The 144,179-nt window shown below is 44.7% G+C and overlaps 2 protein-coding genes across 2 annotated transcripts in view; one reads left to right on the forward strand and one right to left on the reverse strand.

Annotated features, from left to right (window-relative positions):
- Positions 1-4,457: 4,457 nt before the first annotated feature.
- Positions 4,458-67,745, reverse strand: VWA8 (von Willebrand factor A domain containing 8). Its single transcript, XM_083362299.1, has 26 exons — positions 67,517-67,745; positions 60,741-60,818; positions 52,718-52,848; positions 51,133-51,243; positions 49,570-49,737; positions 47,986-48,150; positions 46,663-46,712; positions 45,457-45,565; positions 43,567-43,671; positions 41,484-41,615; positions 40,699-40,833; positions 40,503-40,580; positions 39,219-39,379; positions 38,195-38,308; positions 34,221-34,389; positions 32,623-32,700; positions 24,844-24,959; positions 23,464-23,570; positions 19,559-19,665; positions 18,311-18,382; positions 17,427-17,503; positions 15,008-15,083; positions 13,838-13,973; positions 12,100-12,213; positions 10,749-10,954; positions 4,458-5,045 (listed from the first exon to the last, which is right to left on the reverse strand). Exons 1-26 carry the CDS (start codon positions 67,671-67,673, stop codon positions 4,890-4,892), a joined length of 3,108 nt encoding a protein of 1,035 aa, XP_083218425.1. The 5' UTR covers positions 67,674-67,745; the 3' UTR covers positions 4,458-4,889.
- Positions 67,746-87,123: 19,378 nt separating this feature from the next.
- Positions 87,124-144,179, forward strand: part of DGKH (diacylglycerol kinase eta) — a 114,503-nt gene continuing 57,447 nt past the window's right edge. Inside the window, exons 1-5 of the mRNA XM_083362295.1 lie at positions 87,124-87,439; positions 130,552-130,662; positions 134,056-134,136; positions 141,546-141,650; positions 142,884-143,016. Of these exons, the coding sequence (XP_083218421.1) occupies positions 87,254-87,439; positions 130,552-130,662; positions 134,056-134,136; positions 141,546-141,650; positions 142,884-143,016 (616 nt within the window). The 5' untranslated portion in view covers positions 87,124-87,253. The remainder of the gene's footprint in view (positions 87,440-130,551; positions 130,663-134,055; positions 134,137-141,545; positions 141,651-142,883; positions 143,017-144,179) is intronic.

Raw genomic sequence — 144,179 nt, forward strand, 5'->3', positions numbered from 1 at the left:
CTCGTGCGAAAGGGTTGAAGTGATAGGGCGGGATCTTTGTTTTGGAGTTTAGGGTGGATTAAAACTCAAAAATGGCAATGTTTTTGCCTCCCGGAAGACATCTGCTCCTCGCCCTTAAGGTGTAAATGAAACAAACCACAATGGAATGGTCAAAACGTAGGTATTCTGCCGGCAAATTAAGTAACCATCATTGTAGGGTTTTAGAATCATCCATTCTGGCCTGTTGACCTTAGACCACTGCATATTTCTTTACTATAATAAACCACTTGTGGTCCAGCAATCCACATCTTCTTTCTTTAATTTGAAAATCAGCAAATCGTTCCATGATTTTTGTGTGTGTGTATGCGTGTGTGTGTTTTGTTTTGCAGACATTTCATTACCTAAACATCATCAACACTGATGATGTTCCCTAGTTGGGTCATGTTGGGGGCAATTAAGCTGACTTTGTAATAATGCCGCTTGGGGGGGGTGTGAAAGCCCTAATAAGCAGGCATATACATAGAATGAAGGCTACTGCTAAGCTTGTAAGCCGCCCTGAGTCTTCGGAGAAGGGCGGGATATAAATGGAATTAAAATAAAATAAATAAATAAATGAAACGTCTGCAAGAAAACCACCGGGCTTAGAGAGCACCAAGGACCCCTCATTTCAACCCAGGGATACAAATATTCTCCCCTATCAATCTTAAGCTTCTACCCAATCTCACACACCTTCACGTCTACGCGATGAGTTTCAGTCGGACACAACAGCTTTCGTCGTGATTTTCCCAAATGGTTGATTTTCCAATAGCCCATAAATTTTGTATCCGGCAATGGCAATCTGACCGGAAAAACATCACTATTGTTAATTTGGCAGACATTTCTCTTGAGTCGACAATACTTTTTTTTTTTCCCCCTTCTCGTTCACAGAATTTTTAACCAGGCGCAACAGAATCTTGAGATTACAACGCTACTTTGCAAGACGGAATTCCGCTTGGGGATTTTTCTGAATAGGAACAACAACAAAAAAAGGCTTAACGGTTCAGACGGTCCGTGAAATATAAACGTAAACTGACATGCAAAATAAGTCCTTAATGGAGAAACCGCACCAGCTCTATTCTTAGAAAATACCAGCAGCGTTTTTGTGAAACAGCATTTGAAGATCTGGAATTGAGGATTTGGGGAATGATGACATATTTGAATTTTTAAACAGATTATACACAGATACCAGATTAAAAATAGTGGGGGTGACTCCATCAAGCTGGAATTCTTAATATTAGCACTTATGCATTAATCATTTCTACTTAATGACTGAGTCTATAGAAATAAACCTGTTCAAGTTAGTTTTCTGTCTTCAGTATACAGAACAAATACAGATCCGAATATAACATTAGAGTTGGCTATAAATGAGTCACGCTTTTTGCCTAGAGACTGTGACATAATCTGCACTGATCAATAAAATGTGAGAAGGTCTGGAAAAAAACCCTGGAAAAAAAATTCCCCCAATTTTTCTGCTTTTTTCCCAGGCGTTCCCATTTCTAATCCGAACAGACGTCTACTGGTAAGCTGCTGCTTCCTATCATATTATATTACAATAAGAGCTCACGAGCGACCGAACGAAGTCTCTTTTGAAGGATTTTAAACTTTAGAGAGCAAGGGAGGGTTGCAAATATTGTCCTTGTAATTCAGCAACTGAGTAAATGTCAAACAACAGAAGTCTAAGACTTGTAGCAAAAGTTCTCTCAACTTGAGTGCCTTCAATGGCAACAGATGAAAAACAGGCTTGCGTTGAACTAAATATGGAAACTGGGCAATATGTAGACAATTCCAGGTGAGTCATTCTTGTGCTGGACCACATTATGGCTAGTTTAGGAATTAAGAACTGTGTTAGTGTAAAGGTAAAGGTAAAGGTTCCCCCGCACATGCGTGCTAGTCGTTTCCGACTCTAGGGGCCGGTGCTCATCTCCGTTTCAAAGCCGAAGAGCCAGCGCTTGTCCGAGGACGTCTCCGTGGTCATGTGGCCGGCATGACTAGACGCCAAAGGCGCACGGAACGCTGTTACCTTTCCACCGTAGTGGTCCCTATTTTTCTACTTGCATTTTGATGTGCTTTCGAACTGCTAGGTTGGCAGAAGCTGGGGCGAGTAACAGGCGCTCACTCTGTTACGCGGCACTCGGGATTCGACCCGCCAAACTGCCGACCTTCCGATTGACAAGCTCAGTGTCCTAACCCACTGAGCCACCGTGTCCCCATGAGCCACCGCGTCCCCTGTGTTAGTGTACTTAGCATTTAAACGGTTAATGCTGTATTCTTAGCTCAATTGTATGTAAGAACATTTAGCATTTACAGGGTTAATGCTGTTTCCTTAAGAGATGGCTTCTGGGAAATGTAGTCTAGTTGTTAGTTAGTCCTATAGCTTATCTAGACAGTGGGAGGAGTTAAAAACTTTATTGCAGGACATCCTGGCTACGCGCCAGGGTTGTAAAGCCTTTGTCTAATCAACCATGCTTCACGCATTGATCAGCATCTGTAACCACACATAGCTGAGATGGGGAATTATCCCTTTTTACCTACAAAAATGGACAGATATGATTATGACCGGATGAATCTACTGCACAGTAAGTCTCTGCTTAGAGTTTCTGGACAATAAATATTTGTTCAAAACCACTTCAATGAGTTATACTTTCTGGAATCTGGAATTACAAAGCATTTTAATTCTGGGAGCCAGAACAATTCTGTTGTTTGAATTTCCCTGAGTCCTTTACACAACAGCACAAAAAGATCCTTTCATACACGGAGAAACTGTGAGAGCATCTTTAGCCATAACTAACCGTGTTTGCCCGCAATAGGGTTCACGAAAGACCTGCTTGCTGCATTGTCCACTCAGTATAGGTTGTCCTCCACTTATGACCCACAATTCAGCCACAAATTTCTGCTGCTAAGCAAGACATTTGTTAAGTGATTTTTGCCGCATTTTACGACCTTTCTTGCCACAGTTGTTAAGTGAATCCTGTCAGAAGGGGATCACGTGACTCTGGGACACAGCAACCGTCATAAATATGAGTCAGTTGCCAAGCACCCGAATTCTGATTGCGCAACCACGGGGAGTGTGAGAAACGGTCATAAGTCGTTACGTCATTTTTCCCAGTGCTGTTGTAACTTTGAATGGCCACTAAACAAACTCTGGCAACTCGAGAACAACTATATATGGGCCTTCTTTATCCTATTACAGTAGGCAGAGGTATGAGTAGTGAGCATCTGTAAGTATTGGTGTAAAAGCATTGTAGAGATATGGTGATGGCCCCGAGTTTGGAACACTTGGGGAGGGGTACATAAAGCCTAAAATGGCTTCATATAAGCATGAGAAAAGGACAATTTTGCGTCAAACTGTAGAAGCACAAACTTTTTTTTATATGCAGAAACATAGTTAATGGTTTCCATCTTAAATCACCCTCTACTGAGTCTCAAACGTTACAGTCAGGAATGTGAGAATCCACAAAGAGGTTTGACACGGCTTCCCTTTAGCAACTACTGGAAATTCAGGGGAAATTGTGAGCAATGATTACTCCACGTATCACTCGTACATTACTCACTCAATCTAGTTGCTTTTTCATAAGCGGGACAAAAAGGATAAGATCCATTCTAACTTAAACCAGGAAACTTTAAGGGGGAAAAAAAAGATAATTAAGGCTACTAAAGTATGAAGGCAAAATGGATGGAAGTTTAAACACCTGGTATATTACCTAAGAAATGTTTATATACCACAGTGAAATGGTGTACAGAGTAATATTACAACTATTAAGTAAGCTATACTTCCATGGTTTCTTTGATGCACCTTTTCAAACTAGCACTTTTAAGAGGAGTGCGAGTTAGACCTTGGGAAGTAATTGAATAAATATCTGTAATTCTGACTGCGAGATTTTACATATCTCAAGATAAGGATGATTCTAGAGGTGGTTTATTCACTAACCACTGAATGAGATCTATAGCTAAAAAAAAAGTGGACTTTGTTTTCCTCCTTATCTCAGAAAACAGACAAACAACAGAACCAACTTTTTACAAGTCTGTTTGGCACAACCTTTTCAAGCATAAAGGGAAATACTTGTTTTAATTTAAGATGGTTTCTGAACGTTGCTATGGTTTGAGCGTAAACATGGGATCCTGTAAAATACTACTACAGTGCTGCTACTACTACTACTATTATTGTTATTTATAGACATCAAGGTATCTGTCTGATGTTCAGTAAGTAAGTACTCCAGAAAAGGAAGGTGTCCATAAATACCATTAAGCAGACTGGATACCCTGAAAACACTCTGGAATTAAAGCAAGGTAGTAGAAACGCAAGAAAATTTTGTTTTGGCCGTCTAATTGGGGGAAACGATGTCTGCTATTCACAAAATTCTGTTAAAATACGAAAATATGTCAGCGTGGCGATTTGCGTGATTGCTGTAAGGACATCATTACAAAACGACGTTAAATCACCAGAGAAATTTGACTGGTGCCAGGCAAGACCTATTGAATCGAGATCTTTTAATCTGAAGTTTCACAGTACTTCAGTCAATTCACTCATTTCCATTTAAAAAAAAAAAGTTACAAACCAAGCTTTGCACATGTGACAGCGATAAATTAGCCCAAGACCAATCAATGAATAGAAACCAAAAGGAATCAAAACAAATATTTCCCTTTATTTTATTTCCATTGCACAAATCACCAAGGATAATTAGATTTTTTTTAAAAAAAAACAACTCCTCCATTCGAACATATTGATGTATCCCGTAAATATACACCGATAGTGTTGTATAAATAAATAATTATGCAAGCGAATGACCTTTTCGGAGGAAACTACACATAGAATTTTGCTTCCAAGCGTTCCGGGTTTTTATAACTAGCAGCAATACAGCAGGCAATGAACCTTACTCCTTAGCCATCTGTATGTTGTCGGGCTTGGCACCGATAGGTATTCCGTGTTTATGCAACGTGCTAATTAATATCTCACGCATTTCTTTGTTGTAGGAGTCAAAATCAAAGACGTTCCGAACCACGTTTGCAAGTCCTTCTGTTGGAAACTTCTGTGGAGATTAAGAAAGAGACAGAAAAACAAAAACCAAAGCGTGAGTTTGTTGTGGCTGATGGAAAGTGTGACTTGAAAGTTCACAGAGGTTCCGTTACACAACACACACAGAAATCTAGGTGTTCACCACCCTCTTCTCCGTGGATTGCAATACCTAGAAACATGTTTTTCAAGCCTTTATATATTTTAAGGGGAAATTATGAATAGCTATTTAATTAGGAATGGTGGGACAAAAACTTCAAATTTGTGTGGTCTTTTAAACCAGCACACTCTTGCATTGGGAGGGCTACATCCAATGTTCTGCTCACACAATGAAAACTTTTCTTCTCTCTTTCCCTTCAAACTTTTCTTCAGGAACCTGAGGGAATGTCGGGTGCGAAGGATCAGGACAATACATTGAGTTGCGGTTAGAAGGTTTATTGCTCAAGACTATATCCCGGATCATGGCATCCGGCCCTCTCAATTCCTGGCAAATAGATGGGGAAGAAATGGAGGTAGTGACAGAATTTATTTTCCTGGGTTCTAAGATCACTGCAGATGGGGACTGCAGCCAAGAAATTAAAAGACACATGCTCCTGGGGAGGAAAGCCATGGCAAATCTAGACAGCACACTAAAAAGCAGAGACATCACCCTGTCAATAAAAGTGCGTATAGTCAAGGCTATGGTCTTCCCAGTTGCAATGTATGGCAGTGAAAGTTGGACCATAAAAAAGGCTGAGCACCAAAGAATGGAGGTCTTTGAACTATGGTGCTGGAGAAGACTCCTGCGAGTCCCTTGGGCTGCAAGGCGATCAAACCAGTCGGTCCTAGAGGAGGTCAACCCTGACTGCTCTTTAGAAGGCCAGATCCTGACATTGAAACTCAAATCCTTTGGCCACCTAATGAGAAGGAAGGACTCACTGGAGAAGAGCCTAATGCTGGGAAAGGTTGAGGGCAATAGAAGAAGGGGACGACAGAGAAGGAGGTGGCTGGATGGAGTCCCTGAAGCAGTAGGCGTGAGCCTAAATGGACTCCAGAAGATGGTAGGAAGGCCTGGAGGAACGTTGTCCGTGGGGTTGCAATGGGTCGGACACGACTTCGCAACAACAACATATCCCAGAATCTGGTCAATTAAAATTCAGATCAAATTGGCGCCAGATAAGGGTGAATGGAGTTGAAGAGGGATTGGATTTGAAGCATTTGTGACAATGTAAAGGATTCTAAGCTGATGCTGCATTTAACTCCAGCCCCAGCTCTTCTTGGCCTGCTCTTCTCCTACAGGAAGAAAGATAGGAAGAAGAAGCCTCTTTTAGGAGAAAGACATTATAGGATACTATTTCTGAGATTAAGCTTTCTGAGCATTATTTATTTTTGGAGTTTTGATACAGCATTGCGATTCTTTCACTGCCACTGCTACCGGTAAGGAAATCTGATTGCATTACTAACGGACTGTGTTAATTGTGGTGTTGGAACTGGGAAAGGTTGAGGGCAAGAGAAGAAGGGGACGACAGAGAAGGAGGTGGCTGGATGGAGTCATTGAAGCCGTAGGCGTGGGCATAAATGGACTCCAGAAGATGGTAGAGGACAGGAAGGCCTGGAGGAATGTTGTCCATAGGGTCGCGATGGGTCAGACACGACTTCGCAGCTAACAACAACTGGACCCTAGGCTACTTCCATCCTAAGAGTTTCCAGATCAAAAGGCACTCTGTACTGCAGTGGTCTACCTGCCTCCTTAACGATCATTTTGTAGGGGTGGGGGGAAAATGAATATCCAAAATTTTGAAGAGAAGGGGTTAGCCCATGCTCCAAAGCACCTTAGGACAAGGCACAAAGGAACGGATGGAAGCTTATCAAGGAGAAAACCAAGCTAGAACTAAGGAGAAATTTCCTAACAGCGTGAACAATTAATCGACGGAACTCCTTGCCTCCAGAAGTTGTGGGTGCTCCACCACTGGAGGTTTTTAAGAAGAGACTGGAGAATTTGTCAGAAATGGTACAGGGTTTCCTGCCTGAGCAGGGGGTTGGATTAGAAGACCTCCAAGGTCCCTTCCAACTCTTGTTATTCTATTCTGTTCTGTCCTGTCCTGTCCTGCTCTGCTCTATTCTATTCTACTGCGACTGTCATAAATATGAGTAACCTGGTTGTGAAGTGAACCTCCAAGCTCCCTTCCAACTCTGTTATTCTGGATTCTGACACCCACACACCCATTCACATGATGTGAAGGAAAACAGCTACTACAGGAGAATAGGTGAGCTTGAGGTCATACAGAGCTCCTTGTATGGAGGGATGTCCATTTTTTTCCAAGTCACATTTTCTCCTCTACTTTTCAGACGTACAAATGAAGCAAAAAAAACTTTATTCGGTTGCGAACCAGAGAGGAAACCGGGGCAGTTGGCGATCAGCTGGATTTGATAACTAAATAAATCAGGCTGGGAACAGGCACATCCTGAAGCTGACTTTGCTTGCCAGCGGTATAAACACCTTTCAGCTAAGACTACGTTTGTATTAAAACACACACACACACACACACAGAACAACAACCCTGGTTTTGCAGTGGAACGCCTAGCAGAGCGCCCTACAACTCTAGAAACAGATATTGTGTATGACTTAACTTCCTTCCTCTGTTCCCAAGCTAGGAGATTGTATCGCTTCCCTCCATCCTTTCATCCTAACTGGTTCCCATTAATTGCTAGGCACTGGGGGCCGCCTCTGTGTCCTAAACAATTACGCTTGTTCCTCCGTGCTACTGGTTGAAGAAAATCTAAATAAATTCCAGTGAATCCAGGTCTCTGGGAAGCCCTTGAGGCCAAGCAAAGCGGAAAGCTGAATTCGAACCAGAAACTCCAGTGTGTGTGAATTAAGAGCCGTCCCTTGCTTTATGTCATAATTAGGTCCATTCCTTAAGTTATTTTTAGATTCATTTATGGAACAGTTCAGCGTCCAGCTTGTTGAATCATGAGGGATCTTTGGCACAAACAAGCGTTCCAGGATCTCTCCTTCTTTTTTTAACCATTTCAGATACTGGGAGATCCTCGAAACAAAAAGATAGACTCTTCTGAAAATACAGCGTAGGGCTTTTCAAGCTTTTTCACCCCTTGTACCACTTTTAGGATACGGTAACATCCGAGTACCACCAGTCGCCTAGCAAGGGGTCAAAAACTTGATGACCAAAAGAAAAAAAGAAAAGAAAAAAGTGATGAAGTACAGGTAGTCCTCGACTTACAACAGTTCGCTTAGTGACTGTTCGAAGTTACAATGGCCCTGAAAAAAGTGCCCCCCAAGCCACAGCCAGGCAAGACACCTACCTGCCTGCCCGGCCGTACTCTTCCTCCTCTCCGAGGTTTTCATTGTTGTGAGCATTTCTGTTGAGGATTGGCAGCGGGGGTGGGGTGGGGGGTGCTTGGTTTTTATTCCCCTCCCCTGCTGGGTGGTTGCAGCCGGTTTGGGTCACTTCACATGACCCTGGGACACTGTGACCGTCATAAATATGAATGAGTTGCCAAGCATCTAAATGTAAATCACAAGACCCTGGAGATGCTGCAACATTCCAGCTGGTCGGCGCTTCTTCCGGGCTTAGAAGTGCCAGGATCAGTGCCGAGCTCCAGCTGGATCCTGGCGCTGATCCCGGCGCTTCCGCTGAGCCCCGACAGCCCTGCAGCTCCAGCCGTCTCTCGTTCAGGCTTGTGCGGTGCTGCCACCGGTTCTGCTCATTCCCTTCCCCCGCTACCACTTTTCTAGGATGGCTGCGTACCACCTGCCAGGTGCCCATGTACCACAGGTGGTACCCGTACCACTGGTTGAAAAGCCCTGGCGTATGCCATGCAATGAACTATTCGGTAGACATGTTCTTGCACAGCCAGCTCTGACGCCAGATATTCAAGACGTTGGGTCTGGTTTCCCGGTCTGGTTATGTCAGGTGTGAAAGACTTAAGTCCACCTGTGAAAGTTCAATCAAGTCAATTTACTGCTAAAAGCCTTTGCACCAGAATCGTCTCAACTAACGACCAGTGCCTGGTTAAAGCTAGGTTGGTCCCTCTTTTAACTCCACCCCCAGGTTCTGCCACTCCTTCTCCTACAGGTTAAGACACCTGGCAGACGGCTTCTAATTCAGCATTTCTTAAAGTTGGCAATATAAAGTTGCCTGGAGTTCAACTTTCCGATTTCTCCAGCAAGACAATGCTGGCTTGGGACGTTGAGGAGTTGAACTCTACACATCTTCAAATTGCCAGGGTTGAGAAATGCTGGTCTAATTGATCCATTGGTCAGGAGCAGGAAAGACGCTGAGGATCTCATGCGCCACTGTACTCCCACAACATTTGCTCTAGATTCTACTGGCCCAACTGGCCAACTACGCCACTGTGGTCACGCCTCCGCGAAATAAAGATACCGAGGAACTAGAAAGAGAGCAGGGAAGAGGGATAAAGTCAGACGAGGCGTGTAGAAGGTGAAATCCTTTCCTTTTTAACAACACAGAAAAACCAAACAGGGTGAAGAGAAGAGCCTCTTTAAATTGCATGGGATTTTTTCAGGGCACTAAACAATGCAACCGTATCAGGAAGAATTCTATTCTTTTCACTTGCAGGAAGGGAATAAGAGAATAAGAGAGCTGGAAGGGACCTTGGAGGTCTTCTAGTCCCACCCCCCCGATCAAGCAGGAAACACTAGACCAGCGATGGCAAAGCTTTTAGAGACCGAGGGCCCAAACTGCAACCCAAAACCCACTTATGTATCATTGGGTGCCGGGTGGGCGTGGCCCATTGGGTGGGCGTGGTTCATTGGGTGGGCGTGGCTGCAGTGGTAATGGCAGACTGGGTGGGACTAAAAAGTTCAATCAATCAAGTCCAACTTTGCGAGAACTTTTTTTTCCCTGCGAGAAGTTGCAAGAGCCTTGGTGGAGCGGTGGGCTAATGCCTCCTTAAGTAACACCAGCTGCCTGCAATTAGTGCAGGTTCGCATCCCACCAGGCTCAAGGTTGACTCAGCCTTCCATCCTTCCAAGGTAGGTAAAATGAGGACCCAGATTGTTGGGGGCAATTAAGCTGACTTTGTAATAATGCCGCTTGGGGTGTGTGTGAAAGCCCTAATAAGCAGGCATATACAGAGAATGAAGGCTACTGCTAAGCTTGTAAGCCGCCCTGATTCTTCGGAGAAGGGCGGGATATAAATGGAATTAAAATAAATAAAAATAAATAAAAAAAATTGATTGATTGAGACTTTTTTTTTGCACACGGCCACAGAGGCCTAAAGCAAAAAGGTTTTATAAAACCCAGCTGAAGGCCTAGGACTGGGGGTATGGCGCGCGTGCCCACAGAGAGGGCTGTGCGTGCCACCTGCGGCACGCGTGCCATAGGTTCGCCACCACGGCCCTATACTGTTTCGGACAGATGGTTGTCCAAACGCTTCTTAAAAAACCCCAGTGTTGGAGCAACCCAACAAAAGGAACATGACACAGCTTGGACCCACCCTGATCCAAAAATCAGAAATTGAGCCCTTTGTAATTAATTGAACGAGAAAGGACACAAAAAGGTTCCCTGCGTCTGCCTCAATGAGGACAAGTTTCTTGGAGATTTGGTGACACCAAAGGCAAAAGCATCCTCAGAAACATCTTCTGGAACACGTCAGGCTTTCCAAAGGTTAAAGGTGGCCTTTAAGGATGTCAGAGGTCAAACAATGTCTTCAATCGTTAGTGAACAGTCCAGTCTGAAGAACAGTCATACACTACCTGTAAATGCTTGACAATGTTCACGACTTCTCGAGTCGAGTAAGGATAATTGATAATTCCTTGGTCGGCCAAACTTCGCAGCTCTCCAAAAGCTGCGACCAATTTCTGGAGAACTGAGTCAGGGACATCGGGCCCGTACTGTCGAAGCATGGCTAGTTCTGAGTTTGGTTTTGGGTTATCAACTGCATGACAGCTAAATATGTCTCCTGGAAGAGGCAAGAACAAGAAAGGAGAAAATGGCATCCAACAGGATAATTCATTTGTACTATTTAATAAAAGAAGAAGGCTTGTGACTCCTAAACTTTGCATGTGGGGTGCTAGAGTGAACTCATGGGGATGCTGCGAAATATTTTAAATTTTTGAAGAAAACACAAGAGGTTTAAGCTTAGCTTGCTTGCTACGCCACTACTAGCCCTTTCAGAATGGAGCTTATTTTTTTGCTCACATTCATTCCATTCCTTTTGGAAAAAACATTTTTAGATTAGATAACCTTTAGTGTCTGTGGGCACAACGGCACACATTAAAAATGAAATGTAGTTGCTTGGTCTCTAAGTGTACACACGCACAACCCACATTTAAAACTCACTATGTGCAACATATGTATAGACCTACACCCTTATGTACATCAATTTTCTAGGGAAAATTATGCATGGACTAAAATACATATTTTAAATTTTGGAAGAAAACAACAGGTGTAAGCTTAGCTTGCTTACTACGCCACTACTAGCCCTTTCAGAATGGAGCTTATATTTTTACTCACATTCATTCTTTTGGAAAAAACATTTTTAGATTAGATAACCTTTATTGTCATTTATTCCTGTGGGCCCAACGGCACACATTAAAAATGAAATTTAGTTGTTTGGTCTCTTAAGTGTACACACGCACAACCCACATTTAAAACTCACTATATGCAACATATATATAGACCTACACTCTTACGTACATAATTTTCTAGGGAAAATTATGCATGGATTAAAATACATATTTTAAATTTTGGAAGAAAACAACAGGTGTAAGCTTAGCTTGCTTACTACGCCACTACTAGCCCTTTCAGAATGGAGCTTATTTTTTTTTAACTCACATTATTTTTTTTTTGAAAAACAAAACAAAACATTTTTCTAGGGAAAATTATGCACGGCCCAAAATACATATTTCTTTTCCCAAACAGCAAAGGAGTAAGATAATCTAAAATAAAAAAATGGTTTTAATACACCTAAACTGGTAGCTTCTTTGGTCTGCCCCCCCTTCCCCACCCCCCCCCCCGCTTGCAACCAGACTAGTGAAACAAAAATAGCATCTTTTCATAGACAGGATCATAAAATAGAAGCTTTTAATCAAGCGTGTGGCTTACCAAGCGTTCCAAAAAAGTCATTTCCTAAGAAAGGGAATCCCGGTCTGTTTGCTAAAACAATCATCCTAAAATCCGGATGCATTACTATGACATTTTTTCTCCCATCTGCGGCAGCTGGAAGGTAAACAAACAAAATTAGCTTTTTCGATCTGATAAGACTTTATTACAGAAAGAAATGACTTGCTTATCAAAGAATAGCAAACAGCTAACAGGAACGGGATCCGTACAACAACACGGCGACCAGTCTCCATAAACTATAATTCTATTAAACCACAGGGAGTCCTCGACTTACTTAGTGACCGGCTCAAAGTTACAACATCACTGAAAAAGCGAATTATGACCATTTTTCACACTGATGACCCTTGCAGCCTCCCCAGGGTCACGTGATTTACATTCGGAAGCTTGACAACAGACTCACGTTTATGATGGTCGCAGTGTCTCCCGGGATCACGTGATCCCCTTTTGCGACCTTCTGGGAAGCCAGATTCATTTAACAACCGTGTTGCTAACTTAACAAATGCAGTGATCCACTTAAGAAATGTGGCATGGAAAATCGTAGAACAGGGCAAAACTCGCTTAACCAATTTTTCACTTAGCAACAGAAATTTTGGGTTTAATTGAGTTCGTAAGTCGGGGACTGCCTGTACTGTAAATTCACCTCGAATTCTTAGACATACTTTAACAGTGACGGTTAAAGAGAATATAACAGGCTATGTGTTAAGGCTATGGTCTTCCCAGTTGCAATGTATGGCTGTGAAAGTTGAACCATAAGAAAGGCTGAGCGCCAAAGAATTGAGGCCTTTGAACTATGGTGCTGGAGAAGACTCCTGCGAGTCCCTTGGACTGCAAGGCGATCAAACCGGTCAGTCCTAGAGGAGATCAACCCTGACTGCTCTTTAGAAGGCCAGATCCTGAAGCTAAAACTCAAATACTTTGGCCACCTAATGAGAAGGAAGGACTCACTGGAGAAGAGCCTCATGCTGGGAAAGGTGGAGGGCAAGAGAAGAAGGGGACGACAGAGAAGGAGGTGGCTGGATGGAGTCACTGAAGCAGTAGGCGTGAGCTTAAATGGACTCCAGAGGATGGTAGAGGACAGGAAGGCCTGGAGGAACGTTGTCCGTGGGGTTGCAATGGGTCGGACACGACTTCGCAACTAACAACGTGTTAAGATGCAATTCAGGTCAAACAGCAAACTAACAGGCCAAACTACATATTACTTTAGGAACTTGGGGCCACACTGTATATTATTTTAAATATACAGCTGGCAGCTATTTGTAACTTTTACTTTTTAGCCCAGAATAGACAAGGAATCAGATTGAGATTGGAAGTAAGGGGAGGCCAGAGTATTTGAGATTTTTTTGTTCTGCATCCTCCTCCTCCTCCTCATCACGGTGTTTTTCCCGCAGGTACTGGGTCCGCTTAGATTTTTTTGCATGATTTATGCAAAAGATTATGTGAATGACAGGTGTGAGATTCCATTCCTGATTATAATAGCGAGAAATAGCAAGAAAGCTGCTCATTTGCCTGCTGGATTCCTACTTGTACTCGTTACCAAACGGTTGCATTTTCCTTGCTGAACTGGTGCAGAATATTATAAATTAATATTAATTAATAACAGAGCCCCTCCGTTTCTCTGAAGAAAATTAGGTCTCCAGTTATGTTATTAACAGCTCTTAATTTATTAATTACTCCATAAGAAAGTCAGCTACTGGAACACTTCCTCTCTGGGACTGCTTACTAGAAACAATGCGTCTCCCGTCGGACAGAATCATCTCTCCGCTCTCCACTAGAGTTTTCAAAATGCAGGTAACGTTGGTGGGTGCCTTGTCTGCCTCATCAATCATGAGGATGTGCCCCTTTTTGACAGCTTTCACCTAGAAAGAGATGATCGGGAGGAGACAAAACGTTGGCAGAAAAAAATATATATTACTAACATTAGAAATCTAGTGTTTCCAGCCTACATGCAACACAGGGGGTTCCCATTCAGATATGAAGCCTTCTTTTATTATTATGGACAAGGCAAGCAAAGCAAAGAATATTCCCAGGTCATCTCCCCCAAAAAGAAAGAAAAATCCAATATCTATTTCACAAATTTGATGAATGTGGATCAAAAGAAAACTCTCTGTCTGTCTGTCTGTCTGTCTATCTATCTATCTATCTATCTATCTATCTATCTATCTATCTATCTATCTATCTATCTATCTATCCTCTCTCTCTCTCTCTCTTGATGGATGATAGAGGGAGAGATAGAGATCTATCTATGTATCTATGTATCTATGTATCTATGTATCCGTGTATCTATGTATCTTTCTTTCTTTCTTTCTTTCTTTCTTTCTTTCTTTCTTTCTTTCTTTCTTTCTTTCTTTCTTTCTTTCTTTCTTTCTTTTCTGCCGTGTGGTGCAGTGGTTAGAATGCAGCACTACAGGCAAACTATGCTCACTGTCAGGAGTTCGATCCTGACCAGCTCAAGGTTGACTCAGCCTTCTGAGAGACCTATAATCTCTCTCTCTCTCTTCATCTCCATCTCTCTCTCTCTGCCTTCCTATCTATCTATCTATCTATCTATCTATCTATCTATCTATCTATCTATCTATCTATCTTTCTATCTATCTACCTATCTATCATTTCTCTATCCATCCGCACCCATCCACCTATCCACATCCATCCATCCATCCATCCATCCATCCATCCAAACATCCATCTTCTTTCTCATCTCTCTCTCTCTGCCTATCTACCTACTTACCTACCTACCTAATAAATTATAATAATAACCTAATTTATTTAGCAGACAGTCTTCTTGCAACGCGAACACTAGATTTATCAGGGGCTGCACGCAGAGAGGCCTGCCCCACGGGTTCTCTCAGATTTCAGCAGCGGCAAGCGGCAAGGCCCCTTGCAAGAGACTTACGAGCGGGGAGTCCTCGTACACAATCCGTCCCTCTTTCACGGATGGCTGAAGCGTCAGGCTCTGCACGGTGGTGTCTCTAGGGCGGCAAATCAGGGGCGGGTTTCGACTCAAGGATCCCAGCTGACCGCGTCAGAGCATTGGGGGAAAGGGGGGGGGGAGGGAGGGACAGAGGGGAGCTGCATTTGCAAACCTGCTGTGCTATTTTCTACTCCCTAATTCACAGCGGGAGGCAACGTATATTTTTCTTCTCTTTTCATCCATTTTTGCAGGTCCCTGAGCATTCCCTTCTCCAAAGGCCGCTTAGAGCCCTAATGTTCAAGCCGTTGTTTCGATTCCAGTTGGAGAAACCCAAGTGCATGAGTGGATCTGTAGTACACGTAGCCCTTCCTTGCCTTGCGACAATAGGGGCCAGAGTCTCCCTCGCTAAGCAAGGCGGTTGTTAAATGACTCTTGCAGCATCGCAGGCTGACTCTGCCCACTGCCGGGAAGTTCGATCCTGACCGGCTCAAGATGGACTCAGCCTTCTGCCCTTCCAAGGTCGGTAAAATGAGGACCCGGATCGTTGGGGGCTCATATGCTGACTCTGTAAACCGCTTAGAGAGGGATGCAAAGCACTGCGAAGCGGTACGTAAGTGCTGTTGCTAGCGCTATTTCCCCCCCCACAGTTGTTAAGCAACTCGCTGCGGTTGCTAAGTGAATCGCGCAGCCGTTAAAACTGTCGTAAGTACATGCCAGTTGCCAATGGCCTGAATTTTGATCACGTGACCGTAGGGATATTGCAACAGTCATGAGCGTGAAATGTGGTCGTTAAGTCCCATTTTTTTCAGTGCCGTTGTAACTCTGAATGGTCACTAAACGAATGCTTGTAAGTCAAGGACTAGTTGTATATATAACTCCCCACTTCCTCGGGGGGGGGGGCTCTGGTTTCTTTTCAGATTTTGGTGTGTGTGTGTGTCTATTTGTGTGTATGTATCTGTATGTATATAAAAACAGTTTTTTAAAATATTTTTAATGTTTATTTATATTTCATATCTGTCTACTCCCCCAGAGAGACATTCTGGTTTCTCTTCACATTATATATGTAATAGTTTTCTAAAATATTTTTAACCTTTATTTATCTTTCATATTTCATATCTGTCTACTCCCCCAGAGAGACATTCTGGTTTCTCTTCACATTATATATGTAATAGTTTTCTAAAATATTTTTAACCTTTATTTATCTTTCATATTTCTTAACTGCTCACTCCCTCAGAGACAGCTCCAATTTCTCTTCACATTATATATGTAATAGTTTTCTAAAATATTTTTAACCTTTATTTATCTTTCATATTTCTTAACTGCTCACTCCCTCAGAGACAGCTCCAATTTCTCTTCACATTATATATGTAATAGTTTTCTAAAATATTTTTAACCTTTATTTATCATTCATATTTCTTAACTGCCCACTCCCTCAGAGACAGCTCCAATTTCTCTTCACATTATATATGTAATAGTTTTTAAAAATATTTTTAACCTTTATTTATCATTCATATTTCTTAACTGCCCACTCCCCTCAGAGAGGAGCTCCGATTAATGTCAGGGTTCATGTGTTTAACAAAAAAATAATAGACAATAGTTAATTATCATAAACAATATGTTAGTTAATCGCTCGATCGTCTTCTTTTTGCTAATATGTATTCAAAGTTACATTCCTTTCTAACTCGTTTTTCTAGCCATTGATCGAAATTATCTTCTTTCTCTTTTCTCTTTAAAGTCAATCTATCCATTTCTGCACACTCTAAAATCTTCTTAATTAATTCTTCTTCAGTTGGTGAATTTTCATTTTTCCAGTGTTGGGCAAATACAATTCTTGCTGCAGTTAGTACGTGTAAAATTAAATATCTACAGCCTTTCTCATAATTTGCTCCTATTATTCCTAACAAAAACAATTCTGGCTTCATGTCTATTGGTTTTTTTAGTCATTTTCTCCGACCATCAATGCATTTTTAACCAAAATCTTTTTGCTTTAGGGCATGCCCACCAGATATGGGAATAAGTACTTTACCTGGCCTTTGTTTGCATTTCCAACACTTATTTGAAGTATTTTTAAACATTTTTGCTAATCTCACTGGTGTCATATGCCATCTGTAAAACCTTTTACATAAGTTTTCTTTATATGCCACTGCTTTAGTTAATTTAACATTTCTGGTTTCTCTTCGGATTATATATATAATACTTTTCTAAAATATTTTTAACCTTTATTTATGCTTCGTATTTCTTAACTGCCCACTCCCTCAGAGAGACATTCTGGTTTATTCTTCAAACTGTGTATGTATATGCACAATCTGAAGAGAAAACAGGAGTGGGCAGTTAAGAAATATGAAAGATAAAATAAATATTTTTTTAAAAGCCTTTTGCCTAACTCCAAAGCTCGGCTCACCTGTGCAGCTGCAAATATTCTCTGGGTCGATTTAACAGCTGAAGGAATCTGTCGACCACTTTATTTTTCCCCACACCCTGCAACAACAACAACAAGGCAAACACAATGAGGGATTATTTTAGAGGGGAAGATAGAGTGAAACAGTCTACAAAGGAGCTCAATTTGCCAGCTAAAATGAGAATTGCCCTCAGTTTCTGGCACTAAAACTCCAGGTAAATACAAAATGATTATGATGAGGCTACATCCCACTTAAAACCAGTATTAACTCACGGAACTCCTTGCAAACCAAACACAGCTTTAATTGCCTTTTTTAAATCAAAAGGGAAGGTTGATTTGCTGTAGAGTTTGCGGCTGTAATGCCTCGCGGCTATATGCAGATAGTCCTTGGCTTACTTGATCCCCAAATTCCTGTCGCTAAACGAAAAAGTGACTTTTGCCCATTTTACGACCTTCCTTGCTACAGTTATTAAATGAATCACTGCAGTTGTTAAGTTAGTAACCTCGTTGTTAAGTGAGTCTGGCTTCCCCATTGACTTTGCTTGTCAGAAGGTCGCAAAAGGGGTTCACGTGACCCCCAGGACGCTGCAACCGTCATAAGTACAAGTCAGTGGCCAAGCATCTGAATTTTGATCAGGTGACCATGGGGGATGCCGCAACGGTCGTTAAGTGTGAAAACGGTCGTTAAGTCACTTTTTTTCCCCCAATGCCATTGTAACTTTGAACGGTCGCTACATAAACGGTTGTTAAAATTGAGGGCTGCCTGTATTCGGAAATCACACTTACAATTTCAGGGAAATTGACTTGCTAGCTCAGTAGATAAAGAGCTTTGAACATTTAAATGTGCAAAATGGATTTCATAGGGGGAAAAATGTGATTTCTCTTACCTGGTTGCCCACTAAAAGAAGGTGCTCTCCGAGCAAAAAGTCTTTTAACATGTCTTCCATCACCATCATATGCTAACGCAGAAAAGAAATCCATGTTTTAAAATTGGAAAGAAAATAAGTGAGTGAAAACACAGAAGTATTAATGCTGTCATAATTCTTCTGAGTCAGCCACATAGAATTATACTCATCGGAGAATCATTACTATGAGGAGGTCCCTGGTGCTCCCTCAGCTTGGTGGGTTTCTTGCAGACATTTCATGACCCAACTGGGTAAGCTCATTTCCCTATCTGTTTCTTGGTAAAATCCATGGGAAAATCCCATTGGAGGAAAATTCCACTTAGGGTTAGGGTTAGGTCACCATGAACTCATAGAGCAAAATGAACATTGCCAACATATTCGGAGTGCTTGGGTATGGTTAGGAGGACACTGACTTTTGTAGGCTGCCCTATCTATGTTTCCTGGTAAAATACATGGGAAAATCCCATTGGAGGAAAATTCCACTTAGGGTTAGGGCTAGGTCGCCATGAACTCATACAGCAAAATGGACATCGCCAACAAATTCAGAGTACTTGGGTATGGTTAGGAGGGCACTTACTTTTCTAGGCTGCCCTATCTATCTTTCCTGGTAAAATACATGGGAAAATCCCATTGGAGGAAAATTCTATTCTATTCTATTCTATTCTATTCTATTCTATTCTATTCTATTCTATTCTATTCTATTCTATTCTATTCTATTCTATTCTATTCTAATTCTATTCTATTCTATTCTATTCTAATTCTATTCTAATTCTATTCTAATTCATATTCTATTCTCTATTCTATTTTAATTCTAATTCTATTCTCTATTCTATTCTATTTATTCTAATCCTATTCTATTCTAATTCTATTCTATTGTATTCTAATTCTCTATTCTCTATTCTAATTCAAATTCTATTCTCTATTCTATTCTAATGCTGTTTAATTCTAATTCTAATTCTAACTTTACTCTACTCTACTCTACTCTACTCTACTCTACTCTACTCTACTCTACTCTACTCTACTCTATATCCTAATGTGGCACACTCACCCCTTCTCATCAGGCAAACTTCTAACCCAATAGCCATTTTGCAGATGCCCACAACATGAGCTCAAAAGGCCAAATATGCCCATTTTGGGGAGAGACGTTGGATGAGAGCCCATCTTGAAAAGACAGCCAAGAGGCTTGGTCCGCACCCATCTGAAAGGACAGGAGATCAAAGGGATACTTACTTGAGTATTTTCGTAGAAAAGAACGTCAGGCACTTTCATGCTCTCGTAGGGGTTGTAAACCGGAATTTGGACACTTCCAATCCTGAGGACTCCTGACTTGATTTCACCTGGATGTGCACACAAGTCAAGGATCATCACTTTATGCCCAGATGCGCACAGCTCTTTACGTCTGAAGTGCCGCTGAAATATTTCATTTTGGAAAGTCCTCTGAGAAAATCTTTCAAAGTGGCTTTCGAAATGGGACTTGGCTATACCGTGTTTCCCCAAAAATAAGACCCCACCCCAAAAGAAGCCGTAGCATGATTCTTCAGGATGCTCGTAATATGAGCCCCACCCACCAAAAAAAAGGCCCAGTTAAGATGTCAGCCAGACTGAAGCATTTAGTACCGTATTTCCCCCAATATAAGCCCTAACCGGAAAATAAGCCCTAAGGCGTCTTTTGGAGCAAAAATTAAACATAAGACCAGGTCTTATTTGGGGGGAAATGCGGTAGATGCATTTTGATGTCCACTTTCTTTGCTTTGAGACATTAGCTTGATGTTTGTCTATCTAACTCTGGTTCTTTTAGAAAACAAAGATGTAACCACGGTTTGTTCTGCAAGAAAGTTTCCTTTCCTTGCAAATCCCAGTTGTGGAATTTCCTGGCATAGAAATCTGCAAAAATTGCAGCTGGTAGGACACTAAACTGAGCTACAGTACTCTAAAAAAAATGAAGCTAACAAATGTGCTTTTAATACTGTCTGTGTGTGTGTGTGTTTGTGTGTGTGTGTGTGTGTGTGTGTGTTTTCTGAGGTTTTCGCGGGTGTTTGTATGTGGATCTTTGGTCATTCGGGTTTTTCCCCGCGTAGAATTGAAGGTGTAGGCGCAACGTTTCGACGGAATCCCATCCGTCATCCTCAGGCTGGTGGCTTCAGCTTCCTTCTTCTGGGAGAAGCCCAGCTTCCTTCTTCTCCCAGAAGAAGGAAGCTGAAGCCACCAGCCTGAGGATGACGGATGGGATTCCGTCGAAACGTTGCGCCTACACCTTCAATTCTACGCGGGGAAAAACCCGAATGACCAAAGATCCATATGTATGTATGTATGTATGTATGTATGTATGTATGTATGTTTTGTGCACGATGAGCCCTGAAAATACCATTTCAACTGGTTCTCTTTGGCCTCTGAAAAGACACGGGGCAAATGAGATAAAAGGAGTGATTCATTTGGTGCAGTGTAAACGCGCACAAAGCAAATGATCTAGATTTGCACAATAGAAGAGAACAAAGGATTAAATGCCTCTATAGGCACGTTAGCAACTACTGTCTTGCACTTACTGTAAGCATAAAAAAAAGACGCCTGGTGTTTTGTCATTCTGTGCATAGAAATAGCTAGTCCTCGATTTACAACAGCTCATTCAGTGACCGTTCAAAGTTACAACAGCCCTGGGGAAAAAAATGACTTATGACCTTTTTTTTCATACTTAACAACCGCTGCAGCATCTCCGGGGTCACGTGATCAAAATTCGGCCGCTTGTCAACTGACTCGCATTTATGACGGTCGGAGTGTCCCCGTGTGTGTGTGTGTGTGTGTGTGTGACGTGATCCCCTTTTGCGACCTTCTGACCAAAGAAGTCAACGGGGGAAGCCAGATTCACTTAACACTGAGTGTTACTAACTTAATAACCGCGGCGATCCACTTAACAACGGTGGCAAGAAAGTGTTCTGTACCAGCCTGCTACCAGCCCTGCAGCAAAAGCAGGGACAACCCCTTTACAAACGGCAAGAGGCTGGAATAAAGCCTGCCAAATTTATTCACATAAAACAGAGCAAGCCAAGACACCAACCATGAAACAGGAGCTAAGAAACAGGAACTATCCAAGCGGTTGCCTTCAGCAAACCAGCCCTCCCACACATTCCCCTTAAATACAGTTCAGGGCGTAGCTTCTCTCTGCCTCCTTCCGAGGTGCCCCATTGCCTTCCTCTGTTTACTCCTGACTGACTGCCTCCTGCAGGCGTCCTTGAACAGGGCCAGCTGTGGGTCATCTTCATCCACGCTGTCAGGCTCACACAGCTGGGTCTCCGTCGTGACCAGGTGGGAGGGGCCCGGCTGAGGGCTCTGCGGAGCCTCAAGGCCATCATCAGCAAGCTCTTCAACACCCCCCTCCTCTTCCTCTGAGTCGTCCGACCCAACTGCCGAACCCACAGGCTGACCCTGAATCACAACAGAAAGCTCATAAAATGGGGCAAAAAACCCCTCACTTAACAAACGTCTCGGTTAGCAACAGAAATTTTGGGCCCACCTATAACAGAAAAGTTCACCCTCATGAAAGTTCTAGATATTTTGGTAAACATCCTGAGGCTCCAAATAGAGAATAGAGATTAGAATATACTACATTTATTTACACCAAATCGTTAATATTGGCTTAGAATAGGAAAGTAGCTTATTGTGTTTTTACTGTGTTTTACACATCTATTGTTACTGTTCCCGATTGGAGGGACAGGAAAATTATCTATCGTTAGCTTTTCTACGGTACATCGTCAGGGGAACAATTCAGAAAATGTTAACAATCATATATTTTAAACTATAAGCCTTGGCAACAGAAGATGTTTTTTTAAAAAATATATGCATTCCCGTTCAACAGAAATTCCTGCTAAAATATTTCCCTGAATTATTTTAAAACATTTTCCACACAGCAGACATAAACAAACAAGCAAAAACAGGACCAAGTTATTCTCACAATGGGGTTTTTTTTTTTGGTAGCATAAAGTGAATATCGAAAATTTTACAAGATTTTACTAATTATCTGTTAATAATGATCTCAGCTTGGCTTGTGCTTACAGCGGTAAGCCGCAATGTAATGGTGGACCGAAACACCAGATCCTGGCAATCTGCTTCTGGTTATACCTGATCAGTCTGGGCGTAATTGTTAGCTTATTTAAGGGTTTTTTTAAACCTCTTTTAACTACTATACCCCATGAATTCTACACAGCCCACCCCAAGGATATAGTTAAATTTGACACTAAAACTTTACTATACGGGGCAGGGCTCAAACACCTAAGGACTCAAATGGCTCAAACTATTCCCAAATATCAGTAGAAGAGAATAACTCTTCCACCTTCACTGACAGAGCAAGCCCCTTGTACGTTTTATTTATTCTTTAAATCTACTTTTATGCAGAGCAAACCTCACTCCTTCTAGCACTGAGAACGTTACCTAGCTGGGTCATGAAACCTGATGATATTCCCTAGTTGGGTCATGAAATGTCTGCAAGAAAACCACCCAGCTCAGAGAACACCAAGGACCCCACAGTCCTCCTCCTCCTCCTCCTCCTCCCTTCCTTCTCTGCAAACCCCACTCCTTCTAGCACTGTCGATATTCCCTGGTTGGGTCATGAAATATCCACAAGAAAACAACTAAGCTCAGAGACCACCAAGAACCTCACTGTTTCCTCCTCCTCCTCCTCTCCTTCCCTTCTAGCACTGAGGATGTTACCTAGTTGGGTAATGAAACGTCTGCAAGAAAACAAGCTCAGAGACCACCAAGGAACCCACTGTCTCCTCCTCCTCCTCCATTCCCTTCTAGCACTGAGGATGTTACCTAGTTGGGTAATGAAACGTCCACAAGAAAAGAACTCAACTCAAAGAGCACCAAGGATGACCTCACTATCGCCAAATAATCAAGCAACACGATGTTGGCTGATTCCACTGAACGTAAGACAGACAGCATTCGACTCAAAGGACTTTATCTAACCGACTTTATCTAAATCCAACCACCTCAGGATCAACTTCCCAGGAAGCCTCAGAACCTTTTGGTTGCTAATGGGTGAAACAAAGATTCCGGAGTTAGAAGTATGAGAGAATTGGGCCCAGTTTGTACCCGTACGATTTAATTTAACAGGAAAAAGAAGAAGAATACCAAGAGCTTACAGCTATAATCTCTTCCCTCCATTTTCTGGATATCGGCAGAGCTTGATTCGATCTCGGCATCCAGCAGGTTTTTATGTAAGGCAGCTTTGGCAAGACTGGGTAAAAACCTAGATACCATAAGGGAAAAAGAGGGGAGGTTATTTCACAGAGAAAAATGTCTGTTCTGTAGACATCTTAGAAGTGACCAGATCCTATTCTCATATTGCCAGCCGTGTGCTGCAGCTGCCAAAAAAGCCAACACCGTGCTAGGCTGCATTAACAGAGGGAGAGAATCAAGATCAGGTGAAGCGTTAATACCACTTTACAAGGCCTTGGTAAGGCCACACCTGGAATACTGCATCCAGGTTTGGTCACCACGATGTAAAAAAGATGTTGAGACTCTGGAAAGAGTACAGAGAAGAGCAACAAAGATAATCAGGGGACTGGAGGCTAAAACATACAAAGAACAGTTGCAGGAATTGGGTATGTCTAGTTTAACGAAGAGAAGGACGAGGGGGGAGAGAATAGCAGTGTTCCAGTATCTCAGCGGCTGCCACAAAGAAGAGGCAGTCAAGGTGTTCTCCAAAGCATCTGAAGGCAGGACAAGAAGCAACGGATGGAAACTGACCAAGGAGAGAAGCAACCTAGAACTAAAGAGAAATTTCCTGACAGTGAGAACAACTAACCAGTGGAACAACCTGCCTCCAGAAGCTGTGAATGCTCCATCACTGGAGGTTTTTAAGAAGAGACTGGACAGCCATTTGTCTGAAATGATATAGAGTTTCCTGCCTGAGCAGGGGGTTGGACTAGATGACCTCCAAGGGTCCCTTCCAACATTATTCTATTCTATTCTATTCTATTCTATTCTATTCTATTCTATTCTATTCTATTCTATTCTATTCTATTCTATTCTATTCTATTCTATTCTATTCTATTCTATTCTATTCTATTCTACACAACTCTACTTTTTTCTCCGTTCCCCTTACCTTAGTTCTCTACTACTTGCTTTTGCATTTTCGTATTTTATACTATACTTTTAAGCTATAAGCTAATACAATTTTTTTTATTCTACTCCATTCCACTGCATTCCATATTTTCTCTTCTCTTCTCTCCTCTCCTCTATTCTCCTCTACTCTTTTCTCTCTTCCCCTTACCTTTGTTCTCTACTACTTGCTTTTGCATTTTCCTATTTCATACTATACTTTAAGCTATAAGCTAATACAATTTTTTTTATGCAATTGCGATCGAGGACATCCCGGTGGTTGAGATGAATCACAGCCAACTGATCAAACGCTTCTTGTCCACCTCTTTCAAACAACGAGGAAATTAATGGCAGACTTCCAGACTCCAGATAATAAACAAAATTGCCTACAAAAAAAAACCACTTCAAAAAAATCCTACCTGGAAAGACAAGCTTTATTGATAGCGTGGTGGAGGCTTTCATCCGGATAGTGAGATAGACGCCTGCAGATCCTCAAGAGCTGGCGGGTAGATAAGGAGGAGGCCAGCGATTGTGCCTGTTAATGAGAAATGAATTTAATTTCGTTTATCTTCCCCTGTGAAACGCGAGAGATGGCTCTTTCAAAACCGGCAATGCTTGGCAGAAGGAATTTTTCCCAGTCTGGTGCCCTCCGAGGATCTTCAACGCCCGTATGTCTCTCCTGGCACAGCTTTGGACAGTGCCAAAGGGGAAAATGCTATTTAAAGGCATCCCAAAGATGCTTTTTTCAGGAGGCAACTGGACTTTCTTGTTTTTTTTCCCTTTGAAGACGTTTCGCTTCTTGTCCAAAGAAGCTTCTTCAGGTTCTGACTGGATGGTGGGGAATGGAAGGATTTATACTCCTTGCAGACTGTTGGTCATTTGCATCCTTTTAGAGCAGGGGTGTCAAACTCAATTTCATTGAGGGCCGCATCAGCATTGTGGCTGCCCTCAGGGGGCCGGGTGGGTATGGCCCGGGTGGGCGTGGCCTACTGGGTGGGCGTGGCTAGAGTGCGTATGGCCTACTGGGTGGGCATGGCCAGCTCTACATCGTTCGCATCAAGGGTGCCTATGGGGACCTGGGCAGGAGTGGGACAGATCTGAGAGTCTCTGGCAGAAGGAGGGTCTCTGGGCCAGGGCCAAGGCAGTGGGGGCCGTCCCCTCACTGTTTCCAGGATGGCTTCGCGGGCCGCATGAAACTACTTCGCGGGCCGGATCTGGCCCCCGGGCCTTGTGTTTGACATGTCTGTTTTAGAGGGTCGTTGAGGCCTCCTGGAGGTTTACCTGTGTCCTTGGGGTCACCTGAGTGGTGCAAATGGGCGGGGAGAGCCTTCTTGGAACTGTGTTTGTAGACTGGGGATAGATGATGTTGTATCCCTCCCCCTCTGTTGCCAACACAACGTACACGCACACTTTAAACCCAAGTAGACGCTAAGGCAGAAGCTTGTCCGCCCCAAGGATGAAACACCCAGACAAAATCCTGAGCAACGTGATACAGTGCAGTGAGACATGTGTGGATCTGAACATTGGGGGAAACAAAACAACCACTTCATAAACGCATCGCACAACATAGGAGAACAGACCCACCAGGACAAGATTCTGAATTTACAAGACAAAGGCTACTCTTTGAAAGACGGCAAAGTCCACATTTTGGACAGAGAGGACCGCTGGTTTGAAAGAGGGGGTCCAAGAGGCTGTTTAGGTCCAAACTGAACAGCCCTCTCTCAACAGAAGGGGAGGGGTACGAGACCACCCATCTCCTCTCTACAATACAGTCCTTTCAGCAGTTCCAAGAAGGCTCCACACCCATTTGCACCACTCAGGTGACCCTGAGGACACAGGTAAGCCTCCAAGTGGCCTCAACGACTGTCTTAAAGAAGGCAAATGACCAGCGGTCTGCGAGGAGTATAAATCCTTCCACACACACCCCACCATCCGGTCAGAGCTGAAGAAGCTTCTTGGATGAGAAGAGAAACATCCTCAAAGCAAAACAAGAAAGTCCAGTTGCCTCCTTGCATTAAATGCTAAAATGGGAGAAACCTTGGCTATTGAATTTACAATATTTGGAAATTAGAATGAAAATAAGAATATTACACTGCATTAACTGATCTGTTGATATGGAGGTGAGAAAGATAAAGATACGTATCTGGATCACTAGACGTTTGGGGGGAATTGTGACAAAGGGAATTGGGGTCATTCCGAAATTTGGAAACGATAAGTATGAAACGTTTAACTGAAATATCAAGGCAAAATTAAAGCCGGGAAAATTGATACGGTTATTCGTGGTCCCAAAGATGGAGCGTTAAAATAAATAAGACACATAAAATTATTGATAAATGTAAGAAAGCTACTAAGTAGCTGATGAGTAGAATAAGAAGTATATATTAATTTAGACAAGAGACAGTCTGTATTAGAGGGGGAAAAAAGAGAGGAAATACGGGCTGTAATAGTTGGAGATTTGTATTAATACACATTTGTGTCAGGTTTCCGACATACCGGCTTTTCAAGGGACTCTGAGGCATCGTTTACCTTAAAAGTCCTTTATTCAGCCTAATACACCGGCAAATGCTTGCTCGAAGGAAGCTGGAATCTGAAATCTCCACCCCGCCCCCTTGCACAATATATTAAAACACAATTCTCCACCTTTCTAACTTTGTCATTAATCATAGTAAAGGTAAAGGTTCCCCCGCACATGCGTGCTAGTCGTTTCCGACTCTAGGGGCCGGTGCTCATCTCCGTTTCAAAGCCGAAGAGCCGGCGCTTATCCGAGGACGTCTCCGTGGTCATGTGGCCGGCATGACTAGATGCCAAAGGCGCACGGAACGCTGTTACCTTCCCACCGGAGCGGTCCCTACTTTTCTACTTGCATTTTTACGTGCTTTCGAACTGCTAGGTTGGCAGAAGCTGGGACAGGTAACAGGTGCTCACTCTGTTACGCGGCACTCGGGATTCGACCCGCCAAACTGCCGATCTTCTGATCGACAAGCTCAGCGCCCTAACCCACTGAGCCACCGCGTCCCTTTTTTCATTAATCATATTCTCCAATTAATTTAAAGAATCCGTTTCCCTTCTGTTAGAAAACCCGCCAAGGTCTTATCTTCTTTAATTTCAGATGGCCTTGAAGGAACAATCCTCCTCTTCCTCCCTCCCAACCTTAAACTCAATCTCTCAAAGAAATATAGAAATTTAACATACGAAGTGGCTACTTCTTCATCTCTTGTCAAGCAATAACATTCGATGTCAGCAGCCTTGACATTTGTACGTAATGGGAATTATTGTAACCCAGACACCACGTTGTTTTTCAAAGGTATAATTGCAACATTGGAAAATTAATAAAAAGTTTCAAAAAAAAAGAAGAAGAAGAAGAAACATCTACAAAGCAAAACAAGAAAGGTCCAGTTGCCTCCTGAAAAATCTCTTTCCGGACGACTCTTGGTATAAATGGGGCAGAGTATCCTCCCCTTAGTGTGACTATGGGGGTCCCCGTCAAACTGTAGATCACATTGCGACCAGATGAAAGCTGGGGGCACATACAGCTTAGTCCTCGGCTTGAGCGACCGTTCCAAGTTACAACGGCACGGGAAAAGCGACTTAGGACCTGCTTTTCACAGGTGTGACCTTTGCAGCATCCCCACGGTCAGGTGACCAAAAGTCAGACGCTCGGCAACTGACTCACACTTATGACGGTCGCGGGGTCCCGGGGTCCCCTTTTGTGACCTTCTGACCAGCAGTCAGCGGAGGAAGCTGGATTCACTTAACAACCGGGTTTCTAACGTTATCATCTGCAGCGATTCGCTTAACAACGGTGACGAGAAAGGTTGTAAAATGGGGCAAAAGCCGCTTGACAAATGTCTCACTTAACCAGAGAAATTCCAGGCTCAGTTGTGGTCCATAAATCGAGGATTGCCTGGTAATCCTACCAGGGGTAGGCAACCTCGGCTCTTTTATGACTCGTGGACTTCAACTCCCAGAATTCCTGAGTCAGCTATGCTAGCCCAGGAATTCTGGGAGTTGAAGTCCACCAGTCATGAAGGAGCCATAGTTCCTCCATGCTGGCTGAGGAATTCTCAGAGTTGAAGTCCAGAAGTCATGAAGGGGCCATAGTTCCCCCATGCTAGCTGAGGAATTCTGGGAGTTGAAGTCCACAAGTCATGAAGTGGCCATGCTGGCTCAGGAATTCTGGGAGTTGAAGTCCACAAGTCATGAAGGGGCCATAGTTTCCCCCATGCTGGCTGAGGAATTCTGGGAGCTGAAGTCCACAAGTCATGAAGGGGCCATAGTTCCCCCATGCTGGCTCAGGAATTCTGGGAGTTGAAGTCCACGAGTCATAAAATAGCCCAGGTTGCCTACCCCTGTCCTAATCTCTTCTTAAAAAATCTCCAGCGATGGAGCGCCCACGATTTCTGGGGGTGAGCTGAGCGTTTCCTGCCCGGAGGCCCTTCCTGACGTCCCACGGATACACCGCCACTAATCAACTGTCATTAACCAGGATGTGGAATCAGAGTTTGAAGCTAAGTAGCCGCAGCATTAACCACCAGGAAATGTGATGCTTCATTACCGCTGGGGCAGCCAAGAGACTTTCTCCCTCAGAGAAGCAAAACGGGAATGAAAATGGAAGAGATTACAAAATAAACATATTTTAAAAAATGCAGGAACTAAATCTGTGGCTTTCCCAGCTGACGGGTTAAGCTTGCCTTGGCCCGACCGTGTTTAAATCTGGAGGGTAAATCCAGCTGGGTGAGATTAATGTCTTATTTAGCAGTCCAGCATCGCCAGACAGATGGTGCAACAGAAAAAATAAAATAAAGGAAATTCAATGCAATTTTATTTATTTTTATTTTAATTCCATTTATATCCCGCCCTTCTCCGAAGACTCAGGGCGGCTTACAAACTTAGCAGTTTTGCCTTCATTTTGCCTTCTCCTCTCAAAATATCAACCGAACTGGAAAGTTTGCTACGGAATAGCAATGCTGCGGCCGCGACGGATAAGTCCTCCAGTTACGAACACAACAGAGCCCCAGACTTTATGTGGCTAAGTGAAACATTTGTTAAAGTGAGTTTTTTTGCCTCATTTGACAACTTGCCTTGCCGCGGCTGTTAAGTGAATCACTGCAGTTGTTCAGTTAGTAACACGGCCGTTAAGCGAATCTGGATTCCCCATGGAGTTTGCTTGTCAGAAGGTCGCAAAAGGGGAAAATCCCGTGAGCCCGGACAGTGCAACTGTCATCAATAGGAATCGCTTGCAAAGGATCTGAATTTTGATCGTGTGACCCTGGGGATGCTGCAACGGTCGGTAAGTGCAAAAAAAGGGGCATAAGTCACCTTTTTCAGTGCCGCTGTAACTTTGCATGGTCTGCTGTAACTCGAGAAGAGATTGGACAGACATTTGTCTGAAATGATATAGGGTTTCCTGCCTGAGCAGAGGGTTGGACTAGATGACCTCCAAGGTCCCCTCCAACTTTATATCATCATCATCATCATCTGCTTGTGTCATGTCATCCCTGCATGGAGATTCTCAATCATCCAAGTCATATTTGTCCCAAAAACGCTTTTCCGAAAAGCATCAGGGCTTTTTTAATTTCCCCCCCCCCAAAAAATATTCATGTTTCATCCAAGAAGCTGCTTCTTTTGAACTGAAGAAGCTTCTTGGAAGAGAAGCGAAACGTTTTCAAAGAAAAAAAAATCCGAGAAAGAGCAGTTGCCTTTTGGGGTGGGAAAAAAAAGCACCTTTGGCCCAATGTGCGTTAATTAGCTATTATAATTATGTCAACAGAGGAAAAGCCAATATTTCCACTGGGACAGGAACGTTTCCTGAATTTCTTCTCCGTTGATTTCTCTCTCTCTCTCCTCTTAAGGCAGAAATGAAAACAAAACTCCGCGTTGGAAGACAATTCACGAAAACCAGGAATATCCAATCTTGGCAATTTGGAGACTTGGGAACTCCTAGGCTGGCTGGGAAATGAATTCTGGCAGGTCTCAAAAGTTGCTACGACTGGACAGCCCTGGATTCTAGACAGTTTCCAACATGCAATTCAGCTCCAAGAAATCTAAACCTGTTTATATCCCACGGGAAGAGTCAACGTGAGGTCCCGGATCCACGTTTCACGGGAAAAGCTGGCACACGGAAGGAGTAAGCAACCGCGTTTGTGAATCAGCACACATCTGGAAGCTTGCAAATCATACTTCCCCCCCCCTCCTCCTCTAGGTACCTAAGGCACGAAGTTCAATGGACAGCAAAAGCAAGCTATTTTTATCTTTTCCTTGTCTTTCTTTTTTATTTTTCCCTGTGGATGCTTTGTCACTATTCATCTGTAAGAAGCATCTCCCTCGTGGGCTACACGTGACTCATTTCAACGTGATAGCAGCCTCTGGACATTTTGCCATTTTAAGAAAACTGGGCCGAGAAAGCCTACTTTTCAGACTGGCTCCCTGCAAACAATATGGACACAAAACAGAATTGATGCGAAGCGCCACGTGAATCTTGCAACGCTGAGCGAGATTATTAACACTTTCCCCCCCCCACCCTTAGATTAGAACAAGGAATTAAAATAAAGGAACATTAAAGCATTTGGGTAAAAAAAAGCTAATAAAGTCAGGGCATTTCCCCCCCCCTCTGGAAAGATCAACTCAAGTTACTCACCGCGAGTACCTAACAACAGGTTAGTCCCAGACTTACAACAGTTCATTGAGTGACCGTTCAAAGTTACGACGGTGGTGAAAAAGTGACTTATGACCGTTTTTCACACTTACGACCGTTGCGACATCCCCAGGTGGTCACACGATCAAAATTCGGAGGCCTGGCAACTGACTCGTATTTATGACGGTCTCAGCGTCGCCGGGATCACGTGATTCCCCTTTTGCGACCTTCGGATAAGCAACGTCAATTGGGGAAGCCAGATCCACTGAGCAACCGAGTCGCTAACTTAACAACTGCAGCGATTCATTTAACAACTATGTTAAGAAAGGTCGTAAAATGGGGCAAAACTCACTAAACAGCGGTCTAACAGAAATTTTCGGCTCCATTGTGGTCATAGGTCAAGGGCTACCTGTATTCAGAGTGTGGTAGGTTGATAAGTGAAGTAGGAAATTCCATGCCTACACAGGGACTTAATGTTAATGTGTGCTAAATACAACATTCCTCGAAAGAGCTCAAAGTAAAAATGCTTTCTGAAATTCCGCAAACTCGCCGGCTTTCCCATCAGGAATGGATGTCTCTGTTGTGATTCAGGGTCAGCCTGTGGGTTCGGCAGTTGGGTCGGATGACTCAGACGAGGGGGAGGAGGGGGGTGTTGAAGAACTTGCTGATGATGGCTTTGAGGCTCCGCAGAGCCCCCAGCCAGGCCCCTCCCACCTGGTGGAGACCCAGCTGTGTGAGCCTGACAGCGTGGATGAAGATGACCCACAGCTGGCCCTGGACGCCCGACGCAGGAGGCAGTCAATTAGGAGTAGACAGAGGAAGGCAATGGGGCTCCTCGGAAGGAGGCACAGAGAAGCCACGCCCTGAACTCTTTATAAAGGGAATGTGTGGGGAGGGCTGGTTTGCTGAAAGCAACCGCTCAGATAGTGTTTCAAAGCTTCTGTATCTTGGTTCGTGTCTTGTTTGTTTTTTGTAGTAATAAATTTGGCAGACGTCATTCCAGCCTCTTGCCGTTTGTAAAGGGGTTGCCTTTTCTGCAGGGCCGGTAGCAGGCTGGTACAGAACAGTCTCTGGAGATTGTCAATCATCCAGGTCGTGGTTGTCCCAAGGGTGCTTTTTCAAGAGGCAACTGGATTTTCTTGTTTTTTTTCTTGAAGACATTTCCCTTCTCATCCAAGAAGCTTCTTCGGTTCCGACCGGATGGTGGGGAAACGGAAGGATTTATATTCCTCGCCGTCATCTGGTCACTGGCACTCTCTCTGAGAGTCGTTGAGGCCACCGGGGCAGATAAACAGATAAACCTCCAATTGGCCTCAATGACTCTCCGAAAGAGTACTAACGACCAGAGGACTGCAAAGAATGTAAATCCTTCCGTCCTCCACCCTCCAGTCAGAACCAAAGAAGCTTCTTGGATGAGAAGGGAAAGGTCCTCAAGGAAAAGCAAAAGCAGTCCAAGCTGCCTTTGGGGGAAAAAAGCACGTTTGGGACAACGGGAGTGGACTTTTAGGCATTTGACGGTGGAAAAGCAAGACGAAGGATCAAACGTGGAAACGTCAAAACTCACGGTGGGATCGTTGGTCTCGCGAAGCTTGTGTGTTAACTTCAGCAGCTTCTCCGCCGAGGCCCGGCCTACATTTGGAACCTGAAACAAATAATGCATAAGCCTCCTTCTGTGCTCATCCTGGCGTAGGCAAACACACACACACACACACACACACACACACACAGACATCAAAAAGGCACAAGGAGATTTAAGAGAAGCGTCAAGGAATTTGGGACCAAAGTTAATGCAAACAAATGAACACGGGGAAGACCAGCAAACACTTAATATGCTGAAAAGAGAAGAAATTGAATGTAGCAATAGCAATAGCACTTATATATGCCACTTCATAGTGCCTTACAGCCCCCTCTAAGTGGTTTACAGAGTCAGCCTATTGTCCCCCAACCAACTGGGTCCTCATTTTACCGACCTCGGAAGGACGGAAGGCTGAGTCAACCTTGAGCCGGTAAGCATCGAACTGCTGGCAGTGGGCAGAGTTAGCCTGCAATACTGCATTCTAATCACTGTGCCACCCACAGCTTCCTTCCTTCCTTCCTTCCTTCCTTCCTTCCTTCCTTCCCTTCCTTTCTTCCTTTCTTCCTTCCCACTTACCAATAGCACTCAGACTTATATACCACTTCACAGTCCTTTGCAGCCCTCTTTAAGCGGTTTACACAATCAGCACAATCTGGGTCCTCATTTTACCAATCTCAGAAGGATGGAAGGCTGAGTCAACCTTGAACCGATGAGAATCGAACTGCTGGCAGTGGGCAGAGTCAGCCTGCTATAGCGGATTCTAACCACTGTGCCACCATGACTCTTCATGGCTATCTCAGGAAGTCACCGCTCAGTCAGAAGGACAATCAGCAATCCTCCACCCTTGCATCATTTTGTGCGCAACGTAATACACGTGTCCCATGTTCACCCGTGCACAACAATAGCACAGTTGGTTCACCTCAGGGTTCTCCAAACCTGGCCACTTTTAAGACTTGTGGACTTCAACTTCCAGAAAATTCCTCCTGGCTGAGGAATTCTGGGAGTTGAAGTCCACAAGTCTTAAGATTGCCGAGTCCACATGGACAAAAATATAAGCAGGAGAGGAAAGCACGCAGGTCAAAACCAGTTAAAAGTAGTCCTTGACTGACAATCACACCTGAGACCACAACTTCCATTGCCAAGTGGGGCAGTTGTTAGGTGGCTCGCACCTGATTGTGCGACCTGTTTTGGCCACAGCTGTTGAGCGAATCACTGCATTTATGTGGTTGTGAAGTTAACCTGGTTTCCTCCATGGACTTTGCTTGTTGGAAGCTGGCTAAGAAGATCACCCAGGAGGCAGCAGCCATCATAAATACGCGCTGGTCGCCAGGTGCCCAAATTCGGATCATATGACCATGGGGATGCTGCAACAGTCATTAAGTGCGAGGATTTGTCACGTCAGTTCGTTTTCAACTCCAGTTGTGGCTTCGAACACTCGCTCGACAAATTGTAAGTTGTAAGTCAAGGACTACATGCAGTTCCGCTTCTTGTGTGTGCGCGATTTTGCCGTGACTAATTGCGCGAAACAGAGAGGAAGGCGAACAGGGTAAACGGTGACTCAAACGTCAATCTCCGGAGTGGCTTACCATCTCTTTAATAACTTTAATTTCTTCATTCTTGCTTAGCGGCTTCATATAATGGAAAAGGAAGAGGGTTAAAAGCTCTGGGCCCAACCACTGCTGGGTGGTACTTCCAATGGAAGGCGGTTCTGCCAAGGCGACCACTCGGAAGGAAGGATGGATGGGAAAAATAGCCCTAGGAGAGAAAGAATGTCAAATGACAACAATTGAGTTGTTTTGCCTTGCAAAGACCTGAAGGGCATCTGAATGTTGTCTAAAAGCATAGACATTAAGTTCTAGTTAAACTGATTTATTGCTCAAACCTATAGGCAAGAATCTAGTCAACTAATGGTCAGCATTAAATTGGCGCTAGGTAAAGAGTTAATGGAAGGGACGCGGTGGCTCAGTGGGTTAGGATGCTGAGCTTGTCGATCAGAAGGTCGGCAGTTTGGCGGGTCGAAATCCGAGTGCCGCGTAACAGAGTGAGCGCCTGTTACTCGTCCCAGCTTCTGCCAACCTAGCAGTTCGAAAGCGCGTAAAAATGCAAGTAGAAAAATAGGGACCACTCCGGTGGGAAGGGAACAGCATTCCGTGCGCCTTTGGTGTCTAGTCATGCCGGCCACATGACCATGGAGATGTCCTCGGACAAGCACTGGCTCTTCGGCTTTAAAACGGAGATGAGCACCGGACCCTAGAGTCGGAAACGACTAGCACGCGTGTGCGGGGGAACCTTTACCTTTACCTTTTAAAGAGTTAATGGAATTCAAGAGGAATTGGATTTAGAGCGTTTGTGGGAACGTAAAGATTCCATGCTGATTCCTCTCTTGACTCCGACCCCAGGTTCTGCCTATCCTTTTCCTCCAGATGTTCAGTTTCTGTATTTCTGTTCTGGGTCCCCAAATAAATAACCCAAGCTAGCATTTTTTTCCCCCATACCACTTAATAGCCTGAACTGATTAGTCTAACCAGGCATTAACGATATCAGATCAGAATTAAAACCATACCTATGCACACAATCGCTCTTTCACTGTCTTTAACCCTAATTCACCTGGGAGATTTCCCTTCGCTGCAGATTACCAAGAATTAATTATGCCCTAATTAACTGGAGCAAGCCAGAGCAGTAAGCAGACATGACGCATTTATCCAAGCCAAGTACGCTTGTCTGTTAACCGTACATTTGGACTAAATCGAATCCTTGGCTAAAAGAAGACTTTGTTGCTTTGCCAGTTCACGCAACAGAGTTGTGTATGGCGAGACAAAAGATTTAGTCCAACTTTGACCTGCAGGAATAATGTGAAGAGGTTACACAGCCCTCTCTCTCTCTCTCTCTTTTTTTGGAAAGCCCAAGTGAAAATGCAAAAGAGTCAGCTGTTGTTTCTGAAAACGCTCCTGCAGATCAAAAGCCTTGAAGTTCAAAACAGTTATTTTTAGCCGAATGTCGCAAGCCTCAAAGCTAAGCCTCTACTGATAAACATGGATGGGGAAAGATCAGAAAGAAACACGGGAAATGGGAACAAATGACACGGCACGTTGTCAACTTCTAGAAGGGCAGCAACGATGCATGTTTTTATTTTTTAAAAAAATCCTCTTTAAGATTAGGGTTCGATGTAAAATCTCAATCCATTCTTCCATAAGCAACGGATGGAAACTAACCAAAGAGAGAAGCAACTTAGAACTAAGGAGAAACTTCCTGACAGTGAGAACAATTAACCGGTGGAACAACCTGCCTCCAGAAGTGGTGAATGCTCCAACACTGGAAGTTTTTAAGAAGAGACTAGACAGCCATTTGTCTGAAATGGTGTAGGGTTTCCTGCCTGAGCAGGGGGTTGGACTAGATGACCCCCAAGGTCCCTTCCAACAACAACAACTACTTCTTCTTATTCTTATTCTTCTTATTATTATTATTAATTATCCTGCCTCCAGAAGTTGTAAATCCTCCAACACTGGAAGGTTTTAAGAAGAGACTGGACGGACATTTGTCGGAAATGGTATAGGGTTTCCTGCCTGAGCAGGGGGCTGGACTAGATGACCTCCAAGGTCCCTTACAACTTTGTTGTTGTTATTATGATATACTATAATATTATAGTATATAATAATAACAATATAATAATATTATATATTTCCATTGGTCCAACAGTGTATTATATCCAAAGTGTTTTACCCATTTTTTTTCACCCTACAGGTAAGTCCTTTATTAATAACAGTTCATTTAGCGGGCATTCAAAGTTAAGACGGCATTGGGGGGAAAAAAGTGGCGTGACCATTTTTCACACTTACGACCGTTGCAGCATCCCCACCGTCACACGATCGAAATTCAGACGCTTGGCAACTGACTCGCAGTTATGACGGTCTCAGTGTCCCGGGGGGGGGGGTCAGGTGATCCCCTTTTGCGACTGGCTGACAAGCAAAGTCAAGGGGGAAGCCAGATCCACTGTGTTATTAATTTAACAACTGCAGTGGTTTACTCAACAACTGCAGCAAGAAAGGCCGTCAAAGGAGGCAAAACTCGCTTAGCGACTGTCTCGCTTAGCGACAGGGATGCTGGGCTCAAATGTGGTCGAACGACAGTCTGTGTAGCTGAACCTTCAAGCATCCTTGATGCAAACTGGCATCTAGACTTCCTAATTCTCTTTCCAAACATTTTATAATCAAGTGGTGAGTGTGGTTTACAAACGTGCAAAGCAAGTCCAGATCAGGGATCTTCAAACCTGGCCTTTTTATGACTTGTGGACTTCAACTCTGGGAGTTGAAGTCCACAGGTCATAAAAGGATCTTAGTTCCCTCATGCTGGCTGAGGAATTCTGGGAGTTGAAGTCCACAAGTCATAAAAGGATCTTAGTTCCCTCATGCTGGCTGAGGAATTCTGGGAGTTGAAGTCCACAAGTCATAAAAGGATCTTAGTTCCCTCATGCTGGCTGAGGAATTCTGGGAGTTAAGTCCACAAGTCATAAAAGGATCTTAGTTCCCTCATGCTGGCTGAGGAATTCTGGGAGTTGAAGTCCACAAGTCATAAAAGGATCTTAGTTCCCTCATGCTGGCTGAGGAATTCTGGGAGTTGAAGTCCACAAGTCATAAAAGGATCTTAGTTCCCTCATGCTGGCTGAGGAATTCTGGGAGTTAAGTCCACAAGTCATAAAAGGATCTTAGTTCCCTCATGCTGGCTGAGGAATTCTGGGAGCTGAAGTCCACAAGTCATAAAAGGATCTTAGTTCCCTCATGCTGGCTGAGGAATTCTGGGAGTTGAAGTCCACAAGTCATAAAAGGATCTTAGTTCCCTCATGCTGGCTGAGGAATTCTGGGAGTTGAAGTCCACAAGTCATAAAAGGATCTTAGTTCCCTCATGCTGGCTGAGGAATTCTGGGAGTTGAAGTCCACAAGTCATAAAAGGATCTTAGTTCCCTCATGCTGGCTGAGGAATTCTGGGAGTTGAAGTCCACAAGTCATAAAAGGATCTTAGTTCCCTCATGCTGGCTGAGGAATTCTGGGAGTTGAAGTCCAGAAGTCTTAAAAGGGACATAGTTCCCTTACGCTGGCTGAGGAATTCTGGGAGTTGAAGTCCAGAAGTCTTAAAAGGGACATAGTTCCCTCATGCTGGCTGAGGAATTCTGGGAGCTGAAGTCCACAAGTCATAAAAGGATCTTAGTTCCCTCATGCTGGCTGAGGAATTCTGGGAGTTGAAGTCCACAAGTCATAAAAGGATCTTAGTTCCCTCACGCTGGCTGAGGAATTCTGGGAGTTGAAGTCCACAAGTCATAAAAGGATCTTAGTTCCCTCATGCTGGCTGAGGAATTCTGGGAGCTGAAGTCCACAAGTCATAAAAGGGTCTTAGTTCCCTCATGCTGGCTGAGGAATTCTGGGAGTTGAAGTCCACAAGTCATAAAAGGGCCAGGTTTGAAGGCCCTTGGTCCAGATCTTCCCAAAGACAAAAGGCAAGTCCTTTACTTTCCTCCCTATTCCTGCTTGAAAATGCAATTTGTTTTAATAAATGCCTGTCAGGTTACCTTTGCTGCAGCTCCTCAGCTGAGATTTGAAGGTCTTCCTGTAGCTTTCGGTATCGGTCGTCCCTCAATAATCTGGTGCCGTCGTAAAGTGTAATCTCTCTGTCGTGAATCAGTCTGCGAGAGGTTTTGCGAAAGAAAGAAAACAAATAAACGGGGCTACCATCAGTCTGGGTTTTCTCTGAACACAGTTCCAGTGTTGGTCGCCACGATATAAAAGATGTGGAGACTCCGGAAAGAGTGCAGAGAAGAGCAACAAAGACGATTAGAGGATTGGAGGCTAAAACCTATCAGGAACGGCTGCTGGAATTGGGAATGTCTAGTTTAACGAAGAGAAGGACAAGGGGGGACATGATAGTAGTGTTCCCCCAAAAAGCGTGGTTGTTTTTCTTGCAGACTTTTCATGACCCAACTAGGGAACATGATCAGTGCTAGAAGGGAGGAGGAGGAGGAGGAGGAGGAGGAGGAGGAGGAAGAGAAAGAGGAGGAAGAGAAAGAGGAGGAAAAGTGTGGGGTCCTTGGTGCTTTCTGAGCTTGGTTGTTTTCTTGCAGACTTTTCATGACCCAACTAGGGAACATGATCAGAAGAAGAGGAGGAGGAGGAGTAGGAGGAGGAAGAGGAGGAGGACTGTGGGGTCCTTGGTGCTTTCTGAGTTTGTTTTCTTGCAGACTTTTCATGACCCAACTAGGGAACATGATCAGTGCTGAAGGAGGAGGAGGAGGAGGAGGAGGAAGAGGAGGAAAAGTGTGGGGTCCTTGGTGCTTTCTGAGTTTGTTTCCCTGCAGACTTTTCATGACCCAACTATTGATGATGTTGCCTAGTTTGGATAATGAAGCACCGGCAAAAAACCCACCAAGATCAGAGAGCGCCAGGGACCCCACCTATTCCGCAAACGTCTTGCAATTATGCTCCAACAAGGTCCATTGCGCCTCTTCCCGGCTGGAAGGGTGAGCGTGACCACAGACTGTGCACACGGCTCAGGGCTTCCTAGCATTCCACAAAGCTCGCCCACAACTGCTGCGATACCTTTGGAGGACGGCTAGCGTGCCTGGGTTGACCCGGTGGATGCCATCCAGAACGACCAGCTTCCCCTGGAGGGCAGCTGTGACCAGCGGGGAAGGCCTCCAGGACGTGTCCCCGTTGGGCAGAGTGTACCTTTGCTGCAGAAGATCTCGTGCTGTCATATCCTGGGAAGAACGAGAAGAGCACCGCAACCGCAGTCAAGCTCAGCTAGATTTGGCTGTCCCAAATCTTCCTTTTTTCAAGAGGAAACTGGACTTTCTTTGTTCTTCCTTGAAGAGGTTTCCCTTCTCATCCAAGAAGCTTCTTGGGCCCTGACTGGATGGTGGGGAAACGGAAGGATTTATGTTCCTCGCCGTCATCTGGTCATTGGCACTCTCTCTGAGAGTCGTTGAGGCCACTGGGGCAGATAAACAGATAAACCTCCAAGTGGCCTCAATGACTCTCCGAAAGACTACTAACGACCAGAGGACTGCCAGGAATGTGAATCCTTCCGTCCTCCACCATCCAGTCAGAACCAAAGAAGCCTCTTGGACGAGAAGCGAAACGTCTTTAAGGAAAAACAAAGAAAGAATAAAAGCACCTTTGGGACAACCGTGACCTGGATGATGGAGAATCTCCAGAGCCATCTGGATTTAGCTGCCAATGCAAACTTCCTTAAACAAAGCACGGGCTCAAACAGCTAGAAAAAGATTCTTTACTGTTTCAGCCAGGTATCGATCTTCTGATAACACAATGCCTGGAGTATCTCTTAGAGATGTTCTAGGTTTCTAGAAATATCTAGCACAGCTAGACATTTTTCCTGTGGAAATTTCAAACGATTGACCTGTGAATAGTCACCTCAGCAGAGTATACAGGTAGTCCTCGACTTAAAACCATTCACAGCTCACCGGCTTACGTAATGTAAGCTGTAATGTAATGATGAGAATGGCTCAGCAGGGTCTGTGTCTCTTGAAGAGCCTTCGTATAAAGGGAAGGCTCCGCTGATGTGTTCCCTCTCCTCCGTTTCCTGCTGCAATTGTGGTTTGTTGGATCCTGCGGTATTAGCACGTGTACGTATATTGTTCCTGCTGTGTGATATTGTAGATAGTGCAAGATAAACCACCATTTAATATAAATGTAAACCACTGTTTACTGTGTTTACTCCTGGATTATCTCAGCGCAATAAGTCTCTGCACGCTCTGATATATTATCATTATTATTATTGTTATTGTTGTTGTTGTTATTATTATTATAATACATGGCCGAGGCCGGGGAAGTGTGATACAATTCACCAAGTGTAGAATTTACCTGATACAGCATGATGGGTTCTATGTTATATCCTAACAGGGCCGCAAATGCTTTGGCCACAACTGTTTTGCCACAACCCTGAGTGGAGAGAAGGGAGAGAAAAGGGTTTGAAAGGGCCACGCCGAGAAGCACTTCAACTGGAGAAGCGGCAAAGGCTCCTCCGTCGATGAAGGGCGAGGCGTTCTGCGGCGCTTACCTTCTGTCCAATCAGGCAGATGTCTTTAACCACGTGAGACTGCATCATCTCGGCCAGCAGGCGTTCGTGGCTGAACGTTCGGACGAAGCCTTCGGTCCCCGGACTCGGGCCGGAGAGCTGAGCCCCAGCAGGGACCTGCAAAGAGAGGTCACGATTGAGGCGGGACGGGATGGGACGGGGAGGGGGGGGCAGGCCCACCCGTCATCTCTTGGGCCACGAACGTGACGCCGAACGCTTGGGGAGACCTGGCCACGGAGCAGGCCTTCGACTCCTGGCTCGTGAAAGGAAGTGGCCGTCCCGTTTTGGTTCCTCTGCCGCTCAAGTGACCTGGTTGCGCTAACCGGGCTTTGACAAAGAGGGCGTATTCTTTATTTAACAAATTTATTTATCCGTTTATTTATTTATTTAGGGAGGGAGGGAGGGGACGGAAGGGAGAGAGGCAACGGGAGGGAAGGAGGAAGGGAGGGGAGGGATGAAAGGAAGGAGGGAGGGAAGGGAGGGAAAGAAGGGAGGGAGGGAGAAAGCAGATGGAAGGAAGGAGGGCAATGGGAAGGAGGATATGGATGGAAGGAAGGGAGGAGATGGAAGGAAGGAGGGCAATGGGAGAAAGGGAGGAGATGGAAAGAAGGAAGGAAGGAGGGAGAAGGGAGAAGGGAAAGGAATTAGAGGCAAGGAAAGGCAAAATAATAATAATAATAATAATAATAATAATAATAATAATAATAATAATAATAATAATAATAACAACCCTATCCTTTTTTCTTATTAAACGTTTAAGTAAATACCTGGAACGTCACAGCTTCTCCAGCTATCGCGATGGTCACATCAGCCTGCCAGCTTTTGTCACCCTCCCTCTTCGTCACGCTTATAACGTTCGTAGGAACAGAAAATTTCCTGGAATCTTGGAGTTCAAATCGCTAAGACAGAGAGAGACCTTTTTTTTTTTTTTTGGATTCCCCTTTCGCATTTTTTTGACGTGTAAAGCAATGACGACGAGTAAAGTTAGATAGGAATTTATTTATATTTTTTTCCCCCCAGAAGCTGAGATCTGTCTCATTGTCCTCGAATTAGCTCCTTTGAAGAAAAGCAGACAAACCCTGGTCTACGAACTGCGCAGGCCACAATAAAATGCCCAGCTGGGAAACAGGCCTCACCAGATATATGAGGAGGTACTCGGTGAAGGTAAGATTACAGAGCTGGTCTTTTAAGAAGAAAGGAGCCTGCACGGCAGCGCAAGGGTTACAGCAGGCGAGGGAAACTCTTGGCTGCGGCCCTGAAGTAATTTTCTTAAGTAACGTTCATCTGTTATTGCCAAAGGAGATGGATTTTAAATACACAACTTACCAAGACTCACAATGAAATTATATTAGAGGGAAACTTCCTTTTAATGGCTGGGGAAGGCCTATTGCACATCTCCTTCCTTCCTTCCTTCCTTCCTCCCTCCCTCCCTCATCTTCCTCCTTCTCTCTCTCTCTTCCTTTCTTCCTTCCTTCCCTCCCTCCTTCCTTCCCTTTATTTCCTTCGTCCCTCCCTCTCTCCTTCCTTCCCATCTTCCTCCTTCCCTCCCTCCCTCTGCCCCTTCCTTTCTTCCTTCCCTCCCATCTTCCTCCCTCCCTTTCTTCCCTCCTCTTTCCTCCCTCCCTCTTCCCCTTTTCTTCCCTCCTCCCATCTTCCTCCCTCCCTCCTTCCTTCCTTCCCATTCCTCCCTCCCTCCTTCCTTCCTTCCCATTCCTCCCTCCCTCCTTCCTTCCCATTTTCCTCCTCCTCTCTCCCTCTTCCTTTCTTCCTTCCCTCCCATCTTCCTCCCTCCCTCTCTCCTTCCTTCCCTCTTCCCCCCTCCCTCCTTCCTTCCCATCTTCCTCCTTCCCTCCCTCCCTCCCCCTTTTCTTCCCTCCCTCCCATCTTCCTCCCTCCTTTCTTCCCTCCTCTTTCTTTCTTCCCTCCCTCCCTCCTTCCTTCCCATCTTCCTCCTTCCCTCCCTCCCTCTCCCCCTCCTTTCTTCCCTCCGTCCCATCTTCCTCCCTCCCTCTCTCCCCCTTCCTTTCTTCCCTCCCTCCCATCTCCCTAACAACTGGGGCAGGAATGATCATAAAATGGGGTAAAACTCACTTCACCTTGCTCAGCTACCGAACAACTGGGATCCTAAGTTGAGGACCAGCTCAATTTGCTTTCTAGCTTAGTTGCCAAGGCATTCTAAAGCCACGTCTGGCGGCTGCTTTCGACAAAAAGTGCCATTAACGTGTATGTTTTATTCAGTAATTCAATTAGCCCATTAAGTGAACACAAAGGCCTTCAGGAAAGTGCTACATACAGTCGTTATTCTCTTCAAGAGGTTGAACAGAATTCTAGGAAGACAAGATCAGAGGGTGTTTTAAAGCGCCGCTCTCGTCATGGTTTGCCTCTTTTACCCATGGAAATAAAAACAAAAGAACTGCAAAAGCCGCAGGAATAAAAACAAAAAACAACAACAATCGGAATGTGTATTCGGTAAAACCCCCAATAAGGCATTTCCAGAATAAAAAGCTCTTGGGACTATTTCAGTTTCTAGAATGTAAAACAAACAAACCAAAAAACCGCACGCCAGAATAACACAGAACAACGGGGGGCCTTGGAGGTCTTCTAGTCCAGCCCCATGCTCGGGCAGGAGACCCTATACCACATGTTTCCGTTCCAGAAAAGTACGGAGTTCTAATCCAGGGGCTGCTGTATTCTAATACATTACCATTTTCTACCAATGAAGAAAACAGAGATCAAGCAAAAGGAAGGGATCTTCTCTCCGGGCTGAATTAAGTTTTCCCAGCAGCCTCTTTTTTTTTCATTCGGTTGGTACAGCAATTCAGTAAAAACAAAAAAAAAAAAACAACTCACTTTCAGGGTGTCTTCAACAGCTGTCTGGCCCTCCTTTCCTAGCAAAACATTATATGGATAAAGCCAGTTGAGAATGTGTTGCACTGACATCATAGGGAAGGAATTCTAGGGAAGAAAAAGAAGAAGAAGAACGGAGGTAAAGATCTCAGACCCACGTGCCTGGCGGGAGAACTAATCCCGGTCCTTTGGCTAAATATTTGCAGACTTCCAAGGTTAAACCTCTGAAGCTTATTTGTTGAGATTGCGAGTCTCTGGCAAGCTTGAAGGAGAAGCATCTCTGGAGATTAGGGAAGAATGAATGGGTGTTTGTGTGTTTCTTCTCTCCTTCCCTTTTAAGTAGCACTTAATCATAATCATAATAGTAAAGTTGGAAGGTACCCTGGAGGTCATCTAGTCCAACCCCCTGCTCAGGCAGGGAACCCTATACCATTTCGGACAAGTGGTTGTCCAGTCTCTTCTTAAAAACTTCCAGTGTTGGAGCATTCAGAGCTTCTGGAGGCAGGTTGTTCCACTGGTTAATTGTTCTCACTGTCAGGAAGTTTCTCCTTAGTTCCAGGTTGCTTCTCTCCTTGGTTAGTTTCCATCTGTTGCTTCTTGTCCTGCCTTCAGGTGCTTTGGAGAATAGCTTGACTCCCTTTTCTTTGGGGCAGCCCCTGAGATACTGGAAGACTGCTGTAATGTCCCCCCTCGTCCTTCTCTTCATTAAACTAGACATCCCCAATGCCAGCAGCCGTTACTTATATGTTTTAGCCTCCAGACCTCTAATCATCTTTGTTGCTCTTCTCTGCACTCTTTCTAGAGTCTCAACATCTTTTTTACATCGTGGTGACCAAAACTGGATGCAGTATTCCACTTTGTCAAGGCTACCTCATACCCAGCCGGGATAGATGTGTATCTCAATATAAAGAGGCAGAGATCTGAATGTATAGATTTTACTCTATGCCAGGGGTCTTCAAACGTGGCCCTTTTATGATTTGTGGACTTCAACTCCCAAAATTCCTCAGCCAGGCACATGCCTGGCTAAGACATTCTGGGAGTTGAGGTCCACAAGTCATAAAAGAGCCACGTTTGAAGACCCCTGCTCTAGGCCAATGATGTAAATCAAAGAAAATGACTCCATTTAACTTAAAGAATTAACTTTAACGGCCAATAAACGGCCTACAAAATCAAAGGTCTGCTCAATATTTAGACAAATTCCATTAAATAAAATAAAATAAAATAAAAAGAATCAATGAAGCCTAATATATATATATACATACACATACACACACACACACACACACACACACACACACACACACACACACACACACAGGGCAGGTGATGGAAGAGGTTTGTTGCAAAAATAAACAAACAAACAGGTATTCCAGAAATGGTAAATGAGGATTTCTAGACGTGATTAGAAGGAAGAAAAGAGTGTCTGATTCACAATATAGATTTAAGGATGGCTCTGTGTTCTAAGGACCTAAAGTATCGGGATAAATCCGAACACAGGCAAGTCCTTGACTTACAACATTTTGTTGAGCGACCGTTCCAAGGTTACCATGGCAGTGAAAAAAAGCGACCTCTGACCATTTTTCAGCCTTATGACCGTTGCAGCAGCACCTGCCATGGTTCAGGTGATCCAAATCCAGAGGCTTGGCAACTGGCATGTACTTATGACGGTTGCAGCGTCCCACGGGGTCAAGTGACCCCACCTTTTGTGACCTTCTGACAGGCAAAGCCAATGGGGGCAGGCAGATCCCACTTACCAACCGTGTTGCTATCTTAACCACTGCGGCGGAAAACGGTCAGTCCCTTTTTTACCAGTGTCGTCGTAACTTTGAACGGTCGCTGAATGATCGGTTGTAAACCGAGGACCACCCCCCCTTATAATGGCCACAGACCTACCAGAATCTGCACAGCGGAGGACAAACTGTCCAAAGGGAAATCGGGCAAGCCCAGCGAAGACGATTCTTGGGTGCAGAGAGTTGTGGCAAAGGACAACATCTGCGAGATTCTAGAAATAAAACCATCAGCGTTAACTTGCCTGGAATACTTGGCACACTTGCAATAATTTCAAAGGGCCTTTTAAGTAAGGCAAAGCTTGGTACTGGTGGTCCTCGGCTTACGGCCACAATGGTGCACAACATTTCCATCGCTAAGAATGCAGTTAGTGAGTTGCACCCAATCTTACATCCTTCTTCCTTCTTCTTCTTCTTCTTTTTTTTTTTTTGCAGTGGTGGCTAGGCGAAGCGCTGCCGTCGTTAAGTAAATCGGCCATCCCCATGGACTTTAGAATAGAATAGAGCTGCCTTCAGCTGAGTCCTTGGGGAGAAGGGCGGCATATAAATTTAATAATAATAAATCTAAAACGGAAAGTCTAGTTGGCTCCTGAAAAAAAGCACCTTTGGGCAAACCATCCCCTGGATGACTGAGAATCTCCACAGACTTTTAGCCAGGCATTCTGGGATGGACAGCCCTCGGATGGCGTGGGAGTATGAACGGATTTTCAGGAAAAAATATATATACTGCAGACTACAGAAACCGCTATTTGCACCACTCAGGTGACCCCGAGGACACAGATAAACCTCCAGGTGGCCTCAAGGGCTCTTGAAAAGAAGGCAAATGACCGGCTGTCTGCAAAGACGATAAATCCTTTCATTCCTCCACCATCCAGTCAGAGCTGAAGAAGCTTCTTGGATGAGAAGGGAAATGTCTTCAAAGGAAAACGAGAAAGTCCAGTGGCCTCCTGAAAAAAAAAGCCCCTTTGGGACAACCAGAACCTGCGTGACGGAGAACCTCCGTAGGCTTTCTTCCTCTGTATCTGAATTCAGGGAACCCTAATTTAATTTGCCCCAGTTTTTCAAAAAAATCCACACGATTTAAGTCAGGGTGTACCAACTTGCAAACGAATCAGAGTCTCACGCAGTCGGAATTTCGGCTCAGCCCGATTAAAGGTTTGAGCTTCGGCTGATTACAGAGTGTGTCGTCCTGTTGCAAATATTTAAATTCCGAGGCAACTGGAAAGAGGCGTTTCAGGGCCACAGCCGGAAGCCCAGGTTTAAAAAGCCAATTCTGAGAACCCTCCAGCAGAGATTTAAAGAGCCCATTTACCTTTCTGTCGAAACGTTCTTTCCAATAAAGTACAATTGGGAAAGGTGGTCCTGAAACAAAAAGCATCACAAATCATTGCGGGTAATCTTATTGGGCAAGGATATCACCTAGGGCAGGGGTAGGCAACCTTGGCTCTTTTATGACTGGTGGACTTCAACTCCCAGAATTCCTGAGCCAGCCGTGCTGAGGAGAAAGGGAGAGGTTTTCCAAGCTGAGCCATACCGGCTCAGGTATTCTGGGAGTTGAAGTCCACGAGTCATAAAAGAGGCAAGCTTTCCTACCCCTGAATTAGGGCAATAGACTTCAACTCCCAGAATTCCTGAGCCAACCATTCTGAGGAGAAACGGAGAGGTTTTCCAAGCTGAGCCATGCCGGCTCAGGAATTCTGGGAGTTGAAGTCCACGAGTCCTAAAAGAGCCACGGTTGCCTACCCCTGGTCTAGGCCTAGGCTGTTTTATGACTCGTGGACTACAACTCCCAGAATTCCTGAGCCAGCCATGCTGAGGAGAAAGGGAGAGGTTTTCCAAGCTGAGCCATGCCGGCTCAGGTATTCTGGGAGTTGAAGTCCACGAGTCATAAAAGAGGCAAGCTTTCCTACCCCTGAATTAGGGCAATAGACTTCAACTCCCAGAATTCCTGAGCCAACCATTCTGAGGAGAAACGGAGAGGTTTTCCAAGCTGAGCCATGCCGGCTCAGGAATTCTGGGAGTTGAAGTCCACGAGTCCTAAAAGAGCCACGGTTGCCTACCCCTGGTCTAGGCCTAGGCTGTTTTATGACTCGTGGACTACAACTCCCAGAATTCCTGAGCCAGCCATGCTGAGGAGAAAGGGAGAGGTTTTCCAAGCTGAGCCATGCCGGCTCAGGAATTCTGGGAGTTAAAGTCCACGAGTCATAAAAGAGCCGAGCTTTCTTACCCCTGAATTAGGGCAATAGACTTCAACTCCCAGAATTCCTGAGCCAGCCACGCTGAGGAGAAAGGGAGAGGTCTTCCAAGCTGAGCCATGCCGGCTCAGGAATTCTGGGAGTTGAAGTCCACGAGTCCTAAAAGAGCCACGGTTGCCTACCGCTGACCTAGGGTATGATTACCTAGGTATTAACAGGTTGGATCTGGTTTTATTGCTGACTCAAAAACGCTTCGTAATACCGTCGGTCTTTTACACCAAAGTGCTGAGCTTCAAAAAAATAAAATAAAATATGAAATCGCTTTTATAATCTGGAGTACAGCTTTTTAAAAAAAATTAATTAATGAGTTGGCCACGAAGGAATAGGTGCGCTAAGCTTCAGCCAGCCTTTTCAGATGAAAATTTGCAACGTTTACTTACCTTGAAGGGTAAATAATAAACGTCTCTGGCCTGAAACCTAGACCGAAGGGGTGGGTCTAATGGGTTGCCCACGTATCGGGGTACCGGAAGCCCCAAGGCAATCACCCGGAAGTTCTCGCTGACTCTAACAATCCTCCAAGCGTCCAGCTCTTCTTTGTCGTGCTCCTAAACACCGAGGCATAAAATAAAAACTGTTTTTAAATTACTATTATTATAATTCAGCAATGGCTTCAGGGATGGAGAATTCTCAGTTAAGACATGTGTTGATGTTGTTACATAATGAGTTTGCATAATGAGAGGTCTGCAAGAAAACAACCAAGCTCAGAGAGCGCTGAGGACCCCAGAAGCTGCCTCCTCCTCCTCCTACTACTACTTCTTTCCCCTCCCCTCCTCGTCCACAAACTCCATTCCCTTCTACTGTAGTTACCTAGATGGGTTATGAAACATCTGCAAGAAAACAACCAAACTCAGAGAGTGCTGAAGACCCCATAAGCCGCCTCCTCTTCTTCTTCTTCTTCTTCTTCTTCTTCTTCTTCTTCTTCTTCTTCTTCTTCTTCTTCTTCTTCTTCTTCTTCTTTCTTCCCCCCCTCCCCTCCTCTTCCTCTCTCCTTCTCCAGAAACCCCATGCCTTTCTAATACTGATGATGTTACTCAGTTGGGTAATGAAACATCTGCAAAAAACAACCAAGCTCAGACAGCGCTGAGGAGCCCACACTCCTCTTCCTCCTCCTTCCTTCTAGCACTGCTGATGTGTTCCCTAGTTGGGTCATGAAACGGCTGCAAGAAAACACCCAAGCTCAAAGAGGACCAAGGACCCCACAGTCGTCCTCCTCCTCTCCACAACCCCCACTCCCTTCTAGCACTGATGATGTTCCCTAGTTGGGTCCGTCTGCAAGAAATCAACCAAGCTCAGAGACCACCAAGGACCACACAGTTCTCCCCCCCTCCTGCCCATCCTCCTCCTCCTTCTCATCCTCCTCCTCCTCCTCCTCCTTCTCCTTAAACCCCACTCCCTTCTAGCACTGATAATGTTACTCAGTTAGGTCATGAAACATCTGCAAAAAACAACCTAAGTCCTCCTCCTCCTCTCCATTAATCCCCCTCCCTTCTAGCGCTGATGATGTTCCCTAGTTGGGTCATGAAACCTGTACAAGAAAACCACCCATTTAGAGAGCACCAAGGACCCCACAGTTCCCCCACTTCCTCCTCCTTCCTCCTCCTCAAACTCCATTCACTTCTAGCGCTGAGGATGTTCCCCTAGCTGGGTCATGAAACGCCTGCAAGAAAACGTCCAAGCTCAGAGAGCACCAAGGACCCCTCATTTCAACCCCGGGCTACAAACATATCGGTAAACCTCAATGCTTTCTAAGTCTGCGTGTGGTGCTAGCATTCAGGGCAACAGAAGGAAAGAGGAAGGCCGCTGGGGTTAAAAGCAATCCAGCTGCAAGTCCTGGCTAAGTGACAGCCTGTAAAATAAACTTTCAGAAAGGTTAGGCATTCCTCGGCAATGTGGGTCGAGACGCGTGAAGTCCGCGCAGCGTGCTTGGCGGTCAATTTTGAAGGCGCTCTGAGGCGTCTGCTTACCTTCAGCAGCTTATCGTAACGTTCGGCCGACATCAGGAATCGGCCGTCCTCCAGCTGCATTTCCCGGTTCTCCAGCAAGTTGTTCAAGACCGGCAGGACGTTCCGCTCCGCCTTCTCCAGGCCTTCCAGAACCAGGATCCGACCTTCCGTCGCGGCCCGTACCGCACACTTAGGAATCAAAGCGAAATCAGCACCGGGGATAAGAACAGCCGGGTGTAGTTCACAAAAGGACTTGGCAGAGAAGACCTCTGGATCTTATTCAGCTTACCCCCACCCAGATGGAGAACAGAGGAATTAATTAATTAATTAATTAATTAATTCACAATCTGCGACATTAAAACAATAAATAGTGATGCTAAAATTGGTTAAAAATTAATAATAAACAGGAGTAGCCCCAAAGAAGAGGGAATCAAGCTATTCTCCCAAAGCACCCGAAGGCAGGACAAGAAGCAACGGATGGAAACTAGTCAAGGAGAGAAGCAACCTGGAACTAAGGAGAAACTTCCTGACAGTTAGAACAATTAACCAGTGGAAAAACCTGCCTCCAGAAGCTGTGAATGCTCCAACACTGGAAGTTTTTAAGAGGAGACTGGACAGCCATTTGCCTGAAATGGTATAGAGTTTCTGGCCTGAGCAGGGGGTTGGACTAGATGACCTCCATGGTCCCTTCCAGCTCTGTTTTTCTGTTCTGTTCTGTTCTGCTCTGCTCTGCTCTGCTCTGCTCTGCTCTGCTCTGCTCTGCTCTGCTCTACTCTACTCTACTCTACTCTACTCTACTCTACTCTATTCTACTGCGACTGTCATAAATATGAGTAACCTGGTTGGCTTCCTCACTGATTTTGCTTCCCAGAAGGTCACAAAAGTTGATCACGTGACCCCTGCAACCGTCATAAATACATGTCAGTTTCCAAGCATCCGAATTTTGATCATGTGAGCACGGGGTTGCTAACACGGTTGAAAGCGCGGGATAGAGTCACTGGTCCCTTTTTTTCCCAGTACTGCTGTAACTCTGAATGAGTTACACTAAATGCTGTTGAGAACGGCCTGTTAAAAGTGGGGAAGGCAGATTAAAATGCGAGCGGTAGGAATTTGCACCGGGTGGGGGGGGGGGGGGAAGGAAAAAAAAGCCTAATTAAGAAAGCAAAAGGAAACGCGGATGCTCACTAGGATGTTCCTACCTCGGAAGCCTCCCAAATGGAAACCGGCGCAACTAAAAAGCTACTACCCTTTTCCTTTCCAAATCTTTGCGACGTACAAAACCATTTCCCATCGAGTTGAAACACACAAAGACACAGACACACACCCCGATTTATCTAGCTAAGGTTGTGCTCCGCCGATTCGGAAGAAGGCAACAGAGTTTAAACCAGGGCTTGCTCCTGGCTCTTGCAAGAGATCTCAAGCCCCCGTTGCCTCTGAAACGTCGAAGGGATACATACGGCTTTTCTTCCAACGGTGAAAGCCGACACGTGGACGGGTCACTCTCCAGAGGTGACCCTTTGGGTTTCTGGCAAATAAATCCTGCAGGGCAAAAGTGAGTTGTTTTTTTTTTTTTTTGCTACTCACTTGATCGATGTAGAAGGCGGTACCGGCTCGGATCTCCCTTCGCTGTTTGAGGTCGGTTTCGGTCGTGTCTCTGGAAAGTGCCATATATTCCACCTCCCGTTTGGTCAGCTCCTGCAGAAAGTGGGGATTCGATTGGACGAGGCAAATATATTCATAAGCTGCGGAATTGAACCCCAAGTTACTCCATGCAGCGCGAGCCCAAACCGCCGCTGACTGGAAAGAAATCGAAGGCCAAAGAAACGGCTGCAGGAATTGAGTACGTGTAGTTTCATGAAATTGGGGGAGGGAGGGGGAAACGACAGCCAGGGTTCCAATATTTGGGGGGGGGGCTGTCACAGAGAAGAAGGGGGTTCAACCTCTTCTCCTGAAGGCAAGGCCAGAATCAACGGATGGATGTTAATCAAGCAGAAAATCAACCTGGACCTAAGGAGAAATTTCCCGACACTGAGAACAGTTAACCAGTGGAACAACCTGCCTCCAGAAGCTGTGAATGCTCCAACACTGGAAGTTTTTAAGAAGAGACTGGACAGCCATTTGTCTGAAATGGTGTAGGGTTTCCTGCCTGAGCAGGGGGTTGGACTAGATGACCTCCAAGGTCCCTTCCAACTGAATAATAATAATAATAATAATAATAATAATAATAATAAGAAGAAGAAGAAGAAGAAGAAGAAGAAGAAGAAGAAGAAGAAGAAGAAGAAGAAAAAGAAGAAGAAGAAGAAGAAGAAGAAGAAGAAGAAGAAGAAGAAGAAGAAGAAGAAGAAAGGGCGGTTGCATCAAGAAATTATTATATTATTATATTATATAAATTATTATATTATATAAATTATTATATACATCAAGAAATTGCAGCTTCCTGCAATAACTCCAGCAAAGCTACGAAAAACTGCGCTACTCGGAACATCTTACATTTTAAGGAGATACCCGGTTGATACCTAGGATGCTGGCAGCAACCCTTGTCAACCATCAGCGCCAGTCAATTTGAGTGTTCAGTTGACTGAGTTTCATGTTTTATGAGTAAAAGTTTTATAATAATAATAATGATGATGATGATGACATACCTGGTTGATACCTAGGATGCTGGCAGCAGCCTGTGTCAACCATTAGTGCCAGTCAATTTGAGTGTTCAGTTGACCGAGTCTCATGTTTTATGCATAAAAGTTGTATAATAAAAAAAAACAAGGAAGGCCGGTTGCTTCCTGAAAAAGCACCTTTGGGACAACCAAGATCTGGATGATTGAGAATTGCCATGGACATTTAGTTTCTTGCGTGCAAAATTATCTTCATCCAAGAAGCTTCTCTTGGATTTATTTATTTTTGGGGGGAGGGAGAGAAATAGCTGACTGGGGAATTCTGGGAGTTGCAGTCCGGACGTCTTAAAGTTGCCAACGGGTGAGAAACGTTAATTCTGATGAAAATCTCCCCATACCCGGTGGTGGGATTCAGCCGGTCTGCACCACTTCGGCAGAACCGGTAGCCAATTTTTTTTTTTTATTGCCCAGGCCCAGAACGGACTTCCCGGAAGCGGCATCCATGCAGAGAACCGGTTGTTTCCCCTGTTTGAATCCCACCCCTGCCCAAACCTTACCAGGTATTGCATGGCGATCGAACGCCGGAGCGGTCCCGGAGGTCCAATCAGGAAAACATCTTGCCCCAGGAGATCCTTCTGCATGATCCATCGTAGATGCTGGATCACGGACTGAGCTGGGGAATCTGAAACTGAATGGAAGAACGGCGGCGTGAACTTTTGTCCAATTTCACACATTTTAAAGGATCCACTGTCTATTCTCGCGCTCCTGCTGGGTTTTCTCCTCCTCAAATTTGCCTTTTTTTTTTAAGCTCGCGCTTTTGAAGGTCACTGGAGACTCTAGTTCAAGATATTAATTTAATAAAGTTCAATTAATTTAATAAAATATAGCGTGGATAGCGTCTAGAGCAGGGGTCTTCAAACTTGGCCACTTTAAGACTTGTGGACTTCAACTCCCAGAATTCCTCAGCCAGCCCTGGCTGAGGAATTCTGGGAGTTGAAGTCCACATGTCTTAAAGTGGCCAGGTTTGAAGACCCCTGTTCTAGAGGGCTGGCTTTAAATTGGGGGAGGGGGAGGAAATACAGGCAGTCCTCAAGTTACAACAGTTCATTTAGTAACCGTTCAAAGTTACAACAGCCCTGGAAAAAAGTGACTTATGACCGTTTTTCACACTTACGACCGTTGCGGCATTCTCCCCCCATGGTCACATGATCAAAATTCGGCCGCTTGGCCACTGACATGTACTTATGACTGTTGCAGCGTCCCGGGGTCGGGCGATCCCCTTTCGCGACCTTCTGACGGGCAAAGTCAAAGGGGAAGGCAGATTCATTTAACGACCGTGTTACCAACTTTAAACAACCGCAGCGGCTGACTTGACATCTGTGGCAAGAAAGGCCATTAAAAATGGGGCAGGTCTCTCTTAACGACTGCCTCGCTCCGCAGCATAAATTTAGGGCTCAGTTGCGGTCGTAAGTAGAGGACGACCTGGAGGACCAAGTTCATTGCCTCCTGTTAAGTTTGTCCTCGACGCACGGCCGCAATCGAGCCCGACCTTTCTCTTGGCTACGTGAGACGTTTGTTAAGTGAATTTCGCCCCTTTTTACGACCTTCCTGGCCCCGGTTGTTAAGTGCATCGCTGCAGCTGTTAAGTTGCTAAGCGAATCTGGCTTCCCCCCATTGACTTCGCTTCTCGGAAGGTCGCAAAAGGGCATCACGTGATCCCGGGAGACCCTGCAACCGTCATAAGTACATGCCAGTCGCCAAGCCTCTGAATTTTGATCACGTGACCCCGGGGGGGGGAATGCTGCACGGGTTGTGAGTGCGAAAAATGTCGTTCAGTTACTTTTTTTTTTCCCCGTGCTGTGTAACCTCGAATGAAACGAAATCAGCTGTTTTAAGTAGAGGACCGTTTGCATCCTTCCTTTCGCCTAAATAAATAAATAAATAATAAATAAAAATAACACTTTCAGAGGCTCCTGAATTTCTTTTTTTTCCTTCCTGCCCCAGGTAAGCGCTTGACCTCCTCTTTGGACAAAGCCGGCCTGTCTGCACGGACGATCCTCCCTCCCTGCCACAGATTCGCTACCATGCTGTTTCCCATGGGCCGCGTGAAAGCTAACTCTCTCCGTTCGTCCGTTTATTTGTGCCGATGCCCTTCCTTTCCCACGCTTCGCTTCTTCCCTTCTGCTGGACCGAAGCAGCTGCGAGGGGAAAAAAAGAGACCACGGACACGGTGAAATCGGGAATCGCGTGCTGTGGACGGGAACCAAGGAGCAGAGGGGTGTCAGCCTGAGGAAAGAAGGACACAACTTCACTAGAGTAAAGGGGAGAGAGAAACAAAACAACCGCCCAAGAACAGGAGAAGGCTGGGTATAAGAGTGCAATCCCTAGGAGTGAGAAAAGGGCGTTTGTGCGCATTGCAAACGCACAATGGCAAACGCACAAGTTGATCCTGTCGAAAAGCCCCAGGTCCCAGGATTGCGTAGAGCACCTGAAACAGGTTCTCACGACCCATGTGAATTGTGGCTTACAACGGTTCGCTTGGTGACTGCTCAAAGTTACAACGGCAGTGGAAAAAGGGACTTAGGACTAGATAAGATCAGATCATTTTTATTGTCATTTTTTTACTGTGGGCGCAACGGCACACATCAAAAATGAAATTTAGCTGCCCGCTCTCAAAGTGAAACACACACACGACACACACCTAAAACATACTACGTACAACATATGCTCTGACTGCTCTTTAGAAGGCCAGATCCTGAAGCTAAAACTCAAATCCTTTGGCCACCTAAGGAGAAGGAAGGACTCACTGGAGAAGAGCCTCATGCTGGGAAAGGTTGAGGGCAATAGAAGAAGGGGACGACAGAGAATGAGGTGGCTGGATGGAGTCCCTGAAGCAGTAGGCCTGAGCTTAAATGGACTCCAGAAGATGGTAGAGGACAGGAAGGCCTGGAGGAACGTTGTCCATGGGGTCGCGATGGGTCGGACACGACTTCGCAACTAACAACAACACAAAGAGGAGGGGGGCAAACCTATTTTCCAAAGCAACTGGAGACATGACAAGAAGCCATGATTAGGGGCTAAAACATACAAGGAACCGTTACAGGAATTGGGTAGGTCTAGTTTAATGAGGGACAAGGTGGCTCAGTGGGTTAGGACGCTGAGCATGTCGATCAGAAGGTCGGCAGTTTGGCGGGTCGAATCGCGAGTGCCGCGTAGCAGAGTGAGCGCCCGTTACTCGTCCCAGCTTCTGCCCACCTAGCAGTTGGAAAGCACGTAAAAATGCAAGTAGAAAAATAGGGACCACTACGGTGGGAAGGTAACAGCGTTCCGTGCGCCTTTGGCGTCTAGTCATGCCGGCCACATGACCACGGAGAGGTCCTCGGACAAGCGCTGGCTCTTCGGCTTTGAAACGGAGATGAGCACCGGCCCCTAGAGTTGGAAATGACTAGCACGCATGTGCGGGGGAACCTTTACCTTTACCTTTTTAGTTTAATAAAAAGAAGGACTAGGGGTGACATGATAGCAGCGTTCCAACATCTCAGGGGTTGCCCCAAAGAAGAATTGAGGATCAAGCTATTCTCCAAAGCACCAGGATTTGGGTAGGGCCAGTCTAGAGAAAAGAGGGACTAGGGGTGACATGACGGCAGTCTTCCAGCATTTGAGGGGCTGCCACAAAGAAGAGGGAGGGGTCAATTTATTTTCCAAAAACCCTGAAGGCAGAACAAGAAACAGCGGATGGAAACTAATCGAGGAGAGAAGCAACCTAGAACCAAGGAGAAACTTCCTAACAGCGAGGACAAATAACCAGTGGAACGACTTGCCTCCAGAAGCTGTGGGTGTTTCAACACTGGAGGTTTTTTACGAAGAGATTGGACACCCATTTGTCTGAAATGGTGTTAAGGGTCTCCTGCTTGAGCCGGGGGTGGACTAGAAGACCTCCAAAGTCCCTTCCAAATTCTATTCTATTCTATTCTATTCTATTCTATTCTATTCTATTCTATTCTATTCTATTCTATTCATGCTACCTTCTGACAGCATCCAGAGAGGTAAAAGCAGGAATATTTCTGAGTTATCTCTCCAACACGGACTTTCTCAAGCTCTCTAAAAGGCCACCCTGGTCTGAAAGGTGGAGAAACCCAGAATATCAACAGACCCGCCTGTCCCATCTCTGTCCTAATACAAAGAAGAGAATCTAAAGCCATCTTCAGGGCCAAACGTGGATCTGAAGACCCGCGGCAGTGAATTTAAGTGTTCTGTTTCCTCCTAAGAATTCTTACAGGTCTTCTGCTAAGATGGGGCGACTAAGAACCACATTGTCCCCCCAATTATTTTAAAGAGCTGCCCTGGGTGATCCCCTGATTCCACTCGGTTTATCGTGGCAGACTTTCTATGATGGCATCCCTGCATTGTCCTGCGAAGCGAATCCAGAGAAAGAAATATTTGGGGAAATACTAAAAGTAAAGGTAAAGGTTCCCCCGCACAATGTGTGCTAGTCGTTTCCGACTCTAGGGGCCGGTGCTCATCTCCATTTCAAAGCCAAAGAGCCAGCGCTTGTCCGAGGACGTCTCCATGGTCATGTGGCTGGCATGACTAGACGCCAAATGCGCACGGAACGCTGTTACCTTCCCACCGTAGTGGTCCCTATTTTTTTACTTGCATTTTTACATGCTTTCAAACTGCTAGGTTGGCAGAAGCTGGGACGAGTAACAGGCGCTTACCGTACTCTGTTACGCAGCACTCGGGATTCGACCCGCCAAACTTGCCGATCTTCTGACCGACAAGCTCAGCGTCCTAACCCACTGAGCCACCGTGTCCCTTGGGGAAATACTAAAAAGGCACAATATACTTCCCCAAAGGAATAATGGAGAAGATCTATTAAAAAATACAGAAACCTCTCCCTTTCCCCCACCCCTGCCCCCGCCCCCCCAGCCAGACAACTCAGCATAAAACAGCTTTTAGAAATAATAATAATCCATTCGGGAAGGTTGGAGGCCCCCAGCTAGGAGGTTAGGAAGACAAAGACACCCAAAATCTACATACCCCACCCAAAGTCTAAGACAGGACGTAATAGGATTAACCCACAGATGCCAGACGTAGGTCAGAATACGTGACACAGGAAATACAAAGCCTCAAACAGGAACAGGAAACAACGCCAAACAAAAGCCCAAGAGGGTATAAAAACCCACTCCCTACATGTGCTCGCTCTCTCTTTTCTTCCAGAGCCATCTTCCTGTCTGGCTCTCCTCTTCAATAAACTGCAACCTTCTTCCTAAAGCAGCCTCCATTTTGTTTACTCCTGGCTTGGACTGGACCCTGATGAAGATTTTTCCTTCAACAGTCCAACCAGATTCATTCCACCACAATCACCCAAGTCACCTGCCCTGCTGCTTGATGATCCTCAACATCACACTGCATGACGAGATCGGAGATCGGATCCCGAGGACGTAAGACCCTGGAGGCAGAGCTATTACACGACTCAAGCGACGGATCAATAGTAAAGCAGAGTCAGGTTCGAGAAATCGATCTACCGCCATACCCACCCTTGAGCTTCTTGGGATCTAGTAAGAGTCATTAACCTTCATCGACCAATCTAGAAAACGGGATGGGACTTCCAACACTGTAACGGTGAATTTGTTTTCCAAAGTTATTGACTGTAAAATTGAACTCCCCAACTGACAAATGCCTTAAACGCAGTCCTAAATTTTGGTTTGATCTGATGAAGTGCTCCAGACCCACACTTTCCCCCCCCCTGCTCCTCAATTATTGCTTATTTTAGTATTTATTAAATTTGTTTGCCGTTCATCTCTCTGCAAGGGTGACTCAGAATGGCTTTTACATGACTTACACGTGACTCTGTGTAAGATAATTCTCAACTGTGGGGACATGTCTCTTAATCCGAATTTCCAGCTTTGTGGCTTTGCAGAGTGTGAGACAAACATCAAAAATCTGAGCTCTGGCCTTAGCCTAGCAGATTTTTTAAATTGCTAAAGGAGTTGCAACTCTAATAGAAATCTTTTTTTTTTTTGCAATATAACCGAACGTTGCTAGTAAATTAGTAAATTTAGTTCGTTCTATTTTAGCTACAGTTTGAAGAAAAGAAATTGAATCCACTTAAGAAATGCCTAAAATAGAAACTCAATTTAAAACCATCTTTCATGAAGAACTGAACATAAATGAGACAAATACGACTATGAAAATAAGAATATTCCAAAGCCTGAAGGAGATAGCCCGTTAAACTCCCAAATGCATTTATGGCCTCCTACTTATCTTCATTTACCTAATATTTAGTCTAAAACTTTAATCCTTTATTTGCGTCTAACAGAACGGCTTCTAGACACGGCTTAAGTTCACAAATATTTAGTTGAACCTATTTGTAGAATTCCCCAATGCAGCTAAGTAGCCAGAAGGTCAGTAAAAATGTTTCAGCTGTTCTTCTATGTATTTTATCTTGTTTCATTTCAACAGCCCTCCTGCTCCCTCTCCGCTCTTCAGAAATCTTTGTGTTTGTTTTGTAAAAAAAATCATTTTAAGAAAACTCGCAGTAACAAGTCTCCTTGCTTTCAAACATCACAAAGAAGTAGATCAGATTAGAAACATTTTATTTGCAAGTGGACTTCAGCAAAGCACCAACCAAAATCAAATTGGAAACGTATAACATACATTTAATGTAACTAAGCCTTGCATTAAATAAGCACAAGTCGTCCCCCACCGTAAAACCATGATTTTTTTTTGTTGTTGCTGTTGTTAAAATCATTACCACCAGTCTCGATTTTGATATTTAAGCATCCAGCATTTAAAACCAATTCTTCAGGTTTTTTTCTCCAATATTATACTGCATGAAGGTAAAGGTAAAGGTTCCCCCGCACATGCGTGCTAGTCGTTTCCGACTCTAGGGGCCGGTGCTCATCTCTGTTTCAAAGCCGAAGAGCCAGCGCTTGTCCGAGGACGTCTCCGTGGTCATGTGGCCGGCATGACTAGATGCCAAAGGTGCACGGAACACTGTTACCTTCCCACCATAGTGATTCCTATTTTTCTACTTGCATTTTTACGTGCTTTCAAACTGCTAGGTTGGCAGAAGCTGGGACGAGTAACAGGCGCTCACTCTGTTACACGGCACTCGGGATTCGACCCACCAAACTGCCGACCTTCTGATCGACAAGCTCAGCGTCCTAACCCACTGAGCCACCACGTCCCTATTTATACTGCATTATAAATGCAGAAATAGATATTAAAATTTCCAAGATGCCCGAACTACAAGGATAAACAACCGAAACAGCATAGTATGTCTATCTTCACATTCCACTAATGGTATCAGATTCAACTTGAATCAAAGCTATTCCATTTTTATCATTGTGGGTAAAGTGGTGGAGCAAACACCAATAAAGTTAATTATTTTTGAAAGTAGTAATTTTGCTCCATCTCTATAAAGGGGTGTTGTGTGAATGCTTTGGCTCTAAATTGTCATGCAAAAAATATATCTATCTGATCGCTAGGAACCAAAAACAATTGGATAGCACACAATCCATCAAAATCTGTCCCTAAAATCTTATTGTTATGGTGAAAAATTTGGCTGCCGGAGCGAGGTCAATAAATAACTCTTGATGGGTATTCATTTTGTCGAGTGTGTTCTCTATGGGACCATGGAAATCTTAAAAGCTACTCTTTGCCAATATTCAACCACCATTTTGCGAGCCAACGTCTGCATTAAAGAAATTGCTAATCTCTGTAATCTGGTTTATAGAGATTACGAGGAAACTGTTATTTGAACCGTCACATTTAAAACAAAGTGGGTAGGGGAAAAAATGCAATGCACAATAACTAATACAATTGCCTGTTAATTTGATGGGATTCTTAAAAGTATTAATTATCATAGCTATCCAAAAGGACAGGTCACTAAGATGGGGATTACAAAGCTCATTTTAAGTTGTAGCTATGGTGTGAATAAAACAACTAAGAGGGTTTGGTCGGAGTCCAAATGCCACATATTATTTAGTGACTGTTCAAAGTTACGATGGAAAAAGTGACTTATGACCATTTTTCACACATAATGACCACTGCAGCATCCCTGTGGTCATGTGATTTACAAATGGGATTCGCTTAACGACCGCCTTACTAACTCAACAACTGCAGGGATTCACCTAACAGTTGTAACAAGAAAGGTCGCAAAATGGGGCGAAAATCACTTAGCCAATGTCTCACTTAGCAACAAAAAATTGGGGGGGGGGCTCAACTGCGGCCATTAAATCGAGGACAACCTGTACTGAATGAAAATTTGTGGAGCAAATGCTTATTGAACCCAGTTGTGTCGTGTTATTTATTTGCTGCATTTTTTTTTTTGTAACCCTGTCCTCTCTCCAAGGCGCTCTGAGTTTTCGCTAACACGTTAACATCGAAGACGGAGAAGCTGCCTACATTAAAACTGGAGTTTGGTGACCAGCTGAATATTGTTTGGTCAATTTTATTTATGGTGGAACAACAATTCTGAGGTTCTGATATTCTCTGCATCAAGGATTATGCAATAAAATATGTTCAGCTAGACTTTTACTTAGAGCTTAATTTTAAGATAATACTGCTTCTTACTGTAGTTCACTGGGACCAGTTCCGGATTTTGAGGCTTTCTGAGTTTGTAGGATACGTCTCCGATATTAACAGTATCGCCTGAAAGGAAGAAATAATACGGTAGTTAGAACAATTAACCAGTGGAACAACCTGCCTCCAGAAGTGGTGAATGCTCCAACACTGGAAGTTTTTAAGAAGAGACTGGATAGTCATTTGTCTGAAATGGTATAGGGTTTCCTTCCTGAGCAGGGGGTTGGACTAGATGACCTCCCTTCCAACATCATCATCAACATCATCATCATCATCATTATTATTATAAAACTTTTACTCATAGAACATGAAACTCAAACTGAACACTCAAATTGACTGGCGCTGATGGTTGACACGGGTTGCTGCCAGCATCCTAGGTATCAACCAGGTATCTCCTTAAAATGTAAGATGTTCCGAGTAGCGCAATTTTTTGTAGCTTTGCTGGAGTTATTGCAGGAAGCTGCAATTTCTTGATGTATTTTGTAAAGTTTTTGGACATAGTTCCCAGTGCCCCAATGACAATGGGTATCACTATTACTCGTTTCATCCATAATCGCGCACTTTCGATGGCCAGGTTGCGGTATTTCGTAATTTTTTCCAGTTCTTTTTCTTCGACTCTGGCATCTCCTGGTACAGCGATATCAATCAGCTGTACGCTTCGGTTCTCTACGACCGCGATATCTGGCGTGTTGTGTTCCAAATGGCGATCTGTCTGTATTCGGAAGTCCCACAAGATCTTCACCCTCTCATTCTCGACAACTTTTTCCACCCTATGTTCCCACGACTTTTCAGACACAGACAAGTCGCATTTTTTACACAATGCCCAGTGGATTAGTTTAGCAACTCGGTCAGGTCTAGCTTTGTAATCAGTTTGCGAGATTTTGCTGCACTCACATGTGAAACAGTTTCAACTTTGTCGTTGCAAAGTCGGCCATTTGGATTGTCGGTAGATTTTTGTATCTTCGTTTTCATTATTATTATTATTATCATTGCTTACATACTGTATAGGCAGAAACACACACTTTTTCTCTCTGCTGTCCATCTAATATGTCCTACAAGAACAAGTATCTTCTCTGTTTTAAAAGAAACAAAAGTCTTTTAGCACCTTAGCCACACACTGGACAACAGCTACTGCAAAAAAAGGTCGTAAAACGTAGCTAAGCTTATCTAACAACTGTCTTGCTTAGCAATGGAAATTTTGACCTTAATTGTGATCGCAACTTGAGGACTACGTATATTGTCCCCAGTGTAATATTACTCCTTAGATTCTGTGCCGATTAGCAGAAAAGAAAATGTTTATATTAGCCACTGACAAACAAAACAGACAGTCCTGAAACCAACAATTTTAAACTGGTACTGTCTCTCCCTAAAATGAACAGCTTTCTCTGAGGTCTATTATGAATTCTTCCAAAATATAGTTATATTTTGCCTCTTCTGGCCAATTACTATCAGGTTCATTACTATTTATTTAAAAGGTAAAGGTAAAGGTTCCCCCGCACATGCGTGCTAGTTGTTTCCGACTCTAGGGGCCGGTGCTCATCTCCGTTTCAAAGCTGAAGAGCCAGCGCTTGTCCGAGGACGTCTCCGTGGTCATGTGGCCGGCATGACTAGACGCCAAAGGCGCACGGAACGCTGTTACCTTCCCACCGTAGCGGTCCCTATTTTTCTACTTGCATTTTTACGTGCTTCCGAACTGCTAGGTTGGCAGAAGCTGGGACGAGTAACAGGCGCTCACTCTGCTACGCGGCACTCGGGATTCGACCCGCCAAACTGCCGACCTCCTGATCGACAAGCTCAGCGTCCTAACCCACTGAGCCACCGCGTCCCTTTAAAAGGTACCCAGTCTCATAACTAACTACCTATTTTAGAGATGTAGGAAAATGCTCCTGGAAACAGTAGGAACTAGAGAACAAAAATAAAATGACCATCACTTTTCTGTACAATACAGGTATTCCTTGACTCATTTAGTGACCGTTTAAAGTTACAACGACACTGAAAAGACTCATGACTGTTTCCATACTTACGACTATTGCCCCATGGTCCCATGATCAAAATTTGGACGCTTCTTGACTCGTATTTACGACGGTTGCAGCGTCCCGGGGTCACATGATTCCCCTTTTGCGACCATCTGACAAGCAAAGTCAACGGGTAACCAGGTTCATTTAACAACTGAGATACTAACTTAACAAGTGCAGTGATTCCCTTAACAACCGTGGCAAGGAAGATCGTAAAATGGGGCAAGACTCACTTAATGCCTCACTTAGCAACAGAAATGTTGGGCTGAATTGTGGTCGTAAGTCAGGGACCACCTGTACACATACAATAAGATTCCTTTCAGCCAAGATGCATAAAAAATTGAAGCAAAAGAGAGGAATACACAAATCCAATTACAGACGGTGGGTTTTAATTCAACCAACTGTGGACGGTAACTGCAAATATACATTGAAAAGAAGGGAAGTCCACTCTTAAAAAAAAACAAAAAAAAATCGTCAGTGTTGTAATTTCAATAGCTATTCAATAAGAAACATGCTAAAAGGTCAAAATATATTGCAAAGCATCTTGCTCAGAAAAAAAAAGCTTGGCAAAAGGCAAATACAGTACGGACAGCTGGGACCACAATAAAAATAAAGAGAGGAAAAACTGTGCCAGGTTTAATCCATAATCTTTCCTATCGACGTTGATCTGAGCGCTTGTTCCAGTAAAAAACAATATCAACGTCTCCGTGCATTTTATTTGAGAGGTTAAATTACGCCATTATGTCCAGACTGAAACCTGGGGGAGTGATAAGTTTAAAATAGGTTTAGTTTTCCATTATGGAAAGTGAGCGTTTATTCCACACAATTAGAAACAGGGCAATTGGGACTGGAATTTGGGTCGCTAGGCAATGCGGTCATAAAGACGTTACGGGTTTGTGTTGACAAGCACCGACAGTCCTGGTTACCAGGGTTGTGTGGGTCATTAAGCGGGAAGAGGCGGGAAAGACCAGACAAGGCTGGGGAGGTTTGTGGGTGCTTGTGGGAAGACAACAGGGACCGCTGGAAACTGTGATCACCTCAACGCAGCCATCTGCAACATCGTAAGGGTGAGCCAGGCACTGAGCATTCAAGATTGGGATCACATGACTGTGTAGCTGCAACGGTCGCAAAGTCACGGACTGTTAACTTTGAATAAGCGGCCGTAACTTGAGGACTACCTGTATTGGGTCTAATGTCAGGTATCACATGCTGGAGGTTACCTGTAAGCCCCACATGGCTTGGGAGCGGGGTACCCGAGTGATCACCTGCTTTCAAGAGTCTCTTACCTGTTCAACTAGGTCACACAAAATGGACGTGCTGCAGATCCCATCAGCCAAAGAGGGTTAGCTGGCACGGACTAGAGTTCCCCAATCTTTCTGGGTTGGTGGCCCGGAGGGGGGGAAAGAGGGGCAGGCAGCTATGCACACGGACGTGCATGCGCATGAGCACCCACTGGTCGCACGAGTGGGGCCGAGAACACCCATGACGCTCACGCGAGGCGCCAAGCACTCATGCAAGTGAGGCCTCACGCGCCCGGGATGCTTGCGCAAGTGGGGTGCCAAGCACCTGCAATGCTTACATGGATGGGGCGAGTACTCATGACGCTCACACGAGTGGGGCCCCAAGTGCCTGTGATGCTCACGCAAGGGAGGCCCCGAACGCCCGTGACACTCGCAAGTGGGGCTGTGAACACACGCACGCACGCACAGCAGCCAGCCATTCACGTGACCCAGTTGTGAACAGGCCACTGATCAGTAATGGGCTGCAGCCTACAGGTTGGGCGGACCCCTGGATTAGACATGTCTTTTTTGCAGTGGCCCCTACTCTACGCCCACGCGCACGCCCCCCCCAAACTTTTGGGCACCAGGGACCGGTTCCGTGGAGAGGTTTTTCCACAGATCAGAGGAAGGGTGGTTTCATGTGCTCCATGAAGGGCCATCATGTGTTTATACAGACCTGTTTCTGACATGCCGTGGCCCGGTACCCATTCACGGACCACGGGATGTTCTATGGAACATCCTCTTTTTGGTGATTAGAATGGGCCAACCCGTGTTAGTCTTTTATAAAAACCTGGTTTATGGCCAAGAACCCCGTTTCCTGGCTATATTGCTAACTGGGCAATTACCTTGCTCTTGTGTAGGTTGAATGGCATGTTTTTTAAAAACATTTTTACTGGTTTTAGGGTTTTTATTATCTCAAAATGTTCTTTAAATTTTTTCTCGTAACCTATTTTCTGAAGACATTGAACTGCATTTTTTAAAAAATATATATTTTAACTGGTTTTACGGTTTTTATGGTTTTAAAATATTCTTAAAAATTTAATTGTAACCTATTTTCTGAATACGGTGAATGGGGATTTTGTTTTAAAAGTTTACTGGTTTTTATGGTTTTAAAATCCAAATGTATTCATTTATGTCCAGGTAGTGCTCAACTTACGACAAATGAGCCCCCCAAAATTCTGTGAACTTTGCCCCATTTCACCACCTTACTTGCCACAGTCGTTAAGTGAATCACTGCAGTTGTTAAACCAGTAACGCGGTTGTTAAGTGAATCCGGCTTCCCCATTGGCTTTGCTTTTCGGAAGGCCGCAAAAGGGGATCGCGTGATCCCGGGACACGGCAACCGACATAAACGTGAGTCAGTTGTCAAGCATCCAAATATAAATCACGTGACCCTGGGGTTGCTGCAACGGCCACCAATGTGAAAAACAAGTCATAAGTCACTTCAAACCATTGTAACTTTGAATAGTCTGTAAATGAATGGTTGTTAAGTCAAGGACTACCTCCGTTTTATTTGTATGCTGTGTGGGAAGGTGAAGTCCAAATATACTGTAGTTTTAGAAAATTCCTCAGGAAAATTTGAGTTCCAATCATGTAGGCAAGATAGCCTAGCCTGTTTTATACTCTGCAGTCCCTGGATTTTCACAGGCAGCTTTTGAGCAATGGAGAAATGACCCAGTGCAGACAGCAAAAGCGTGGAAGAAAATAAACTCATATTATTTTCACCTTTGCCCTCCCCTGTGGACACCCAGGCACTCAGGAAGCTAGGCAGAGAGGCTAGCGGGGTCATTTTCAGAAAGCATGTGACCGACAATAATTAAAGATTAAAGCAAACACGGATCTAGCAGGAGGAGAAAAAGAAGGCTGTCTGTCAAAGTTGTTGCGACATGTGGGCCTGTCACCACAAACCCACAGTTGGAGAACCACATTTCAGCCCACGCGTGGTGCACGCCCAGCCTGGGTTGGGCCGATTGTGTTTCATTGTGGGATAAATTCATTGTGAGTACCAGATGCTTCCCCCCTACAAATGCTAGATTCTTTTTATTAGGAATTGTAGCTTTCCTCTTGTTTCTCCACCAGTCCCGAGAACTGTGGCTGTCTTCATGCAACAAGGCACCCAGAACACTTAATAGACCTACTTCTAGTTTTGGGTCACACAAGGGCCCACATAGTGCTCCACCTACTAAGTTTTTATGCTCCATCTCTCCATACATATCTATTATCAACTGGGGGAAAGGAGTGTCGGTCGCCACTGAGAGAGAGAAAAAGTCACAAAAGAAAGTCAAAGAAAATTCAGAAGGAAGGTCACCATTGAGAGAAAGTTACAAAAGAATGTCAGGAAGGAAGGAAGGAAGGAAGGAAGGAAGGAAGGAAGGAAGGAAGGAAGGAAGGAAGGAAGGAAGGAAAAGGTCACCTTTGACACAGATAGTTACAAAAGAAAGTCAGAAAGGAAAGAGAGAGAGAGAGAGAGAAAGAGGGAGGAAATAAAGGATGGAGATAAAGGAAAGAAAGAAAGAAAGATGGAGAAAAGGAAAGGAAAAGGTTGCCATTCACACACACACACACACACAGAGTTGCAAAAGAAAGTGAGAAAGGCACGAAAGAGAAGGAAAGAGACAGAGAGAGAGAGAGAGGAAAGGTAATCATTGAGAGATAAAAAGAAAGAAAGAAAGGAAGGAAGGAAGGAAGGAAAGAAGGAAGGAAGGAAGGAAGGAAGGAAAGGGTCACCTTTGACACAGATAGTTACAAAAGAAAGTCAAAGCAAATTCAGAAGGAAGGTCACCATTGAGAGAAAGTTACAAAAGAATGTCAGAAAGGAAGGAAGGAAGGAAAGAAGGAAGGAAGGAAAAGGTCACCTTTGACACAGATAGTTACAAAAGAAAGTCAGAAAGGAAAGAGAGAGAGAGAGAAAGGGAGTAAAGGCAACCATTGAGAGATAAAGCTGCAAAAGAAAGAAAGAAAGAAAGAAAGAAAGAAAGAAAGAAAGAAAGAAAGAAAGAAAGAAAGAAAGAAAGAAAGAAAGAAAGAGGGAGGGAGGGAGGAAAGGAAAGGAAAGGAAAGGAAAAGGTCACCATTGACACAGAGAGAGAGAGTTGCAAAAGAAAGTCAGAAAGTAAGGAAGGAAGGAGAGAGAGGGAGAGAGACAGGGAGGGAGGAAAAGTAACCATTGAGAGATAAAGTAGGTAGGTAGGTAGGTAGGAAGGTAGGTAGGTAGGTAGGTAGGAAAGGAAAGGAAAGGAAAGGAAAGGATCACCTTTGACACAGTTACAAAAGAAAAAGAAAGACGGAGGGCCAGAAGTCACCAGCCTGCCAGCTGACCTCTCCGGGCCCCCCCATCGCAAAGCAGCCCCTTCCCTCCCGTCCAGGGAGAGCCAGACCCTCGACCGGCAGGGTCCCCGGGGCGCCCGCCTCTTCCTTCTCCTCCTCCTCTCCCCGGGCAAGAGGAAAGGCCTCCCGGGGGAGCCCGCCTCACCTTGGCCGCCTGTCCCGCCGTGCGAGGCCCGCGCTCCGCCGCCCCGCCGCCCGGCCACCTGCTGCAGGAGGAGGCGAACCCGGCGGGCGGCCGAGGAGCCCGCGCAGTGTCCGCCACCGCCGCTCGCCTTGCCCAGGCACGCCACCCGGGCCTGCATGGTCGGAGGAGGCCCTGGGGGACGCGGTCCGTCGCTGCACCGCCTCCGCCGGGAAACGCCGACGCCGCTTTTCAGGGCCGGGCCGGGCCGGGCGCTGCCGGGGAGGCGCCCAGCTCGGGAGGAGGATCCCGGCTGGGTCTTTCCTCCCCGGAGGGACCGAGGGGGTGGCCGGGTTGGGATGGGGGTCTCCGCTGCCCCCTTGGACCCAGCCGGGAGTGGGGCAGAGGGGGAAGGGAGGGAGGGTCCCCATTGAAAGAGAGAGAAAGGGGAGAGCAAGAAATAAGAGAGGGAATCAGGAGAGAAAGAAATAAGTCATGAAAGAGAGAGAGAGAGACGGAAGGGTCCCTTCCATTGAAATAGAGAGATGAGAGAGAGAGAGAGAAAGAAATAGAACATCAAGAAAGACGGGGGAGAAAATAGTCACAAAAGAGGGAGAGGGAAGGAAGGAGATGGGAATAAAAGGAAGAGAGGAAGGAAGGAAGAAATAGAATGTCACAAAAGAGGGAGAGGGTCAGAAGAAAAAGAAAGGAAGGAGAAGGAAGGAAGGAAGGAAGAAATAGTCAAAAGAGAAGGGAGGAGGGGTCGCCGCCGAAATAGAGAGATAGTTGAGAGAGAGAAAATCATGAAAAACGGGAAGGAAGTAGTCACAAAAGAGGGAACGAAACAGAAGGAAAGGAAAGAATGAGGAAATGGAAGGGAGGAAGGAGAGAGGGAGAGAAAGAAAAGGAAGGAAGACATAGAAAGTCACAAAAGACAGAGACGAAGGAAGGAAAAGAAGAAATAGAAAGTCACGGAAGAGAAACGAAAGAAAAAGAAAAGAGAGGAAGAAATAGTAACAAAAGAGAAAGAAGGGAGGGTCACTATTGAAATAGAAAGTTCAGAGGGAGAAAGAAAGAAGAAGAAGAAAAGAGAAAGAATGTCAGAAAGGAAAGAAAGAAAAGAAAAAGAAATTCATTCTTTGGTTGCCTTCCCTGCAAGGGGGCCAAATTTTAGCAATGCACCAAGGAGCAGCACGCTGCCCAGAAGGAAAATCTATCTTGAAGAGCTCGGGAAAGGATGTGTGTGTGGGGGGGGGGCAAAGGCACTCTAGAAAGAGAAGACCAACAAAGATGATTAGGGGGCTGGAGGATGAAACATACAAAAAAAACGGTTGCAGGAATTAGGGATGTCTAGTTTAATGAAGGGACGCGGTGGCTCAGTGGGTTAAAACGCTGAGCTTGTCGATCAGAAGGTCGGCAGTTTGGCGGGTCGAATCCCGAGTGCCGCGTAACAGAGTGAGCGCCCGTTACTCGTCCCAGCTTCTGCCAACCTAGCAGTTTGAAAGCACATAAAAAATGCAAGTAGAAAAATAGGGACCACTACGGTGGGAAGGGAACAGCGTTCCGTGCGCCTTTGGCGTCTAGTCATGCCCTCCACATGACCACGGAGACATCCTCGGACAAGCGCTGGCTCTTCGGCTTTGAAACGGAGATGAGCACCGGCCCCTAGAGTCGGAAACGACTAGCACGCATCTGCAGGGGAACCTTTAGCTTTACCTTTACCTAGTTTAATGAAGAGAAGGACTAAGGAGTGACATGAAAGCAGGATTTCAGTATTTGAGGGGCCACAAAGAAGGGGGGTGTCAACCTGTTCTCCAAAGCACCTGGAGGCAGGACTATTTGTAGAACAATCATGGGAAGAGAATATCCTGAAATAGAACTAACAAAACAAATAGGTTAATCTCCCAACAGTGTAAATAAAAAATGGTTAAAAGAGGATATGAAAGCTGCTTGGGAGACAGTGGGAAAAAAGTGGGTACAATTACACTAATGAGAAAGATGAAAAAGTAGGCTTGGTACAATAGAAGATGTGAGATTCCGTGGGTGAGAAAAAAAATCATAAGTGAATAATTATAGGGGGAAAAATGAGAGCGAGAGAAACTGAGTCATGTGCATATTGAACAAGTGACGACAAACGAGTGGTTTGAAGAGAGCAAGGAGCGGTTCAGATTAAAAATGGCAGAGAAAATGCAGTGTGATTTTGACGGACGGTTTTAAAAACTGGTTTGGAAGTGCATGAGGAGAGCTGGAGAAGGCCTCCAGCAGAGTGAAGGGAACTGAAAATAAAAATGATGAAAATGATTTTGAACAAGACAGAAGCGAGGCAATGCTGGAGGACGTAGTTCAGAGATATTTTTGTGAGATTGACAGTGATGTGCTGATGAATAGAACTGAAAGAAATGCCATTAAATTATTTCGTGTCCAAGAAAAAACAAAATCGTCAAAAAGTCATAAGGAGTGTGAGAATGTAGTAAAGTAACAACAACAACAACAATAATAATAGAGTTGGGAGGGGCCTTGGAGGTCATCAAGTCCAACCCCCTGCTCAGGCAGGAAACCCTACACCATTTCAGACAAATGGCTGTCTAGTCTCTTATTAAAAACTTCTAGTGTTGGAGCATTTGTAACTACAAGTTGTCCTTGACTTACAACTATTCATTTAGCGGCCGTTAACACTGAGACTGGAAAAAGTGACTTATGGACATTTTTCACACTTACGACCATTGCAACCTCCCCATGGTCACATGATCAACATGGCAACCGGCATGTATTTATGACAGTTGCAGTGTCTCTCGGGATCACGTGATCCCCTTTTTGCGATCTTCCAACCAGCAAAGTCAACAGGGAAGCCAGATTCGCTGAACGACCTTATGACCAACTTCACAATTGCCGTGATTCGCTTAGCAACGGTGGCAAGGAAGCTCGTAAAAAGTGGAGCAAAACTCACTTAACCACCTTGTCGCTTAGCAATGGGCAATTCGGGCTCAGTTGTGGCCATAAGAAGAGGACTCCCTGTACAGCTGGAGCAATGTGAAAATGGAGATGTAAAGTCTTCAGGAATGACTGTGCAACTTGTTTAAGGTGTGTAAGGCCCACACCTGTATTTGTCCCTTGGCAGAATGCCGTTATTATTCCCTTCTATAATAGGAAAGGTATTAAAACTGAATGCCACCGGAGGAGTATCTGTTTCTTAATTGTGCCTGGGAAAGCGGTTGGCAGAATTCTAATTGAACAGGTACAAGAAGTGACAAGGTGTATTTCATTACCCAGGACGGAGAAAGAGTGAGGCAATTGATCTTCCAGATCTGTATGTTCTTGTAAACTTCTAGCTTAGATGCAAGCTACGCACACAATAACGCGGAGAATTATTCACATTATTTTTGGGCTGCTGCAGGAATTAATTCAGACTTTAATAAGCGCCCAGCAGAGTCGGAAAACCTAAGAACGGAGTACACGACTGCCTATTTATCTGCTAAAAAAACTTAAACTAGCTGTGTTTTCACGATGGGATTAGCTTGGCACAGACGGGAGTCTTTCGCCTACCATCATTCATTTAGTGACCGTTCAAAGTTACAACAGCATTGAAAAAAGTGACAGGACCGTTTTCCATACTTACGACCGTTGCAGTATCCCCATGGTCACATCGATCAAAATTCAGACACTTGGCAACTGGTTTACATTTACGATGGTTGCCGTATCCCGGGGTCACCTGGTCCCTTTTTGCGGCCTTCCGAAAAGCCGGATTCATTTGACAACCGTGTTACTAACTTAACAACTGCAGTGAGTCACTTCGCTGTGGCAAGAAAAGTCATAAGATGGGGGCAAACTCACTTAACAAATGTCTCACATAGCCACATGAATTTTGGGCTCAATTCTGATTGTAAGTCAGGGACTAACTATATTATTTTTGTACCTTTAGTATTTTGTATTTTGGTATTTTGTAGAAGTGATTCCAGGAGCAGTTGTGTTAACTGGGTCTTTGGTGCAAAAGGCACTTTGTGCATGGTTGGGCACTCCCATTTAGCAGTTGTGCAACTCAACACATCATACTTCATACTTAAAGATGTCTAGTTTAGCTACTCTGGCAATAATGCTGCAGTTAGAGACATTAGGCTTAATGTCCCATTCTGTGCCTTTATGTCTGCATGCCTCTCGTTAGCGAATGTGCTAATTAGAGAAATTATCCTTGATTGTCTAAAGGGAAGTAGTTGCAACCGAGAGTTTCGGCGCTTTGCATGACAGCCAATTACGATCAGAAAGATATTGTGGAAGCTCCGAAGTTGAAGATCTACTCAGTAATGGATTAAAGTCTCTCCCCACCTCTGCTGTTTACCCATCAATTCCTTTCTCAACTAGATTTCCCCCGTTGCTGGGGGGGAAAACATGGAACTTCTAATGATTTAATTTTGCTTAACGGTGCAGAAATTGCAGCCATCATTAATGCCGCAGTAACTTTCCAACAGATGTAGAGTTTTTGTTTTAGGAACAGTCAGTGCAAAACCCAAAGAGGCTTCCCCCCCAAAAAAGGCAACTGGACTTGGTTTTTCCTTGAAGAGGTTTTGCTTCTCATCCAAGAAGCTTTCTTCAGTTCTGACTGAAGGGTGGAGGATTTGTATTCTTGCAGTCCTCTGGTCATTAGTACTCTCTCTGAGGATCGTTGAGGCCACTTGGAGGTTTTATTCGTGCCATCAGGGACACCTGAATAGTGGAAATGGGTGTGGAGCTTTCTTGGAGCTGCTGAAAGGACTGTGTTGTAGAGTGGAGATGGGTGGTGTCATGTCCCCCCACCGCCCCATTGAGAGAGGGCTGTTCAGTCTTAATGCCTCTTTGACCCCTCTTTCAAACCAGTGGTCCTCTCTGTCCAGATTGTAGACTCTAAGAGAACAGATAAGCCTCCAAGTGGCCTCAACGACTCTCAGAAAGAGTACTAATGACCAGAGGACTGCAAGGAATACAAATCCTTCCATCCTCCACCCTTCAGTCAGAACTGAAAAAGCTTCTTGGATGAGAAGCAAAACCTCTTCAAGGAAAAACAAAGAAAAGTCTAGTTGCCTTTTGCTTCCCCCCCCCCCACCAGCAATGGGAGAAATCTAGTTGAGAAAGGAATTGATATATAAATCCTTCCATCCTCCACCATTCAGTCTGAACCGAAGAAGCTTCTTGGATGAGAAGCGAAACATCTTCAAGGAAAAACAAAGTCCAGTTACTTTTTTGGGGGGGAGGGGGGAAGCATCTTTGGGATAACCGTGACCTGGATGACCAAGAATCTCCAGTGGCCCTGAATGCAAAAGCCTCCCCCCCACAGTTACAAGTAGCCCTCAACTTACAACAGTCAGAGTCAGAGCCTTGGTGGAGCAGTGGGCTAATGCCTCCGTAAGTAACACCAGCTGCCTGCAATTAGTGCAGGTTCGAGTCCCACCAGGCTCAAGGTTGACTCAGCCTTCCATCCTTCCAAGGTAGGTAAAATGAGGACCCAGATTGTTGGGGGCAATTAAGCTGACTTTGTAATAATGCCGCTGGGGTGTGTGTGTGTGAAAGCCCTAATAAGCAGGCATATACATAGAATGAAGGCTACTGCTAAGCTTGTAAGCCGCCCTGAGTCTTCGGAGAAGGGCGGGATATAAATGGAATTAAAATAAATAAATAAATAAGTTCATTTAGTGACCGTTTGAAGTTATAACAGCACTGAAAAAGTGATTGATGGCCGTTTTTCACACGTATGACCATTGCAGCATCCCCGTGATCAAAATTCAGGCGCTTGGCCACTGACTCATATTTATGACTATTGCAGTGTCCTGGGGTCACGTGATCCCCTTTTGGCGACCTTCTGACAAGCAAAGTCCATGGGGAAACCACAATCGTTAAGTGAATCACCGCAGGTCTTAAGTTAGAAATACTTAAGACCGGCAGTGATTCCCTTAACGACTGCGTCAAGAAAGGTTGTAAAACGGGGCAGTGTTCACCTAACAAACGTCTCACTTAGAAATTTTGGGCTCAACTGAGGTCGTAAATGGAGGACTACCTGTATGTTTAAGCTGCAGATTCCCACGCGCAAAAGAATAGTAAACTGTTGAGAGTGTAGTAGCTACAAGAGCTTGCCCTGGAAGGTGTTTGCTGCAATTTGAACAGAGGAGTAATATAATGAAAAGAACTCTATCCATCATTGGGACGGACAACCTTTCTATGTGCAGTTAAGATAACATCATTCCCAGCGCCTGGCTGTGAAATTGCAACCTATTGGAACACCTTGAGGTGTGTTTCTTTTTTAAAAAAGATGTTCTGGATGTGTTTTGATTAGGTATGATTATGATGATAAAAGTACAGTTTTTTTATAGTTCTAGTTCAAAGGATTGTGGATTTATAGTTTTTTTTATCTGTGCGGAAGAAAAGCAGAAGTTCCTCCCCCCCCCCTTCCTATAGCTTTGTTGTTGTCGCTGCCGGCATCCCTAATTTTATTTTATTTTATTATTTTTTTATACTTTTTTTATTAAAGAGTTTTACAAAAAAAGATTTTACAATACATCCCCAAAACCCACCCACCCCAAACCACCCCCCTTCCCCCCCACTTCCCAGAGCTAAATACAGGGTTATAGATATAATAATCATATTCTAACTAAAAATTATCCATAATATAAAATTAACCAAATTCATAATGTGCTTGTAACTCCCCTTTAACATAGATACATACAAAGTACTAACAGTAAAATTAATAACAATGTCCCTCTAGAATCTACTCATAAGCTAAATGGAACTTTTTAGTCCCATATTTATTCTGAATATAATCTATCCATCTCCTGCAAACTGAAATATATCTTTCTTGTGAATGATCCTTCAAATAAGCAGAAATCTTAGACATTTCTGCAAGATTCGAAACTTTAAACACCCATCCTTCTATGGTAGGCAAACTATCCTTCTTCCAGTATTGTCCCACCAGTAACCGTGCTGCTGTTATCAAATTCAACATTTTATTTTTTTGTTATCTCTTTCCCCCTTTTCTTTATTGTGTGTTTCATACTGTTTTGAAATTGAATAGAATTTTTAAAAAGGTGTACTGGATCTTTAGAAAGCGGCTGGAAAGATTCTTGAAGTATCCATTATGCAGCCCAAGCCTAATCCTTATGCATTCGGGAGCATCCTAGCTTCTCAAATATAAAGAATTTGGGTGTGGCTGTGGGTGTCTCCCAAGAATCTTTTCTCCTCCTTTGCATCCAATCCTTGCTTTCTATCATCCGACTGATTGAATTTTACAAGTGGGAATTATTCCAACGATGTTTCTGCACAAGATTGCAGGCAGAAAACGCTGCCAAACTGAAGAGAGCCGAGCTTATTTATTTTTTATTTATTTATTTTAATCCCATTTATATCCGCCCTTCTCCGAAGACTCAGGGCGGCTTACAAGCTTAGCAGTAGCCTTCATTCTACGTATATGCCTGCTTATTAGGGCTTTCACACACACCCCCAAGCGGCATTATTACAAAGTCAGCTTAATTGCCCCCAACAATCTGGGTCCTCATTTTACCTACCTGGGAAGGATGGAAGGCTGAGTCAACCTTGAGCCTGGTGGGACTCGAACCTGCACTAATTGCAGGCAGCTGGTGTTACTTAAGGAGGCCTTAGCCCACTGCTCCACCAAGGCTCTTTGTTAGCTTAGCTAACGCAATTATCGGATACACAAAAAGGAGTATTGCACCATGAAAACAAGAACAGAACAAAACAAAACAAAAGTCTTTTGAGGACTTTGGAGGGAATGTTGGTGGGATAAGACTGTCTAAATTAGAATCCACCACCAGGGCATCTTTCTAAGCAGACAGCACATCTGACACGGTGGGCGTAGCCACAAAATGCCCACCGTGCTGTCCCTAGCTACAAAATATTGGAAGCAACCCATAACTTCTGGGTTGTTGTTTTTTTTTTTTTTTGTTCTTACACGAGAGCCCTTTCTCTGCCTGCAGTGCCATTGGCAACATGAGGCCCTGGCAACCTAGATTTCCCTTTGGATCACCCGACGTTGGTCTTATCTCCCTTCCAGCCATCAATAATCATGTTTTAATATCTTCTGCTCTGGAAAACAACCACCATTAGTGGGCTAATGCCTCCTTAAGTAACCCCAGCTGCCTGAAATTAGTGCAGGTTCGAGTCCCACCAGGCTCAAGGTTGACTCAGCCTTCCATCCTTCCCAGGTAGGTAAAATGAGGACCCAGATTGTTGGGGGCAATTAAGCTGACTTTGTAATAATGCCGCTTGGGGGTGTGTGTGAAAGCCCTAATAAGCAGGCATATACATAGAATGAAGGCTACTGCTAAGCTTGTAAGCCACCCTGAGTCTTCGGAGAAGGGCAGGATATAAATGGAATTAAAATTAAAATTAAATTAAAATTTTCCTGTTTAATCTGACACCGAGCTTTAGTGTGCAAACTTTGCTATGGGATTCCCCTCTCAAGCTGTTTGTTTCCTCCTCCTCCTCCTCCTCCTCCTCCTCCTTCTCAAGTGATACCAGTATGTCCCACTTATATTTATTATTTTAAAAACGCCACCGCCTTCTGATGTTGTTTCTGTGTCTTCTCAAGCCTACAGCTGATGCAGCTCCATGTTGTCTTAAACTATTCCAATTTGAAAGTAGTAACATATGCGCTCTTTTCTCAATACGGGCTTGCCACCCTTTCGACATAACCTAGCACTAACAATTAACAGTAACATAACCTAGCATTAAGAAGGAGACAAGTTCCTTGTGCGTCTAATCACACTTGGCCAAATAAAAGTCGTCTTCTCCTTCTCCTCCTCTTTCTCCTCCTTCTCCCCCTCCCCCTCCTCCTCTTTCTCCTTCTCCTTGTTCTCTTTCTCCTTCTCCTCCTCCTCCTCCTCCTCCTCCTCCAGTGATACCAGTATGTCCCACATATTTATTATTTTAAAAATGCCACCTCCTTCTGATATTGTTTTTGTGTCTTCTCAAGCCTACAGCTGATGCAGCTCCATGTTGTCTTTGACTATTCCAATTTCAGAGTAATAATATGTACCCTCTTTTCTCAATACGGGTTTGCCACCCTTTTGACACAACCTGGAATTAACAATTTACAGTAACATAACCTAGCATTAAGAAGGAGACAAATTCCTTGTGCATCTAGTCACACTTGGCCAAATAAAAGCCTTCTCCTTCTCCCCCTCCTCCTCCTTCTCCTTCTCCTTGTTCTCTTTCTCCTTCTCCTTCTCCTCCTCCTTCTTTCTCTCCTTCTCCTCCTCCTTCTCCTTCTCACTCTCCTGCCCCTCATTCTGAATCATATTTAACCTAATAGTGGGAAAATTCAGGGCAAAAGAGTTCCTCCGTCAACGGGAGAAGAAGGAATCTGCAAAACATTGTATATTATTCCTCCCTCCCCTCTCTGCTCTCTTTTAACGCAATCCTTTGAATCTTGTCACCAGAAGGCAGTTGGAAAGCCCAATCCTATCCTTGAAATGGGAGAGCCTATCCTTTTCACACGGAAGGATGCGATTCGACAATTAGGCAGATGCTTCTTGCTCTTTGATTTCTTTTTTCTTTTTCTTTTGGACTGGATCCCTTTCTGTCTAACCTGCCTCTGAGTGAGTCACAAGACAGCTTGTGACTGTTTCCCCTCTAGCATCAGACATAGTGCCAAGAAGGCTTTAAAAGACTATTTAAAAAAGTCAATAGAAGAAAAAAAATAGATAAAAGGGTTTCAGGCTGTCAAAGAAAAAAAAATATATACAAGAAATGTTTAAAAAGGGGTGTGAACTGTTCCTAAGAAAGAGTGGAACGGGCCTAGAAACTGCTTGCTGGGTCCAACGTTTGGATTTTCTGTTTTTCTGCATCTAACAAAATAACAGAATTGGAAGGGACCTTGGAGGTTATCTAGTCCAGTCCCCTGCTCAAGCAGGAGACAAATGGATGTCCAGTCTCTTTTTGAAAGCCTTCAGTGATGGTGCACCCACAACTTCTGGAGGGAAGCCGTTCCACTGGTAATTATTCTCACTGTCAGGAAATTCCAGGTTGCTTCTCTCCTTGATGAGTTTCCATCCGTTGTTGCTTCTTGTCCTGCCTTCAGGGGCTTTGGAGAACAGCTTGACTCCCTCTTCTTTGGGGCAGCCCCTGAGATCTTGGAAGGCTGCTGTCGTGTCCCCCCCTTCACCACTGGAAGTTGGTGAAGGGGGGACATGACAGCAAATTATTCTGCAAAGCACCAGAAGGCAGGACAAGAAACAACGGATGGAAACTAACCAAGGAGAGAAGCAACCTGGAACCAAGGAGAAACTTCCTGACAGAGGACAATCAACCAGTGGAACAACCTGCCTCCAGAAGTTGCGGGTTCTCCATCATTGGAGGTTTTTAAGAAGAGACTGGACAGCCCTTTGCTGAAACGGTGAGGGGTCTCCTGCTTGAGACAGGGGTTGGGCTAGATGACCTCCAAGGTCCCTTCCAACTCTGCTATCCCGTTAAGTGCCAACCATGTCAGAACAGCAACTCGGGCGAACTTGCCTGGAGTCTTCACGGCTTCTTGCTAAATGTCATTTATCTGCATATATGGCCAAAGAATGAAGTGTGCCTTCCAGGTGCAATTTATCACACGCTCTGGCCACCACTGTTGACGGCGACTCCTGAAAAATGTGGCTTGGCCTGGCGCCTTCCACACCGCGCTTGCGAGGAAGCTGCAACATCTCAGCCCTTTCAGCTTTTGCTCACCTCCTTTTCTCATAAATGGCGAAAAGCAACGTTACGACGTGTTGGCTTCCGCTGTGCCACTGTCCTTATTGAAACTTGACGCGGTGGAGCTTTACCCTCCCCGTCAAAGTTTGCTCCTGCCCGTCTGGCTAATGACAGGTAGCCCTCGACGGACGACCCCAGCTGGAGCCCATAAGGTCTGTCGTTAAGTGAGACATCCGTTCAGCGAATTTCGCCCCCTTTGACGACCTTCCTTTGCCTCGGCTGCTAAGGGAATCGCCGTGGTTGTTCAGTCAGTGACAACGTTGTTAAGTATGTCCGGGTTCCCCGTTGACTTTGCTCGGCAGAAGGTCGCAAAAAGGGGATCACGTGACACCCCGGGACACCGCAACCGTCATAAATATGCTGCAAAATTCGTAACTGTGAAAACATGGTCATGAGTCATTTTTTTCAGTGCCCGTGTAACTTTGGTCACTAAATGAACTGTTGTTGTAAGTCTGAGGACTATCTATCCTATCTTATCTGTCTGTCTATTCATCCATCCATCCATCCATCCATTCATCTCTATCTATCTATCTATCTATCTATCTATCTATCTATCTATCTATCTCTAATCTATCTATCTATCTATCTATCTATCTATCTATCTCTAATCTATCTATCTATCTATCTATCTATCTATCTATATCTATCATCTATATCTATCTCTATCTATCTATCTCTATTTATCAGTCTATCATCTATCTCTATATCTATATCTATCTATCTATCTATCTATCTATCTATCTATCTATCTATCTGTCATCTATCTCTACTTAGTCTATCATCTATCTCTATATCTATCTATCTATCATCTATCTCTACTTATCAATCAATCTATCTATCATCTATCTATCTATCTATCTATCTATCTATCTATCTATCTATCTATCTATCTATCATCTCTCTACTTAGTCTATCATCTATCTCTATATCTATCTATCTATCATCTATCTCTACTTATCAATCAATCTATCTATCATCTATCTATCTATCTATCTATCTATCTATCTATCTATCTATCTATATCTATCATCTATATCTATCTATCTATCTATCTATCTATCTATCTATCTATCTATCTCTACTTATCAGTCTATCATCTATATATCTATCTATATCTATCTATCATCTATCTATCTATCTATCTATCTATCTATCTATCTATCTATCTATCTATCTATCATCTATCTCTACTTAGTCTATCATCTATCTCTATATCTATCTATCTATCATCTATCTCTACTTATCAATCAATCTATCTATCTATCTGTCTATCTATCTATCTATCTATCTATCTATCTATCTATCTATCTATCTCTATCTCTACTTATCAGTCTATCATCTATCTCTATATCTATCTATCTATCGGATTTGTTTGCAGAGTTAACGTATATATAATTTCTGGCATGGCTCGTCAAGTGATTTATACAGATACAGTTAGTCCTCAACTTAATGAACACAAGGGAGCCCAAAATTTCTGTTCCTAAGCGGAGACAGTTGGTAAGTGAGTTTTGTCCCATTTTGCGACCTAGTTTGCCACGGTCGTTAAGTGAATCACCACAGTTGCCAAGTTAGTATCATGGTCGTTAAGCAAATCCGGCTTTCCCCCTTGACTTTGCTTCTCAGAAGGTCGCAAAAGGGGATCACATGACCCCGGACCTCTGCAACCGTCATAAGTACATGCCAGTTGCCAAGCCTCTGAATTTTGATCACGTGATCCTGGGGATGCTGCAACGGTCGCAAATGTGAAAAACAGGCATAGGTCACTTTTTTAATGTCAATGTAGCATCCAATGGTCGCTAAGTGAACTGTTCTTAAGTCAAGGACTGCCTGTACTGTACTGCTTGCAAAGGTTTATTCCAACTCTTCAAAATTAGACTGGTAAATTTTCTTGAGTTAGTGCAGTGGCATTCAATTCGAAATCCCAAAGAAGAAATAATAATAATAATAATAATAATAATAATAATAATAATAATAATAATAACCCACTCAAGTTTTTTTTTAAGCTGCTACTTCAGCCCAGACCACACCTAATAAATGCATCCACAAAAAAATAATAAATGCATCCATCTAATGCAGCCCGATCCATTCCAGGGTATAAATGCGAATAACCACGACCGTAGCCATCTTCGCCCTTTTGCCTTTAATCAGCACATTCCCCGAGTAAAAAGCCCTACAGGAAATTTAATTAAGTGCTTTAGGGGAGGAAAAAAAGCATTTTCAATTTTCGGTAGACAGAGATGAATTTCTTTTATTTCCCCCCCCCAACTTGGGCATCCCGGAAGATTTGCATTCTTTTAATGCTTTTAGTGGCTAAGAGCCTTTATCCCATCCCAACGATGAATAATTGATCTAGGAAATTTGACGGACCCACTTTGCGAAGGGAGATCTCTCTCTTACCCCAAAAATAAAATAAAATAAAAACGCGTTGTTGTTTCCAACATTTGGTCTGGAAAATATTCAGCTAGCTGGCAGATTCCTCCTTGCTCCGTTGCCTTGCCTGCCACCGAATTAGTCTCTACTACTAGCATCTTGCAAACCTTTGAAGCAAACTTGAGGGATGTCCAAGGGAAGGAAGGTGTTGATTCGCGGATGGGAAGATCCTCCCAGACATACAAGCGGTCCTCAACTTACAACAGTTCATTTAGTAACCGTTTGAAGTTACGACGTCGCTGAAAAAAATAACTTAGGACCGTTTTTCACACTTGCAGCCGTTGCAGCATCCCCCAGGGTCACGAGATCAAAATTCGGATGCTTGGCAACTGGCATGTACTTACGACGGTTGTGGCGTCCCGGGGTCACGTGATCCCCTTTTGCAATCTTTCGGCAAGCAAAGTCCATGGGGGAGCCGGATTCACTTAAGAACCGTGTTACTCACTTAACAGCCGCAGGGATCCACTTAACAAGTGTGGCAAGCAAGGAAGGTCGTAAAATGGGGGCAGAATTGATTTAACAACATAAATTTTGGGCTCAGTTGTGGCCATAAGCCAAGGACCGCCCCCTTTGCAGAATTGCGTCAGGGATAGTCAATTACAATTCCATTTAAGCAGGGAGAGATTGGCCAACCATTTGTCTGAAACGGTATAGGCAGGGTTTCCTGCCTGAGCAGGGGGTTGGACTAGAAGATCTCTAAGGTCCCTTCCAACTCTGTTATTCTATTCTATTCTATTCTATTCTATTCTATTCTATTCTATTCTATTCTATTCTATTCTATTCTATTCTATTCTATTCTACTCTATTCTACTCTACTCTATTCTATTCTATTCCATATCTTCTCTTCTCTTCTACTCTATTCTATTCTTGTTCCATTCCATATTTTCTCTTCTCTTCTACTCTACTCTATTCTACTCTACTCTTCTCTTCTCTTATTCCATTCCATTCCATTCCATTCCATTCCATTCCATTCCATTCCATTCCATATTTTCTCTTCTCTTCTCTTCTCTTCTCTTCTCTTCTCTTCTCTTCTCTTCTCTTCTCTTCTCTTCTCTTCTCTTCTCTTCTCCTCTCCTCTCCTCTTCTCTTCTCTTCTCTTCTCATGGTTAGATACATCTGTTTACTGGTTTCACAGTATCCGAAAGTGTGCCTGTCTCAGGAATTCTGGGAATTGAAGTCCACAAGTCTTAATGTTGCCAAGGTTGGGTAACCCTGATCTATGTGGTTTATAAGAGTTGGCATCAGTTTGATGGCACATAATCATAATCAAACAACGGCACACTGATATCTCGACCGGCTTGGTTTTCTGTCAAGTCCTCAAGATGTAATAAAAAAAAGATTAAGGAAAAGATGTTGAGACTCTTGAAAGAGTGCAGGGAAGAGTAACAAAGGTGATCAGGGGACTGGAGTTTATAGCAAGTGAAGAACGTTTGCTGGAATTGGGCAGGTCTCGTTCAATGAAAAGAAGGATTATAGTAGCAGCAATCCAGTATTTGAGGGGCTGCCCCAAAGAAGAGGCAGCCAAGCTATTCTCCAAAACACCCAAAGGCAGGACAAGAAGCAACGGATGAAAACTGATCAAGGGGAGAAGCAACCTGGAATTAAGGGAAATTTCCTGACAGGGGGAACAATTAACCAGTGGAACAACCTGCCTCCAGAAGTTGTGGGTGATCCATCACTGGAGGTTATTAAGACGAGATTGGACAACCCTTTGCCTGGAATGGTGTAGGATTTTCCTGCTTGAGCAGGGGGTTGGACTAGATGACCTCCAAGATCCCTTCCAACTTTGTTATTCTGTTATGTTGCCTTCAACATTTCCCTCCAGTTCCTGGGAGAGAGACGTCTAAGCCATCTTCAGCCAATGTTAGAGAAGTTTCTCCCCCTTTTTTTTTTGGCACGGTCCAAAGGCAGCTGCTAAAGGCTGCACAATCTGTTCAAGTCCGTCATGCGGGAACACAGGAAATAGAAGCGGGAAAAGCAGTCAGGAATGGAGACAGTTGACCTCATGGCAATAGGATTTCCTGCCAGCTCAGGATGGGAAAGGACACTTCAGCTCAGCAGCGGCCTAGAGCCAGGGGTAGGCAACCTTGGCTCTTTTATGACTCGTGGACTTCAACTCCCAGAATTCCTAAGCCAGCCACGCTGAGGGGAAAGGGAGAGGTTGCCAAGCTGAGCCATGCTGGCTCAGGAATTCTGGGAGATGAAGTCCATGAGTCGTAAAAGAGCCAAGGTTGCCTACCCCTGAATTAGGGCAATATACTTCAACTCCCAGAATTCCTGAGCCAGCATGGGGAATTATAGCCCCTTCATGACTGGTGGACTTCGACTCCCAGAATTCCTGAGCCAGCCACGCTGAGGGGAAAGGGAGAGGTTTCCAAGCTGAGCCATGCTGGCTGAGGAATTCTGGGAGTTGAAGTCCACGAGTCATAAAAGAGCCAAGGTTGCCTACCCCTGGCTTAGATCCTCCGAGTGGGCTACACAGCAGAGAGAATATTACAGCAAGCCTAACTTCAGATAGTCCTTGACTTACCACCATTCGTTTAGTGACCGTTGAAAGTTACGACAGCATTGAAACAAGGGACCTAATGACCGTTTTTCACTCTGATGACCGTTACAACCCCCCCCGGGGTCACGGAATCAAAATTCAGACGCTTGTCAACGGACTCATACTTATGACAGCCACATTGTCCTGGGGTCAAGCAATCCCCTTTCGCGACCTTCTGAACAAGCAAAGTCAGTGGGGCAAAGCCAGATTCGCTTTACAACCTTGTATGCTGACTTAACAATCGCAGTGGTTCGCTTAAGAACCGTGGCAAGGAAAGTTGTAAAACGGGGCAAAATTGACCCAGCAAACGTCTCCCTTAGCCACAGGAATTTGGGGCTCCGTTGTGGTTGTGGACTCCCTGTACGTCACACCTAACAGTTATAGTAATAAAGACTTTCGGGGACTTTCTCCATTTGGACTTTAGGTAAGGTAAAGGTTCCCCCGCACATGCGTGCTAGTCGTTTCCGACTCTAGGGGCCGGTGCTCATCTCCGTTTCAAAGCCGAAGAGCCAGCGCTTGTCCGAGGACGTCTCCGTGGTCATGTGGCCGGCATGACTAGACGCCAAAGGCACACGGAACGCTGTTACCTTCCCACCGGAGTGGTCCCTATTTGTCTACTTGCATTTTTTACGTGCTTTCGAACTGCTAGGTTGGCAGAAGCTGGGACGAGTAACAGGCGCTCACTCTGCTACGCGGCACTTGGGATTCGACCCGCCAAACTGCCGACCATCTGGTCGACAAGCTCAGCGTCCTAACCCACTGAGCCACCGCGTCCCTTTCATTTGGATTTTACCGTGGCACAAACGCATTTCAGCAACGGTTTTTCTCGTGTTAGGCCCTCGTGGCGTTGTCTTCTACTCATCCCCAATCCACACTGGAAGTAAAAGGTCAAGGTTTCCTGTCCGGTTGTGTCCAACTCTTGGCTGAGGTAGCAAGCCTTGTCCAAAGACAATTCCCGTGGTCAGTTCACAGAATGCTGTTACCTTCCCATTGATGTGATACCTACTGATCTACTCGCATTTGCATGATTTAGAGCATGCAAAATCGGCCCTTCTATGACATAAATATAATAATAATAATAATAATAATAATAATAATAATAATAATGATAATGATGATGATGATGATGATGATGATGATGATGATGGTCATCTAGTCCAAATCCCTGCTCAGGCAGGAAACCCTGTACCATTTCAGACAAATGGTTGTCCATTCCCTTCTTAAAAACATCCAGTGTTGGAGCATTCACCACTTCTGGAGGCAGGTAGTTCCACTGGTTAATTGTTCTAACAGTCAGGAAGTTTCTCCATGGTTCTAGGTTGCTTCTCTCAATGAGTTTCCATCCGTTGCTTCTTGTCCTGCCTTCAGGGGCTTTGGAGAACAGCTGGACTCCCTCTTCTTTGGGGCAGCCCCTGAGATACTGGAGCATTGGCTATCATGTCCCCCCTCGTCCTTCTCTTCATTAAACCAGACATTCCCAATTCCAGCAAATGTTCCTTATATGTTTTAGACCCCAGTCCCCTGATCTTCTTTGTTGCTCTTCTCTGCATTCTTTCCAGAGTCTCAACAACTTTTTTACATCGTGGTGACCAAAACTGGATGCAGGATTCCAAGTGTGTCCTTACCAAGGCACGCTGGCTGAGGAATTCTGGGAGTTGAACTCCACAAGTCATAAAAGGGCCAAGTTTGAAAAGCCCTGATTTAGAACTACTAGTTGGGCAGGAGCTGCAGCAAGAAACAGGAGCTCACCCCATTGCATGGCGCTGGGGTTTCGAACCTGGGCAGTCAGGCTTTCTACCTGACAAGCTCAGGCGCTTTAAACCTCTGAGCCATCCTAGGTTTAAGTAGGTTAGGCTAAAGATATTTTCCTCTTTAGACAGGCAAGAACATTGTGTATAGGGGGTTATACATAATATTGTTTTATATATTATAGTTTTATCCCCCTAATATTGTAGGCTGCCCAGCGTTGCCTTGTGGCAAGGTAGGTGGCCAATAAATTTAATAAATAAATAAGCGGTTAGAATTGCAGCGTTGCAGGCTGACTCTGCCCACAGCCAGGAGTTCGATCCTGACTGTCTCAAAGTGGACTCAGCCTTCCATCCTTCAGAGGTTGGTAAAATGAGGATCCAGACTGTTATGGGACAATAGGCTGACTCTGTAAAGCGCTTAGAGAGGGGCTGTAAAGCACTGTGAAGCGGTATATAAGTCTAAGTGCTTATTGCTATTACTAAGTAAGTAAGTAAGTAAATAAGTAAGTGGGTACAACAGTTTAGTGTGCTCCACATTTAATTCGGGTGCCTGGAGGAGCCCAGCATTTGTTTCTTAGATCAATGGGCTATTTTACCTTGATGATTAAACTAAGATGTTTAAAAGCCTGGAGGAACTGGGTATGGCCAGTCCAAAGAAAATATGGACTAGGGGTGTGTCATGATAGCAGCGTTCCAATATTTGAGGGGATGCCCCAAAGAAGAGGGGGTCAAATTATTCTGCAAAGCACCAGAAGGCAGGGCAAGAAACAACGGATGGAAACTAACCAAGGAGAGAAGCAACCTGGAACCAAGGAGAAACTTCCCGACAGCGAGGACAATTAACCAGTGGAACGACCGGCCTCCAGAAGTTGCGGGTTCTCCATCGTTGGAGGTTTTTAAGAGGAGACTGGACAGTCCCTGGTCTGAAATGGCCTAGGGCACAGGTCTGCAACCCGCGGCTCCGGAGCCGCATGTGGCTCCCGGTCCACTGCCATGTGCAGTCCCGAAAAAAAAAGTGGGATTAAAAAAGTTCAACCAATCAATTCAATTCAATTAAATTCAAATACGCAGGGCAGGTGCATATCTCGCCTTGGCTCCACTCTTCAGTCAAACACTGTTCTGCACATGCGCGCATGTACGCGCATGCGCACACATTTTTTGCGGCTCCCAGTTTTTCCTTTTGTGAGGGAACCAGTTCCGACTGGCTCTTTCACTGTTTCAGGTTGCTGACCCCTGGCCTAGGGTCTCCTGCCTGTGCAGGGGGTTGGACTAGAAGACCTCCAAGGTCCCTCCCAGCTCTATTCTGATTGATTGAGACCACACACACACACACACACACACACACACACACACACCCTACCTTCCTAAGAAGCCCTTCTGCCATAGGTTCAGTTTGAGGGGGGGGGTTCGTTACCTCGCTTTCTTGTCCCCCCCAAATTCAGCGAGGCTCAGGCGCCCTCGCCCCTTTTCCTTTTGGAACCAGCCCTTCCTTGCGCGCCGTCCCCTTCAAGCGCGCCCCTTCCCCTTTCGGTCCCCGGGTCTCCCCCCTCTCCCCAGTGCCGTCCCGGACGTCGCTAGGCGGCCAGCCCTCCCCTTCCCAGCACCCCCCTCCCCACTTGCAAAGCCGCTTCCCCCCACCCCCACCCCCCACCCCACCCCTGCCCGCCCGGCCGCGCCTGGCTGGCCTCCTTTGCGCCGGGCTTCGCGCGGCTTCCCCCGAGAGAGGCGGCGCCGGGCTGCGGAAGCCGGCAGAGGCGGGCGCTGGAGCCGAGGCGGGGCGAGGCTGGAGCCCCGGCGGTGCCGGCCGCTCCTCCTCGCTTTGATCCCCGCCACCGCCTCCTTCTCCGCCCAGGGAAGAGCCAAGAGCCCCGGAGGAGGAGGAGGAGGAGGAAGAGGAGGAGGAGGAGGAGGAGGAGGAGGAGGAAGACGAGAAAGAGAAAGAGGACGAGGAGGAGGAGGAGGAGGAGGAGGAGGAGAAGAGGAGGAGGAAGAGGAGGAGGAGAAGAAGAAGGAAGAGGAGGAGGAGGAGGAGAAGGAAGAGGAGGAGGAGGAGGAGGAGAAGAGGAGGAGGAAGAGGAGGAGGAGAAGAAGAAGGAAGAGGAGGAGGAGGAGGAGAAGGAAGAGGAGGAGGAGGAGGAGGAAGACGAGAAAGAGGAGGAGGAGGAGGAGGAGGAAGAGGAGGAGGAGGAGAAAAGGAGGAGGAAGAGGAGAGGAAGAGGCGGCTGGAGGGAGCGGCTGTTGCGCCCGTCGGACTCGGCGCGCCTTGCCCCGCTTCCCGTGCCCGGGGTGGCTCTGCCGCGCCCAGCCGGAGGCGGAGAGAAGATGGCCGGGGCCGAGGCCGGGCTGAGCGCAGCCGGGCTCCGGGACCAGCCGCCGGGGGACCCCGGGGGCTCCGTCCCGGCTCCCGCCCCCGGCCAGGGCGAAGAGTCGTCGGACAGCGAAGGCGAGCCGGAGGGACGGCAGAAACTCATCCGCAAAGTCTCCACCTCGGGCCAGATCCGGAGCAAGGTGGGCGCGCCGCGGGGCTGGCTGGAGACGGGCTGGGCTGGAGGGGTTTTTTGGGGGGTCCCGGTCTCCCCGACGGGGCAGTCTTGGGGGACTTGGCCGCGCTCCTGCCTCCTCCTCCTCCTCCTCCTCGGAGGAGGAGGAAAGCGCCTGGAGCCTTGTGGCCACCGCTCCGCCCTGCCTGTCCGGTTGCGCACAGCTGGAGGAGTCCCCGCCGTGTCCTTCCCTTCCCTCCCCAGCCGGGCCGGACTAGCCAGGGCTGGGCTGGCCGGGCCGCTTCGCCTTCCCGGCGTCCGGGAGGGAGAGCCAGCGGTGGGGGCGTCCCGGGTCTGCCTGTGTCCCTCCCGTTTCCTGCCCTTTTCCTCCGGATCTCCGGCTCGCCTGGCCGAGCTGGAGAAAGCCCGGGCGCGCGCTCCAGATGTGCTGCTTGCGCGCATCCGTTAGAATAGAGCTGGAAGGGACCTGGGAGGTCTTCTAGTCCAGCCCCTTGCTTAAGCAGCCTAGACCCTTTCAGACCAGCGGCTGTCCAGTCTCTCTCTCTCTCTCTCTCTTTTTAAAAAAGTCTCCGGTGTTGGAGCATCCACAGCTTCTGGAGGCAAGCTGTTCTGGAGGGAATAAACGGATTGGAAGGGACTTTGGAGGTCTTCTAGTCCAGCCCCCCACCCCCCACCCCAAGCGAGAGTCCCTAAAGCATTTCAGACAAGTGGCTGTTCTTCAGAGATGAAGCACCCACAACTTCTGAAGGCAAGCTGTTCGGGAACAATAGAATAACCGAATTGGAAGGGACCTTAGAGGTCTTCTAGTCCAGCCCCCCCCCCCCCCGCTCAAGCGGAAGACCGGCCTAGACCATTTCAGACAAACGGCTGTCCAGTCTCTTCTTTAAAGTCTCCAGTGATGAAGCACCCACAATGTCTGAAGGCAAAGCTGTTCCACTGGTTGATTGTCCTCACTGTTGGGAAGTTTCTCCTGAATTCCAGCTTGCTTCTCCCTTTGGTTTAGTTCCCATCCCTGGCTTCTTATCCTGCCTTGAGGTGCTTTGGAGAATAGCTTGACCCCCACCCTCTTCTCTGCATCAGCCCCTCAAATAATGGAATGCTGCTATCATGTCCCCCCCCCGCCGGTCCCCCCGCCAGTCCTTCTTTTCTCTAGACCAGCCATACAGAGAATGTCGGCTGGTGACCCCCAGGGGGAGAGCATTCTCGGTGGGTGCGCCAATCCTTTGGAAGCGCTTACCAGCTGAAATCCGGATGGCCCCCGACCTTCGCTCCTTCCGGCGTGATCTAAAAACTTATATCTATTCCAACAAGCCGGCCTGGCCTGATGGATTTGGGTTTTAAAATTTTCTCACTTTATTGCTTTATTGTATTCTTACTTTATTGCTCTGTACACCTCCCTGAGTCCTCCGGGAGAAGGGCGGTATATAAAACAAACAAACAAACAAACAAACAAATAAATAAATAAATAAATAAATAAATAAATACACACTTCCTGCAACCGTTCTTCATCTCCAGGCCTTTAATCACCGGGAGAACCCCAGAACCAACACAGCAAAAGGCAGCTGGAAACTAGCCCAGTGAATGAATTAAATAAATAAATAAATAAATAAATAAATAAATAAATAAATAAATAAACAAACCTTTATTGTCAAAGTACAACATGTGTACATTGAGATTAGCTGAGCCTCCCCCTGTGCTATCTCCCCCCAACACACAGTGACAACAAACCCTCCATCCCACCACACCATGTGAACCAACTACACCACACACTGGCCTCCCAAGTCAATTCTGCGTACGTTCACAGAGATTATGTGTTCTCTTGTGTTGGATCTCGGGTGGGGCGGCCCTTTCAGGTCAAAGAGTTCTCTCGAAACACCTTAAAAGTGCCCGCTTGAACTGAACAAGCTCCTCGGAGGAGAAGTGGAAGGTTTTCAAGGGTGGGGGGGTGGGGGGAAGGGGAAGGAAACCCCAAGAAAGTCCAGTTGCCTTTTTTTGGGGGGGAAAAATCACCTTTGGGACAATCGGACGATTTGAGAGTCTCCAGGTAGCTGGAAAGGATCAAGGGTGACGCAGCTGTTACGTTGGCCACTCGGGAGCCAAGCTCCATCTTTCAGCTCCGCCAGCCTTGTAGGTTTCTTGGCTAAAAGCCAACCTCCTTTCCTTCTCAGGCTTGTTGACCCTTCTCTGGCTGAGTTCCCATGACCTCCTGACCAGCTGCTGAACCTTTGATTGGGGTCCTTCAGTAGGCTGAGCTGGAAAGGAAGCCAGCGGCCAGGGCCGGTCTGCCTGGCATAAGGCTGGGCCTCCAAGCACCCTCCACGGCTTTACCGCTGGTGCAAAATGCAGCTGGGTGGCCTTTAATTAACCCGGTTACATTCCCACAGGGAGAACTCAGCTTGTGGGTCTTTCTACGCCTAAGCTGTGACGGGTCCACGTGCGCAGGCCTGATCTGCGTGTCGGGTGTTAACTTCAGGAAATTTAGCACAGGTCATCCCCGACTAATGGCTAGCAACCGGACCCAGAATTTCTGCTCCTAAGTGAGACAGTTGGGAAGGGGATTTTGCCCCAGTTTCGTTTCTTTCTCGCCGCGGTTGTTAAGCCGAACGCCGCGGTGCTCAAGTTAGCAACACGGTTGTTAAGCGAATCCCATTGACCTTGCTTGTCTGAAGGTCACAGAAGGGGATCGCGTGACACACACACACACACACACAGGACACTGCAACCATCATAAGTACGAGTCAGTTGCCAAGGGTCTGAATTTTGACCCCGTGACCATGGGGAGGCTGCGACGGTCGTGTGAAAAACGGCTCCTAAGTCTCTTTTTTCTGAGCTGTTGTAACTTTGAACGGTCATTCAAGAAAGTGTTCTGAGTTGGAGATGGCCTATGTTTTCCTCATTCCTGGAGAAGACCAGAGACCAATTCTGGAGAATTGGAGGTCACGTCTTGCCTCTTTGGAACTGTGAGACTCCACATGGTTTCCATGCTCTTGTTGAGCTTTCAAGAGGACATGTCCCAAAGGTGCTTTTTTTTTCCCCAGGAGGCGACTGGACTTTCCGTTTTTGCTTTGACAGTGTTTCGCTTCTCATCCGAGAAGCTTCTTCAGCTCTGACTGGATGGTGGGGAATGGAAGGACTGATGTTCTTTGCAGTCATCTGGTTGTTAGTACTCTTTTGAAATCCTTCCATTCTCCACCGTTCATCCAGAGCTGAAGAAGCTTCTGGGAGGAGAAGCGAAAACATCTTCAAGATAACACAGAGGAAGTCCACTTGCCTTTTGAGAAAGCACCTTTGGGACAACCATGGCTTGGAGGACTGAGAATCTCCACGGACATTTAGCCACGCACTTTGGGATGAACCCCCTTGGAAGGGGGCCGGAGTATGAACGGATTTCCAGAAAACATGGCAGACTACAGGAACCCCATTTGTGCTTCAGATGGAGACGCAGACAACACAGACTCATCCCCAACAGCCTCCGCTTGTCTCCAACAGTGAAGGGACCCAGAGTAGAAAAAACATCCTGCAGCCAAGAAGGCTTCCTCACCCATTTGCACCACTCAAGTGACCCTCAGGACACAGATAAACTTCCAAGTGGCCTCAACGACTCTCTCAAAGGACGCAAATGACCAGCTGTCTGCAAGGAGTATAAATCCTTCCGTTCCCCACCATTCGGTCAGAGCTGAAGAAGCTTCTGGGATGAGAAGGGAAAGGTCTTCAAAGAATAATAAGAAAGTCCCATGAGGACAGAGATAAAACCTCCAGGTGGCCTCAACGACTCTCTAAAAGGATGCAAATGACCAGCATCATTTATACTCCAGCAAGGAGTATAAATCCTGCCATTCCCCACCATCCAGTCAGAGCTGAGAAAGCTTCTGGGATGAGAAGGGAAAGGTCTTCAAAGAATAATAAGAAAGTCCCATGAGGACACAGGTAAACCTCCAGGCGGCCTCAACAACTCTCTCAAAGGACGCAAATGACCAGCGGTCTGCAAAGAGTATAAATCCTTCCGTTCCCCACCATCCGGGCAATGCTGAGGAAGCAAAATGTCTTCTAAGAAAAACAAGAAAGCCCCATTGCCTGCTGAAAAAGCACCTTTGGCACAACCCTGACCTGGATGACGGAGAGTCTCCACAGGCATGAAGAGGACACCGGTTCTGCAATAGTTAGTGTGGGCCAGCTTCCTATCTGTTTTGTGTGGATTTTTCTCATGCCTCATGAATCTGGCATATGTCACGGGGAGGGTGGATGATTAATAATCACAGATGCTCTCTGAGGCACAGAGGCTTCGCGGAAGAGGAAGAGGGGCCAAGGAAGGAAGTGTGGCAGGATCAAAGTGTTTCCTGAGCAGTTTTGCAGTCGGCTGGAACACGCAACTGACAATCAAATGCCTCGCCTGTTAACGGTGGGAAGCTTCACTTTACAACCATCAGTTGAACGAGCATTCGAACTTACAACAGCACTTACGGCCGTTGCAGCCTCTCCCGTGGTTCACGTGGCCAAAATTCGGACGCTTGGCGACCAATTCATATTTACGACCAGTTGCAGTGTCCCGGGGTCACTCGATCCCTTACGCGACCTTCCGACAAGCAGGGAACAGTTGCAGGGAAAGGTCATAAAATGGGTCCAAACTCTCTTAGCAACCCACTCGCTTAGCAACATCAAATTCGGTCGTAAGTTGAGGAGTACCCATTTATTTCTTTTAGGGTAGACTTCTCTTTGTCTTGGCTTGTTTCCCTTCCCAAATTACTCCCCAGCTGACTAAAACGTGTCGGTCAAAACAAACGTTTTCTCATTTGAATTTATACATTCTTGCCCACTTATATACCCTACAGCTCTTGGAAAGTTCTCGGGCGGGGGGTGGGTGGGGGTGGAACGAATTACACCCCAATTAAATCAACATTTTAGACTGTCCTGTCATTTGCAACTTTTTACTGAGGGTGCAACTGCTGTTTTTCTTTCTCTTGGCGTGTGAGAAAGTCTCAAGCAGAAAAAAAATATCAAAATAGGCCATGCTACATTAAAACAAAATAGCACTTCCCACACTTACGACCGTCACAGCATCCCTGCGGTCCCATGATCAAAATTGGACACTTGGCATACAGTATATTTACGACGCTTGTGCCGTGCTGGGCTCCCCTTTTGTGACCTCCTTCCCAGCTGACAAGCAGGGTCAACAGGGGAAGCTGGATATAACAACAAAAACAACAACAACAACAATACAGTTGGAAGGGACCTTGGAGGTCATCTAGTTCAACCCCCTGCCCACGCAGGAGACTCTTATACCTTTTCAGACAAATGGCTGTCCAGTCTGTTCTTAAAAACTTCCAGCGTTGGAGCATTCACGGCTTCGGGAGGCAGGTTGTTCCACTGGTTAATTGTCTTGACTTCACGTCCTTTCAGCGTACTTATTCCACAAAATGGTGGATGCCCGCTTTCTTCTCCAGAAGAAACCTATTCAACCTTTTCTCCAAAGCACCTGGAGGCAGGACAAGAAGCAATGGATGGAAACTAATCAAGGAGAGAAGCAACCTAGAACTAAGGAGAAACTTCCTGACAGTTAGAACAATTAAGAAGTGAAACAACCTGCCTCCAGAAGCTGTGAATGCTCCAACACTGGAAGTTTTTAAGAAGAGACTGGACAGCCACTTGTCTGAAATGGTATAGGGTTTCCTGCCTGAGCAGGGGGTTGGACTAGATGACCTCCAAGGTCCCTTCCAGATTCTATTCTATTCTATTCTATTCTATTCTATTCTATTCTATTCTATTCTATTCTGTTCTGTTCTGTTCTGTTCTGTTCTGTTCTATTCTATTCTATTCTATTCTATTCTATTCTATTCTATTCTATTCTATTCTACAATCTGTTCTATTCTACTCTGTTCTATTCTATTCTATTCTTTCTGAATTCTGTTCTATTCTATCTAAGGAGGAATTTCCTGACAGTGAGAACAATCGACCAGTGGAACTACCTGCCTCCAGAAGCTGTGAATGCTCCAACACTGGAGATTTTTAAGAAAAGACTGGACAGCCATTAGTCTGAAATGGTGTATGGTCCCCTGCCTGAGCAGGGGGTTGGACTAGAAGACCTCTAAGGTCCCTTCCAAATCTGTTAAGTGACCAAGCTTTTAATTTGGCTCATCTTTGGAATGGAGGACTTTGTTTTTCCTATGGATGGGTGGATTCAGAGCAGAGCAGAATTCGATAGAGGAATTTGCTTTCCGTAAGTCTTGCGTAGAAGAATTGAGGGGGTTACAAATGTCAGTTTTTGGGAACGAATTGTTCCCTGGCAGAGCTTTCAAGTTCTCCATGGATGGAGATAGAGTTTTTTGAAGGCCAGGGAAAATTCAGCCCCTTTTCTCTTTGAAATGGCTGCAGGCATCCGCGCTGATTGATACCAAAGGATCCTTGCCACGTTTCCCTATGGTGCAAAAAGTGGTAGATTCAGAGAGTCCTCGACTTGCGCCGTTTAGTGACCGTCCAAAGTTACAACGGCACTGAAAAAATCGACTTACGACTGTTTTCCCACACTTGTGACCCTTTCAGCATCCCCCATGGGTCATATGATCAAAATTCAGCCACCTGGCCACTGACTCATATTTATGACAGTTGCAATATCCCGGGGTTTCACGATCCCCTTTTTGCGACCGTCTGACAATCAAAGTCGATGGGGGGGGGGGAGCCGGATTAACATGACAACCGTGTTATCAACTTAACAACTGCAGGGATTCACATAACAACGGTGGCAAGAAATCTCGTAAAATGGGGCAAAACTCACCTTGCAACTGTCTCGCTTGGCGACGAAATGTTGGCTCAGTTGTAGTTGTAAGTTGAGGGCTTGCTGTGTTGAGAACAAAGTGTCCTGTTGGTAGGGTGGGGATTGAAATGAGTGTGCAATTTCTCTTACCATGTATACAGCTTACACACATGCTGTGGTGACCTCCTCTCTCCTGCCTGTAATTTCATTATTATTGATCGTCTCACAGTCATCCAGATGTTCAGACTGGATCTGGCATTTTTGTCCGCCTATCGAGTCCTTACCGAGGACCTGGGATAGGCAGATCTGGATGTTTGATGGTATTACAGATCTTGTCGCAGGATGGAAGCAGTTCCTAGTAAGGCCGCCTTTTGCAATTGACTAATGGCGGATTTGTCAATGCCGATGATGGTGTTCAAGTGATGCTCCAGTTGGTTTGGGATTGCACCCAAGGCGCCTGTCACTATTGGTGCTCCCCTTGCTTGCCTTTGCCACAGTCTTTCTATGTCTATTTGTAGGTCTTTGTATTTTGTGATCTTCTCCAGTTCTTTCTCGTCTATTCTGCTGTCTCCAGGCACTGCCACGTCCACTATCCAGACTTTTTTGTCTTTCTCATCGACAATTGTTAAGTCCGGGGTGTTATGTTGCGGGTGCTTGCCTGTTTGAATTCTGAAGTCCCAGAGCAATTTAACATTTTCAATTTCTATGACTTTCTCTATTTTATGGCCCCACCAGTTCTTGCTTGCAGGCAAATGATATTTCTTGCAGATCTTCCAATGCACCATTGTTGCTACTTTGTCGTGCCGCTGCTTGTTGTCAGTCTGTGCGATCTTCTTGCAGCAGCTCACCAGGTGGTCCACTGTTTCTTCATCTTCTTTGCATAGGTGGCACTTACTGTCTGTTGCTGTCTTCTCAATGTTGACTTTGTATGCATTTGTCCTTAAGGCTTGGCCTTTTTATTGTTGTTGTTGTTATTATTAGTTTGTAATATGGAATACAAAAATACAAAAGAATATAATAGGAAAATAGGAGAGGGAAAAGGGAAGGAGAAGAAATGGGAAAAAGGTGGAAAAAGAGAGGAAAAAGCAGTGATGTCCGACTCCTTTTGGTGCAGTAGAATAAGGTAATAGCATCAAACGTCCACTTTTTATTTTTATATAATATATACTAGCCGTTTCTATAACAACAAAACTATCTAATAGGTAAAACCCAACATCAAAGTTTCCTTCCCCCCCCCCCACCCTCAAGCACAAAGTCCAGAAGCGGTTTCCAAGCAGAAACAAAATTTATTGTGTTCTTTTTTTGTTTTTTTTAATCAAAGCAATCAATTTAGCCACCTCTGCTAACTCAGCTTTTGTGGCCGTTTGTCCATTGTGGGAATCAAAGTGTCCTTCCATCGCATTCCATCATTTCATGTCCTTCTGGCTATTTTACCAATGGATTGTGATTGTGAATATTCCCAGATCTAGCGTTTATGAAGTGAATTCTTGGTAAAGCCGAAAGAACTGCAAGCACTCCGTGAAAGCTATTCTGTATTTGAAGACCCATTTGTCTAGCAAATTCACGTTTATCTCTGCTACCCATTCTAAAAAAGCATATTCAAAATTCACAGCTGCAACCCAAATGTTACCAAGGAATATTCCGGTTTTCAAATTCTCCAGAAATTTTTTTTTTTGGTAGTAGTAAAGCAGCTGATGAGGAAGAACTAAAACATTTCTTTTTCTTTTTAAATTGGCCAGAAACTTCAGCCATGCAATCTGCAGCTGGGAACCAAATCTGAGGGAGTTTTGGAGACTGAACAAATCTATTAATGCGTGATATCACTTGAGGTCAATTTATTCCTTGCATTCAGGAATGGCAAAAATGGTCCTAACTGTAATTATAATTAAGAGCCTTGGTGGAGCAGTGGGCTAATGCCTCCTTAAGTAACACCAGCTGCCTGCAATTAGTGCAGGTTCGAGTCCCACCAGGCTCAAGGTTGACTCAGCCTTCCATCCTTCCGAGGTAGGTAAAATGAGGACCCAGATTGTTGGGGGCAATAAGCTGACTTTGTAATAATGCCGCTTGGGGTGTGTGTGTGAAAGCCCTAATAAGCAGGCATATACATAGAATGAAGGCTACTGCTAAGCTTGTAAGCCTCCCTGAGTCTTTGGAGAAGGGCGGGATATAAATGGAATAAAAATAAAATAATAAATAAATAATAAATAATTACAAATCAGGTCTTTTCCCGTGTAAGATTGAGAGTGTCTTGTCGACATTTTGATGAGGTCCCACTCGTCATCTTCAGGCTGCTGTCTTCGGCTTCGCATGAAGCCAAAGACACACACACACACACACACACACACACACACACACACATATATATGCTTTTGCCATTGCTTGTTCAGATCAGCCCTTTTGCACTGTAATTTAGCAAAAGAAAACCAGTTTGGTGTAGTGGTTAAAGAACTAAGCTAGAAACCAGGCAATTGTGAGTTCTAGTTCTGCCTTAGGCATGAAATCAACTGGGTGATAATTGGGTTTGGTCATCCACTTTCAGCCCAGGGAGAAGGGAAAGAGAAATGGCTTCCCAAAATCTTGTCAATAAAATTGCAGGGACTAGTCAAAGCAGCCACCAGCACGAAACGTACTATATATAATAGTTTCTGGTGCACTATTGGTGTCAGCAAAAAAGACCATAGGATTCCCCCCTCTCCCCATGAAAAAGTCTATCTGGGTTCCCCTTGGATGGGCTGCTGGTGTGAATTCTTTGACAGGTGAAAGAAACATTCATTTCTTTCTGCAGATGTTGTGTTCTGTGCCTTTTGTGAGCGATGCAGAAAATGCAGAAAGAAAACTAGGTCAAAAATAGTGAGTAAGAACAGAACAGAATAGAAAATGAATAGAATAGAATAGAAAAAGAATAGAATAGAATAGAATAGGAATTGGAATTGGAATTGGAATTGGAATAGAATAGAATAGAATAGAATAGAATAGAATAGAATAGAATAGAATAGAATAGAATAGAATAGAATAGAATAGAATAGAATAGAATAGGAATTGGAATTGGAATTGGAATGGAATGGAATAGAATAGAATAGAATTGGAATTGGAATTGGAATTGGAATAGAATAGAATAGAATAGAATAGAATAGAATAGAATAGAATAGAATAGGAATTGGAATAGAATAGAATAGAATAGAATAGAATAGAATTGGAATTGGAATAGAATAGAATAGAATAGAATAGAATAGAATAGAATAGAATAGAATAGAATAGAATAGAATAGAATTGGAATTGGAATTGGAATGGAATAGAATAGAATAGAATTGGAATTGGAATTGGAATTGGAATTGGAATAGAATAGAATTGGAATTGGAATAGAATAGAATAGAATAGAATAGAATAGAATAGAATAGAATAGAATAGGAATTGGAATTGGAATAGAATAGAATAGGAATTGGAATTGGAATTGGAATTGGAATTGGAATTGGAATTGGAATAGAATAGAATAGAATAGAATTGGAATTGGAATAGAATAGAATAGAATAGAATAGAATAGAATAGAATAGAATACTGTAGAATAGAATAGAATAGAATAGAAAATAGATCTTATAGTCCAACCCCCTGCTAAGGCAGGAAACCCTATACCGTTTCAGACAAACGGCTGTCCAGTCTCTTCTTAAAAACTTCCAGTGTTGGAGCATTCACCACCTATGGAGGCAGGTTGTTCCACTGGTTAATTGTTCTCACTGTCAGGAAGTTTCTCCTTAGTTCCAGGTTGCTTCTCTCCTTGACTAGTTTCCATCCGTCGCTTCTTCTCCTGCCTTCAGGCGCTTTGGAGAATAGCTTGACTTCCTCTTCTTTGGGGCAGCCCCTGAGATACTGGAAGACTGCTATCATGTCCCCCCTCACCCTTCTTTTCAAAATACTGCTGTCATGTCCACCCCAGTCCTTCTTTTCTCTAGACTGGCCATACCCAATTCCTGCAACCCTTCTTCATATGTTTTTTGTCTCCGGGCCCTTAATCATCTTAGTTTGCACTTTTCCCAAAGTCTCAACCTTTTTTTTTTGGGTAACGTGGTGACCAAAACTGGATGCAGGAATCCAGGTGTGGTCTTACTAAGTAAGGTTTTTATAAAACGGTACTAATAAAGAGACGGTCTTTCAATTAAATCTAGGCATCAAGGCTTCACTGACCCCATCCAGTTCTAAGCCAGGACTCGGGTTACTCATCACAACAAAACATTTTCCTTTGAATGAGGACGAGAGGGATTTGAAAACGGAGCAGGAGAGAGAGAGAGAGAAATGAAGCTTTTAAAAGATAATAGATGCCACCCACGCTACTCAGCAGGGCATTTGTTGGCCAGATTGAAATAGTTTATAAATACTGCTCCGTTAAGTCAGTCATAAAATGAAACCACCAAGTTTAGCAAGGGTGGGGGTTTTTTTTGGTTTCTTGAAATCAAGGAAGGGGGGGGAGAGATCATGTGCTTTCACGTCTGACAAGTTCTTATCACGAACAGATTTTGCTGGCAGATCACGATAGCAGAAGCATGCTTCAGCAGGATAAATGATGACACTGAGCCAGGTTATTTATTCTGCAAGCATGTGAAACTCGGATACAATAACCAGCCCGTGCTGCATATTCCCTGGCAACAAAAGGTTTAAGGGATCCCCTGTCCGTTTTCCATTTATTGTCCATTTATTTTCAATGTATTTCAATTTATTTAGAGACGTGTTTCTCTAAAGTGGGCCATTGATTTGGCGCAAGGCAGCAGCCGAAGGATGCCAAAATTCGTATTATTTCTGCTGCTTCTTTGATCTCACCGTTCAGTACAGATAGCCCTTGATTTGCAACCGTTCATTTAGCGACGGTTTGAAGTTACAACGGCACTGGAAAGAAAGGGACTTATGACCCTTTTTCACACTGACGAGCGTTGCAGCATCCTCGTGGTCACGTGACTTACGCTCGGATGCTTGGCAACTGACTCACCTTTGTGACGGTCGCACAGCGTTCCGGGGTCACGTGATCCCCTTTTTGCGACCGTCTGATGAGCAAAGTCAATGGGGGAAGCCAGATTCACTTTAACAACCGGGTTACTAATTGAACGACTGCACCGATTCCCTTAACAAACATGGCGAGAAAAGTCGTAAAATAGGGCCAGAGCTCACTTAACAAATTTCTCACTTAGCAACATCAATTTTGGGCTCAATTGGGCATCATAAACTTTTCTTTAAGATGGGAAGACTAGAATAGAATGGAAAATATGGAATAGACTAGACTAGACTAGGATAGGATAGGATAGGATAGAGAATAGAATAGAGGAGAGGAGAGTAGTGTAGAGTAGAGTAGAGTAGAGTAGAGTAGAGTAGAGTAGAGTAGAGTAGAGTAGAATAGAATAGAATAGAATAGAATAGAATAGAATAATAGAATAGAATGGGAAATATGGAATAGACTAGACTAGACTAGGATAGGATAGGATAGGATAGAGAATAGAATAGAGGAGAGGAGAGTAGTGTAGTGTAGAGTAGAGTAGAGTAGAGTAGAGTAGAGTAGAGTAGAGTAGAATAGAATAGAATAGAATAGAATAGAATAGAATAATAGAATAGAATGGAAAATATGGAATAGACTAGACTAGACTAGGATAGGATAGGATAGGATAGAGAATAGAATAGAGGAGAGGAGAGTAGTGTAGTGTAGAGTAGAGTAGAATAGAATAGAATAGAATAGAATAGAATACAATAGAATAGAATAGAATAGAATAGAATAGAATAGAATAGAATAGAATAGAATAGAATAATAGAATAGAATAGAATAGAATAGAATAGAATAGAATAGAATAGAATAGAATAATAGAATAGAATAGAATAGAATAGAATAGAATAGAATAGAAGAATAGAATAGAAGAATAGAATAGAATAGAATAGAATAGAATAGAATAGAATAGAATAGAATAGAATAGAATAGAATAGAATAGAGCTGGAAGGGACCTTGGAGGTCTTCTAGTCCAGCCCTCTGCTCAAGCAGGAGAAGAATTGCTTCTGTCAATTCTTAGGCTTCTCCTTGGTTGCTTTGCTCAACATGATAGGATCACTTTTCTGAAACAAAGAAGGCCAGCTTTGCAAGTGTGTAAACATCAGCCACCAATGCTATAATTAGTTATTAATTGTATTATTAGAAAATGTGAGTCATTTCCTCCCCTTTCCCAAGAAGCCCTTATCTTCCTAGAACAATTGTGTCTCGTTCAAGTTCTCTGCAGGGTGTGTAGCCCACATTTTGCCAGTAGATCTTCTGGGGGAAAAAATAAAATGGAACGGTTGGTCAGCTCCCAGCTTTGGGTGCTGAGATGAGTTGGCATAATTTAGCCTCCATGTTCTTTCCTCTGTTTTAAGAAATGGGCTTGCTGTAAGCACGGGTCAACTTTAAACGTCTCGCTTGTCACCTCGGCACGGCGTTCCTCGGGTTGTTCTCTTCGATCAGGATTGCAGGTATCCTCAACTTACGACCACAGCGGAGCCCAAAATTTCCCTCGCTAAGCGAGACGGTTGCGAAGCGAGTTTTGCCCCCATGGACGACCTTCCTTGCCACAACTGTGAAGTGAACCAACTGTTCTGTACCAGCCTGCTACCGGCCTTGCAGAAAAGGCAACCCCTTTATAAACGGCAAGAGGCTGGAATACGTCTGCCAAATTTATTACAAAAACAAACAAAACACATACCAAGATACAGGAGCTTTGAAACACTATCGGAGCGTTTGCTTTCAGCAAACCAGCCCTCCCCACATATTCCCCTTATAAAGAGTTCAGGGCGTGGCTTTTCTCTGCCTCCTTCCGAGAAGCCCCATTGCCTTCCTCTGTTTACTCCTACTTGACTGCCTCCTGCGTCGGGCGTCCTTGAACAGGGCCAGCTGTGGGTCATCTTCATCCACACTGTCAGGCTCACACAGCTGGGTCTCCATGGTGACCAAGTGGGAGGGGCCTGCCTGAGGGCTATCATCAGCAAGATCTTCAACACCCCCCTCCTCCTCTGAGTCATCGTCCGACCCAACTGCTGAACCCACAGGCTGACCCTGAATCACAACACCAACCCAGTTGTTAAGTTAGGGACAGGGTTGTTGCTTCCCCGTGGACTTTGCCAGTCAGAAAGTCGCAAAAGGGGAATCGCGTGACACACACACACACACACACAAACACCCCGTGACGCTGAAACCGTCAGAAGTCCAAGTCAGTTTCACTGGAAGTTTTTAAGAAGAGACTGGACAACCGCCGGCCTGAAATGGTATAGTAGGGTTTCCTGCCTGAGCAGGGGGTTGGACTAGAAGACCTCCGAGGTCCCTTCCAACTCTGTCCTTCTATTCAGTGGCCAAGCATCTGAATTATGATCACGTGACCCTGGGCATGCTGCTGCAATGGTCGTAAGTGTGAAAACAGTCATAAGTCCCTTTTTTCCGGTGCCATTGTGACTTCGAACGGTCTCTAAATGAACTGTTGTAACCTGAGGACATGTGGTTGGTTCCTGCATCTCCAAAGGGGTTTCAGGTGAGGAGTAATGTGTAAGCGGATCCCTGGAGATTATGAGTGGAGAGCCAGAGAGGGGATATATTGTAGGAGAAGAAGCATTCACCGCTTCTGGAGGCAGGTAGTTCCACTGGTTAATTGTTCTAACTGTCAGGATGTTTCTCCTTAGTTCCAGGTTGCTTCTCTCCTTGGTTAGTTTGCATCCGTTGCTTCTTGTCCTGCGTTCTGGTGCTTCGGAGAACAGCTTGACTGCCTCTTCTTTGGGGCAGCCCCTGAGATACTGGAAGACTGCTATCATGTCACCCCTCACCCTTCTCTTCATTAAACTAGACATACCCAATTCCTGCAACTGTTCCTTGTATATTTTAGTCTCCAGTCCTCTAATCATTTTTGTTGCTCTTCTCTGCACTCTTACTAGAGTCCCAACATCTTTTTTTACATCGTGGTGAGCAAAACTGGATGCCGTATTCCAGGTGTGGCCTTACCCAGGCCTTGCAAAGTGGTATTTAACACTTCTCGTGATCTTGATTCTGTCCCTCTGTTGATGCAGCCTAGCACTGTGTTGGCTTTTTTGGGCAGCTGCAGCACACGGCTGGCTCCTATTGAAGGGATTGTCTACTAGGAACGATCCTTTGGGCTGTCTGAGCTTGCTTGTTTCCCTGTGTTTCATTACCCGAACTAGGTAACATCAGCAGCTAATGCTGTTGCCTAGTTTGGGGGTAATGAAACGTCTTCAAGAAAACAACCAAGCTGAGATCACCAAAGACCCTCTCTCCTTCCCTTGCAGTTTGACATAAACTTTTGTGAGTTCTTTTCAGCGGCAGAGAGGAGGAGGAGGTAGAAGGGAGGAAAGGAGAAGGGAAGACAAGAGAAGAGAAGAAGGAGAAGGAAGAAGAGAAGAGAGGAGGAGGAGGAAGAATATGGGGTTTCACATCCTAGTGGAGAGAATGTTCTTGAACAGACCCAACTAGTGACTGCCCTCAGAAATTGTGCTTCCTCCTTCCCTCCCTCCCTGGCCCCCCTTTTGTGTAATCCCTTCCCCTTCTTTCTTTGTCATTTTTCTTCCTGGCAAGAAGAGAGAGTCTAATGAAGTTTGTCAGGGCTTGTTCTGCTGCATTTATGTATAATTACACACCTAGAGCTGGGGGCTATTTGGCAGCAAGGTGATGATGCAACCAGAAGAGGCTGGTGGGGCTGAAATATCTGGGCTGATTTTCTTTCCTTCCTTCCTTCCTTCCTTCCTTCCTTCCTTCCTTCCTTCCTTCCTTCCTTCCTTTCTTCCTTCCTTCCTTCCTTCCTTCCTTCCTTCCTTCCTTCTCTTCCTCCTCCTCCTTCTCCCCTTTCTTCTCCTCCTCCCCCTCTTCTCCTTCCTTCCTTCCTTCCTTCCTTCCTTCCTTCCTTCCTTCCTTCCTTCCTTCCTTCCTTCTCTTCCTCCTCCTCCTCCCTCTTTCTTCTCCTCCTCCCCCTCTTCTCCTTCCTTCCTTCCTTCCTTCCTTCCTTCCTTCCTTCCTTCCTTCCTTCCTTCCTTCCTTCCTTCCTTCCTTCCTCCTGCTCCTGGTCCTCCTTCTCTTCCTCCTCTTCCCCTTTCTTCCTTCCTCCCTCCCTCCCTCCTGCTCCTCCTCCTTTCTTCTCTTCTTTCTCCTCCTCCTCCTTTCTTCTCTCATTCTTCTCCTTCTCCTTCTCCCTCCCTCTGTTTTTATTCTTACAAAGCCATCAAAGTTTGTTCTTCAGAATTTCTGTCTTGGGGAGCGGAGGGCGGGGTGCTCCCTTCAGCTGCAAAGAACGGCTCAGCAGGATATGCAAATGCAATTAGGTCAAAGTCTGATGGAGAAGAAAGAAGAAGGGAGAGACATTTCGCTGCTCTGCTTAGGGCCCAGAAACACACAGAGGTTTCCGCATATGGGCCGGCACTTTCTTTTGCCAGGACCAGGAAAGATGCGGCTGCTTTAGGGAGCCGCAGGGAGGAGCTGCGTCTGCGTCCACCGCGGAGGCCGTGAAACACCTTTTCTGACTTCCAAAAGAGAAGTTCTGTCCGGAACTACTTGGAAGTGTCCTCAGGTGACCTCGGATAACAAAACAGAAATAAAGGTGTTTAAATAACCCCAAATCTCACACCTCTGCACAATTCCCAGGTGGTGTTGATCTTCTATGACGTCTTCTAAGAACATCACACTCTTGGGAGGTTTCGGGTGAAGCCTTGCGATGTGATGTTTTGAACACTTTTGTTATAATCCAGTCTGGCTCGGCCTCCGGGTCCAGAGCTTAACTCTTCTGAGCTTTCGGACATGTGTCGGACCCCATCTTCGGGGAACTTCTCCCTCCCGGAATCTGTGCTTTGGGCCGTTCTGTGGGTCGTACTTATGTGGTGCCTTCCTATTGGCTGATTGGTGTGTTGATGGCGGGCGATTGGCTGCTGTTTCCTTGTGCTGCCAAGCTCTCGGCTGCTAAATACCAGATAAGCTGGTGGTAAATCAGCCCCCCTGTTCACTGACAAGGGCCTCAGGTGGGACTAGAACTCACCGTCTCCTGGTGATTGGCCCAAAATCACCCAGCTGGCTTTCATGCCTCAGGTGGGTCTAGAACTCACAGTCTCCTGATCATTGGCCCAAAGTCATCCAGATGGCTTTCATGCCTAAGAACATTTCCCTGGCTGTTTTTGTACCTGCTCAGCCAACTATCTTAGTAGCTGTAAAATTGAACGTATGCCCTTGTTCATTGCAGTGTGAGGTCAACCAATGAGTTTGGGTCTCCTCGTCTGACCGCTCGCTTGTGTTCTTGCAATTTGATGGTTAGTTTCCTCCCCGCCTGTCCTACATAATCACAGGGGCAACCCACGCCAATTTTGTTATGATCCATGAAAGGTCTTTGTCCTCTTTATTCTCCATCTTTGTCCTTTTCGATCTGGGCTGCTTGACTCTTGTTTTATATTCTTTTTATGACCCAGACATTTTTGTTGTCTTCCTAGGAAGTTGTTGGGGTTTTACTTGAACTGTGTTCACGTGTCTTTTGAATGCTGCTTAAGGTTGCTCAATTGAGGTGTCTGTGTAAATAGCCGGACATGCAGTCTCCAAGAGGATCATTGGAAGATTTGGGGCAGGAATGAGTTCCTTTAAACCTATTGGCCGCCACCTAGTGGCCAAGCGTATAAGTAGCTGCACAGAAGCCTCTGATTCAGTTCTGTTCCTGTTTGCCTCAATAAAGCAATGTTCCTGTTTGAAACCTCTCGTCTGGCTTCCTGCCTCCACAGAACTCACAACACAACAGTTCCTTTGTTCCTTTTGCTTTTAAGGTGATAAGATCTCCATGTTTTGATCCCAAACCTGTGGGGCCCAGCTCAGACTCTGAAGCAGGGAAGGAAGAAGCAATAGTCAAACAACTTGGCTTTGTTATTGTTGTTGTTGTTAGTTGCAAAGTCGTGTCCGACCCATCGCGACCCCATGGACAACGTTCCTCCAGGCCTTCCTGTCCTCTACCATCTTCTGGAGCCCATTTAGGCTCACACCTACTGCTTCAGTGACTCCATCCAGCCACCTCCTTCTCTGTCGTCCCTTTCTTCTCTTGCCCTCAACCTTTCCCAGCATTAGGCTCTTCTCCAGTGAGTCCTTCCTTCTCATTAGGTGGCCAAAGGATTTGAGTTTTAGCTTCAGGATCTGGCCTTCTAAAGAGCAGTCAGGGTCGATCTCCTCTAGGACTGACCGGTTTGATCGCCTTGCAGTCCAAGGGACTCACAGGAGTCTTCTCCAGCACCGGAGTTCAAAGGCCTCCATTCTTTGGCGCTCAGCCTTTCTTATGGTCCCCCTTTCGCAGCCATACATTGCAACTGGGAAGACCATATCCTTGACTATATGCACTTTTGTTGCCAGGGTGACGTCCCTGCTTTTTAGGGTGCTGTCTCGGTTTGCCATGGCTTAGTTGGCTTAGTTGACCTCAATTAAGGGACCATGCAAAGCCACCACCTTCACCTGTGGGCAACTTTTTGGGGGGTTGATGACACACTGCGTGGAAACAAGATGAACTAGTAATTGCAGATATGCAAGCTTGGAGATAAATAAAATCCAGAGGCTGAGTTGGCAGCCAGATCAGGGAGTTCACATACAGCCTAATCCAAAGTTACCCAGCTGTCTTCCATGCCTAAGGCAGGACTTGAACTCATAGTCTCCTGGGAACTTTGGGAAAGAGCATTGCCCTCAAACCATATCCTTCTATTATATTTCCAGATCATCCTTTGGCATGGAAGCTTCATCACTGTCTCAGATTCAGTCTGTTTTACAATTCAGCTTTGCAAGAAGAGACTGGACAGCAATTTGTCTGAAATGGTATAGGGTTTCCTGCCTGAGCAGGGGGTTGGGCTAGATGACCTCCAAGGTCCCTTCCAACTTTATTATTATTATTATAATCTTCCTCCCAAGCTTTTGTCTCCTAAAATAATGAGCGTCTAGGTCTTTCTTGGTCCTGCTGAAGAAGTAGGAAGATTTTCCCTTCGTTCTTGCATTCATTCCCCCTTTTCCTGCCTGCAATCTATTCGGTCTGTTCTCAACTTTTCTTCTCCTTTTTTTCAATCTGGGAAAAGCACAGCCCTTCAGCATTGCATCCTCAAGTCCACTGATGGCTTTTGACATTCTCTTGTTTCTCCTGGTTTCGGCAAATGTCAGAACAGATTGGCTGCCATCTGGATATGACAGACAGATGCCAGAGGCAGCAAACCCATTTGGAACCTGTCCAGGACTCTGAAACAGGATCAGAGACAGCGGACGGTGGACCTCATTGAGTCTGGGATACTTAAATGTTTATCAACTGAATTTGGTAATTAGCAGAGCGAGGTAGAGTACGGCAGAGCGGAGTTCTGGAATGAAGAACAGAATGGAGTTGAGTAGAGTATTAGGCTGAAGAGCAAAGCAGAGTAGTAAACTAGAAATGAGACACAGAAGATTTAGAATAACAGAATAGCAGCTGTAAGGGACTTTGGAGGTCTTCTAGTCGAAACCCCCCCCTGCTCAAGCAGGAGACCCTTTGCCATATCAGATAAATCAGAAACCTCCAGTGAAGGAGCACCCACAACATCTGGTAGCAAGCCGTTCCTCTGGTTAATTTTTCTCATGGTCAGGAAATTCCTCCTTAGTTCCAGGTTGCTTCTCTCCTTGATTAATTTCCACCTGTTGCTTCTTTTTTAAAGTTTTTTATTTTTTATTTTATTGAAAAGTTTTACAAAGTTTTAATGAAAAACCACCCCCTCCCCACCAACCCTCCCCCCTTCCCTCCCCGCCCCTGGACTTCCCAAAGCAGAATACAGGGTATTACATATAGCAATCTTAAGCAAACATATGTTACAACTCCCTTATAACAAAACTAGAATAATTATAATAACACTTCTATAATTATTAAAAAATATTCATATGCTATTTGAAATTTCCTAGTCCCATATTTGTTTTGAATATAATCAATCCATCTTTTCCATTCCAAAATATATTTTTCTTGTGACTGGTCTTTCAAATATGCTGCAACTTTTGCCATCTCAGCTACTCCCATTACTTTAAGTATCCATTGTTCTACTGTAGGTAAATCTTCTTTCTTCCCATATTGCGCCACCAACAATCTGGCTGCCGTTATTAAATGTAACATTAATTTAGTTTCTATAACAGTACAATCCGGAATAATAATCCCCAATAAAAATAACTGCGGGGTAAATCTTATTTTTTTCTTAAAAACTTTCTGAAAAATCCACCATATTTTTATCCAAAAAGCTTTAACATTGTTACATGTCCACCATATATGATAATAAGCTGCCTCTTCGTTACCACATCTCCAATGCTTAGGTGGTTGATTTGGATACATACATGCTAACTTTTTAGGATCTAAATGCCATCTATAAAACATCTTGTAGAAATTCTCCCTTAGGTTTTGCCGCTTCTTGTCCTGCCTTCTGGTGCTTTGGAGAAGAACTTGACTCCTTGTCCCAAAGGTGTTTTTTTTCAAGAGGCGACTGGACTTGCTTTGTTTTTTTCTTTGAAGAGGTTTTACTTCTCATCCAAGAAGCTTCTTCAGCTCCGAAGAAGCTTCTTGGATGAGAAGCAAAACCTCTTCAAAGAAAAAACAACAACAAAGCAAATCCAGTTGCCTCTTGAAAAAGCACCTTTGGGACAACCGCCACCTGGATGATTTGAGCACCTCCATGGACAGGTTGACCCCCCCCTGTTCTTTGTGGGAGCCCCTCAAATGTTGGAAGACTGCTATCGTGTCCTGTTACAAAACCATCCTTTGAAATGAGATGATCCTTCCTTTCGTGGAAAACCAGGACAGAGCAAAGGAATTGGAAGGAGAGGCAGAGGGAGGGAGGCTTGTGAGACTAAGAAATGAAGAGAGAGAAAGACGTTGGTGTGCAGAGAGAGCAAGTCCTTGTTTCAGAAAACATGGAGGATGAAGCAAGATCTTGGGGAGATTTGAAGGAGCCCGCCGGTAAAGGAGAATCCAGGGATAGTTTGTGCCTGGTTTGTTTGAGACCAAGGACAGGGGACTCTTCTTCTTCTTCTTCTTCTTCTTCTTCTTCTTCTTCTTCTTCTTCTTCTTCTTCTTCTTCTTCTTCTTCTTCTTCTTCTTCTTCTTCTTCTTCTTCTTCTTCTTCTTCTCCTCCTTCTCCTTCTCCTTCTCCTTCTCCTTCTCCTTCTCCTTCTTCTTTTCTCCTCCTCCTCCTCCTCCTCCTCCTCCTCCTTCTTCTTCTTCTCCTCCTCCTCCTCCTTCTTCTCCTTCTCCTTCTTCTTCTTCTTCTTCTTCTTCTTCTTCTTCTTCTTCTTCTTCTTCTTCTTCTTCTTCTTCTTCTTTTCTTCTTCTCTCCTTCTCCTTCTCCTTCTCCTTCTCCTTCTCCTTCTCCTTCTCCCCTCCCTCCCTCTCTCCCTCTCTCTGTCTCTCCCTCCCACCCTCTTTCTCTCCCTGTCTCCCTCTCCCTCTCTCTCCCTCCCTCTCTCTCCCTCTCTCTACCTCTCTCTCTCCCTCCCACCGTCTCTCTCTCCCTCTCTCTGTCTCTCCCTCCCTCCCACCCTCTATCTCTCCCTCTGTCTCTCTGTCTCTCCCTCCCACCCTCTGTCTCTCCCTCCCTCTCTCCCTCTCTTTGTCTCTCCCTCCCTCTCTCTCCCTCTGTCTGTCTCTCCCTCCCTCCCTCTCTCTGTCTGTCTCTCCCTCCCTCTCCCTCCCTCTCTCTCTGTTTCTCTCTCCCACCCTCTCCCTCTCTCTCCCTCTGTCTGTCTCTCCCTCCCTCTCTCCCTCTTTCTGTCTGTCTTCCCTCCCTCTCTCTCTCTCCCTCTCTGTCTGTTTCTACCTCCCACCCTCTCTCTCTCTCTCCCTCTATCTGTCTCTCCCTCCCTCTCTCCCTCTCTCTGTCTGTCTCCCCCTCCCTCCCTCTCTCTGAAATGGTATAGGGTTTCCTGCCTGAGCAGGGGGTTGGACTAGATGACCTCTAAGGTCCCTTCCAACTCTGTTGTTGTAGTTACATTCTATGGCTCAAGCCAGAATGTTCCTTCAAAAAAATGAGTAGGTTGGACATCAGCTAAAATTGGTCCAAAATGCTGGATCAACAGATGCTTTGTTCAGAAGGAGCTGCCCACCATGTCCTGCAGAGACTTTGGCACCACCAATGAAGTCTTAATCACCTCCTGGATCCAATCCTGTCTACGCTCAGCTGGACAAATCATCCAGTCTGGGTATAAATCCAGTTGAGTCACTTTGAAGAAGCTGATCTGCATCTTTCTATGCTTAGTAAAGATCCTGGATGGCCTTATAAGATCGCAGCCAAGTCACCTCCTTCCACTTTTCACAGGAGGTCTCCAACTCTGAACAAACACGAGCAGCATTCTCTGCCAGGAAGTCCAATAAACAGGTTGTCCTCCATCAGAATGGAGCTGGAAGGGACCTTGGAGGTCTTCTGGTCCAACCTTTTGCTCAAGCAGGAGCCCCTACACCCTTTCAGACCAATGACTGTCCAGTCTCTTCTTAAAAGCCTCGGGTAATGGAGCACCCACATCTTCTGGTGGCAAGCTGTTCCACTGGTTGATTGTCCTCACTTTCAGGAAATTCCTCCTTAGTTCTAGGATTTCTCCTGGATTAGTTTACACAGACATGTCAAACACAAGGCCCGGGGGCCGGATCCGGCCCGTGAAGTGGTTTCATGTGGCCCGCGAAGCCATCCTGGAAACAGTGAGGGAACGGCCCCCACTGCCTTGGCCCTGGCCCAGAGACCCTCCTCCTGCCAGAGACCCCCAGATCTGTCCCACTCCTGCCCGGGCCCCCATAGGCACCCTTGATGCCAACGATGTAGAGCTGGCCACGCCCACCCAGTAGGCCATACGCACTCTAGCCACGCCCACCCAGTAGGCCACGCCCACCCAGGCCACACCCACCCGGCCCCCTGAGGGCAACCGCAGTGCTGATGCGGCCCTCCATGAAATTGAGTTTGACATGCATTGTTTCAATCAGAATAGAGCTGGAAGGGACCTTGGAGGTCTTCTAGTCCAGCCCCCCTGCTCAAGCAGGAGACCTTATACCAGGGGTCAGCAACCTGAAACAGTGAAAGAGCCACTTGGAACCGGTTCCCTCACAAAAGGATAAACTGGGTGCCGCAAAAAATATGTGCGCATGCGCATACATGCATGCATGTGCAGAACAGGGTTTGACTGAAGAGTGGAGCCAAGGCGAGATATGCACCTACCCTGCATATTTGAATTGATTGGTTGAACTTTTTTAGTCCCACTTTTTTTGGGGGGGGGACTGCGCACGGCAGAAGACCGGGAGCCGTAGGAGACGGCTGAAAGAGCTGCATGCGGCTCCGGAGCCGCGGGTTGCAGACCTGTGCCTTATACCATTTCAGACAGGTGACTGTCTGGTCTCTTCTTAAAAACCTCCAGTGATGGAGCACCCACAACCTCTGGAGGCCAAGCTGTTCCACTGGTCTTATAAAGCTATACAATTTACAACACTTCATTTAGTGACCATTAATTAGTGAGTGAACAGTCAGTTAGTTAATGGTCAGTTAGTGAAGCGTTCAATTAGTGACCGTTCAAAGATACAACGTCACTGAAAAAGGTGATTTAGGACCATCTTTCACCCTTACAGCCGTTGCAGCATCCCCACCAGTCATGTGATCAAAATTCGGGGCTCTCGGCAACTGACTCATATTTAGGACGGTCGCCGTGTCCCAGGGTCACGTGATTCTCTTTTGTGACCTTCTGACCAGCAAAGTCAACGGGGGAAGCCCAGATTTGCTTAACGACCGTGTTATGAACTTAACCCTTGCAGGGATCCACCTAGCAGCTGTAGGAAGAAAGGTAACAAAGCCGCTGAGGCCACTTGGAGGTTGATCTGTTTATCTGGCCGAGTGGCCTCAATGACCCTCAGACCAAGCGCAAATGACCGGAGGACTGTCGGGAATATACAATCCTTCCATTCTCCACCCTTCAGTCAGAACCGAACTGGGGCAAGAAAGATTGTAAAATTTGGACGAAATTCACTTAACAAACATCTCTTAGCCCTTAGCAACAGAGGGTTGCTTTTTTCCAAGAGGCAACTGGACTTCATTTGTTTTCCTTGAAGACGTTTCACTTCCCATCCAAGAAGCTGCTTCGGTTCTGACTGAAGGGTGGAGAACAGAAGGATTCATGTTCCTTCCAGTCATCTGGTCGTTAGTGTTCCTTCTGAGAGTCGTTGAGGCCATGTGGAGGCTTATCTGTCTAGCTGTCCAAGTGGCATCAAAGATTCTCAGAGGGAGTGCAAATGACCAGAGGACTGCAAGGAATATAAATCCTTCCATTCTCCACCCTTCAGTCAGAACCGAACTGTCTCCTAACAAATGTGTCTCTTAGACCTTAGCCACAGAAATTCGGGACACGATTGTGCTCGTAAGTCGAGGACTATCTGTAAATGAAATAGAGGCAGTGATTCTGTAGAGCATCCATGGAGCGCAGCTTGTTTTGCGGGTGTTTCTAATTGGGGGACCAAAATCTGAAAATCAGAATAATATTCCGTATCCGGCCCAGAAAATGTTTCACAGGTTCACCGAGAGATCTTATTTTTAGCCATTTATCACAGCTGAAGTGGGTCCTCAGCGGGATGTTTTGCAGCGCGAAGGTTTCCACGCTGGAGACCTGAAGTGCGCATTTAATAACATTTAATAAATATATGCATGTTAAGAGTAAATGTAATTTGCCGGGTTTCTTTTTTAAGAAATGTACTTATCGGTTCCAAAAATCAGTGTTGATAAGAATGACATTTTGAACATCATGAAATTGTACGTGCGCGTGCGCACACACACACACCTGTCTGTCTATCTGTCTGTCCGTCCGTCCATCCATCCATCCATCCATCAATCCATCCATTCTTTTTATATCTATCTATCCATCCATCCATCTATCCAAACATTCATTCTCTTTTTCCCATCTACCTGTCTGTCTATCTGTCTGTCTGTCCGTCCATCCATCCATCCTTTTTATATCTATCTATCTATCTATCTATCTATCTATCTATCTATCTATCTATCTATCTATCTATCTCTATCTCTCTATCTCTCCATCCATCCAAACATCCAAACATCCATTCTTTCTTTCTCATCTACCTGTCTCTCTGTCCGTCCGTCCGTCTGTCCATCCATACACCTATACTTTTTATCTCTCTCTCTATTTCTGTCTGTCTGTCGCTCTCTCTCTCTCTCTCTCTCTCTCTCTCTCTCTCTCTCTCTCTCTCTCTCTCTCTCTCACTATTGTGTGAAAGATGTAAGCTTGATAACCCCATTCATCCAGGAAAAGAACAGAAGGAGATGGAGACGGTTGAGATAAGATTGACTCAATCGTAGAAAGAGAAGAATTACGGCGTGCACGGATTCTTGCTTTGGATTTTATTTATTCTGATTTTGGATCTCCCATTTCCTGAAAAGGCTGCAGGCATAATTGCCGCAGCTTTTCGTTCTTGTGGTGCTGGGAGATGAATTAGGTCGTGAATACAATACTCTTCTTTCAACGTTTCAGTTTGAATTTTGTCATAGCAGTTTCGACGGAGCGTTTAAAAAAGTCAGAGCTTTCTCCAAATGAAAGATTCCCCCAGATTATCTCTACTGTCTCCTTCCAACATTGGTACCCTTGGCAATCTCCGATGCAGAATGTTGTGTTACTTTGTGCAGGTATTGTAGATGTGCATATACTATGAAGTAATGGGACATGAGTAAGATATACACCCTTCCTGTCGTTGTTAAGAAAGATATTTCTTAAGCAGCCCCAGATCTAAGAGAAGTAAAACCGAGATGGGGTAAAAATACTTTTTTGCACCCTTCTATTTTAGCAGCTGTGCGTCCGTTTCGTTTTCTTTTTTTTTCTTTTTTCCTGCATAAATGTGTAATTTAGCCAGTTTATTATCAGGCTTCCCTTCGTGCATTTCTCTTTCCTCCGTAATTGAGAAGGGTGCCCAGTTACCCGCGATTAAATAACGGTTTCAGACTGTTTTTATAGCTTTCCTTTCCCATTCTAAAAGCTTTTATTCAGGAATTTGAAATCAATTTAAACGCAGTGATGGATACGACAAGATTCATTAAATCCAAGCGGTTGTGTATTTGCTTGTTTTGATTTTTTTTTCTCCGCGGCCTTCTGCTGTCTCCTTTTCCCTGAAAAAATTGTTTTGCTCCTGACCTAATTCCTTTTCCTCTTGGTTGCCAGAATCTTCGAGCGGGAATTTAATGCAATTTTTCACAATAAGCTGAGCACAGAAAGCCAGTCTAGAGAGAAGAGAGGAATCAAAGACAACAGCAGCAAATTGACTTCAAAAAGGAATAATAATAATAAAAATCACAATGCACGTTGCTGTCTCACCTGATGCGTGACGTAGAATGCAGGCTGTCCTCGACGTGTGACGGCAATGGAGCCCCAACGTTTACGTTGCTAAGCGAGACAGTTGTTCAGTTGAGTTTTGCCACAGTTTATGACCTTTCTTGCCCCAGTCGTTAAGGGAAGCACCGCGGTTGTTAAGTTGGGAATGTGGCCATTAAGCGAATCTGGTCAGAAGGTTGCAAAAGGGGATCACCTGACACAGACACACGCACACACGGGATGCTACGACCGTCACAAACATGAGCCAGCTGCCAATTGTCTGAATTTTGGTCACGTGATCACGGAGATAACAGTGGTTAAGTGTGAGAAAACGATCCCCAGTCATTTTAATTCAGGGGTGTTTTAACTTTGAATGGCCACTAAAGCAATTGTTGTATACAACAGAAGCAAATTGTTGTGGCTCAAGGTTGAACTTTGGGGAGTCCACTCCTTACTGGCATGGATGATGCTCCTCCTCCTCCTCCTCCTCCTCCTCCTCCTCCGCCTCCTCTTCCTCCTCCTCTCTGCATACCCCACTCCTTACTAGCACTGATTATGTTACCTAGTTGGCTAATGAAACATCTGTAAGAAAGAAAAAGCTCAGAGAGCACCAAGGGCTGCACAGACTTTTTCCTCCTCCTCCTCCTCCTCCTCCTCCTCCTCCTCCTCCTCCTCCTCCTCCTCCTCCTCCTCCTCCTCTTCCTCCTCCTCTCTGCATACCCCACTCCTTACTAGCACTGATTATGTTACCTAGTTGGCTAATGAAACATCTGTAAGAAAGAAAAAGCTCAGAGAGCACCAAGGGCTGCACAGACTTTTTCCTCCTCCTCCTCCTCCTCTTCCTCCTCCTCCTCCTCCTCCTCCTCCTCCTCCTCCTCCTCCTCCTCCTCCTCCTCCTCCTCCTCCTCCTCGCATACCCCACTCCTTACTAGCACTGATGATATTCCCTAGTTGGGTAATGAAATGTCCATAAGGAAAAAAAAATCAAGCTCGGAGAGCGCCACAGACCCCACATATTATACATAGCACGGCTATATTGAATTAAACTACAAGGGGCCTAAAAAGAGATTCCATCTCCTTGTTTAGCTGAGGAGAATCAACTGTGGTAATGACTTCTTTGTCACATGCAGAGAAGATGCTTATCTAGCCATATTGTGTATCAGAGAAGATTAGGCTGTGTGTGAGTCCACAGTCATGCTGAGTTGGATGTCTATATGAACATAGAATCCCCGGGCTGGAAGGAACCTTGGAGGTCTTCTAGTCCAACCCTCTGCTCTAGGCAGGAGTCTCCAATGAGGGCCTACCCGTCAGCTGGATGCCTGCTTCAGACTTGGACAGGAGACCACCAGGAAATCTTAGGACTGAGAAGCTGAGAAACATCTCAGAGCGGTGGCAATGGCAAACTGTGCCTGGATTGCTGCCGAGAAGAACTACAACTAGGAGAATAGTTTTATTTTAGTCCATAAATTTCAGCACAGTTGGGGCACTCTGGTTGCCTTCAGGTAATAAAAATGTAGGTCAGAAGCTGCTAGGATATCTGACCTCAGCAGCAGAGTAGAGACAGAAGCATCAACAACAATCAACATCATTATTATTATCTGTGGGATGAATTCAGGCTGGGCTAAACTTAGTATGTCTTGCAGGCACAGTTAATGTCTGAGTGGAACAGGATTTCTCTGGGATAGCAGGTAATCGACAGATCTACGATTTAAGTTTTACGAAGGTTTAAAGAGATGTAAGGCGCTTCCTTGCCCAGTTTCGAACATGTAAGAGGACAGAATCTTGTTTACATCATTTAACGTATTAGAAAACACCGCATAATGCAATAATTTCTCCATAGCGCAACCAGCTTCATTGCCTGCTTGTGAACAGTCCGTGCAGCACTGAATGTTAATGGATCATATTAGTTAAGTTAAACTTCCTTGAACAATTGTGGTTTTTGCCTCGTTCTCGCTGAATATGTTCAGAGGCCTCTCTCTGCCTCGGTAAGGCCACACTTGAAATATTGCATCCGGTTTTGGTCACCAGGATATAAAAAAGATGTTGAGACTCTTGAAAGAGTGCAGAGAAGAGCAACAAAGAGGATTAGAGGACTGGAGGCTAAAATATACGAAGAAGAGTTGCAGGAATTGGGGAGGTCTAGTTTAATGAAGAGAAGGACCAGGAGTGACATGATAGCAGTGTTCCAATATTTGAGGGGCTGCCCCAAGGAAAAGAAGGGGGGTCCACCTATTCTCCAAAGCGCCTGAAGGCAGGACAAGAAGCAACGGATGGAAACTAGTCAAGGAGAGAAGCAACCTGGAATTAAGGAGAAACTTCCTAACAGTGAAGACAATTAACCAGTGGAACAACCTGCCTCCAGAAGTTGTGGATACTCCAACACTGGAGGTTTTTAAGAAGAGATTGGACATCCATTTGTCTGAAGTGGTATAGGGCAGTGGCCACAGTCTTTTTATTTGTCGCAGGATGGAAGCAGTTCCTAGTAAGGCCACCTTTTGCAATTGACTAATGGCAGATTTGTCAATGCCGATGATGGTGTTCAAGTGGTGCTCCAGTTGTTTTGGGATGGCACCCAAGGCCCCTATTGTTATTGGTACTCCCCTTGCTTGCCTTTGCCACAGTCTTTCTATGTCTATTTGTAGGTCTTTGTATTTTGTGATCTTCTCCAGTTTTTTCTCGTCTATTCTGCTGTCTCCAGACACTGCCACGTCCACTATCCAGACTTTTTTGTCTTTCTTATTGACAATTGTTAAGTCCAGGGTGTTATGTTGCAGGTGCTTGTCTGTTTGAATTCTCTATTTTATGATCCCACCAGTTCTTGCTTATAGGCAAGTGATATTTCTTGCAGATCTTCCAATGCACCATTATTTCTTCTTCTTCTTCTTCTTCTTCTTCTTCTTCTTCTTCTTCTTCTTCTTCTTCTTCTTCTTCTTCTTCTTCTTCGGATTCACTTCACAGCTGTGGCAAGAAAGAGTGGTAAAATGGGGCAAAACTTCACTTAACAGCTGTCTCCCTTAGCAACAGAAATGTTTAGGCCTACCTGTATTGTTTATAACCTGTAATTAATCTCCCAGAGGAAACCTAAAGTAAGTAAACTCACTTCCAAGGCAAGCTTAACTCCTTGAGACTTCATGGGTGTAGTTGTGTAGTTTTCTTTGATGTGATTTACCATCGCTTTTTGGGGGGGATGGTTTTTTTAAAGTTTCCCATCTAGATTATTTCCTGTTTCCCCCAACTGAGTAATAAAACCTGAGGTTTGGTGGGGGTGGGGGGAGAAGAAAGCCAAATCTCCAGAAATATAGACAACAGAGAAGCTTGGTTAGATATGAGTACCAGATTGATTGATGGCTCACCAAAACACAACATTATATGCAAGGAAACCTGAGGGATGAAATGTGTAAGAAAAAACCTAAAATGAAGCATTATAATAAGGAATTTTTGGAGCCGAAAGGATTTTTATAGGTTCATATTGGCAGCAGCCTAGACAATGATGAGATTAAGAACAGGCTTATTGCAGTAGCCTGGACAAATTTATGTGTCTTTTTACCCTATTTGATTAAATGGATTAAATACTCTGTATTTTAAACTGACATGCTTACTCTAATTTTAAAAGAAACCGGGCGAGTCGTTCTAACTCAGTACCATTAACTGGGTTGGGATGTGACGTCCTTTCCCTCTTATTAAATTGTCTATCCAGCTGCCGAGAGAGCAAAACTGGTTTTTCCCCCCAAAAAATTAGCATTTAATTGTAACTTCGAACTGTCACTAAATAAATGGTTGCAAATCAAGGATTACCTGTTATTTGAGAACGTCAAAGATCACTTCTCTGTTAGGCCCCGGGTGTCATGCCAAATCGCTCTGTGTGATTGTGGTGACGTGCAGACAACAACACATAGGTATATATACCTTCCCCTTTGTGTCCCAATCGGTGGGTTTACGCTTAAAGGCCTCATGACAGCACAAGAATCTGTTTGCTTTGTACGTATTTTTAATGTTTAAATTTTATGTCATACAGTAGGCCTTATTTTTAATGGTGATGCTTCTGATACGAATTAACAAACCAACCAGGAATTAGACAGGATAAGATAACCTTTATTTGTAAATTTTTTTTACTGTGAGCAGTAATTAATTTCACATTAAATCTGAAATTCTCTTGCCTGCTCTCAAAAGAAAGTAAATATCTACCCATACACATACATAACACACATATACACACACATATATATAATACAAATAATAATAATAATAATAATAATAATAATAATAATAATAATAATAATAATAATAATAATAAAATAAAAAAGTTGGAAGGGATCTTGGAGGTCATCTAGTCCAACCCCCTGCTCAGGCAGGAAACCCTATACCATTTCAGACTAATGGCTGTCCAGTCTCTTCTTAAAAACTTCCAGCGTTGGAGCATTCACCGCTTCTGGAGACAGGTTGTTCCACTGATGAATTGTTCTACCTGTCAGAAAATATGTATATACATATACATATATAGAGAGACAGTGATTAATATTTATATGTATTATATGTATACGGGCATCGGTATATATACTTTGTGGTATCCAAAGCAGAATATCCAGATTCAGCCACAGTTATTAATCACTGTCCATTTTGAATACATAGTGTAAAGAGGAAATTTGGAGAGTTCACAAGGTTGATGCTGTATGGAACAAAACAAAATTCCGCTTCAGATTCCACAAAGCCGCCCCCCCCCCCCGCCTCCCAGAAGGTAACAAAGAGAACAGGTCGTGAAGAGGATGTGTAGTGTGCCAGATAATCTTACGGGCCCTGCTCAAGCATCGCTTATGGGCCACGTCCTGGATAGGAGGGAGGGAACTGCCAATAATCTTTTCTGCTGTCCTCACCACTCTCTGCACCGCCTTCCTGTCTGAAGCAGGGATGCTTCCAAACCAGGCAGCAATGCAATAGGGTATGACAGGATGCTCTAGATCAGGGGTGTCAAACTCGCAATGACGTGTTGCGACGTATCACGACTTTTTCCTCATTGCCGGAGCTGGGGTGGGCACGGTTTCGACATGATGCATCTGGCCTGTGGGCCGGCAGTTTGACACCCCTGCTCTAGATCATCCCTTTGCAGAAAGTGGTCAGGACAGGGGAAAGAAGACGTGTTTTTTTCTCTTGCGACGCAGAAAATGCAGGCGCTGCTGTGGCGCTTCACCAGTCTCTCACTGTTGAGCGACCAAGCCAGCCTACTCATTAGCTGCACCCCCAGGAATCTGATGCTGCTAAGCACCTCCACGGGGAATCATTAATACACAGAGGAGTGTGGCAGTTGTTAGATGAGTTTTGCCCTGTTTTACAATTTTGAGGTTCGATCTATGAAGACTTCATTTTAAGTGCTGATTTGTTGTCTACCAACGAATCCTTCTTCCTTTGCGGACTAAGACGAGCAGAAATGCACGAGTTGCCTTTATTATTCTCTAGTCATGATGAACGCGCCAAACATGGGTCCAGGGTGATGAACACAAGAGACCTCGTCCAGGGAAATCGTAATATGGCCTTATCTCTTAATCCAGCGCTGCGAATGAGGAACAGGGAAGGCAATTATTAAAATGTATTTGCTGTATTTGTGGCTTCTGACTTTTAAAATCCTGGCTGGGTTTCTTAAGCTTTTGGAGATGTCGTAAAGCTGAACTGGGTCCTGTGAAAACCAACCATTTCCTTTGCACAACAATAGAAAATCCCCACCTGCTTCTGGCTTTAAGATTTTGCTTTACTGCAGATAGTCCTCGACTTAGTGGCTGTTTGAGGTTACAAAGCACTTGAAACAGTGACATATGACTGTTTTTCACACGACTGTTGCAGCATCCCCATGGTCAGGGGTAGGAAACCTTGGCTCTTTTATGACTGGTGGACTTCAACTCCCAGAATTCCTGAGCCAGCGTGGCTCAGCTTGGAAACCTCTCCCTTTTCCCTCAGCATGGCTGGCTCAGGAATTCTGGGAGTTGAAGTCCACCAGTCATAAAAGAGCCAAGGTTGCCTGCCCCTGACCATGGCAATTGACTCATTCTTATGATGTTACAGTGTCCCGGGGTCACGACCCTCTAAAAAGAGGCAAAGGACCAGTGGTCTGCAAGGAGTATAAATCCTCCCATTCAACCACCATCCTGTCAGAACCAAAGAAGCTTCTTGGATGACATTGAGCTGAAGGATCAAATCCAAACCTGGGATGGAGCTTCAGGGTTTGAAGAGGTGGAATGGGACGTAACTCTGGGATTGCTTTGTTTGTACCCTTGTCGTGTCCCTGGAGAAACAACAGGATTTTGTTTTGTTTTGTTTTTGCAAAAGTCTCAGGGTAGCCTTCGCCCTACCAATTTGTTTAAAAGATCTGCTGTGGTTTTCGAGGGTGTATTGGAAATTACGAGTTTCTCTGGAGAATAAACATCATGCTCGGCTTGTCAGCCCATAAAATTTCGCAGGCTCTTTGGTCTGAAGTATTTATTTTAGCCATTGTCTCCTAACGTCAGAATTTTTGCAAGGGTGCAGGGTACATAAAACATCAGCCAATGTGTAGCATGAAAACATCCCCCTTGCCACGACAGATGTTTGTCTTTGCTTGACACCAACGCTAATCCCGGTTCAATTAAATCTTTGCAAGCACGCAACAAAGTCCGCAGTTACCTCTTTTGCTCGCCAACAGGCATTGGAAAGCTGATGTTTCAAAGCATCTCCAAGTGATTCGTATCACTCTGCGCGCACTTATTAAACAATAAGTGCCTATTTGGTTAGATATTTAGAAAGATATGTGTGCGTGCGTGTGTGTGTGTGTGTATTAGAAAGCAAAATAAAAGAATCAAACACCAGGATAGAAATATAAAGAAAACTGTTTAATAAAACCACTTAGCTTTCGTCAGCCAAACTGTTGACATCGTCAGAGTGAAAGCAAGAATTCCGGGAGTTTACTTATGTAGCCAGCTGCTTCTGCACTGGTCTACCTGCTTCAATCGGCCATAGTAATCATAATCATAATAGTAAAGTTGGAAGGGACCTTGGAGGTCATCTAGTCCAACCCCCTGCTCAGGCAGGAGACCCTACACCATTTCAGACAAATGGCTGTCCAGTCTCTTCTTAAAAACTTACAGTGTTGGAGCATTCACCGCTTCTGGAGGCAGGTTGTTCCACTGGTTAATTGTTCCAACTGTCAGGAAGTTTCTCCTTAGTTCTGGGTTGCTTCTCTCCTTGATGAGTTTCCATCCGTTGCTTCTTGTCCTGCTTTTGGGCGCTTTGAAGAATAGCTTGACTCCCTCTTCTTTGGGGCCGCCCCTGAGATATTGGAGCATTGGCTATCATGTCCCCCCTCGTCCTTCTCTTCATTAAACTAGACATACCCAATTCCAGCAGCCGTTCCTTATATGTTTTAGTCTCCAGTCCCCCAATCATCTTTGTTGCTCTTCTCTGTACTCTTTCCAGAGTCTTAACATCTTTTTTACATCGTGGTCACCAAAACTGGATGCAGTATTCCAAGTATGGCCTTACCAAGGCCTTGTAAAGTGGCATTAATACTTCACTAGATTCTATCCCTCTGTTAATGCAGCCTAGCACTGTGTTGGCTTTTTTGGCAGCTGCAGCACACGGCTGGCTCCTATTTAAGGGATTGTCCACCAGGACTCCGAGATCCCTCTCACAGTTACTACAATTGAGCAAGATACCCCCTATACTATACCTGCACATTTGGTTTTTCTTGCCTAAATGTAGAACCTTACTTTTTTCACCATTGAATTTCATTTTGTTAGATAGTACTCCTAGTTGTTCCACACCTGTCAGCACATTCATAGGTTCGGGAATTGTTTTCCCGCTCGTAGTCGCTCTTCTGGCATGCGTGCAGACCCCCCCCCAAAGGCCGGTTATCCGGTCGCTCGGGTTTTTTGCCCCCCGCTTCTCCATTGGCCGAATCTGAGCGCCTGTCCCAAGATTGGATTCTGGGCACACCGTGGACTCGTCGTTCTTGGGGATCACGGTTGTTCCACCCATAGCCACGCTGTTCCGATCCTGGAAGGAATGGACTCATTGCCCTCGTCCTAATTTCTGGCTTGGACAAATTGTGCAAAATTTTGCACTTCCTGACGCCGTAATGTATTGTGCTTCTTTATTCCTACTGGTACATTGCCTGAAGCACAGGGTTAAAGCTGAAGAAGGATCTAGAGCAGGTGTAGGCAACTTCGGCTCTTTTATGACTCGTGGACTTCAACTCCCAGAATTCCTGAGCCAGCATGGCTCAGCTTGGAAACCTCTCCCTTTCTCCTCAGCGTGGCTGGCTCAGGAATTCTGGGAGTTGAAGTCCACGAGTCATAAAAGAGCCAAGGTTGCCTACCCCTGATCTAGAGATATTTTGAATATCAAACGGTTGCATTGTGGAGCTCACGCTAAGCGCCAGGTTTTGAAATGCCTGTGGGTGATTTCTAAACTTCTGCTTTTGTTACAACACCGTCCCCTTTGCGCAATTCTAAATTTTTGACTCTCTGCTCCTTCGGGGCCAGGATTTATTGCTTGCTTTCGTCGGAGAAAGCACATGGAGCTAGAAGTTGCTACTGGGGCTTTGATGTTGAACGTGCTGCTTAGTGTGGGAATCCCAGTGAAAGATTCCCCAGAACATCTGGTGAGGAAGAGGATGGCACCTCTCTGGATTATGGGTTCCATTGTTCTTGTCAGGTGTGAAGAACAGGACAGGACCACACCTTCAGCTTCAGTTAGGCTGGTTGTCTGTGGAGACTCTCTGCCATCCAGGTCCTGGTTGTCTCCAAAGGTGCTTTTTTCCCCAAGAAGCAACTGGACTTTCTTGGTTTTTTCCCTGAAGACGTTTCGCTTCTCATCCAAGAAGTTTCTTCCGCTCTGACTGAAGGGTGGAGAATGAAAGGATTGATGTTACTGGCAGTCATCTGGTCGTTAGTACTCTTTTGAAATCCTTCCGTTCTCCATCCTTCAGTCAGAGCGGAAGAAGCTTCTGGGATGAGAAGCCAAAGGTCTTCAAGGAACAACAATGACAGTCCAGTGGGCTCTTGAAAAAAGCCCCTTTGGTACAGTTAGGCCGAGTTATTGCTCATCCTACAACACAAGCATCTAGTCTAGTCAACTAACGGTCAGCATTACCTTGGTGATAGATAAGAGTCAACAGAAATCAAGAAGGGTTGGCCTTAGACCTTTGTGGGAATGTAAGGAGTTCAGGCTGATTCCTCCCTTGACTCCATCCGCATGATCTGCCTCTTCTTTTCCTACAGTTCTTCTGTTAGAAGGTGTTCCGCTTGGAACATCCATCCATCCATCCATCCATCCATCCATCCATCCATCCATCCATCCATCCATCGTCTTCAGTCCTGGGTTTTCCTAGGATTGCATAGCTCCCTCTGAAGCTGACACATTTTATGTGGTTCTAGTAAAGGAGTAGAGCTGATGATGTCACCTAATCTGGCTAATGAAAGATCTGAAAGAAAACCACCAGGCTCAGAGAGCACCAAAAACAACTCCTCCTCCTCCTCCTCCTCTCTTTCCTTCCTCCTCCTCCATTCTTCTGTTCCTTCTTCTCCTTCTCCTCCACCTTTCTTCCCTTCTTCTTTCTTTTCTCCTCCTCCTCCTAGCACTGATGATGTTCCCTAGTTGGGTAATGAAACATCTGCAAGAAAACCACCAAGCTCAGAGAGCACCAAGGATCTTACAGTCCTCCTCCTCCTCCTCCTCCTCCTCCTCCTCCTCCTCCTCCTCCTCCTCTCTCCTCTCTCTTCCTCTTCCTCCATTCTTCTTTTCTCCTTTCTTCTCTTCTCCTTCTTCTCCTTCTCCTCCTCCTTTCTTCCCTTTTCCTTTCTTTTCTCCTCCTCCACCTCTCACTGATGATGTTCCCTAGTTGGGTAATGAAACATCTGCAAGAAAACCATCCAGCTCAGAGAGCACCAAGGACCCCACAGTCCTCCTCCTCCTCCTCCTCCTCCTCCTCCTCCTCCTCCTCCTCCTCCTCCTCCTCTCTTCCTTCCTCTTCCTCCATTCTTCTTTTCTCCTTTCTTCTCTTCTCCTTCTTCTCCTTCTCCTCCTCCTTTCTTCCCTTCTCCTTTCTTTTCTCCTCCTCCACCTCTCACTGATGATGTTCCCTAGTTGGGTAATGAAACATCTGCAAGAAAAACACCCAGCTCAGAGGGCACCAAGGACCCCACAGTCCTCCTCCTCCTCCACCCTTTCTTCTTCTCTGCAAACCCCACACCCTTCTACCACTGATGATATTCCCTAGTTGGGTCATGAAACGTCTGCAAGAAACCCCAGCCCAGAGAACACCAAGAGCCTCCACCACCACCACCACCACACACACACAAAGACGTTAACCTGGAAAAAGAAGCAGCTACTTTAAAGTGCTTCTGGGGTTACTTCTGAGCCTCTGCACACTCCAACGCCCCTTTTTGAAAGCGGAGCCAAGCATTGCATGGTTTTGGTTAAGAACGTTTAAGCAGCAAAGTGTTCTTCTCCTCTTGTTCTCCAAGTCGTCTGGAAAAATTCCGTGTTGCAAATACTTCCAGTCGCTTTCATTCTGACATAAACTAAAGCCTCAATCGGCCTTTAGTAATTTACTAACTGTGTTGATTGCAGGTGTATTGGTGAGTAATCTCAGCTTCTCTCCTGAACCCAATTTTAACATCTATTTGGCACCTGAACTCACCGATTGGATCCAGATTAAAGGATTTCCACCAAAATAATGAAATAATTAAAAAAAAAAAAGAACAGCTGTGAGTTTTAAATACAACAAACACTGACCTGGACAAAACTGTGACTTTGTGTTTTTTCCCCCCTCCCCCTTGTGAAATGACTTGATCTCATTCAATCATCCGGCCCTGTCTGAAAAAAATTACCGTACACAATTCTGCTTTTATTTGAACTTGCATTGTTACGTCCTAAAATAAATTGATTTGAGAGCCAGTTTGCTTTCTATTCTGGGCATTAAAGAGGCTTGCAGATGAAGATTAAAGAGGTTATTAATTTGTTAAGAGGACAATTTGATAAGTTGATGGCTGATCAGGTGGCAATTAACTTACGGTTTGCTAGGCATAACACTTTTTGCAATGCCAATAAACCAGGCAGATGGTTAGCCTACAGGTTAAGGAAAAAACAAAGGGCTTCTAACATAGATAAAATAGAACATAAAGGCAAGGTTGTGTATCAACAGGATCTTATTAAGGAAGCCTTTGTGGACTTTTATTCTAAATTATATGCTAAAGATAAGATTAATGAAATAGATATTGACGTATATCTGAGGAGTGCTAACATCCCGGTTCTTACACAAGAACAAAAGGAAGAGATTAATCAATTGATAACAGAAGAAGAAATTCTTTTAGCAATTAAGCAACTGAAGGTGGATAAAGCGCCAGGTACGGATGGACTGACTGCGGTCTATTACAAAAATCTACAATCGGAGGTGATAAAGCCATTAAGGGAACTGTTTCAGACAATTCAAAGGGGAGGAAGGGTGCCTCCGTCTTGGAGAACTGCTTTTATTTCTTTGATTCCGAAGGAAGATCAGGATGTTACTCAAGTAAGAAATTACAGACCAATATCACTTTTAAATACGGACTACAAGACATTTGCTAAGGTTTTAGCTAATAGATTGATGAGGGTTTTGCAACAGATGATTCATGGGGACCAAACTGGGTTCATCAGTGGTAGACAAATGAAAAATAATGTGAGGCATATAGTTGACTTGGTGGAGTTTTTGGAAAGGAACAACCAGATCCCTGCGGCGTTGATCTTTTTAGATGCTGAAAAAGCTTTTGATCAGCTGGATTGGCAATTTTTGATGAAAGTTTTAGATAAAATGAATTTTGGGGATAAATTTTTACAACCAGTTAGAGCATTATATCAAAAACAAACTGCCTGAATAATAGTAAATAATAGTTTGACTGAAGTATGCAATATTGAAAAGGGCACAAGACAAGGGTGTCCGTTATCACCTTTACTATTTGTATTAACATTGGAGATATTATTGATTAAAATACGGAATTCGGAAAAAATTAAGGGTATTCAAATTAGAGATCAGGATTATAGACTGAGGGCGTTTGCAGATGATCTGGTTGTTACGGTGACCCAGCCAGAAAATTCTGTTGTGGACCTGATGGAGATAATAATGCAATATGGGAAGGTTTCTGGATTTAAGGTTAATGTACAAAAAACTAAAATATTAGCCAAAAATATGACAGCATCGCAAAAGGCCCTTTTAGAAGGGTTAACTGGATTTGAGATTGTTAAAAGGGTTAAATATTTGGGGGTGTATTTGTCACCCTCAAATGCAAAGTTATATAAAAATAATTATGAAAAGTTATGGGGAAAAATTCAAAAAGAATTGGAGAGTTGGGAAAAATTTCAATTGTCTTTACTGGGAAGAATTGCAGCAGTGAAAATGAATGTCTTGCCTAAATTTCTATTTTTATTTCAAATGATACCGATTCTTAAAAAAGATTCAAATTTGGAGGAATGGCAACGGGGTATCAATAAATTTGTATGGGCAGGGAAAAGGCCACGAGTTAAACTTAAGATTATGCAGGATACGCGTGAAAGAGGTGGTCTTAAAATGCCTAATCTTAAATTATATTATGAAGCTGCTGCGTTAGCAGGTATAAGTGATTGGATTAATTTGACACAAGAGAGATTATTAAATCTTGAGGGCCATGATTTGCTCTTTGGCTGGCATGCATATTTGTTGTATGATAAGAAGGTAGATAATGTGTTTAAAGTGCATATTTTAAGACAGGCATTGCTGAGAGTTTGGAAGAAGTATAGACATAAGTTAGACTACAAGATACCGTTGTGGGCAATTCTGAAACATGCAATAGAAAACATAAATGTTGGCTTCAAACATGATGTGACTACGTACAAGGAGATCTTAAGTTTGGAGAGGAACGTATGGTGTTTGAAGCCGTATAATCTTTTACGAGATGAGAAGATTGTTCAAACTTGGTTTCAATATGGTCAATTACGGGCCAGGTGGAAAGAAGACCAGAAAATTGGTTTCTCAATGACTGATGAAAATTTGGTGAAGCAAATTAGAAATCAGGGTCCAGCACATATCAAACGGATATATCTTGCATTGATAGAAATTGACTCAGAAACAGAACTTGTTAAAGATTGTATGATAAAGTGGGCTCAGAATATTCAAGAAGTTATCACAGTGGATACTTGGGAAAAGATCTGGGTGAGGAACGTAAAATTTACACAAGCTCAAAATTTAAGAGAAAACTTTTACAAAATGTTTTATAGGTGGCATTTAGATCCTAAAAATCTTGCAAGTATGTATCCAAACTATCAACCTAAATGCTGGAGATGTGGTGGCGAAGATGCAACATATTTTCATATATGGTGGACCTGTAAAAAGGTTAAGGCTTTTTGGATTAAAATCTGGTGGAATATGCAGAAGATTTTTAAGCAAAGGATAAAGTTTTGTCCGCAATTGTTCTTATTGGGAATAATTACAGATACTACTGTTGTGGACACCAAGTTGATGTTGAACTTAACAGCAGCAAGACTTTTAGTAGGTCAATATTGGAAGAAGGAGGAACTCCCGACTATAGAAGAATGGACTCTAAAAGTTTCTGACCTGGCCGAAATGGCAAAGATTTCGGCCTATTTGAAAGATCATTCGCAACAACGTTATATTATGGAGTGGAAAAAGTGGATTGATTATATCCAGAACAAATATGGGACTAAAAAGTTTCACTTAGCATTTGAATAAGGTTTCTTTTTTCTTTTTTCTTTTTTTTTATGTAATATTAGTATTGCTTGTAGTCATTTCATATGAGCTAGAGTGCGATAGACTTAATAGTTTATTGTTGTTAGCATATGGTTGTTTATGATCGTTTTTTGTTTTTATACCTTGTATTTAGCTCTGGGAAGTCGGGGAGGGGGGAGGGGGGAAGGGGGGAGGGTTAGGGAGGGCTAGGAAGGGGCGGGTTGAGGGAGGGGGGGAGGGATCGTTAAAGATAAAATGTATTGTAAAACTTTTCAATAAAAAAAAGAGGCTTGCAGATCTAGCAACCTTTTGAAGCGATGTACCGTATTTAAAAAAAAAATTGCTTCCATTTCTTTTGCTCGTGACCCCTTTCTTCAGCTTAATGTTGCAACGCAAAAGCATCTGATCTGTAAATGCAAACCAGATGAGTAATAAAGCTAATGAGTTCTTCAGAGAACTTAGAGCATGATGACATCCTTGGGGTGGCTTTTAAGAAATCTGACAAAAGCACTGTTCATCTATTCTATTGTGGGTTCCCCCCCCCCCTTTACCTTCACTTAGGAGCATCCATACAGAGTCCACAGGCACACACACACAGACACACAAAAGTAAATTCTGTTTCAACATCAATTGTCTGTCCTTGTTTAACGTGTTGCGTTCACCGTGCAGATCAGAGGTCTTCAAACCCGGCCCTTTTATGACTCATGGACTTCAACTCCCAGAATTCCTCAGCCAGTGTGCCTGGCTGAGGAATTCTGGGAGTTGAAGTCCATGAGTCATAAAAGGGCCGAGTTTGAAGACCCCTGGTGCAGATCAACCAAAGCTTTGATTGAAACAAGATGGCTGCCATCTTGATTGTTGAAGCACCTTTGGTGGCCTTTTGTGGTGCCTTCCCCTTCTTCTCTCTCTCCTTCTCCTCTCTCTCCTTCTTCCCCTTCTTCCCTTTCTCCTTCTCCTTCTCCTTCTCCTTCTCCATCTCCATTCCCTTTGCCTTCGTCTGTCTCTCTTTCTCATTTTCCTTCTCCTCCTCCTTCTCCTTCTCCTCCTCCTCCTCCTCCTCCTCCTCCTCCTCTTCTTCTTCTTCTTCTTCTTCTTCTTCTTCTTCTTCTTCTTCTCCTCCTCCTCCTCCTCTTCTTCTTCTTCTCCTTCTTCTTCTTCTTCTTCTCCTTCTCCTTCTCCTCCTCCTCCTCCTCCTCCTCCTCCTCCTCCTCCTCCTCCTCCTCCTCCTCCTCCTCCTCCCACAAACTCCAGTCCCTTCTAGTGCTGAGGACATTACCTAGTCAGGGGATGAAACGTCTGCAAGAAAACCACCCAGTCCCTGAGCTACAAATATTCTCCTTTATCGGTACATCGTTCCTCGAATAATATGCAGTCGTTGGGTGCTAGTAGGATTGCAATACGATGCCTAGGATCATATTGAAGCTTATTCTTGCATGCCTATCGTCCTTCTGAATTCGATCCACGGTTTGACGACCTCAGGATAGATTCATGTGTAGAAAAACACAGAAGGAAAATGCTTCAAGAGTGATTATTTATTACTTAATGAGAAGGCAGCAGTTCAAAACTCTAGGAGAAGCAAAACATTTTCCGAGTTCTTGTTACAGCGCCAAGAACGGGCTAAGGCTGAAGAGAAATCAAATTGCTAATTAGCCAAAAGGACTCCACCTTGCTCTTTAGAATTAGCAATCTGATGATAATAAATTAATAAATCGAATTAATTTGTTTTATGGATTAAACTAAGTTGAAACGGTTAACTTAAATTCTGGGGAAAAGGATGATTGTTTTTGTTTTCCAAAAAAAAAAATAGTTTAAACTGGATGTGTACTTGTTACATCACTGGAAAGAAAACACTCCTACAAATATCCATATTTGGATATTTTTGTGGAACTTCGGCTTTCTTTCTGCAAGGGCCAAAAGTGAAAATTTGACACTTTGGGTCTTTCTCAGAAAGTTTTAAGGTTGTCAGAAAAAAGAGCTCCGGGGTTGATTACTAAAAGTTCTCCCCTGGAATTTGCACTATATTTTCAGAGAAAGACTCTTTTGCAGACCATTTGATAGAACAGTTTCTCCTTCCTTACTCTTTTTGTTGCAAAACAACAACAGAGCAATACTGTGTGGAGTTGGTGACTTTGGGAATCTGTAAACGGATAAGGTTACCCAATCCTACGTGAAAATATCATAATGCTGCATTTTCTTGAGTTGGCAACCTAGAGTTTGGTTACATGTGTTTACGGGGGCAAAAGAACCCAAAAGGGGAAGTGGGTGTAACTTGTAAGTAGCTTCAACTTTGTTCATTAATCAATACTGCCACCTTGTGAGCATTGCCTGCACTTCTATTCTTTTACAAAGAGATGATGCTCAGAGTTGAAAAACAGCATCTTGTACCAAGGCAATTCTCCTCCCCCTTCTTTCTTCTCTTCTCCTTCTCCTCTTCTTCCCCTTCTCCTCCTCCTCACCTCCTCCTTTCTTCCCTTCTTTTTTCTCTTCTCCTTCTCTCCTCTTCCTCCTTCTTTCTTCTCTTCACCTTCTCCTCTCCTTCCCCTTCTCCTCCTCACCTCTTCCTTTCTTCCCTCCTTTTTTCTCTTCTCCTTCTCTCCTCTTCCTCCTTCTTTCTTCTCTTCACCTTCTCCTCTCCTTCCCCTTCTCCTCCTCACCTCCTTTCTTCACTCCTTTTTTCTCTTCTCCTTTCTCCTCCTTCTCTCCTCTTCCTCCTCCTTTTTTCTCTACCTCCTCTCTTCTCTTCTCCTTCCTTTCTTCCTTCCTCGTCCTCCTCCTGCTGCTCCACCTCCTCTTCTTCTTCTCTTTACCTCTCTTCTCCTCTCTCCTTGTTCTCCCTTCTTCCTTCCTTCCTTCCTCCCTCCCTCCCTCCTCCTCCTTTCTTCTCCTTCTCCTCCTTTCCTCCTCCTCCTCCTCCTCCTCCTCCTCCTCCTCCTCCTCCTCCTCCTCCTCCTCCTCCCAGTACTACTACTACTAAATAATTATCGTTTCAGGATGTGCAACTTATATTCTCTTTTTATTTAAAAGAACCAACTATCAAATCGTTTGGGGATTTGATAGACAACATAAATGCAGGCCCTCCCCGCATTCCAGAAACCAAAACCCACGTGAAACTAATATAAACAGCAGAAAAACCAAAGCTGGTTTAAAAATAGCTCCCATTGCTAGATTGCTATAACAGCTATAATTAAACACACTATTAAGCCATCGCATCAGAATATTATCTGCAGAGAACAGAAGAGACAGAAAATAATTATACGATATATATAACCATTTTGTCATGTGTAGAATTTTAATGTATTCTTTTTCTTTCTTTTTAAGACCAGTATAAGGGAAGGTCTGCTGTTGAAACAAACCAGCTCTTTTCAGAGATGGAAAAGACGCTACTTTAAACTCCGGGGCCGAACCCTTTACTACGCCAAGAATTCCAAGGTAAAAATCTATTATTGAGTTATTAAAGAGCGTGCTTTGCCTGAAGTAATAATTGTATTTTTGAGGATTAAAAATATATATTGCTGGGATAAGAGTGATAAAATAGGATTGGGTGTTGCATTTTTTTTTCTTTTTAAGCATTTTCTTTCCTTTTACATACTGTAGTACAACTTTCTAAAGCATTTGGCTTTTGATTTTGCGAAGAAATCATTAGACAGCCTAGCGAGTGAATGCAGATCGGATTTACACTGTTAGCATTCGTTTCAAACTGATCTTGGGTTAAAACTGGCATGATCTAAAAAAAGAGATCTAGAAAAGGGGCAGGTAAGACCTGTTTTTTGGGGGAAGATTTTGTTTTTGCCAAGAATCAGGGCAACGTTCAGGGGCCCAGGCAACTGGATCCAGAGACAATGAACATTGCCTTAAATAAAGGGATTTTAAGCTTTACTATTAGCTCAAGGTGCAGATGGACATCAGATGCTTAAAATCGACAAGAAGGAAACTGAATTAGTTTGAGAATTTATCTTCCTGGGATCCAAAATTGTTCACGACGGCAGTTCTACACCCAAAATCAAATGCAGGATAATCTTAGGCTGCACTGCGGGTGTTAAACCTGAATAAGATTTGGAAAAGCAGAGGTATTGATTTAAATAAAAAAGAGCAGGCTAGTTAGAGCAACGGTCTTCCCTATAATGTTGTCTGGGTGTGAGAACTGGGCGCTAAGAAGAGCTGATCGAAGAAGGATTGAACTGTGGTGCTGGCGTAAATTATTGTGTACCGTATATCCACGGGCACTCAGAGAAAGCAACAGAGAAGTGGCTGAATTGTGTAAAACCAGACACATCCCTGGAAACCCAAATCGCAAGACTACGTCTGATTTACTTTGGCCATGTCGTGCATGCAAATTCATTGGAGAAGACAACGAGGCTAGGAATGGTAGGCAACCTCGGCTCTTTTATGACTCATGGACTTCAACTCCCAGAATTCCTGAGCCAGCATGGGGGAACTATGGCCCCTTCATGACTCGTGGACTTCAACTCCCAGAATTCCTGAGCCAGCCTGGCTCAGCTTGGAAACCTCTCCCTTTCCCCTCAGCATGGCTGGCTCAGGAATTCTGGGAGTTGAAGTCCATAAGTCATAAAAGAGCCGAGGTTGCCTACCCCTGGACTGTTAGTGGAATAAGAAGAAGGGGCAAGCTGAGAACAGGCTGGCTTGATGGCACCAAAAGTGACACAAAAAGGAATATCCAACAACTAAAAGAAGCAAAGTCCACGTTCTGGACAGAGAGGACTTCTGTGTTGAAAGAAGAGTCAAAGAGGCCATCTATATTAAAACCTGAACAGCCCTCTTTCAACGAGGGGGGCAGATAAACCTCCAAGTGGCCTCAACAATCCTCAGAGAGAGTACCAACGACCAGAGGACCTGCAAGGAATATGAATCCTTTCATCCTCTGCCCTTCAGTCAGAACGGAAGAAGCTTCTTGGATGAGAAGTGAAACGTCTCCAAGGAGGAACCAAAAAAGTCCAGTTGAGTTTTGAAAAAGCACCTTTGGGACCACCGTGACCTGGATCGACTTGAGAGTCTCTGGAGACCTTGAAGGCCTCACCTTGTCCTGCTGGCCGTTGACTCCAGGTTGGAGATCCCAAGTCTAAGACTTTCACAGCAAGAAGAGCTTTGAAACCCTGCAAAAGTCCCTCATCTTCTCCTTTATTTTATTGTTTTAAAAACAGGCCAAGCAGGCTGGGTCAGAAGGAGCTCTAAGCTTCTAGAGACTTTCTTTCATATGAAGGAGAAATCAAAATACCTCACTAAACACTGTGGGATAACAACGGTCTTCTGCATGGCCACCAGAGACTTTAGCAAAGTCCACTTTTGAGATAGGATCACGGGCTTTTGCATGATTTGGTGATCAGATCTTAACATGGGTAGTTCTTGCTTCATGACCGCAATGGAGCCCAAAATTTCTGTTGCCAAGAAAGACAGTTGTGAGGTGAATTTTGTCCCATTTTTACGATCTTTCTAGCCACCGTTGTGAAGGGAATCGCTTTAGCCCAGGGGGTCTTCAAACATGGCCCTTTTATGACTGGTGGACTTCAACTCCCAGAATTCCTCAGCCAGCCTCCATTTTGTTTGTTAGATTTAAGACAGGGGTCATCAAACATGGCCCTTTTATGACTTGTGGACTTCAACTCCCAGAATTCCTCAGCCAGGCACGCTGGCTGAGGAATTCTGGGAGTTGAAGTCCGCAGTCATAAAAGGGCCAAGTTTGAAGACCCCTGGTATAAATCCTCCCATTCCCTACCATCCAATCAGAGCTGAAGAAGCTTCTTGGGTGAGAACCAAAATGTCTTCAAAGAAACACAAGAAAGTCCAGTTGCCTCATGAAAAAGCATCTTTAGGATAACTATAACCTAGATGACTGAGAATCTCCATAGACCAGGGGTCTTCAAACATGGCCCTTTTATGACTGGTGGACTTCAATTCCCAGAATTCCTCAGCCAGGCATGCTGGCTGAGGAATTCTGGGAGTTGAAGTCCACCAGTCATAAAAGGGCCAAGTTTGAAGACCCCTGCTTTAGCCGTTAAGTTAGGAACACCGTTGTTAAGTGAATCCAGCTTTCCTGTAGACTTTGCTTGTCAGAAGGTCGCAAAAGGGGATCACGTGACACCCCCCCGGGGTGTAAATATGGTGACCGTGGGGAATGCTACAATGGTCAAATGTGTGAATAATGGCAATAAGGCCATTTCCCCCCCCGCTGCCGTTGTAACTTTGATCGGTCACTAAATGAATTGAAGTAAGTAGAGGACTACCAGATCTGGATGGTCATCATCTTAAACTCGTCCTTCCCGATTCCTGCTAGAAAGGAATGTAAGAAAAAGAAGAAAGAGGCCGTTTCTAATCCTCTAAGTGTGAAATTGTCTTTATGTTTTATGCTCCAGAGAGATCCTGACCGCTTAATAGAAATAAATCCACTTGCAGAGGAATCAGTGTTTATATTCATATTTCACCAAATATTTGGGGGATTTTTTTAAAAAAAATCTCCCATAGATTTCAATCAGGCTGGTTGTTCTGGGATATATGAAAAGCTTTAAGTCATTGGGGAACCTGCTACACATCACAATGTATTTATTCATAAGTAGAGATTCATATTTATTCATAAGTACAGATTTTGAATAATACATAAGAATAATGAGGTAAAGAGGCAGAGCTTAGACATCTTAACTTCCTTTCTTTAAAAAAAGAGCTTGGCATTTTACTTAATTCGTGTTCCTAGACGTCTTCACGGGTTCAGCCGCTGTGATATATATATATTTTCCATTTTAAAAAAGCAGAAGAAAATGAACGTGAAGAGCTTGGTAGGGCCTGACTGCCGTCTTTGTTTTCTTTCCACAGTCCTTAATATTCGATGAGGTTGACCTGTCAGATGCCAGCGTGGCTGAATCGAGCACAAAAAATGTCAACAACAGCTTCACGGTAAGGTGACGTGTACACTTGACGGCTCCTAAGAGGCCGCCGAAAGCGTTGAGATGTTGATTTTTGCTCGGAGAGCAGGGAGGAGAAAAAGAAAGTCAATTGAATAATATATTGGAATGAAAATTCTTCAGAGAGTCTTGGAAACATGGCAGTTTATGCACACCCAAGTCTGTTTGGGCTAGAATACAATACAGGGAGTCCTCACCTTACAACAGTTCACTTAGTGACCGGTCAAAGTGACAACGGCGCTGGAAAAAGGGACCTGTGACTATTTTTCACCTTATGGCCGTTGTGGCATCCTCGAAGGTCACATGATCAAAATTCAGAGGCTTGGCAACTGGCATGAACTTAGGACAGTTGCTGTGTCCCTGAGGTCAGGTGAACCCTTTTTGCGATCTTCTGACGAGCAAAGTCAATGGGGGAAGCCAGATTCACTTCACGACCCTGTGACTCACTTACCAACCGCAGTGATTCACTTAACAACCGTGGCAAGAAAGGTCATAAAATGGGGCAAAACGCACTTCACAACTGTCTCGCTTCGCAAGGGAAATTTTGGGCTCAGTCGCGGTCGTAAGTCAAGGGCAACCTGCAATAACAAACCAATCAAATTGTGTATTCGTTGTGATAGAGGATTATTAATACAATTGATATCCTACAAGTATTAAGAAATTTCCTCTCTGCTTACAGAATTGGTGTTGCTTTAGCTCAGGGGCCTTCAAACTTGGCCCTTTGATGACTTGTGGACTTCAACTCCCAGCCCGGCTGAGGAATTCTGGGAGTTGAAGTCCACAAGTCAAAAGGGCCAAGTTGGAAGACCCCTGTCATAAATCTAACAAACAAAATGGAGGCTGGCTGAGGAATTCTGGGAGTTGAAGTCCACAAGTCAAAAGGGCCAAGTTGGAAGACCCCTGTCTTAAATCTAACAAACAAAATGGAGGCTGGCTGAGGAATTCTGGGAGTTGAAGTCCACAAGTCATCAAAGGGCCAAGTTGGAAGACTCCTGCTTTAGCTTGTTGTCCATAGACACAATACCACTCCTATCCGTTGCTTAGTTGCATTTTCCAGAATTCAAGTTCTGACGGAGTCCTTAAGTCAGTTGTTGAGGAGGAGTAGAAAGGAGTGTAAAGAAAATGGAGGAAGTAGACCGTTCCTAATCCTCTAAGTGCTTACTTAACTGCATGCCTTAGGTCCTTTTCCCCCCCATGATTTGACACAAACATTGGTTTGTGGAAGGAAAAAGCAGAGTAGAAGGAGATTTTGAAAGGCTTCCTGCGGAAAGATACACAGAGAGAAAAAGATTTCTGTGACCCAAACTAGGTAACATCCTCAGTGCTAGAAGGGAGGAGGAGGAGCAGGAGGAGGAGGAAGAGGAGGAGGAGGAAGAGGAGGAGGAGGACTGTGGGGTCCTTGGTGCTTTCTGAGCTTGGTTGTTTCTTGCAGACGTTTCCTAACATAAACTAGGTAACATCATCAGTGCTGGGAGGGAGTAGGGTTTGTGGAGAGGAGGAGGGGTAAGAGGAGGAAGAGGAGGAGGACTGTGGGGTCCTTGGTGCTCTCTGACCTTGGGAGTTTTCTTGCAGATGTTTCATAGGTAACATCACTGATGTTACTGATGCACTGATATGTTCCCTAGTTGGGTCATGAAACGTCTGTAAGAAAACCAGCCAGCTCAGAGAGCAGCAAGGACCCCACAACTGCCCTCCTCCTCCTCCTCCTCCTCCTCCTCCTCCTCCTCCTCCTCTCTGCAAACCCCTCTCCTTTCTAGCACTGATGATGTTACCTAGTTGGGTCATGAAACGTCTGTAAGAAAACCAGCCAGCTCAGAGAGCAGCAAGGACCCCACAACTGCCATCCTCCTCATCCTCCTCCTCCTCCTCTCTGCAAACCCCTCTCCTTTCTAGCACTGATGATGTTACCTAGTTGGGTCATGAAACGTCTGCGAGAAAACCACCCAGCTCGGAGAGCACCAAGGACCTCACAGTCCTCCTCCTCCTCCTCTGCCTCCTCTTCTCCACAAATCCCACTCCCTCCTAGCACTGATGATGTTACCTAGTTGGGTCATGAAACATCTGCAAGAGAACCACCCAGCTCAGAGAGCACCAAGGACCCCACAGTTCAGCCCTGAACTGCAAATCCTCTCTTCTATTGCTACTTTCAGAGGTGTCCACAAGGTCTTATCCAAAAATACCAGGCGAGATGGTGGTTGCAACAAGGTGAGCAAATTCACGCTGGGCTTTTACGTGGGATACTGTTGGAAAGCTTTTAATTGTTCCACTGAAGTCAGCCTGTAATGAAAAGGCCAAGCACAATGAAACGAGTTTCGCTTCTCTGCGTACGGTCCTTTGTGGTGCTAAGAGCTGGGTTTTTTCGTTATTTTTTGACCTCTTTCGTACCTGGGAGCAATTTAATTAGGGATGAGCCTCTCCTGCGGCTAGGTGAGCTTCTGTAAAGGTGACTCTACGTTTGGCGTTCAAAAGCAACCGATCTGCAGCCTCCCAGGGGTGTTTGGTTCAAAAAGCCCATTGTCTCTCGGCTCACCCACTCCTTATCGCCAAAATCTGGCCCTGTCCACAGTTAAATATTGGATGGCATGAAATAATAGTCCTTTTCCTCGTTCAGCATCCGTGAAACGGGGCCGTTTCACCTGCCTCGTGAAAAGTACAGCCGTCCTGTTCTTGGTTTGATCAGATAAGGCACAAAATCACCCGCCTGCTCTTTACGAAGCCAGTCCTGTTTCCATTGGCGAATTCTACGGCTTCTGTTGCTTTACCCTTTAAATTGTATTTTTATTTTATTACATTTTTTGGCTCCGCAAACGGCTTTGTTCTTTTGTTATGGGGACCTGGGAAAAGGGCAGCTTCCTTTGCTTGGCTCTTGGAGCAGGGCTGGGGAACCCTCCCTCCCCCTTTATGACTTGTGGACTTCAACTCCCAGGATTCCTAGAACGAAGAAGAAAGTTCCTGACACTTGGAACAATTCACCAGTGGAACAGCCTGCCTCCAGAAGTTGTGAATGCTGTGACACTGGAAGTTTTTGAGAAGAGACTGGACAGCCATTTGTCTGAAATGGTATAGGGTTTCCTGCCTGAGCAGGGGGTTGGACTAGATGACCTCCAAGGTCCCTTCCAACTCTCCTCTCCTCTCCTCTCCTCTCCTCTACTCTACTCTACTCTACTCTACTCTACTCTACTCTTCTTCCCGCTCTTCCCTTCCCTTCCCTTCCCTTCCCTTCCCTTCCCTTCCCTTCCCTTCCCTTCCCTTCCCTTCCCTTCCCTTCTCTTCTCTTCTCTTCTCTTCTCTTCTCTTCTCTTCTCTTCTCTTCTCTTCTCTTTTCTTCACTTCTCTCCTCTCCTCTCCTCTCCTCTCCTCTCCTCTCCTCTTCTTCCCTTCCCTTCCCTTCCCTTCCCTTCCCTTCCCTTCCCTTCCCTTCCCTTCCCTTCCCTTCCCTTCCCTTCCCTTCCCTTCCCTTCCCTTCTCTTCTCTCCTCTCCTCTCCTCTCCTCTCCTCTCCTCTCCTCTCCTCTCCTCTCCTCTCCTCTCCTCTCCTCTCCTCCCATTCCATTCCATTCCATTCCATTCCATTCCATTCCATTCCATTCCTATTCAAGAATTCTGGGAATTGAAGTCCACAAGTCGTAAAGGGTCTGTAGTTCCCCACCCGTGAGTGACTGTAGTAGACACAGCTCAAGTTACAAGAGTTCGTTTAGGGACCGTTCGAAGTTACAACTGCAAGGAAAAGATTGACTTATGAGTTATGACCACCATTCACCCTTGCGACCGTTGCGACATCCCGCGGTCCCGCGATCAAAATTCAGACATTCGGCAACTGACTCATATTTACGACGGTCGCGGTGCCCCGGGGGGGGTCATGCCACTCCCTTCTGCGACCTTTCTCTGATTGTGCCAATCATACCCCTGCACACGAACCTTTTCTTGGAAGCCATGGCTGATAGCACAAGCTTTCCCAGAATCGGCTCCGTTGGCCGCAGACAATGCACAGGCCTGTTACCTGGGACTCTTAAGCCAAGATCACCTGCTGTGTACTTTCTTCTCTGATTGTTGGACAGAGATCCCGAGATGAATATCTCAAGGTGGCCCACCCCCTCCTCTCATTTTTCCCCCTAACAATGCTTTGAGTGAAGTAGGGCAGGGAGAGGGAGAGGGAGAGAGAGAGAAGGTGGATCTGAGGTCACTTTATGAGTTTCTATGGTGCTAGATGGCTTCATTTCGTCAACATACTTGTTTGCCGAAGTCCACTGGTGGGATTCAAATAAGGGAACAACCGGTTCTCTGCGTGGATGCCGCTTCTGGAAGTCCATTCTGGGCCCGGGCAACCAAAAATTAGCTACCGGTTCTGCCGAAGTGGTGCGAACCGGCTGAATCCCACCCCCTGCCGAAGGGCTAACCCAGGTTCTCCTTTTGGGCTGGTCTTCAACACTTGGATGCAGCTGAAGAAGGAATCTTAAGAATAGGTAAGTCAATCTGAGCAGAGGAAGTTCTCTTGTCTTTCTGTCTGTTTTCCTCTCTCTTTCGCTCTCTCTGTTGCACCGAAGGCAGCAGAGGTTTCCCTGGGAATCTGATTTAGTTGAGCTGACGGGTCAACTCAACCTCCCCTCCGTTCTTCCAAGAATCCCACCAGGGATTCGGCGCGTTTCGTTTCTCACCTAAGAAGCCTCATCAGTTCAGTTCTTCAGTTCAGAACCAAAGAAGCTTCTTGGGATGAGAGGCGAAATGTTTTCAAGGGGGGGGGGAAACCCTGAGAAAATTCAGTTGCTTTTCGAGAAGAAAACAAACTCCTTTGGGACAACCATGACCTGGATGATTGAGAATCTCCACAGACCATTAGGAAGCTTTTAGCTAACAACAACAACAACAACAACAGCAATAAAAAAACAATGTGGTTCTTTTTCACTTAGTGGTTCATTTGGAAATTTTATCTGGTCTTCCTAGAAGAAAGTTGGAGTGGTAGAAAACAGTGTAGCTGACGGGAAGCGATGGGTGTTTTGTGCCTGATCATGCTTCCTGCAATTCTGCAGAGAGGCAACGGTTGCTTTGGAGGCTACGCTGCTGGGAGTAAAATGGAAGGAAAAGGGTTGTGAAGGCAGATGGGTGTGGAGACAGCCAGCAAGGCTTTTCACCTTGCAAACAATGTGGCTGCTTTAAAAGAGATGCACAAAACCTTCCAGTTTATGGCCAAGAATCTGTTTTGAAGGCTTCATGATTTGGTTTGGTCACAGAGTGAATAACTGAGTCAATTCTCCAGGTTATTTATTCTATTCTATTCTGTTCTGTTCCGTTCCCTTCCCTCTTTGAGCTTTCCGGCCAGGACTGAGAATTTTAATTTTAATTTTATTTTAATTGGGTTTTACTTGGAGTTTAATAGGGGTTTTATACTTTATTCAAGGACTAAATTTAATTATTTTAATTGTTCTTAACTTTTGTAATTTGTATTGTTATTTTAAATACTTTGTGAACCGCCCTGAGTCCTACGGGAGAAGGGCGGTATATAAGTCCAATAAACATAAACATAAACATTTTCTATTCTATTCTATTCTATTCTATTCTATTCTATTCTATTCTATTCTATTCTATTCTATTCTATTCTATTCTATTCTATTCTATTCTATTCTATTCTATTCTATTCTATTCTATTCTATTCTATTCTATTCTATTCCTATTCCTATTCGTATTCCATTCCATATATTCTATTCTATTCTGTTTGTTCCATTCCATTCCATTCTATTCCATTCCATTATTTCTTCCAACTCAGAGCAAGAAATACAGTTTGGCAGCCTAGTCAATGTGCTTTACCACTGCATAGGGGTAGTCCTCGACTTACAATGGTTCATTTAGTGATCGCTCAAAGTTACAACATTGCTGAAAAAGGGGACTTATGACCATTTTTCACACCTATGACCCTTGCAGCATCCCCCCATGGTCATGTGATCAAAAATTCAGACACTTGGCAACTGACTCATATTTATGATGGTCACAGCATCCCAGGGTCATGTGATCGCCTTTTGTGACCTTCTGACAAGCAAAGTCAAGTGACCGTGCTGCTGATTTACCAACTGCAGTGATTCACTTAACAACTGCAGCAAGAAAAGTCGTAAAAGGGGGATAGAGAGAGAGAGAGAGAGAGAGAGCGCCAGACAGACAGACAGACAGGATGGATGACAGAGAGAGAGAGAGAGAGAGAGAGAGAGAGATAGAGAGAGAGAGAGAGATAGGGAGAGAGAGAGAGTGAGAGAGTGAGAGAGTGATAGTGAGATAGATAGATAACCTTTATTTTGGGCACAATGGCACAAATTAAAAATGAAATTTAGTTGCTTATTCATTTGCCGACGTTCAGGAAAAGGAATGGATATTAAGGGTGTGAAGGGGGCAAGAAAGAGAAGGATGAAAAAAGATCCTTCTGTTTAGTTTATATTAAAATGCTCAAGAGTTTCAGCTGCTTCCACGTGACTCTCGGGCTGTGTGTGTGGGTGGGTGGGTGTGTGTACACTGAGTGAGCTTGTCTGATGCGTTAGTGCCATTTGTGGAGAGAAGCAAAGGCTGAACACACTGCCAAGAAGACAGGGTAAGTTGTGGCCAGGAAGATCTTGTAATTTTTGCAAGATGCTAAACCAGGTTTATCAAATAGACACTGCTCTAGTGGATCTTTACACGGAATTCAGTTTCTGGAATTGCATTCTATTGATGTCGATAGATTATAGCATCAACTAAGCTTTCCAAAATGATGTCTCCAGAAAGGTAAAAAATATAGCAAGCCATGCATTTAAGCCGGATGGAAAAAGTATGTTCTCTGCTTCATCTTCTAGATTTCTTGCTTCTCAGAAGTCAGAGGTGTATATTCTTCGTCTTCATTTTAATAATCCTGAGCAATTTCAGACCAAGGAAGTGATATTCGAATTTAAGATTGGCAGGGCGACCCATCTAAGTGGGAATGTTCTTCAACTCAGAGAGTTGACAACCTTCCCTCTGTCAGGTTGTGCTGTGTTTTGATCAGCGCGACAATCTCTGGTTACCCAAATCCTTAGATAAATTGTATGCATGTCAAATGCAGGATATCAAGAAAGATTTATCTTTTTGTCAACCGTCCTCGTTACTCCTTTATAAAATTATGGACGTCTTTTAAAACAAACCCGTAGAGCATTCTGATTTTTTTCCCCCCTCTGGGCGTGTACAAATCTAGTGCTGGCAAAGTAAATTATTGTGTTCTGAAATATGCAACAACGAAAGCTTTTTTGAGTATTGTGGCTGCTGGGTTAATTTGCCCTTACGACGGCGATAAAGGAGAGTGTTCTCCTTTAGGTGTCAGAGAAAAGGACGTTTCCTTATTCTTATGTTCCATTTGGATCTGCCTTCCCTTTAGCAAGTTGCAATCCTAACCTAAGCGATCCTTTTTCAGATAATCACCCCATTCAGGAGATTGATATTGTGTGCAGAGAACAGAAAAGAGATGGAGGACTGGATTACTTCGCTGAAGTCGGTCCAGTCCCGAGAACATTACGAGGTAAGCTGAACGGGCCTTTAGGACCGCTGTTTGTTTGTTTTTAAAATAAAAATAAAATTCAGGGTTGTCCCTTTATTAAGCTGCAAAAAAATAGGAAGGAAAATGTCTGGGTTCTTAATAAATTCACGAAGACTGAGCTGAGCATCGTTGGGAGGTTTATATTTAGCCTGTTCTGGGTTTTTTTTGCTTCAAAAAAAAATGAATGTCTTATTTTTTGTGGGGTTATGCTTGAAAGACGAACTGCAAGATTCTGTTATTATATTCTTAAATTCTTACGGTAAAAGTAGTATTGGTTTGAGTGTCTTTGGCTTTCAGGTTTGATGTACCTTGGAAAGGTGACATGCCTCAGGAACACTTTGATGTTGTTTTGTTGAATTTTAGAAAAGCAGTAGCAATAGCAGTAACAGCAGTTAGCCTTACATACCGCTTCATAGCGCTTTACAGCCCTTTCCAAAGGGTTTACAGAGTCAGCATATTGCCCTCCAAAGTCTGGATCTTCACTTTACCGACCTCAGAAGGGTCCAAGGCTGAGTCAACCTTGAGCTGGTCAGAATCAAACTTCTGACAGTGGGCAGAGTCAGCCTGAAATTCTGCATTCTAACCACTGTACCACCCTGGCTCCCTAGTGGTTCTGAATCCCAGGATTTCTTCCAGTAGGTTTCAATGTGATTGCAGGTGGCCAAAGACGGATAAGAAGATGCAAGGAATGGAAAGCAAAGCTTCTTTGGGGTGGGAAGGAGAAAAGAATTATGATTCTGTGGTCCAGCAGTTGGTTGACAGGGCAAGTCAAGGCATTCTTTCCATCAGCAAATCATCCCCAAGTACCACCAGCCTTTGCAAAAAAAAAAAAAAATCTTATGCGTTTCCAGTTTTAGACGACTGGCACACAGCCAGAAAAAAAGTTAATTAAACTCTTCAAACTAGCCAACACCATCTGATATGGCAACTCCAGAGCAGAGCCGACTTTGCGCTGGCACAAACTCGTTATGCAGCAATGCCTCCGTGCACAATCAGACACCGTCTTCCACATTTTGTTGCATGATTTTAATTTGTTCCTAGCCATGAGTGAACAGTCTTAAATCATCATCAAGGGCACTGGCTTAAAAATATATTGTGTTCCTCTTTAAGCTGGATTCTCCTGTCATAGGTTCAAGATGTCTAAAATCTGTAATGTGGCGATCGTAACCCGGGTACGTCATGCGCTTGGCAATCTGTCTTTGACTTCTTCACTAGGCGGCTCAGTTTAACGTGGAACATTTCTCAGGGATGCACAACTGGTACGCCTGTTCCCACGCCAGGCCCACTTTTTGCAACGTTTGCCGCGAGAGCCTGTCCGGAGTGACTTCCCACGGTTTGTCTTGCGAAGGTAAACCAGTCCTCTCTTAATCACGGTTTAACCCTAAAGGGCAGAGTGAGAGTCCCTTTACTTAAACAGAGGGGTCATTCCTGCTAGCTTGTATCGGCGAACGCCTTCTTTTTTTAACCCAAATAATTTACCCGTCCTTTCATTAATCGGGTAGTAAATCTGCCTTTTCCCGAGAATCAATGGTCGTTTGCTGATCGGCTTATGTGCAATGGGTCACAGGAGAGCCTTGACTTGCGACTGGGATTTGGGTGGTAAGTCGCTGTCGTCGTAAGCCCAGGCGCCTCCTGGCTGGTTTGGACTTTGCAGCTGATCAGAGGAATGGTGGCCTTGTGGCTTCAAAGCGAGCCTTTACTGCAATCGCTCAGATTTGTTCGGCTTTGTGGATAATAACAAAATTCACACGGCATGTTCCAACCTGACAGGCCCCAGCAATTTGTTTTATTTCCTTTTTGGCGTGGAGCATGAGAACCTGCACTAGCTGGGGTCAGGACTTTGATGAAATGCAGGTCATATTTAGAATAGAATAGAATAGAATAGAATAGAATAGAATAGAATAGAATAGAATAGAATAGAATAGAATAGAATAGAATAGAATAGAATAGAATAGAATAGAATAGAATAGAATAGAATAGAATAGAATAGAATAGAAGAGTTTGGAAGTGGTCTTGTAGGTCATCTAGTCCAACCCCCTGCCCCTGCAGTACCTGGGGTCAGGACTTTGATGAAATGCAGGTCATATTTAGAATAGAATAGAATAGAATAGAATAGAATAGAATAGAATAGAATAGAATAGAATAGAATAGAATAGAATAGAATAGAATAGAATAGAATAGGTCTTGTGGGTCATCTAGTCCAACCCCCTGCCCCTGCAGTACCTGGGGTCAGGACTTTGATGAAATGCAGGTCATATTTGGAATAGAATAGAATAGAATAGAATAGAATAGAATAGAATAGAATAGAATAGAATAGAATAGAATAGAATAGAATAGAATGGGTCTTGTAGGTCATCTAGTCCAACCCCCTGCCCCTACAGTAGCTGGGGTCAGGACTTTGATTAAATGCAGGTCATATATAGAATGGCATGGCATGGCATGGCATGGCATAGCATAGCATAGCATAGAATAGAATAGAATAGAATAGAATAGAATAGAATAGAATAGAAT

Source organism: Vipera ursinii (genome assembly GCF_947247035.1).
Source record: "Vipera ursinii genome assembly, chromosome: 4".
Taxonomy (NCBI): Eukaryota; Metazoa; Chordata; class Lepidosauria; order Squamata; family Viperidae; genus Vipera; species Vipera ursinii.

Excerpts from the sequence above, each read along its gene's own strand:
- VWA8 (XM_083362299.1), bottom strand. The coding sequence starts at position 67,673 with ATGCAGGCCCGGGTGGCGTGCCTGGGCAAGGCGAGCGGCGGTGGCGGA. Across the intron at positions 40,581-40,698 it reads TCTGCCTGATTGGACAGAAG|GGTTGTGGCAAAACAGTTGT; the intron begins GTAAGCGCCGCA and ends CTCTCCACTCAG. Across the intron at positions 13,974-15,007 it reads TGTACGAGGACTCCCCGCTC|GTGAAAGCTGTCAAAAAGGG; the intron begins GTAAGTCTCTTG and ends ATCTCTTTCTAG.